Source organism: Acomys minous (genome assembly GCF_964271855.1).
Source record: "Acomys minous genome assembly, chromosome: 3".
NCBI lineage: Eukaryota > Metazoa > Chordata > Mammalia > Rodentia > Muridae > Acomys > Acomys minous.
In genome coordinates, this window is record NC_140485.1 from 137,817,423 (window position 1) to 137,961,601 (window position 144,179).

General features: G+C 46.4%; 1 protein-coding gene across 5 annotated transcripts; it reads left to right on the top strand.

Moving 5' to 3' along the window:
- The first annotated feature begins 16,241 nt into the window (after nucleotides 1–16,241).
- FNDC1 (fibronectin type III domain containing 1) lies at nucleotides 16,242–98,080 on the top strand. Of its 5 annotated transcripts, XM_084777452.1 has the most exons (23): nucleotides 16,242–16,631; nucleotides 35,758–35,952; nucleotides 38,625–38,711; nucleotides 39,305–39,373; nucleotides 50,582–50,788; nucleotides 54,256–54,354; nucleotides 55,267–55,384; nucleotides 57,469–57,656; nucleotides 58,550–58,657; nucleotides 61,695–61,883; nucleotides 63,961–66,417; nucleotides 67,688–67,788; nucleotides 69,915–70,026; nucleotides 71,190–71,624; nucleotides 78,585–78,653; nucleotides 80,830–80,973; nucleotides 83,484–83,714; nucleotides 87,019–87,127; nucleotides 91,105–91,184; nucleotides 93,710–93,739; nucleotides 94,866–95,027; nucleotides 95,834–95,956; nucleotides 97,322–98,080. In XM_084777452.1, the coding sequence occupies exons 1-23, from the start codon at nucleotides 16,526–16,528 to the stop codon at nucleotides 97,435–97,437; spliced, it is 5,535 nt and encodes a 1,844-aa protein (XP_084633578.1). In that variant the 5' UTR covers nucleotides 16,242–16,525; the 3' UTR covers nucleotides 97,438–98,080. The 5 variants fall into 5 exon arrangements, with proteins under 5 accessions (XP_084633578.1, XP_084633580.1, XP_084633579.1 ...); XM_084777454.1 differs by lacking the exon at nucleotides 61,695–61,883; XM_084777453.1 differs by lacking the exon at nucleotides 54,256–54,354.
- Nucleotides 98,081–144,179: the final 46,099 nt, after the last annotated feature.

Below are 144,179 nucleotides of genomic sequence, written 5' to 3' on the forward strand. Positions count from 1 at the left end.
GGAACCATTTCCCCAGCCCCCATCCACGACTTTGACTTCTCCACGGTTGTTTGTTTTTTAGTACAATGACTATGGCACTGGACTGGCCAACAACTAACTCATTTGTTACTGCCAGAGCACAACTGGTTTGTATTAACTTGTAGGAGGCACCCGTTGATGACATGACCTAGTGTCGAATTAATTTTGCTGAGAGGTGGGGCGGTTCACAAGGATGTTAAGACACAAGATTGGATACAGCACTCTTACACAACCACCTTAGAGACTATAAACAATGATGTAATCAACAAATATTGGCAAAAAGGATGGCCTGACATGATATTAGAAGTTTCTTCAATTAACATGTTTACTGGTTACATCAGAAAAAGCCAAGTGTGAAAGTAGAGCAATTTGTGATTTGAATCGACAGCACATGAAAACAGTCAGACTCGCCAACTGGGCCAGAAATAGCAGTACATTTGTAGACCGTGCGTGTAGGGTTGCCTGTGTCAGGTAAAGGGAAATTCCTAGGAGACTTACGCAAAAAGTGAGTTCTACGTAAGGGTGGGCTGCACTGGGGATTGAGTCACTAAGCACCGTGTGTCCTGAGAACAGCATGAGGAAATGAAGTCATGCCCACAATCAGCTCCTCAAACTATTTCAGAAAAGGAGACATGTGTCCATTTTCTTACTCCTGCCTACTTTTTGGCCACACTGTTAAAGACAGTGGAAAATACCCAGAGGAAAGGGATTTTCAGATCTAGACGTGGGGCCTCACTTCTCTCCTAAGAGCAAGGGTGCCATTCACAAACTTTGAGACCCACCCTAATCATGTGAATGAACACATCAGACAGGATGAAATCAACAGCCAGCATGCGCTTTATAGGATCCCGGTAAGGAAGATTGCTTAAGTAAATAGAACCGTGTTGTTCTGTTGCTAGGACGTGTGGAAAGACTGGCTCTCATGTGCTGGGCCACGCAACTGACAACGCGAAGAGTCGCCAAGTGCCTGGAAGAGATAGAGGATCGTGAGCTGAAGCCTCTGGTGCAGCGTGGATAGGACTGATGATTGTGACCTGTGGTTCACAATTCAGGGCAGCTTGCAGGGGTGTCCTGGTTGAAACTATGCATCGGTCTGTGAGGTCTCCCTTGGGTTGTAAGTTTAGTAAAAATCTCTTCTTTTTTCAACATGAGGAGATGTGGAATTTTATCAAATGCTTTCTAAGTCAAATGAAGACCATATAGTTACTCCCCTGAAAGTGGTAAATTATATTTACTCTTACTGTGAAGTGTCCTCTGAATTCCTAGAACTGGGAGAATTTGGGCATGTTTTCATTTTCTTAATATTAGCCAGGGTTTGATGTGTTAATTTTGAAATGGTATTGTACCAAAGCTCATAAGTTAACCTGCTTTAATTTCCTGCCATCATATCATTTTTATCTAGTTTTGCTATCAAGTTTGACTTTAGGACCATTTGGGACTTCTTTTCTTCTGGGGTCAAATTTAGAGACTATCATTTCTAGGATTTTTTTTTTTTTGGTTTATTATTATGAATGTCAGGGATGGACTCCAGGGCCTTGTGAGCTCTAGGTGACTGAGCTGCCACCAAGCCACATCCCCAGCCATTGGATTTTCCATATAGGCTCTTGCTTTGTAGCTCCTGGTCTTGATACTCGTGCCTCAATTCCTGGGTGCCAGGATTACAGGTGTGCACCAACATACCCAGCTCAGGAATTTTTAAATTGTACACAGTGTTTCAAATTTGCCAGCATATTTGGTGAAGTAATTTTAATCATATAAAATAAGCACAACAATCCAGAATTATTCTTTTTAGTATCTGCCGCTTCATAGTTAAGTTTGCTTTTAAAGTCCCATTAGTCTTTATCTGTGCTTCTCTAGCTTTTTTTTGTTTCTTACATGTTTAAATACAAAAATTTAAAGATGTATATTTCTCTCATATTCAAACATCAAAGCTATATGCTGTCTGCTTTTTAAATTTCTATGTGTGCATGTGCCTTCATCTTTGTGACTATACTTTTAACATCTCATAAGCTCCTATATACAGAAAGTTTACTATTGTTCAATTTTTTTAGCATCAAAAGGTTCTGTTTGACATTGATTAATTTTTAAAGAATTGTTTAAAATTTTAATTTTGACTTTATATTTCATCTAAAAATAAAAAGAGAACATAGTCTGTGTGATTCCAAGTGTGTGAGTGTGTGAAATTTACTCTGCTCCTTTTTGACCCACCTTATGGTCATATTTTCTAAAAAGGGTCTCGTGTATTTGAGACTGATGCACTTTGTGGATAGGACCGCACAGTCAGGCTTCTAGGTGCATGGCAAACGTTTGCCACAATGTTGCTGCTTCATCTAGTTTACCTACCCAGAGTGGAGAAAGAGACAGTGAAAGCCACTCCTCTTGGTTCTGAAGTTGTATGCTCTTTATTTTTCAGTTGTTGCCCTTAAATTTTTTGCCATGTCCAACAATAACAAAAATCTAGTTATTCCCAACTATCTTCCTGAACAAAGCCAGTTCATTTGAACACCTTTGTCAATACTACATAGGCATGACCATCCTCCAACTTACTATGTAGACCAGGCTGGCCTTGAACTCACAGAGATCTGCCTATCTCTGCCTCCAGTGTGCTGGAATTAGAGGAGTGTGCCACCCACCACTCCAGGCAGCTCTTTCTTTCTTTCTTTCTTTTTAAATTTTTTTTACATTTACATCTATATTAAGACACCTACATAAAACAAACTATATACAGCAAAAGAATCACAGAACATTCAGGAATTACATTCATGTTACATTCATAGTGTTGTAGCTGTTTGTATTTGACAACCCTGAAGAAAACATTTTCCTATCTTGATGAGTCTAAATTTATTAATGTAGCTCAATATCTATCATATCTCATCTCTATCAACTTAAAACATCTATCTAGACCTAAAGACATCTCAATCCCCAAACAACTAGGCTCAATTGTGACACTCAACTATTTGGTCTTCAACCCCACCAGAGACTTGAGGAGGAGTAAAATTAATTACCTGAGTAAACAGGAAGTACAGGTTAGCAGCTTCCTAGTTTAATAATAATAATAATAATAATAATAATAATAATAATAATAATAATGACAGAGACAATTTGCTGCCTGAACAGTCACCTATAGCTCTCTAAAAGGTTGGAGCATCATCTTCATCCGTCTAGCACGGTATATCTGACAGACATATTTGTGAGGCAGGAACCATTGAGGACTTGCCTACCTGCCTTGGCAGAGTTTGGCCGTCGACTCTGTCTGCATCCAAGCTTGCCCCTTTTTTTTTTTTTTAATTTTGGCAGTATTCTGTCTGTGGTAGAAATGAGGACATTTTTCCCAGTGGCTGTTTTTGCTACATTTGAAGCCATCTCCATAAGGAGGTTCTTTGATGCTCATCATCCTCTTTGAGGCAGGCTGGGTGTTGCCAGGAGTTAACCTGTCTTGTTGTCAAAGAATCTTTAGAACAACATCAACATCTTTAAATGCCATATTCTGTAGGTCTCTGAGGTTTTTGAAGGCCTTAACTATTTTACCTTATCCATCTATAGAATCCTATCTATCTGTTACATCTACGATGTATATTCTTGTGGCATAAATAGACTAGTAATCGAAATGACCACGATTTGATCAATTGACAATCAACTTGTCTAACTTACTTATGCTAAACAGCCTGCAGTAGCATTTTCAAAGTATTGGAGGTAAACCTTGTGTTCTACTTGAGTGGCATGGATACGAGTCCTCATATTAGAGTATATATATACTATATACATAGTATATATATAGTATATATATATAGTGTATGTGTGAAGAATAATCTTAAAATCGAATTCTAAACCAATGTATTGAAATTAAACTTATTTTGCATCAGCATATACGTTTCTATACCAATGAATTAAAAATAACCTTGTGTGCACAGTTAAGGCCTTAAGCTGAGGGATCGACTCAACAATTCACTTTTTGTCATATTTTCTCCATACACCTCCACATTCCCCCTTCTCTCTTTTCATACTCCATCTCCAAACCTAAGAAAGAATGATAAAGGAACAAAGAGAGATCCCTGAGTCCAAAAAGATACAGAACACTTCACAAATTTGTGTGTCATCCTTGCACAGGGGCCGTGCTAATTTTCTCTGTATCATTCCAATCTTAGTATATGTGCTGCCGAAGCGAGCACCAGGCAGCTGTTTCTTTTTGTTTGTTTGGTTGGTTGGTTTTTTGAAACAGGGTTTCTCTGTGTAGCCCTGGCTGTCCTGGACTCATGTTGTAGAACAGGTTGGCCTCGAACTTACAGATATCCACTTGCCTCTGCCTCCTGAGCACTGGGATTAAAGGCGTGCGCCACCACTGCCCAGCCAGGCAGCTGTTTCTTAAGGAGTCCTTCATTTCCCTAATTTTCCCTTTTGCCATGTCTAGTCTACTATTTAGAGTGTATTATCCATAGTAATGATTTTATTTGTTATGTTTAGCCGTGCTTAAGTCATTACTCATTTTATTCTATTCTTACTTCTACAGTCGCATAACATTAATTTGTACTTTGAATTTATTAGTTTTAATATAGGAAGCATGGAGAAGCCTTGCCTTGTTTCTGTGGCATCTTCTCATGGTATTTGCTTCTTTAAGGGTTCTCTGATGACGTGTTCGGTTGACCCTAAATAGTGGAAGGTCCGAGGGCCTAAGTTGGGATAGTTTTACTCCAAAGAAATTCTGTGTTTGTTAGGAGAATATCTGACCTAGGACACGCAAGGGTTTAGACTGGTGTAGAGGTCAGAAGGTGTCAGATCACCCTTTATCCATGACTGGCCTAGATATTAATCATGGGATCCCTTTAAGCCACTTGACACATATGTGATATTTGGCTAAACCTTCACAGATGCTGTCTAGGGATTTGTTTCTCTGCTGATGTCCTCACTCAGGCCCTCATGATGTCTGACCTGAAGTATTTTAACACCTCCCCAACTCTCTCTAAAGATTTATTTATTTATTTATTATGTATACAGTGCTCTGCTTGCTTGTACCCTTGCAGGCCACAAGAGGGCATCAGATCACATTATAGATGGTTGTGAACCACATTATAGGTGGCTGCTGGGAATTGAACTCAGGACCTCTGGAAGAGCAGTCAGTGCTCTTAAGCATTGAGCCATCTCTCCAGCCCGCCCCCCTCTGCCAACTCCCTCCATACCTTTATTCTTTTCCACCTCTCTGATCTCCAGCCAGCTACCTAGTATTTTTAAATATGGTTCTAAAGTCTTTCGGTCTGCGTAGCTTGTCACCTCTTTGAAATCCTGCCTCCCCTACATTGCCTGCTCTTCTGTAAGGACTTGTCAGTGGCTTCTTCTCGCCTTCAGTCTTCCTTTTTAAGTGCTTCCATGATGAATTCTAGCGTATCTTTCACAACCGGTACCTGTAGGTCGCTTGCGTGCAGCCTTCTGTCTGGCCAGCACATGCTCAAGTAAGTCTGCTTTTGTCTTTGCCTGGGCCCCTCCAGATCCCTCCTGTCATCACCACTTCCCAGAGAATTGTCTTTCCTTCAAGGCCTAACTCAATGATTACTCTTTTTTTATACCCACACCCCGCCCCCACCCTGCTGAGAGATATTGACAGTTGATGGCTGGTGTGTGTGTGTGTGTGTGTGTGTGTGTGTGTGTGTGTGTGTGTGTGAGTGTGTATGGGGCATAGGGGTTAGTTTTCATGAAGGATTTACTCCCTAGTATGTAGATGGGTCAGGCCTGAGGATATACGGGCAGTACAAGTCTGACTCACTTGGGCTATTTAAACTAACAAGAAGAGGACGGAAAGTAGGGAGGCAGTGCACCGGGAAGAAGTTGCTGGGAGGGCAGAGGGCAAATGTGACCAAATACATGGTGGGCGTGGGTGAAATTCTTAAAGACTTATTAGAATGTTATATTAAAAATAATGACTCCTCAAAGATGCCTTTATGCATGGATCCTGTTCCATCTCCCCTTGGTTTTCAGCTGTGCCTCTGCATGTACACACACACACACACACACACACACACACACACACACACACACACCTCTGTATGTGTGTATGTGTGTGTGTGTGTGTGTTCAGATGTCTATGTCTCAGAAAGTAATATCGTGTTCCTTTCTTCCTTTTGTGTTTGCCCTGCCCACCCCTCTCTTTTTGAAGCTGCCTTTGAAGTCAGATCCTATTTCATCTTTGTAAACCAGTTTTCTGTTCATTCCAGCTCCATCTCTAGTAATTTTCATCATGAAGACAAAGGCTTTTATAGCATCCTAAATGTTTTTCTGGTGCACAGGGAGACGTGATGGAGAGCATTGCACTGCCCATAACTGTTTCATCCACCCAAGGCTCGCCAGGACTTTCTGGATGGAGCAGGGGGTGTACAGAAATGCTGCATCTAGAGGACGGTTAGGGGCCAAGTTCTGAAGATCTGTGGTTTCCATGCATTAGGAAAACAAAATCAAGCCAACCAAAGACACCACCCTGAACAGATGAGAGCCCAGAGTATCTGCATCCACAGAGAGAAGGTGAGCCGTGGGGTGTGGGGCTGGCCCCGGTTCCTTTGATGGAGGACTCTGGTCCTTAGGGAGTTTGTCCTGGTGAGCCAGCCCTTCTCAGGAGACCCGTGATAGTTACTTGATTTGATGAGTGGTTCAATAGTCTCACGTTTCTTGTTGCTTTTGATACATTGCATATTTTCTCTCTTGGCAACAGTTCTAACAAGGCATTTTGCTTTAGGACATTTACATTCCAATGGTACCTTCACATCAGGCTTTATGACCATGCCAACAACAAAATGAAAAGAATATCTGGCTCGGCCGATCGCCTTGTTTACGAGCTTACTAACCATTGCAATATGCAAAATGGTCACCTTGCCGCAGCAACCTTGACTTGACACCTAAGTCACACTTCAGAGGGCCATGTCTGCCACACATTTGCACCTTTGGTGTTTATTGTAATGTTCTGCATGTAGTAGGTCTTCTGGGAATGTCTTCTTTCAAAGAAGAAAATCCATGAAGTTATAAAAAAGTTTTTAGGGATTCAGTATCGGCTCTGTCTTCTCAACCATTTCATGGGATGGCATCATGGGGTAAGCTCACGTGGAAGTGACAGTTCATGCTGTCAGGTAAGTCTGTCTCGGGCTTTTATAGTTCTCTCTTGTGAGCATTATCCCTGAGTCCCATGAAAGCTACTTTTCTCCCATCCCTGGGAGCAGAAGGACTCCCACGAGGCCCTGCTTCTGAAAATTCTCATCAGTTCTCAACATTGCACCACAGGAAATCAACCTCCAACACAGGAATCCTCCAGCGTCAAACTACACTGAAGACGTAGCTGCCCTGAGGTCCAAAGATGCCATGTCTGCATGGCATACCCCAAGGTAATCTGCATCTAACTGTGATGGAAGGAAGGAAGCAGGGAACAGGGTGTCACCAACTATGAAGAAAGAAAGAAAGAAAGAAAGAAAGAAAGAAAGAAAGAAAGAAAGAAAGAAAGAAGTCAGATGAATGAGTAATTGCATCCCATCCCTCCAGCTTAGAAATAAGCAAACAGCTTCTTGTACACACCTAGATGTACTGCACTGGTATAATAGTAATAATAAAAAAATATATAGCAACAACAACAACAACCACAACCACAACCACCACCACCCGGAGTGTTTCTAAATGTGATTCCTGCAGGGTCTCTCTGCCCCAAATCACCTACCTGCCTACAGGTTCACAGGATCATGTAAGGTGCTCACCATAGCTAGCAGGTGAGCTGAGGTGGAATGGGCAGATTACACCGCCTTCCTGCAGAGAGACAGTCTACCAATCCTGAACTACTGAATAAAGAATGTGCGTACATGAACTCCGAAGCCTTTTCCATGCCCTTGCTTCAAGGCAGGGCTTGTGTTAGGCCCTAAGGATGTAAGGCATTGTGTGTGTTTAATTTAGATCGAAAAATGTCCCTTGAAAGTCTATGTGCTAAAGTTTGGTCCCCAGGTTGGGAAGTGGTAGAAACTTCGAGAGGTAGGGCCAAGTTGAGGGCTTCTGGAGTCATTGGCTAGATGCCCTGGAAGGGGATGGTGAGGCCCTGACCCTTTCTTTTTGCTCCTTTTTTGCTTCCTGTCCATGACATGAATGATTTGGATTTACTGTGAGTTCCTACTATCAAGTGCTCTTTTGCTACAGGAAAAAACAAAACCAAAACCAAAAACATCGGGGGCCAAACAACGTTCTCCTCCTTCGGGGCTTCTCACCCCAGCTATTTGTTAGAGTGAGGAAGCCCTGACAATCATGCAGGTTCTGAGCAAAACCAGACATGGCAGCCGGGAGCCGTGGCACACTCCTGCAATCCCAGCATTCAGGAGGCAGAGGCAGGTGGATTGCTGTAAGTTTGAGGCCAGCCTGGTTTACAAAGCGAGTCCAGGACAGCCAAGGCTACACAGACACACCCTGTCTCGGAAAAACCCAACACCCTGCCCCTCCCAACATAAACACACCAGACATGGCACCTCTTCTCATGAAGTGTGTAGCCAAGCCGGAGTGAGGGGCAAAGACAAACTTCAATGAAAACTGTAATTCCTCAGCCATGAGATCAACTACAAAGGAGAATTAGGAGAATTGTTTGGTATATAGAGTGGGTACAGGCAGATTTCCCTGCCCAAGAGAGGTCTGTGGGTGACTCTGGTGGATGTTGAAGGCAAAAAAAAAAAAAAAAAAAAAAAAAGAAAGAAAAGAAAAAAAAAAAAGAAAGAAAGATAGAAAGAAAGAAAGAAAAAAGGGCCAGAGGGCCAGTGCCAAGTCATGAAGTGACCATGTCTGAGTAGCCAGGTTGCTGATGAATCTTTGTGGGGTTCATGGAGGAGGGGTAGGAAAAGGCTTAGACTACAGAGGGGGGTTGGGGAAAGAGTATTTGGGGTGTGTGAAGAGAAGCTGGACCGGGTAGATGCTTTCGGGGGTGGGCAGGGAAGGGACGTCCTGCAGCTGAATGTGCTGCGGGAGTCATTAAGTCATGACTAAAGCAGAGGCAGACAGACAGGTCCTCCCCTGGTGGAAGAGACTAGAAAGGAGTTCAGGTGCCCCCTTTCTTTCCCCCAGAGCATTCTGTAAACAACAGCTAAGAATCACCTGTGAGCCGTTAGAGACGCGCTTTAATTCAGATGACACAAAAACCACAGAATGGTGCTGATGAAATGCCTCTGTGCGTAAAGTGCCTGCTACACAGGCCATGAAGACCTGAGTCAAGCCCTTAGCATCCTTGTAAAAGCTGGGCATGGCAGAGCATGCCTGCAATTCCGGTGCCGGGTGGCAGAGAAGATCCCTGGGGCTTGCTGACCCAAAGTCTAGCTAATCGCTGAGCTTTCGGATTTAGTGAGAGGCTCCGTCTCAAAAATAACAGAGAACAGTAAGGGAAGGCAGCCTCCATGGCTGGCTGAGTGGGCTGCTAAAACACACAGGTGTGGAAAATAGCCCTTTTTTGGAGGTTAGAAATACTAATGAGAAATAAAAGGGGCCATGTCCTGATGCTTCCCAGCCAACATTCGGTTTCTCTTAATGCCGTGTTAGAGAATCATTCTTTCAATTCTGGGATGATGCAAAGATCGCCAGGCTTGTCCATGGGACATCTGGTCGACCTCCCCTGGCTGTAGGCTCACTGACTGAATAAATATGAGTTGGATACAAACACTTTGTTTCTATCTCTGTAAAATGTCTTCTTTGACAGTTCATGAGCACCTCATGAACTGCTAAGCACCACCTCATGCGTACAGAGGAGAAGGCGTGAAAGCTTCCCAGCCACTCACAACTCAGTCAGAAAGAGGTGGTTACCTCTCATCATGTTGGGCGAACATTTGTGAAGGGAAAGATCATTGTGCCAGGGCTGCTTGAGGGTCTTGCTTGCCCTTTCCACAGGGCAGCTCACTGGGCTGATGGCAGCCAATTCCCAGTCAACTGCCAGCTGATTCTGATGTCATTTCATAGGTGACCATGGGCCTGTGCTTTCCTTGTAGGCCAGGTACACAGCTAGACCACTGAACCAATAACTCGTTTTCCTATTCTGAGGACAAGTGCCTGGCTGTCCTCACAGTGTCTGAGGCATGCAGGACTAGCAGAGCATGGGGCTGGGGGGGGTATATTCTGGATGACCCAGCAACTTAGGATTGTGTACATGGCTCTATCATGGGGCCTTGCTTCATGGCTGTATGCTGCTCTCAGCAGGGGGCTGGGAGTCAGTGAAGTGCAGCCTGGGAAGGCAGCCAGACATGTGTTTCTCTAGTGTGGTAAATGGGCCAACTTTGAAAACTGTGACCACAACTTAAGGACTGTAGAGCTCTGCTTCTACTCAGACTCAGCCGTGTCTCCCACTCAGACTGTGCTCCCTGTAATTCCTTAGGATTAGAGTAAATGCGACTGTGTCTACCTACAGCGGTGGCTCAACCTGTGCGTCTCGACCCCTTTGGCAAACTTCTATCTCCAAAAATGTTTACATTACGACTGATAACTAGGAAAATTACAGTTATGAAGTAGCAGCAAAACTAATTCTATGGTTGGGGCTCACCACAATGTGAGCGTTAGGAGGGTTGGGAGCCACTGACCTAAAGGAAGCAAGCATGGTGTTGTGCAACTGGGGCCAAACACCTCCTTGGGGGAAGACAGAGTGAAGGAAGAGAGGCAATGTGTGTAAACTTTCCTTTGAGCGTCATCGCCTAGGACAGCACCCATCGCACTGGACTGCGGTTTGGTTTTGATCGATTGGTTGATCCACGGCGTTTGGCCTGCAGCTCTTTGAGTCAAGAGGGATCGATCCGTCTTGTCCACATTTGTGTGCTCAGATCTTAGCACCCTGCGTGAAACAAGAACAGATGCTCAGTAGAAAGTGTGCACGGGAGGTGATGGCTGTACAATCCCTCTTTATTTAGTCCAAACCAAGGGCCCACTGAGGAGCACAGATGGCAGAGCTGGACTGTCAACTTTCTTTTGGAACATGTGTGCCTCATTGGCCTGAGACATTGAACAGAAGTGGAGAACCCAAGTCTCTGGCTTTCAGTTTGTGTGTGGGCTCCCAGTGTCAGTGTGTGTGTGTGTGTGTGTGTGTGTGTGTGTGTGTGTGTGTGTGTGATATGTACCTGGAAGCCAAAGATCAATGCTGATGCTCTTCCTGAGTCGTCTACCATGCTATTGGAGACAAAGTCTCTCAGTGGCCTGGGGTTTGCAAATTACTTTAGGCTCGATGGCTGGCGAGTCCTAGAGACCCACTGGGAACCTGACATCCTAATCCTCTTGTTTCACCAGCCCCCATCACACTTGTACTAAGGAGGATAGTTGCCTTGGCACAACCTCGCATGGGAGCAAGTCAGGAACTCACTGTGGGCAGTGACAGAGCTGCAGGACAGAGCTTCCCTCACCCCCAACGCCTTTTCTTTCCCATCCCTTCCAAGCTCTGAGAAGATAAATGACTTAGCACCCAGGGCTTGTGTGATTGCAGGCTAGAGAGGGCCGGCTCCACTTGAATGCTAACAGAGTGTTTCTCTCAAATCTACAGTGGTGTTGGGGCAATCGAAATAGACTTTTATCTGCGCTCTCTGCCTTGATCACATTCCGAGTTGTCATGCGTGGTGGAGAGAGGCCCGATCTTGGAGTCAAAGCTTGGCTGGGCCATCATGCCCACTGGTTAGAGGACCCAAGATGTGCTGGTCTCCCTGGATCTTTGGTCTCTCTGTAAACGCCACACGATGCTGAAACTCTTTCAAGGACAGAATGAATGAAGTTCTAAAAAAGTTTTGCAAGGCGTTATCTTATTGACAGATAGAAACAGGTTTCCCCCCATATCAACAGAATTAAGAGGAATGGATGAGCCTATTATATTACCAATTTTTTTGTCTTTTCTGTTTCTTTATTGAATCCCAGAGAAACACACCTTCTTGATTTGTCATGATGAAATTATGTTTTTCCCTCCACTCACCACAAGCATGTTAGGCACATTCTCTCTCTCTCTCTCTCTCCCCCCCTCTCTCTGTGTGTGTGTGTGTGTTGAGAGAGAGAGTGTATGTGTATGTAACCTCTAAAGACTTGTGTGTGCACCACCATTGTGTAATGGGCATTGCACAGTGTCTTCTATTGCCACCATGAGATACATCTGCAAAGACGGTGTTTTCAGAGGAACTAAAGAGCCAAACCCAAGACTGAACAGGACTGGATGTCCGACGAAAGGGACGAGATGTGCACTTTCAGAACTTGTTCCCTTGAGTCTGCTCTGCATAGCCATGGAGACTTGTTCCATTTACCCACGGGAAGCATGAGAATGGCGCTTTAATCCCCGCCCTGCCACATAGTAACACCATGACAATGTGTGAGGAGAGTGCTGAGCTCTTTTGATGTGTGGTTATTTATAACATAACTAGAACCAGAGGCAGTGTATATGGACGCAGCACACTGATGCACGAAGCTGGGGACAAATGATAGAATAAAGGTAGAGGCAGGCTGGCAGAGGGCTAAAGTTCTGCAGTTGATGATCTGCACAGCCACAGGGAGATATTCTTCCTTCCTTCCTTCCTTTTTTTTTTTGGAAACAGGATCTCAGGTAGCCAAGGCTGGCCTTGAACTCTTGATCCTCTCGCCTCCAACTCCCAAGTGTTGAAATCTTAGTCCTGTGACACTAAACCCAGGTTTGGTTTTATTTTGATAACTGAAATCAAAGCAACAATCAGGAGGTTAAGAAAATGTGTGAAAAGATAGTAGAATGTGTTAGGTAGTTGCATTGGTAGTTGAGTACACTCACAATTAAAGCAGATGGGACACTATCTGGAAAAGGGAAGGGGACCAGTTAGAGGGGACAATACAATGATGGAGGGGCCAAATTAGAACAAGGTTTATATACGACACACAAGGTACACGCACACACACACACACACACACACATCTATGACACATGTGTAATCCCAGCACATGGAAGATAGTGGCAGGAAAAGCAGAGTTCAAGGTCATCCTCATCACCTGGTGAGCTTGAGGCCAGCCTGGAAGAAGTTAGCACGCCTGTATTTCTGAGATGGCCATCTGCAGGACAGATGACAATAACTCTTAAGCCAGTTTGATTTCTCCTCTTGTGTGTTTTGAACCTAAAAGTTGGGGGGGGGGGAGATGGCCCAGTTGGTAAGTGCATCTATGTAAGAACGAAGACCAGTTCAGATCTGCAGCACCCATGAAAATGCCAGGTGTGGTGACAGGACCCTGAAATCCCGGCATTGGGGAGGCAGAAACAGGAAAAGCTCTAGGGGCTCCCTGGCCAGCTAGTCCAGATAAATTAGTGAGATCGGGGTTCAGTAAGAGGCCCTGTCTCAACAAAATGTGGTGGTAGTGAGTGACTGAGGAAGATACTGCTGTCAATCTCTGGTGTACACACACACACACGCACGCACGCACGCACGCACGCACACACACACACCCCTCCCTAAAAGTTATGATACCTTAAAGATCTCATTTAGGACTTTAAAATTAAATATTCATCGTCAAATTTTTTTTTCTGAAGACAGGATCTCACTACATAGACTAAGCTGTTCTCCAACTCACAGTGATCCACCTGCATCTGCCTTCCAGGTGCTAGCACGAAGGGCCTGTGCGGTCACACCTTGATGTGAAAGTTTCTGGTTTCTTTGAAGACTCAGTTGGGTCACCTGGTGTTTTGCTGAAAGCTGGCTTGTGAGAGGGCATGTGATGTTTTGCTGGGGGCAGACACACGTGAGAAGGCGCGTGATAGTGCAACGGAGCATGAAGAGAACCACAGACAGCGAGTCAACGCTTTTGCCATTTCTACATCAGGTAACACTTTGCTGGTCTTCGCTGGTCTTTGCTTCACGGAGAGAAACATTCCACAGAACTTCTCACGGTACTCTGGCTGGTCATGGCTGCTTCTACAAACTCATGCTGATGGCTCAGGGGAGCCTTGCTGTTTCTGCTGAATCCTGGCACCTCTCTAGGTTCCTGGGCTGTTTGGTGTTGGATATTGTACTGGACTGCTGGTATTCTGACAACACAGAGTGGAATTGGCCCAAAGAACTACATCTAAACAGGTCCACAAGCCCTTTTTCCTATTAACATTCTTTTTCCCCTTCCTCTGGCTGGGGGGTTATAGGAGGGGTTAAAGTGTTTAAGAACCCTAAATAAAGTAGGTTTAAAACATCTAAGCCTACAACACCTGGGTCAAGTTTGTATTTAATTTGAATCAGGACTTGTAAACATTGGTTACTTCAATGAGTATTCAGCAGCCCTCAGCTGACTTCTGATTGTCAGAACTCTAATCCTGGAAATTGATTTGCCCTGTGCCCTCTGAAGAGTCTAAGGAGCTGCCTTCTGGGGTGGGAAATAGATATGTGTGTGTGTGTGTGTGTGTGTGTGTGTGTGTGTGTGTGTGTGTCTCATGCTAAAAGAAGGGAACACTGTCTGCTGAGTTGCTGCAGATTGTCATGGAATAATTTTATTGAGCCTAAACTGAGCAGTGAGGTCTTGAAATGATGAAAGTCCCAGGGAGCAGGCTGAGGACAGCATGACTTGTGCACTGTCATTCTCTTTTCTCCACAGCCCCGTTAGTTATGCAGTCATCTTGGCCATCTTTTCCAGATGATCCTGGGATGGCCCAGCTGCATGCTCTGACTTCTCTGGGTTAGGAGAGCCCATTTCTGGTCTCTCTCCTGCTCAGAGTTCTGAGCGCAGGGGAGCGCACTCTCCCTGTTTTGGTGGCTTTCTGTGGGAGTTCTTCTTCCCTTAGGCCGCATCCCTTGGGGCCAGAGCCACAGTTTGGCTACTGTATTAGGCTCCTCTGGCCACCATAACCGAGCATCACACACTGGGTGGCATAAACTTTGGATGTTTCTCCTGTTAAGGTTCTTGAGGCGCAGGTCTAAAATGAGGCCTGCTGGACTTACGGCCAGGGCTGGCAGGCCTGCACAGACCCTCATGAGAGTGGTCCTTTGCCTCTCCTGTTGTTGGTAGCTGCTGTTAGTATCCTTTGGTTTATGACTGCTTCCCTTTTGTGGCTATAGCCCACAGTCTGTGGTCACGTGTCCTTCCCTTAAATGTAGATCAAGTCCCTCTCTCCTTTTTAGTAACTCCGAGAATGCTCAATTCAATCACACTTGTCCTGTCCCCTTCCGGTTCCCTCACTCCCACCTCCACCCTGCCCCCCCCCCCCCCCCCCCCGTGAGGTTCCTAGTGCTCACAGCCTCCGGTGATGAGGAGAGCCATACATTTTAAAGGCTGAGTTTCAGCAAACTATGGCCACTGCCCTTCATCATCTATGGGCCAAAGAGGGAGAGAAGATTCTTCTGTTCCACCCAGAGAGATTCCCACTTCGGACTGAGACTAGCAAGAGCCTCCGGAACTTGGAAGTCACAGTTGAGAGTTGGGAGGGAACCTGACCCTCCTGGAAAAAAAAAAAAGGCTGGGGAGACAAAGCCAGGGTGCAACTAACTGACCTGTGGGAAATCTAAAGCCCTTAGGGATAAGGGAAGAGCGTCCTCCTTGGGGAGCCTGGAGACTTCATTGCAGATTGATTTTGTGATTTTGTTTCAGATTTTAAAGATTCCGTGTTCTATTACCATCCTTCCACACACTGTTTGACGTGTCTTCCTTCCCGGAGAGTTAAACAAATCTGGTCAAGTTTGGGCTTGCCACGTCGGCGAGCCTATTCCATAATTCTGTAGCTTTTCGGTCGCAGCAGGTTGGTTTGCAAAAAGAGCATTCCGCTTCCCCAGCGCGCGTCTTTGTCGCCTCCAGGGGCGCTCCTACACCGCTTGAGTCTCAGCTGGCTTGGATCAAAACTCGGGCTGTTATCCCGCACAGCAGGACCCCAGGGCCTGTTTAAATTACGGAAAAGGAGGTCAAAGAGTTCCTGGCTGGGGTTTTTGCGGAGTTCTTTAAGCCTGCTTCCGTTTCAACTGGAATCACGCGCTCCTGTGAAATGACAGCCAGGAGCTGCGGCGTCTAGTACAGTTCATCACCCTTTCTCAAGCGCTCTGGCTCCGTGGGAAAGATACCGCGAGCCCGCAGACCACTGTATGGCCGGGTCCCCTAAGTTGAAACCACGCAAAGAGGTTAGGGGCTTAAGGGGACCAAGTTCACGCCCCGTCTTGGCACCGTTTGTTTGCAATGGACAACTTTCCGGGCCAGAAAGTGTTAAAGAATTAGACAAAGGGAGGAGTTTTCCTGGTGCTGAGACTACCGATTTTTTGCTTGTAATTTCACAAAACCAAGTGGGGTTCCGGGACTCCTGGGTCACCCACCCAGCGCCCCGCCCGCCTTGTGGGGCCCCGTCGCGAGCGTGCCGGCAGGGGGCGCAGGAGCGTGGCTAAAAGGCGCGGCAGGCAGCAGAGGGTGGACTCAGTGGTGGAGCGCGGCACCGGCGCTGCGTGGCCAGGAGCGATCGCCCAGGGCTCTCACAGGACACTGAACGCCGGGCGACAGGCACCAGACGGCGTTGCTTTTGCGATCCCCTCGCTCCAGCCAGCGCACTGCGGGCCACCCACGCTCGGTCCCCGCGCATCCCGGGCTCCCGATGGTCCCCGAGGCCAGGGCGTCCCCGCGCCCGCTGCTGCTCTGGGCGGCGCTGCTGCTGCTGCTAGCGGTGCTGCTCCCTGTAGCTTCCTTGGAGGGGCCCCCAGGTACGAGCGTGCCAGACTCCGCGGTCCGTCCGCCTGTCTTCTCTGCCCGCCGCTTGTCATTTGGCTCTGTGTTGCCTGCGTGCCTGTCTTGTCACTAACCTGTGCATCCTTGTGAGTGGAGTCAGGGAGCGCTAGGTGTGGGCACTGTGGAAGCTCCGCGTGTGGGAGATGGGCTTGGGGACGGATGGCACAAGAGAACTGGGAGTAGAACTTGTCTTAGTACCCTGGAGATGCAGGCAAAGGAAAGAGCAGTGACTTTGGGCATTGCATCAGGGTAGGAGACACTTTCTTTGGCTATACTCTCCTGGGGGTGTGGACTTTTTTTCTTTCTGTCATCCCGTTCATCTGTCTTGAGGTAGGATATTGTCACTGGGGAGCGCTCAGAGGGAGACAGAGAGGCAGGCAGGCTTATAACTCAGGACCAGCAGCAGCTGAAGTTCTGAGCGCCAGGCTTGGGAACTTTGCCGCTGGAAGAAGACATTTGTCTTTCGAGGAGGGAGGGGGGGAAAACCGGACAGTCAGCGCGTTCCTGAGAACCTCACCCTCTCCAAGGCTCAGGCTGCAGCCTGGGTGGACGGATGCTTGCTTAGCACGAGAGGCTTGGCTGGCTGTCAGTTTTCTTGTGCGTTTCACCCAGAGAGAAAGAAAGAGACAAGCTCTCATCCCCATGTCCTTGGTGTCTTGATTTCCACCTCCACCCGTGCATTTCCACAGATGGAATCTGTCTGTGGCTTTTAGTTAATGACATCAATTTGTAGGAACCTAAGGACCGGACTTTTCTTTCTTTCTTTCTTTCTTTCTCTTTCTTTCTTTTCTTTTCTTCTTTCTTTCTTGTATTGTGCAGCCCCAGCAGGGCGGCAAAAAGTTTTTTTTTTTTAAGTTTTTTTTCCAACAAGGGCTACTAGCTTTGTATGCTAATGTCTGCATTGCTCTCCCTGCAAGGATAAAGGGAAAGACTTCTCTGGGACCTTGGTGGTATCTCTATCATGCATATTGTTTGGTGGTACTGGATGCTACATACGCTGGCACGCGCTGAGTTTCTTCTTCCTAAAAGGGTCATACAGGCAGTGTAGGGGTCTTTTCTCTCCTCTTCATACCTTAAGGCAAGTGTTCACTTCAGATTTTATACAACCGCCTGACAGAATAAATGTATTCTAGTCTTCCAACTTCCCCACGCACAGCCCCATGTCTTCCCTCTTGCTAAGCTAAAGTTTTTAGAGCTCTGAAAGAGTTTTTCTTACAGAAAACAATCTAAAAGTGGAAGCACTAGCGAGCGTTTAGGTGGTTCCAGCCGCCTTCCTTTCCGGTTCCACAGTCACCTGCAGGATGGGAAGGCAGGGCTGTTTGGGATCCTCGAGGCTTCTGCAGCGCTGCCAGCCACTCTTTTGCGCTCTGCTCTGCAAATCACTGTGCTGTGGAATGCTGGAACTGGAAGGCTTGTTGGCACTCCTCTCTACTGTGTTGACGTGGGATTTGCAGTAAAAATGATGACCAGACTAGAAATGGACAAAGAAGACAAGCACATTTCAAAGTGCCTATTTACCATACTTAAGTTCAATTAGCGAAGGGAAGAGGCGGGCACAGCAGCCTGCAGATGATTCCTGTGCCGGGGAAAAAATCACGAAACAGCATGTAATTTATTCCACGGGCTCCTTGAGGAGCCTTGCTGTCTGTCTTGCCATCCACCGTTGCAGCAGCTGCTTGAATTTTGTGTCTGACCAGGCAAGGCCAGGGGCAGACTAATTCATGCTTCCTGCGTGTGGTGGCTGTCGGCCCCATCCCTCCTCTGTTGGGTCCAGCATCTCTCTAAGGCAAATTACTCAGAGCTGTGCTGACGGTAGCAGACCGCAGAGCACCAGACATTTTCCTTGCAGCATGCACACAACCGAGGATCTCAGTGAGCCCTGCAACTTGGGACAGATTCAAACAAGCAAGCAAGCAAGACATGCCCTTCCTCCACTATTGCCACAATAGGCTACTGTGCAAACACTAAAATACTGGGGGTGCTCCCCAGTCTGTAGGACTGGACTCACAGGTGCATTTACTGTGGACACTCAGGGATGCCTAGGAGGTGATCTTTATTTCCTTTTTTAAAGTTAAAGATCCTTTCAATAAACCCTTAAGGCCAAACTTCATCCTAAAGTCATATGAGGACACCCTTTGCCTCTTTCCTGCATTGAAGTTTACATGGAAGGCGCACGGCTTGCCAGGTGTAGTAAATGGCATCTGACAATGAGTCAAGGCAGGGATGCTGAAAACGCTGACAGTGCTTAACCCCAGCGAGAGACACCTGTGTGGCTCAGAGTCAGCAGCTGATCAACTTGCTTTCTAAGTGGAATGTTCTATTTACTTTAAAAAAGGGGGGGACTACAGACAAACTGTAGTTGCTGAGTAGCTCTGGCACATTTTTTTTTCTTCAAAAATAAACAAAGTGAGCCTGCTGCCTCTAGTAAAGTAATTGTAAGTATTTCTTGTCAGTGATGCAATGGGTTTTTTTAAAGTTAAAACTTGTATGCTGCTAAACTGTCTCTCCGCTAGCAGGCTCAGACACTTCTCTATATTGGAAACTTTTCTTATGACTGGCGATATGAATGAATGTGGTTTTAATAGCAATACGGATAAATGGGATTTTAATACCAATATGAATGAAAATGTGATTTTTAAACGAAACACGGTATATCCACATGGCTAGTGTACAAAATATTACACAGGGGCCCAGTGTGGCGGCATGCATCTGTAAAGCCAGGGTTCCTATAGCAAGATGGGAGGTGGAGATGGGAGAATCACTGAACATCACTCACTGTTGTGAACCGGATGGCCTGGAGTGCACAGTGCAGCAAGAGAAACAAGAGGCTCTGCCCCCCAAAAGGAAGAAGGTGAGAGCAGACTTCAGAGGTAATCTTCTGGCCTCCGTGTGCAAGTGCACATTCCTGTGTGCACATGACACACACACACAAACACACACACACACACACACACGCGCGCGCGCGCGCAAACACATGTGACCTATCGCCTATCTTGGATTTTGAATGAATCTTCTACCCACATAACATGTTATCGTGTTGAGAGCTGAACACAGGGCCTCGTGCTTGCTAGGTAAATGCTGTACCGCTGACACAGACGCCTGTTCTAGACCGATGCAGCTTTGGTATACAGAAATGTGAAAACTCTTTACGTAGTTTCAGATTCTACAGTATGGCCAGCCTTTAGAGAAGCCCCATGAGGAGTCGGGTGTAGTGTGAAATATTTCCCAAAGCTATCCACAAAGGCTCTGAAGACACCCCCCCCCCCCCCCCGTGCTCTGCGTCTGTGGGAGGGAGACCGAATACCACAGTGGATTGAATGAGTGAGCAGATTAGGCTCCAGCTATCTTCTGCTAAGGTGATTTGTCAAAACATAACAAGGGTCACCACTCCTTTTATGATGCCTTCTTATTTTGGAAAACAGTTTTTTTTTTTCCAAAACGTTGCCTTGTGTCAACACATTAAGGGCTTCATATAGTTGTTTAAACATTTTCTTAAGTTAAAATTTTCTACGTGTCTGAGTGTTTGCCTGCACGTATGTATGTGAGTGCTTGGTGCCTGTGGAGAATAAGGAAAGCATCAGGTCTGCCGGAACTAGAGTTGGAGATGGTTGTGAGCCATGATGTGGGTGCGGGGGGCCCAGCCAGGGTCCTCTGCAGGAGCAGTGGTCTCTCTTCATAGCTGACCCATCATCCTTCCCGCCCCATGGTTATTTTCTAAAAATAAATCTTATGATTTTTGTCTGTCACCGTGGACCAAACACAGGGCCTTATACATGCTAGGCAAACACCATCGTGAGCTATACCCTCATTATAAACTGATCAATTCTTAAATTGCTATCATTCCTAGTACAGTAGGGAAGGACAGATGAAAGCCCATTCAAGCATAATTTTTTATGGGCACCTTGTAAGTTATAGGATAGAGCGGAATCCAGGGGCCACAGAGTTTTACAGTTCCTGGGATACACAGCCGAGTCAAGGTTAAAAGTCCAGGTGCCTGGGTCAGATGTTAGCAGCATTGTGACCTCTCAGCTGGCCTTCAGCAATCTCCATTGTGGATAGACTCGGTCTGTGAGATCCTTTCATCTTTGGAAGCCTTAAAGACTTCCCTGTGACTCGCCTGATTCAGCTCACTGTTGATTTTTTTTCCCACTCCTGTCTTTACAAGCAAGTGGCCCCCTTTTGTTTTAGCTAGCCGATGGATGACCCGTTTCACTCATTTTTTTTTTGTGAGCATGGAAAGCATTATTGTAAAATTAGAGGGTGTAGTGGGATCGCAGGGTGACAATGCGTTGTGTGTCAGTAGAAAGCCATCACTAGAGGCTTCCCTATTGTCACCAATGTGTCCTATCTGCGTGGAAGTCATAATGGCCCATCCCTTGTCAATGGGAGGGATGTAGGTGTGGCATGCAGCCTTTCCCTATGGTTGCTGTGAGGAATCACCACACACCTCCTGGATTAAAGCAGTAGGAATGATTAGCACAAAGTACTGGAAGTCAGGAGACCAGATTGGGTCTCTTGGGGCTAAAATCCAGGGCTGTGCTCCCTTGGGAGACCTGGGGCACGATTGGGTTTCCTCCTTTTCCAGCTACTGAGTGTCCACCTTCCTTGGCTCTGGGGACTCAGGAGCTCTTTGGGAACCATCACTCTGCCAACTTCAAGGGGTGTGAATAAGGAATCTGGGCACGAACATTCTGGGAGATACTCCGGAGGCTGACTGGGGACTGGACCTCTGTCTTGTTTCCTATGAAATTTCAGGGCTTAGGTTTGAAATAACACTTCTGTTGTTATCAGTAGCTTTTGTTTTAATTAGAAAACATGGGGGGGGGTGGGTCTTTAAAGCGATTAAAAAAAAAAAAAAAGGAAAGAACAGGCCTGCTATGTAGTTACTTGTGAACGCATGGAATTCATTTATTAAGATACAGAGCAAATTGGGAACTTCGGTGCCTTGGGGAGAGCAGGTAATGGGGGGAGGGGGGCAACTGTGGCTGTTGTTACCCGCACATCTTCACCAGCGTTAAAGTGTGTATTTGAATATTTGGAATTATTGGTTATTTACATAAACCAACACCCTTTCCCCCTTCCTCCTAGGAGCTTAAGACTTGGCACTCATGTAGGCAGAATACTGAATATGTAATAAATGAATAAGTAAATAAATAAATAAAATCTAAAAAACAAAACAAAACAAAAACAAAAACCCCCTGCACCCTGGACCCAGTGCTCGGCAGCGCTTGCACTCTGTGGCCCATAGAGGGCGCTCCTGGCCTTTCCGAGGCAGTCTCATATTCCATGGGCTTCATTAAAAGGGATTTATTTATTGGTGGCTGGACCTTAAAGAGAGAAGAAAATGAGCACAAACGTCAAGTTATCTGCTTTCTTCCCTTAGTGCAGTGCTTTGTAAAGTGTTTTAGTTTGGCCCTCGTTGGAGCTGCCTGTAGACATTAAGATGGAAAGGACATGATTGACATGGCAGCAATTGCCAATTAAATATTAATAAAAAGAGATTTGAAACCTAAGTCTAAAGGTGGGGTTCACAACCTTTTAGCTGTTGGGGTAGTCTTGGTACCTCTGTAGGCCCGGGCCAAAATCAAAGCAGCTGGGCCACGGGGGGAGAATAAGAAACATCCCTGTCCCCCATGATCATAGTCTTGGTAACTGCCACCCCCCAACACACAAGCTTTACTTTTGTTCCTAGGGTGAGTATTGCAAATTATCTTAATTATAATAATCAGAATATATCGTATATTGTGCTACACTTTAAGGGAAACAACTTAACTGGAGAGCTGTAAATACTGGTTAAAAACAGACAGCACTATAGTTTTCTGCTGTGGCATCAGAACACTCAATAAAACACAAGCTGTAGATGTGGTGTAGGTAGACTTTTTGTTTGTTTTCCTTTTCTTTTCATAATGGGCTCTTCCACGTGCGTGCTTACACTTGGTTTCCATGGATACCATGTGAACTTGGTGTTACTCTTGTCTCCTTTCCGTGGGAACCAGGTTTAACGCTGTTAAAGTAAACTGTTCTCCCAAAGGCATAATCTAGCATTTACTTGTCCTAGGATTTGGACTCGAATCTTAGAAACCCCGCAGTCCTCCCTTGGAGGCTACCTCGGGTTGCATGTCTGGAAACTAACCTGGTTTTCTCCCTTAGGCTACATGTAAATGCCAGCGCAGACATTTCTGCTCCAGGGCCTGCATAGTTTTAACTTCTAATAGGTACAACACAGAATGGGAGCAGAGCTCTGTGTGGAATTATTTAGATTGGACTGGGCTGTGAGCAGGTCTGTGGGGGGTCGTCCTGGTTAATCGATGTAAGAAGACCCAGCCCACTGTGGGCAGCACCATTCCTTACGCTGTGGGTCCTGCACAGTATAAGAAAGGAGAAAGCTAGCTGGGAACAAACACGGTGCTCATGCATTCGTTCCTCTCCGCTCTTGACTGGATGTGACGTCTCTCCTGAATTCCTGCCGCCTTGCCCTCCCTACATGTCAGACTGTGAACTGGAACCGCCAGCTGAAGAAATGAACCTAGAACAGCGTGCCCTCTCTGGGTCTGTCCTCCTGTGGTTGGCTGCAGAGGAATGAGTCGGTCACACCGTGGCGGGTGGGACTCAAGTGGGGCTTCCCGGAAGCCGCAGTTGTTGTGAACGCGGTGCCTATCACAAAATGGATCAGGGGTGTTAGGATAAAGCCGCGGACGGGTCAGGGTGGGGGAGATGCGCGTGTGCCAAGGTGCAATTACGCCATGCGACTGTTTTAGGGCAAGAGGCTTATGGGCGAGGGGAGAACTGGAAAGGCCATCTCAGAGGGGGGATAAGAGGGGGAGAAGGGGAGGGGAAAGTGGGAGGAGAGAGGACAGACAGACAGACAAACAGACAGACATTGAGAGTGACAGCATGATCTGTGGTGGCTGGAGCCCTTTAAGCATCCACACCAGGCAGCAGCAGGCTAGGTCCCTGAGGGCAGGCGGATGGAAATGCCTCATTGCTAACAAGGGGTGTGGTTATAAACAAGGTCCTTCCTATACTAGGACTTGTTAAACTTGCCTCATCAGCAGGTCAAGCAGTTCAAAACTTGTCTTGTGTACCTAATCCCGTCCTTAGCCCCTTCATGGCTTAGCACCACACACACGCAGGCAACACACGTGTGCACCCCTTACCCCACGTTCTCTACCTGTAAAAACTTTGCAAGCAGTGCCTATGATTTCATCCAGGTCCAGGCTTGATCATCAGCCCTTACCCGCTGAGCTCTCAGTTCACTCATGGTCAGTTGGAGGAATACGAGAGTGAGAAACACAGGGCGCAAAGGGATCGGAGAGAAAATGGCTACCACGGGCAAAGCCTCTCTAGGCACTTCCGGATCCCTAGTGACTTACTTAGCCTTTGATACTGTTCAGTGCTCAAAAAATGTCTGTTGGATGAATGAATGACGTGGCTGATGAGAGTGTCTATCAACCAGTGGTTAATTTCTTTCCTCTTAAAGACTACTCTCTCTCTCTCTCTCTCTCTCTCTCTCTCTCTCTCTCTCTCTCTCTCTCTCTCACACACACACACACACACACACACACACACACACACACACACAGACAGACAGACACACCTTTTTGTTCATTATATGGTTTGCATCCCACTCCCCCAATTCATTAAAAATCTGAATTGTCACTGGGTCTTTTTGGCTTCTTTCTCACTTGCTCTTTTTTTTTTTTTTTTTTAACAACACTTACGCGGCCTCCCTTGTTAGTGTTTTGCCTTGTATCCCAGGATGGCCTTTCACTTGCCATCTTTCTAAAGATGGGTTTGTCTTTCTGGTCCTTCTGCCTCCGTGTGCTGGGACCGCAGGCATGTACCATCACCCTTGGCTGGCTCGGTGCTGAGCATCGACTTCAGGGCTTCATGCACAGTAGGGGAGCACTCACCATCTGACCTCATCCCAAGCCCCTGTCCAGGACATTTTTCTAAGGGAGTTTTCCCAGGAGCTCTCAGGGCTGCATGAGTGGCGACCGAGGACACAGCAATGTCCAAGTGTTTAACATAGTTAGACAGTGACTTTCACATTTTGGGAAAGAAATGCATTTTTTAAGAGAGAGAGAGAGAGAGAGAGAGAGAGAGAGAGAGAGAGAGAGAGAGAGAGTGTGTGTGTGTGTGTGTGTGTGTGTGTGTGTGTGTTGGCTGGCATGTCAAGCAGTTTGTAGTGGGCGGAGTCTGAGTCGGACCAGCGAACAATGGCAGTTCTTTCAGAAATCATTTCTTGGTTGCAAACTGAATTTGAAGAATGTACAAAAGATCCCATACACTGACTTCCCGTGGGTCTGTGGCACTGTCAGCGGCAGGCGCAGCGCTGTGCTCCCTCCACAGCCCCCAGCATTTGCTCTTCACAGTGGCGTATGCTCTTATGGTTGTTACAAGGACAACATCCACCAAATCCCTCCAACTTATCTTAATCCATTCCGGGAAGCTATTGGCATAGATGGATTTTACTCCGTCCCCCTCCCTCTCCCCCCCAGAAACAGTAGCTTTTATTTATGTTATTTTCTAAACACAAACCCAAGAGCTTTAGGTCCTAGTGGTTGCATTTTGCCAGCGCTGTTGCTTACGTTCACTCTTGTTTCTGGTTTCGGTGTTCTGGGGACAGATGCACATACTCAAGTCAATGGGCTGATGTTGTCAAGTGGCGTTTCCCGAGTGGACCCCTAAAGTCAACAGGAACAAGTTCAAGTGAAAGCAGTTCTCACTTAAAGTCAGAAGGGACTTGACATTATGAATCCACAAGCAGCGGTGTGGCTAACCCCAAATCCTTTGTGACATCAGTGGATAAACAAATGAGGAGATTGTTTATCTCTTCAGTTGTAAACTTGGGACCAGAGAGACCTAGACTGGTTCTGGGGTTTGGTAAGGTAGACAGGGCCCGGGATCGTCCCGTTGTTTCCATTCTGCCATTGCATCATCTCCCACTTGTCACCTACAGTTGCTAGATGGTTGATGCCTGTCTGGGGATTATGTGTGACATTCCAGGAGGTGGAAACAGAGGAAGCTTTAAAAAAAAAGACATATAAGGGTCCCTTTAAGTAGCTTTTCCATAGTGACAGCATATTTCCTCACCTGTGTCATGGGCCGGGCTCACTTGTAAGTGTATCCTAGCTGTAGGGGAAGCTGAAAGGCCGGGCATTCGTATGTTTGGCATTCTAGCTTTCTGGCAAGGGAAAGCAAGGGACAGAGCAGTGGGCAATGGCCTTGCAGTGGTCCATAGGCAGCGTTTATCAAGGCAGTCTCAGATTCCACCAGGTTGCTAAGCTGTTATAAATTACTTAGGAAACTTGAATAGGACTGATAATCCAACAGAAAACATCTTGGGAGATAAGACTGATTGATTTTATTTCATTTTTAAAAATATATTTTATTAATTTATTCATATTACATCTCAATTGTTAGCCCATCCCTTGCATCCTCCCATTCCTCCTTCCCTTTCATTTTCCCCTTACTCCCCTCCCCTATGACTGTGACTGAGGGGGACATCCTCCCTCTGTATATGCTCATAGGGTATCAAGTCTCTTCTTGGTAGGCTGCTATCCTTCCTCTGAGTGCCACCAGGCCTCCCCATCCAGGGGACGTGGTTAAATATGGGGCACTAGAGTTTGTGTGAATGTCAGACCCTACTTTCCACTCAACTGTGGAGAATGTCCTGTCCATTGGCTAGATCTGGGTAGGGGTTCGAAGTTTACTGCCCATATTGTCCTTGGCTGGTGCCATAGTTTGAGCAGGACCCCTGGGCCCTGATCTGCCTAAGACTGGTTTATTTTAAGAGTATTCTTGGGCACAAATTTAGTTTATTGACTTAGGTGTTTGATTTTAATTTTGTCACTTGCTGTCCTCATGCCCTAAGAATTCCTTAGTGATTTCTTTATTGTTGTTGTCACTTTAAATTTTGAAACAGGATATCCCAGGCTTTCCTTGAACTATGCAGTTCAGGACGATCTGAACTATTTCAAACATAAGGCTTATTTTATTTGTGTGTATCTGCATGTGGGTATGTGCACAAACATGTGCATTTGTTTCCCTTGGAACTGGAGTGACAGGTGTTTGTATGGCTCATTTCATTGATGCTGGGATCTGAACTTGGGTCCTCATGATTGTGCATTGAGTGCTTGTAACCACCCAAGGTTGTCCTTTATCACACACATGTACGCACACACATGCACGCGCGCGCGCGCACACACACACACACACACACGCACGCGTGCACACACACACACACACACACACACACACACACACACACACTCTAGTGGTTGTGCTGAAATTAATGCTTTCTTCACTAGAGAATCCCAGAAGCATTTAGGTGTTTCCAATGGATGGTAGAACTTGATTTTCAAAGAAGAAGCAGGGAGCTTTCAACACCCAGACTTCACACTGTTGGAGAATTATAATACTTAGTGTGTTTGGGATTTAAGTGGCTCACCTATTTCAAAAGCCGTGAACATTGCTCTGGGGCCTTCTTTGTACCCAAGCCTGTCCTCACCTGCTCCCTGGACCCGCCTGCCTCCTGTGTTTCTGTAGTGGGTGTTCTCTGAGTGCGGCAGCTTCTGTCTGCTGGTGGCCCTCCTTGCTTTGGGCGGCTCCTCACTGGCAGCTTTTGCATACGAATGCACCCTTCAAAGGGTGCTTTTGATTTTCACAGAAGATCTTTATTAACAGTACCCTAGTCCACCAGTGCCTGAACACTAGTGGCAGAATCCGACTTTGGGCTCATTTAAATTTCAGAATTCACTATTTCTTGGAGTCAGACCATGGGAAGTCCAGGGATTGGCTTCAGGGACCCTTAGCACCCAGAGCTTTTTGTTTTGTTCTGTTTCCAAGGCAGGGCTTTTCTGTATAGCAGTAGCTGTCCTGGACTCACTTTGTAGACCAGGCTGGCCTCAAACTCACAGTGATCTACCTGCTTCTGCCTCCCTGAGTGCTGGGATTACAGGCATGCACTACTATGCCCGGCTGCACCCAGAGCTCTTAGTTAGTCTGAATTGCTACCACTAAGTATCCAAGGCGAGGTGCTGTATAAAGAAAAGATGTTTGCTCAGATCATGATTTCGGATCTATATTTCCTTCGGTGTCTGACAGCAAGATCGGGCTTCCCTAAGTCTCAGAACCCCCTCTCTGGCTTCTTGGTGTGTCCCCAGTTAGAATAGGTCCAGAGAATAGAATAGGGCATATTAGGGGAAGGTCACAGGTCTGTTACAGAATTGAGAGAGGCTTTTACTGGATAGACAGAAGAAAGATGCGACCATTGTACGGCTCCTCCTAAGCCCACAGCCGTACAGAGACCCCAGGGTCTCTAACTGAATGAGTCGCTGGCAGATTCTATATTCAGTTTACTCTAACTATAGGGCAGCAGTTCTCAACCTTCCTGATGCTGCGCCCCTTTAATACAGCTCCTCTTGTTGTGGTGGCCCCCCTAACCGTAAAATTATTTCATTGTTACTTCAAAACTAATGTTGATACTGTTATAAATTGTAATATAAAGATCTGACATGCAGGATGTCTGCTGATATGTGACCCCCGTGGAAAGGTTGTTGGACTTTTCTCCATTCCCCTCCCCCCACCCCCGAGACACACACACATGAAGGGATCTCCAGCCATAGGCTGAGAACTGCTGCTTTAAGGTGTACTGAAGGTTCTGTACCAGTTTAAGGGAGAGGGCAGAGGTTGCTGTTAAGGAGAGAACCCTGCCCTCATCTGGGCCTTTGAATGAACCTTCTCTAACAGAAGCCAAATGGAGCAATAAGCTGGGGGGGGGGGGAGTCTTGATGTTTAGATATGTGTTTCTTTTGATTTTAAGCTAGAAGACAAAGAATGCTTCATGCCATCGCTTTAACTGTCCTGGGGACTTTAGTGACGAGATGAACGTACCTGAGCATGGGAGCATGTTTGTCTTGTCGGTATCACCTAACCGGGGCATTTTCAGGATGTCACACCATCTCCTTACTTACTCTCTGCTGAGCTCTTTTGGGCGTCACACACACACTGAGATCAGAATAGGACAGGCTCAGGGGGGAGGACTTTCAGCCTAGAGCTCACCTTGGTTTTTGGAGTTGGGCTTTGCTCACTTCACAGTCTACCCGGGGCCTAGGAAACACTATCTCCATTCCCAATCCTAGGAAGACACAGGCTGGGCCACAGTGGGTATTGCAGGGGTCTCCTGAACATAGAGTGAGGTCATCTTGATCCTTACCTGGAGGAGTCAGTGCAGCCTCGCCATAGAGTAATTGTCATGCCCAGGGTGGGCAGGGACAGCACAGCAGCTGGGGCTATGTGTTAGGGAACGTTGTTCTTGTTTCTCTTCTGTTATTAGGGGGCGTCGCTGAAGTGACACCGGCTTCTCTTCTATCTCATACTCCTCCATACAGCGCTGAGAGGACTATACTGCTTGACTTCTTCTGTTAGTCAGGGCTGGTGGCTTTTGAAGCTCCAGGACCTGCCTTTAGGTGGCAGCTTGCATTCAACTTCCACCCCCTTATCCCCCTCCTCCCGCGGCTTCCATGAAGCAGCTCCCTAGGATGGTCCAGGCCCTTGTCCCCCTGGGATTTGGCACCCTCAGAAGCTCTTTTGGGTTTGTCTAAAGCTCCAGAGCTTGAGACAGGAAGAGGACAGTGGTGGCCACATTCTCTGATTCAGTGTTATCAGTGAACTTGGTGTTTTCACTTATGACCTATTTTTCATTTGGTGCTGAATTTGGATGTTTGAAATAAATACAGAGAGAAATTAGTTTACATACCAGTCAGACAAAATAAAGTTGATGCCTGGTTTGTTACTTATTAATGCGGTAGAAACACACTGCTCTTTTCTGCTGCTCGCACACAGATACTGTTTGCTATCGGAGACTTGCAGGTGGTGGGTCTATGAATGCATGGCTGCTACAGCACAGTATGACCATGACTTTGGAGAAAAAAATGAATCAATCAAATCTACTATTCAAATGTAGTTTTTGTTTGTTTGTTTGTTTAAGTCCAGTTAAGTGAACTTTCAGTTACATCGATTTCTTTAGTAAGTACTTGGGAGACTATCAAAGAATTAGAGAGTATTTATTTTTAAATCACTAGCATATGGCTAATTGCTTCAGAAAATATTTAGTTCTTTCTCGATATTTTCTCAGTGGTTTTTCTCTACAGCTCTGGGTTTTAACTTTGGAATCTCAAATGACCCTGTCAGCAGAAGCTGTCTGGGGCAGGCCCTGGGATGGTGACCGGTTTTGAGGTAGCGTTCCTTTCTTTCTGGATGGCAAACTGCCTGTTAGCTAAGCTTAAACATTCACCCGTTTATCGAATACTCGTTGGATGCTGGCCTGGGCCAGCACTTTTCTGTGCTTTAACACTTTTGGCTAAAATCATTCAACAGCAAAATTACAGTGGAGCAATTCAAAGGAAGTGGGCTGAACAGGAGAAAATCTCTGCTTTCTTTCTTTTTGGGTTAGTTTTCCCTGGAAACCATTCCCTGGCTCTACCCTCTTCCTCTCCCCCTACCATCCTTCCAGATGCTTCTCCAGGCACACCTTCCTTTCTCTCTTTACCTGATGAAGCAACTACATTAAAACAAAACCAGAAACAAAGCCTAGAAGGATTCAATTATAGCTTTGAATCGGGTTTTCTAAGCATGGCAACTCCATGGGTCCTGCCTTCATTGGTTCATTTTATTGACTCTGCTTTTGGGCATTGTGTTTTTGTGTTCTGAGACACAGCTCTCTACGAGGCAACTCTTATTAGCAAAAAACAACAACAACAACAACAAAAAAAAAAACCCATGTTTCTGCCCAATGTAGACTGGCCTGGGATTCAGAGATAGTTCTGAGCATCTGTTTCCATTGTTCATACAATCGTTCTCCATCTCAGGGCCTGCCCCAGGCAGCTATTGCTGACATAGGCATTGAACAGTGAGACAGCGAGGTCAGTCTGCAGCTCGCGCAGAACTGTAGTGTGTGTAGAGGTTAGAGCATGCGTAGATATGCAAGTCATTAGTTTTGTTAGTTGCTAAGCTTGGATAGCATCCTATGTCCTTCCTCTCTACCCGTAAGCCTGTCCAGCATGGATTCTCATCTCTTGTAGTCTTTCCAAATGGAGCCCTACTCACAGAGGCATCTCTGTACTGCAAAGGACCGAAGGATGCTGGTTGGTTGTCTGGGTCAACAACTGCAGGATCTCTGCTGGGGTCAAGATAGAGGTTGATGACTTGCCAACAGTGGACCTGGCCTGGCCTACTGATTGTGTGTGTGTGCGCGCACATTCCTATACTGTTTTTAAAAAGTGGAGTTAATTGCCAGTTAGCATAAACATTGAGATATGTAACCAAACACTAAGAGTTCTGTCTTGGAGCTGGTAAGATGGTTCAGTGGGTGCAGGTACCTGCCACAAATCATGATCACCTGAGCTCAGTCCCACATGGTTGGAGGAGTGAGCCGATTCCTGAAAATTGTCCTCAGGCCTCAATAAACGCCCCATGGTGTGTATGTGCCTATCTCCTCCCCAACGTTATCTTATTTAAACAAAGTGCAGTATAAGATGAAACGATTTCTGTCTTCTTAGGAAAAGGATCTGTGAGTACCTGACAGAGGGTAGCCTCCTGGAGTCTCTTTTGTCAACTAGACTGCAACCCCAAACCCCTAGGCTATCCTTTGCTCCACCTTCCTGGCCCTTGGAGGCATTTGGGTTGGAGAAGCCTGGGTTGAGGTAGTTGTCAGAGTCCCTTCCTTTCACCCATTGCCAGTGCGGAGTTGATGTTGAATGCCAAGGCATATCGGAGCAGGAAGGCCAGGAGCAAGCCAGCTTCTGGGCCCTGCCTGCTCTGGAAGGGGCACTGAGGACCTTGGCCAGGCTGGCTCTAAGGACTTAGCTCTGGCTTGGGCTTAAGGTTGTGGACTACCACTGGAGAGCTTTGAAGGTCTGTTCCCAGAAGCTGAAGACTCTCCACACCAAGGGGAGTCATTGTAGAGGGGCCAGAATGTAGAATTTGGTACCTTGGCTAGCGATGGCTCAATTCTTTGGGCTCCTGGGGTCTGCCCATTGACTTTGGAAGCACATAGCCCTCCTGGAGTCCTTTTGGTTAAGCCTTTGAGGTTTGGGACCAGATCAAAGTAAGGAGTCAGTCTTAGTACGAAGGAGCATTCCTAAATGAGCAAGTAGACATCTGGTAGCAGCTGAGACACACAGTGTGGCAAGGGCTGGCTACCTGCAAGATCACCAGAACAACGTCTTGCTATTTAGTGCCTGGCGCAATATTCTCAAGTCTAGACAAACGTTTATTGGCGTGAGCTGCTGGCAAATCTTGCCATGGCACGGAATTGCTGGAGCCCCAGCTGACTGCAGCTTTAGGATGAAGCCTCTTCCTTCCCATAGGTCTTGTATTCAAAGGCAGCCCGGGATGGTGGTACCGCGGTGGGGATGGGGCAGGTCGAAGACAGGAAATTCTTCGGGCTTAACTGTAAATTCCTTCATCTGTGGCTTAAGCTCACTTCCTCATTTTGCATGCCCTTGGAAAGCTGCTTGTCAGCGTCCCACCTCTCTGCCCATCCCCCACTACCCATCATAATACCACGGGCATTGGCATTTGAGTTTGTGTCCTAACAGACAGAGCTCCTGGGACAGACAGCCTTCAGAGTTACACCAGGGTCCTCCCTGATGAGAACTGAATAGAAAACTAAATTTTTTTTTAAAAGTCCGTGTGCTTCAGCTGTCCACCAGGCACTCAAGAAGAGTCTGGGCCTGGGAGCTCAGGCCTATAACCCCAGCTATTTGGGAGGCTGCGGTAGGAGAGTGGGAAGGGCAAGGCTTGCCTGAGCTATAGAATGAGTTCAAAGCTAGCCCAGGCAACGTAGTAAGGACCTGTCTGGAAACCTTACCCCCCCCCCAAAAAAAAAGAAAGAAAAGAAAAACATGTGAATATAACTCAGCGGTAGAGCACTTGCCTAGCAGTGCAAAGCCCTGCGATTGATCCCTGGTGCCACAAAAAAATTCATAAGAAAATAAATAAATAAGGCCCTCTGTATTCAGCTGTATGCTCTCAGAACATTCATTTCTCATCCAGGGCCTGGAAACCAGACTGCAGTTCTAGAAACCACGTTTCCTTTCTTCCTCCCTCCTTCCTTCCTCCCTCCCTCCCTCCCTCCCTTCCTTCCTTCCTTCCTTCCTTCCTTCCTTCTGCTTTTTGAGACAGGATTTCTTTGTGTAAGAGACTCACTTTGTAGAGTAGACCAGGCTGGTCTCACACTCACAGAGATCTGCCTGCCTATGCCTCCCAAATTCTGGGATTAAAGGCGTGCGTCACCACCACCCGGCTCAGAAACCACTTTCCATGTGTGGCCTTGCTCCACACTTAGAGATTATAGTCCTTAGGTCTTCATGTCATCATGTTTCTAGCCCAGGCACAAGCTTACTGTGAGCCGAATCTGCATAATGATGTGCACTTGCTGGAAGAGCTGACTTCGCTCCATACGGGGCTGGTACCCAGGCGTTGATGGAGGAGGGGGTTGTTGCAGGGCTAGTATGGTCCACGAGGTTGCTCTTGTTCACCGTCCTGATCCTCTTGTCTTAGTTATCCATGGGTGATGTTCATTAGGAGGTGCTGGAAATGGTGTCAGTTGTAAATACCAAAGCTGATGGAAATCCAGAAAATGAGAACGTTTAATCAGGTCAAAGATTCCATTTCACTGGACGAGTGTGTGATGGGAGGAAGAGGAGGTGGTCTGTCGGCCTAATGAGTTTTGAAGAACCTTAATTTTAGATTGATTCTAGGACTGCTTCTGAGACCTGACGTTAGGGTTCCCCTAAAGCTATTTCTAGAAATAGCTTTTGTCACATGAATGCTAATGTCCCGAAGAAAGAGATGAAGGTCGATTACAGCTTTTGTCCCAGAAAGCAGGAAGAGACCTTGGCCACCTTTGATTTGGAGAAGGACTCTTACATGAGGTCTAACTTAGAAGGCTGCTGTGGTGGAGATGAGGCCCCAGAGCTGCCATGTTAAAGGCTTGCTCTCTAGCTCATGGAGGTGTTGGGGGGCTGTGGAGCCTTTTAGAGGTAAGGCCTCATGGGAGAGTTTAGGACATTAGAGTTTTGTCCTTGAAGGGACGCTAGAATCCACCCTCATCCTCTTATGCTTCCTGGCCATCACGAGGTGTGCAGCCTTGCTCTTTCATGTGAGTCCAGAACCATGGCTGCCTCATCATGGACGTAAGAGCAACAGGGACAAGCAGTCATGGATAGAAACATCCAAAACTATGACCGACAGAAAGCAGCTCCTGTTTCTGAGTTGACTCAGATATAATAGCAGCAAGAAGTTGGCTAACAGCTGGCCAGCGGTGGCGCACGCCTTTAATCCTAGCACTCAGGAGGCAGAGGCAGGCAGATCTCTGAGTTCGAGGCCAACCTGGTCTACAAAGTTAGTCCAGGTCAGCGAAGGATACACAGAGAAACCCTGTCTCAAAAAACAAAACAAACAAACAAAAAACAAAAAGAAAGTAGTTGGCTAACAGAGACAAACAGTATGGAAGTAAAGTTGAGCGATTGTAGACGGCTCTTCTTTCTAGACAGCAAAATAATTGTTTTCTGGCTGGAGTGATGGGAGAATCAAGTATGGCTCATTTCTCACAGCCAGGAAGCAGCTGAGATTCTTCCCTGTGGTTTGCAGATGGCTCACTGCTGTGTCTTCTGCCTCATGGGGCTTTGGGAGGCTGCTCACATGTGGATTGTGGCCAATGCACACCATTTACCATCTTGTTTTTGTCCCCAGACTGGACACTCTCCCCTCCTTCTAGTGCTTGAAAGAGCATCAAACCCATCCTCTTTCCTCATGTTGTGGATTCTTCCAGCATGCTCTCCTCCAGAGGCTGTGGGGCAGTGTTCATGAGTGCTGAATGTCACATTCATTTGTGTGTGTCCTGTTCAGATGTTTCATTGGTTTCAAACTCACAAGCTAACCCATGCGTGTGTCCTCATGAAAACGTCGCCTTCCCTTCCCTCTAAGTGCATTTTTCTTCATGTTATTAAAGTTAAAGTTTTTCTCTCTGCCCCGTTAGGTTACTCTTTTCTCCCTGAAAGTGCCTCATGTTACTGAGTAGTCATGTTATTATCTGAATTAGCTGAAAATATTGTTTGGCTGTTGCAATTTCTATGTGAATATCCAGCACCTGTTGACACTCTTGCCATCACAGCTCCAGCTATGCAGTGATTTTTGTCAGGTAAAATGTTACATATTAGCTTGGCAATTTTGAAAATGAAGATTTTAAGACCTCATACTTGAAGATGCAATGGCACTTTAAAGTTATTTTTTTATGTGTATAAATGTTCTGGTTTGCATTTATGCAAGAGCACCATGGTCGTGCACTGTGAACCCCAAGGAGGCCGGAAGTGGGTGTCGGATCCTTTGGAACTGGAGCTACAGCTAAGTGTGCACCATGTGGGCACTGGGGACAGACATGGGTCCTCTGCAAGAGCAGCCAGCTTTTGTAAGCACTGAGCCATCATTCTATACCCTCATTTGTACAATGGTCCTTCTTAGTGAACCATTCTTTTTTGAAAATATGGAACAATTTAAAAGTTAGGTATATATAGATAAAGTCAGAGTTTTACATCCCCTTCGAGAGTGTGACATGGCCTTGGTTTATTTTCTTTGTGGAAATGAACACTTTGTCTCCTCATCTTGATCTTCCTAATCTTGATCATAATGCTGCCTTTTTATAGAGGCTTTAAAGCTTGTTTGACTTAACACACAGGACACTGGATACATAGGTAGTGAGCAAATGCTTCTGGAGGACATGTGAAATTACTCATTTGTTTTTCCTGCCCCAGCATGTCTGCCTAATCAAGGCACAGAATGCCAAGGGTATGTTTTGACTTTCTTCCCATTTGGTTTAAATTTACCACCCACAGTTATCCAAAATACGGGACTGCATGTAGGCCTGGTGCGATTGTTTCGCTGTCACGCTGCGATGCTGTGCAAACATGACTTAACTCAGGCCTTTAGGATCAGGCAGATCAAATGCCTTGCTAACAATATCAGAGAACATTCACGAAATTACCCTCCCAGCCTGCCATTGCTGTCAAGTTCATAGTTGCACTGTTTGTATAGTTGACCACCCACTGAAGCCAAAGCATGTGAAACTGCTGTCCACTAAAATGGGCCTGAAGGTCACGTGGGACCCACCCAACGATGTTACCAGTAGACCCGTGGAGCATTACAACATTGCCTATGGGAAGTCACTGAAAAGTCTTAAGTACATCAAGGTGAATGCAGAGACGCACTCCTTCCTTATTGAGGATGTGGGTAAGTGAGACACACTCTTTCCCCACTCGTAACTAACTGTGCATCAACGTTTGCGGCTGTTAAAGGTGTGTGCCACCACTGCCCAGCCTTAATTGTCAGCATGGCACAGCCTGGAGGTATCTGAGAGGGGAAGCCTCAACTAAGGCATTGCCAGGGTCATGTGGGCCTGTGGGCATGCCTACGGGAGACTGTCTTGAGTATTAATTGATGTGAGAGGCCCCAGCCCACTGTGGGCAGCACCATCCCTAGCCAGTTGATCGTGGGATGTGTAAAGAAGCTAAGTAAACATAAGCAAGCCCCCAAAACTGAGCCAGAGAGCGAAGTGACAAGTGGCATTCCCCCATGGTTTCTGCTTCAAGCTCTTGTTTGAGTTCCCGTCCTGATTTTTCTCAGTGACAGAATATGACCTGGATAAACCCTTTCATCCTCTAGGTTGCTTAGGGTCAGTGTCTTATCACAGCAACAGAAACTATGCTAGAAATGCACCCTTCGTCTTTGAGGGACATACAAACAAAGACTGCAGCGTTAAATCGTGACTGCAGAAAACTAAGTCCAATGATGTCAGCCTCCTTCGTGTGTGAGCAATCCATCTCCCCAGCAAATCACGCATCTCATTAAAAAACTATATCTTCACACTCCAGCTTACTTTTCACTCAATATGGTAGATACATGTGATGTGGAAATAAGTGTCACTTGACACTGTCTGTTATGTACGGGCTTTCCGGTCATCAGCAAACTCTTAGCAGCTAAGGTTTTGGGAAGGTCAAAATTGTAATCTGCAGATTTTCAGCTGCACAGGGCTTGGGGCCCCGAACGCCTGAGCTGCCCAAGGTCATCTCTACCGTGTTCCTGTGAAGGCACCTAGAAAGACGTGCATGACCTTTGCACTCTCTGAAATTTTATTTTCAGTTGATTCCAGAAATTGGGAACATTTTAAGTCTTGACCCAGTGCGCCCTGTCTTTCAAGGTACAGCTCTAGCGGGTGTGGATTCTGGCTCTGAGTTGGAACCTCTGTACCCTCTTTTGCTAAAATTCCTGCCATTGTATTAGGCTACGACCTTGAGATGAGGCATGGAGAAGCCATAGAGCCAGCTAGAGAAAAGCAGATGCCCTCCAGGCCATGGTCGCATTCTGGTTGTAGCATGAACCCCTAGTGCATCCCTCCGCATCAAGGGCTGACTTCCCAGACTTATTCCTTCTCTACCCTCTGCTGGGTACCACTGTATTCTTCAGGTAACTGAACAGAAAGTGTGTAAAACAGACACAGAGGCAGCCAGCTTCCCTTCCGCTTCCAGCTAAACACACACAGTCCTCTGAACTCTGTGGCTCCCGCTCCCAGTCCCGCTGTGAGGTTAAGCATAGATGCTATCAGACCAAAGGGGGGAGCAGGACCACGTTTGCTCAAACGCTGTGGTTGTTGTGATTTCTGTAGGGAAGAACAGCATACAGTGAAGAGCTGTACTCCCCACTAGCCAGTGTCTCCCAAGTAAATGATGGGTTAACTGGCCAGAGTCGGAGACATGTGGCCTCCATTGCTGGGGAATTCAATGATCCCAGGGTGAGGAAAGCCTGACAAAGCACAATTCTGTGTCCTGTTGGGACCTGGAATGGTTTACCACTAGCTCTGCAGGTTCTGCCAGACCCTAAATGCTACCAGCTCCTGCCACAGAGGGACAAAAGCCACATCAGGCTTGAACATAGCAGGTGCCCCAGATAGTTTTTCTGGCTTGGGGACTGAATAAGGCTTTGTTTAAAAGAATGTCTCTGACTTTGAGAAATGCCATTACCACTTGCATTTTCAACCAGGACAAACTCCTATCTCTCCAACCCTTCGTCCTCCCTCATACCCACAGACTTTAACTCTTTAAGGAACCCCTTACCCCTGCCACCACCTTCCCGCTTACCTGTCCCAAGACAGTTCATTTTGAGGAAAATTGGAGTTGTTCCGTTTTGGGTTTGAAAACTCTTCAGTTTGGGGTGTGTCCTCTTTGTGGCTGATTCTTTTGAATCCCAACAGCTTCAGGGGCCCAGCCAAGGCGACCTCTGCTACTTGCTTTGACCCTGAGACCAAAGTCAAAAAGCAAAGCCTAATTATTTCAAGATTAGCATTTTCAGAATTCCAGGAAATATTTTTCTATCTTTTTTTTTCTTTTGGTTGAAATAGTCAAAAACCACATGCAGACATAGCCTGAAGGAACATTTTATTGTGAAAAAGAAAAATTCCATGAAGCTTTATGTAGAGCAATAAAGAGTTTTATGGATTTCATTGATTTTTTTTTCTGGATTTTTCCCTTTGGAGCTTCCATGTCCAGTGTTAGTTTGTGACACAATGTTCAGGTACTAAAGTGATCAGTGAGTTCTCCAATTCCCCTGATGGGTTCATCTTACAAAACTCAGTCTTCTCATACCAGTGGCCTAGGAATCCAGGTTTGTTACACGGGCCTGCACTTTGTATTAAATACAGCTGGCATCCTTAGGGCTAGCCATGTTTCAGCTGCATGGGCAGACTGTTAGCAGGGTTAGTAAAACCAAAGAGAAAACTGCTGCTAGACTTGCTACTGTATTTGGGTCTTTACGTTTGGCTGTAACTGGTGTAAGTGAGATGGTTCATGAATGAAGTGTGCGTTTTGAGAGGCTTGAGGTGCTGGTTTGATGTGAACCGTGTGTTTCAGAGCCGGGGGTGGTATACTTTGTGCTGGTCACTGCAGAGAACCCCAGCGGAGTGAGCCGCCCCGTTTACAGAGCTGAGAGCCCACCCGGTAAGTCTGACCTGGAGGCTGAGCATCGCTGATTAGACTGGGGAGGGAGGGGCCCTCTCTCCTGGCTTCTTCATATTGGTGAGATGATGCATCCGGGGGTAAAGGCCGCCTGCTACCAAGCCGAATAGCTTAAATTTAATCCCTGCGGCGCACACAGTAGAAGGAGAGAGTAGATTTCTGGAAGTTGCCCTCTGAGCCACACACGGCGCAGTGTGGGGTGCGCATCCTTAATAAGTAAATGTAACTTAAAAATTATAATTAGGATGATTAAAAGATTCTCACATTGTAGGCTTATATGGCAAGACCAAAGATGGAAAATTAGGAGAGAGGTGTTTGTTTTTGTTTTTGTTTTTTTAACGTGTGTGTGTTTTTTCCCTTCCCATATTGGGATGCAGTTTATGAACATTTTGTTTGATGTTTGTCAACACAGCTCAACTAGCCATGTTCAGACCATACAACTGATTGTATTGTCCCAAAAGCTTAGGTGCGATATTTCTCAGAGACCATTTGACTAGTCACCAGGGATGTCACTGAACTTCTGAGACTCCCACGAACCTTGTTTCTAACTATCCAGTTGCATTTCCTTGATTTAGGAGGTGAATGGATCAAGACTGATGGTTTTCCTATTAAGGGTCCAGGACCATTTAATGAGACCGTCACAGGTACTTCTTGCTCACTTAGTCCATGTCTTCACTGAAGCCACATCTCCCAAGAGGGCTGTGGTTCTGTCACACACATGTGCTCACAAACCTTCATCTAGTTCTCATCGCTAAACTAATGCACATGCTGGCGGCCCAGACTGTAGCTGGTGTTGTTCATAGCTTCCTGTTCCTCCCCGTCCCCATGTGGGCAGCATCTGTGTTTTCATCTGGAGATTGTCACCTGCTAACAAGCAAATATGATGGCTGAGATGGTAGGACTGGCCGGTTAGGAATTTTATAATTGTAATTGACTGGGATCCTTAAAAACAATGGTTCTCATTGGCCACTGTGTGTCCTCGAGTCTTGTACTTTTCTTGGAATACTCCGGAATGTTTTGTGAAATGCCAGATCTCTGCCTTCCATCTCTGCTCCATGTTTGCTTTTACGTGTGCTGCCATGTGGACATGGATGTTGTCTGGTCATATTGTTTTACTTATTGACAGAAGAGTTGCTATTTCTTATGAGCTGTTGCTTGAAGACATTTAATTGATGGTAAGAAAAAGTATTGCATAAGAATGCAGTTATTTCAGAATGTGGTTAGGCAGTAGCTCAAAAGCAATTGGGCAGAGATCTACGCTTTATTTTTGTGTACCATACATTGAAACACATTGACTGGGTCGTGGTATTCAGAGAAAGGTGAGTATATGCAGAGGCCAATGACCAAAACAGGTTTCTCAAATCAGTTTTTCTGGGGCAGACAGATGCCAAAGTCTTTTATATAGGAAAAGGGGGTGGAAGGAAAAAATGAGTTAAAGAAACTGGGTGGGGGAAGGCAACATGCTCTTCCTCAGGTATTCAAGGCTCCAGGTGACTGGGTATTGTGATGGAATGTTTTGTAAGTGAGTTAGAGAAGAGGGGCTGGAAACTTGAAAGAGGGAACAAGGAGTTAGAGGTGGTTTGGGGAGCTATTCTCCAGAGTGAGAATTGAATCAGAGAGAGTATGAGGGGCAGGAGAGGACTGGGAGAGGAAAGAAGTGACTGAGGGTCAAACTAGCCACACACGGGCAGTATAGAAAGTCTTTTTGTTTGCAGGGAGCATGTTTCAAGAGCCACGTAGAACCAAATGGTACCAAGTTCTATACGCATCATGTTTTCCCTCCATTTATACACCCAAGGCCATTTAGAACTCATAACTTAGGCACATTAAGACTTTAACACTATCTATAATAAGTCAAAAAGTTATGACAATAGTAGTTTTATTTATTATATAGTAGTAGTATGCTAGTAATGTGAGTATGACGTCTCCCTCCTGCCTCTTAGAATAGCCACCTGCACTGTGTTTGCTCTTCTTCTCACAGGGTGATGCGAGCTGATATAACATGCCAGTGATTAGACACAATAAGACAAATTAGCCATTGTGGTACTGGTAGTAGGGCTCTACGTGTAAGGAGATGTTACTAGAACAAAAGGACCCGCAGTGAGCCAATCTGGTGACTCAAAGTTATTAGGTGACTAACAAGGGGCCAGGATATATACACCAGGTACACTGGATGAAGGCATCATTCGTATCTTGGGGACGATGGGTGGGATAACATGAGAGTCCGCATACTTTGCAGAACAATGAGCACTTTCATTAGGAATTGTTTATTTCTGGACTTTCCCCTTAATTTGGGGGGAATGCAGGTAAATTACAGATAATTGAACCCAGGAAAGTTAAACTTTGGATAGAGAGGGGATGACCACACACCTAAGCCAAGGGCAACTTAGGGAAGGACTCTTATTTCAGACATGTTTACTCCTGAAGACACACGTATATTACACACCAATCAGACACAGACATTTTACTCGTGGGTATACATTTGTGCTTTGTATTTGAATATCATAATCGTATTTTAAGTGTTTATTTTATACTCTTGATCTGACATTAGTTTTAAACTGGGAATTTTCTTGCTTTTTTACAGACAATCTTTTTCTTCTGCCACCCCTAATGGGTGTGTATGAGTGGGTTTGAAAGTGTCTATTGTGTACCTGTCTCTACATGTGTGATGTGGCCTCCCGAGTGTTACAGATTAGGGCTTGGGAATAAAAAAAAATACATATTCTAACTCATTGATGGTTTATATACCATGACATTATTTGTTTTTTGTTTTTTCCTGTAGGAGCTTTTGGAGCTCTTACTACCAAAGCTCTCTGTTAGAATGCATGCTCTCCATTTGCCATATATAACAAATAAAATATGCTAGAAGAGAGATCCCCCTATGAACTTACAGCCTATGATGTAGTCCAGACCTCAAAACACCAAACTAAACAACCTCTATGGTATCTGTAGAGCACAGGTTCAGAAATTCTACATTTCATCATCAATGAAAATAATAAGAATTTGTAGGTACTCATGACTGATTGACATGTTACCTAGACCTTTTGCTTTTGAGACTTAAAAAAAAACAAACAGCATTTCTTATTCAGAGCAATGGTTAAAGTGGATGATAATTTGGTCAAACAAAAGAAGCATTCAGAATGGTGCAGGTTTTCATTTAGAGGAAAGAATTTGCTTTTAAAAACACAGATAGATAATGCTGAGTCAGCGCCAGCACTAGCATGAGGCCTTGCAGGCACTGGCTGGTCTTAGATGCTGGTGTCTGTTCTCCACCAGCCTTTTTTTTTTGAAGTCAGAGGAGAATCCATTCTTTATTCTGCTGAAGGAAAAAAAAAACCAACAAGGATTTCAATTCAAATTCCAGAAGACCTTCTTTTGCTGGCTTAGACCTATCAGATCCAAATATCCTTTGCCCGATTATAGAACTTTAGTTGTTAATCTATTCCTTCAGTGCCCGTGGTTTTGCAGGCAAGATGGGTGAGGGCTCATTGGCACACAAGGTACACACTAATGGGAAAGAAAACCAAACCAGGAAGCCACTAAGTGAACCTCAAGGCATCAGACTGGTGTTGGCGGGGGCTGCCAGTGGGGGCTGGGAGAGCTTGCACAAGATGTGTTTCCAGTGGTTCTACAGTGTGAGGGTCTTAAGAGCAAAGTGTGAGCAGGTTGAACCCTGAGAATTCTCTGTGTTTGCTGATGGCCTCACCCAGACTTCTCTCCGTCTTACAAGAAAAGAGACACATCTGTGGGTCTACACCCCTTCCTTTGGAAAGGACACCAGTTGGGTTGAGTGAAGGCACTCCCTGATAGCCTCATTTAAACTTGATTACGTCTTTAAGGGCCCAACACTACAATATAGTTCTGTTCAGAAGTTCTGGAGTTAAGACATTAACATATGAATTTTGAGGGATGCAATGACATGCAAATTATTTGGGCAAAAAAAAATTGCACAGTAACTTTGAATAAGCAGATGGTGGAGCCTGGTGATAAGACTGCACCATCAGGCTGAGATGGTGAAGTGACATGAGAAGCAGGATAAGGAACATTCTAGAAAGTCCTAGAAGGTTGGACAGGACCCCGAGTGACTCTGAGTCTGGTCACTCACCCAAATATGAAAGGTTTTAGACTCAGAAGTGATAACTATGTAAAAATACACTCCCTGAGCAGCAGCCTCGACTTCTCCCTCCCTACCACATTGCCCCTGTTGTTCATGCAGAACCCACACTCCCTGCTGAGATGTCAGCCTATATCGCCCTCTTCTGATCCCAGGGAAGGGATGTCTTGAGCCTTTTCATTTTCTAGAATACTGGCTTCTATCATTTATCTCAGAATTCTTCACTGCTGTTTTAGCTTCTTCAGCAGCTGTCTCTGGAGTAACAAGGTCACATAGAGGCAGGCCCCTGGGTCAGGACTGTGCCACGTCCCAACTTTGATAGTGAGTAGCCCACCAATGCAGCTGGGCCAATTATTCTGTATTTGCCAACATTGTATGTTGGAAACCACGTTAGAGCCTAGGCAATCTTAGTGCAGAACATGCTCATATCTATTTTAATAATTCCCATGGCTTCCTACAAACCCAGTCCCGTGTACTTTTCCCCCATGCTGTGGAATTGAAGTGTGAACCCAGAACTGACACTAAGTCTTTTTGCTTCATGTCGTCTTTGTGTTGTATTTTAGTTATGAAGGTTGTTCATGCTTTCAGTAGTTCAATGGTAGCTTCATCTAAGTTGGGTGTGGTGTGGACCATTCCTCTCTGGCTTTTGCCATCAGAACTATGGTCCAGATGCTATAACCCTTTGGTTATAGCTGCTGACCTTTGAGCTGCTCCCTTAGTCCAGGAAGATGGTCTAGTGGTATGTCTTACACACCAGGCGGCCATGATGATTGGCTCATTTGCTAGCCCCACCTCCTACTTTCTAACTGCTAGACCTTATCATAGATCTACAGTTAGGCTAAAGTTGATCCCTACTTAACCTGGAGTTCTGAACCCCTCTGTCTATTGGAAGGGGTCCTTGTTTCTTCTGTCTCTTATACCACAAGCTTGCTTCCAGACCTTGTCAGGCCCCAGCTCTGTGGGCCTTTCTTCTCTGCTTGTTTCTTTTCTGCTTTAACCCAGACATGCACTCGGAGCACCTCCCTTCTCTGAACTGCCTTCACCAATTTGACCACGACCACCCAATGCTCGGTGCTCCCTCTTTGGCCCCTCATACCTGGACTAGGGGAGAAAAATAAAGAACTAAGCTGATCTGTGTTATCTCATCCATCACAACTGTGTCTCTCAGTCTGGGTCCTCAGTGCTGGTTCACAGAATCTGTCTATCCCTACACAGTTAGCTATGTCTTTTCCAAGAAAGCTGCCCAAAAGGTAGCCACTTCCACCAGCTTCCTTCCTGGCTTGTGCTGTCTCCTTTCTGCCAGGCACTTTGCTCTCCTGGGGTGACGTACCTCATCTTCCTTGGGTGACTTCCATCTCCCTTTCTCCCTGATTTGGGGAAAGCTGAGTCACCCCTTCTCTTGAAGGATAGCTTCACTCACAGAGTGTCTTTAAACCACAATGAGACCCCAGGGAAAATTTGGGGTTGGATTCCTCATTGGAGCCTTTCCTCCAGCAGCCTCCCTGATGCCTGGTTCAAAAGGTTGACACATACTCTTGCACAAATAATTTGACACTGAAATAACTTAACCATGAAATCACGGAAAACCAGTTTAGCCTCTTCTTGTTGACCTACCTGGTTAATTGCTTTTATTTTGTGGTTAAAACATAATGTTTGAGGCTGGATAAATTATAAAGAAAAGAGGTCTGCTTTTGGCTCATGGTTCTTGCCATGGGAGTGGCTGCTTCTAGGCCAGGGCCAGAGTGCCTGCTCTGTGCTTGCTCATGCAGCCTTGATGAACATTCTAGAAGGACCTCTATGGTTTAATAAAAGCCAACACTTGTTTGGAAGCCAACAAGTGGGGCCATGTGCTGGTCTTTCTCTGACCCTGTGTCTGCCAAAGGCTTTCCTTTCAAAGTCTAAAAGTGAAAAAAAAAAGAAAGTTTGGGACTGTCATCCTGGACTATATTATCCAGGATCCCTGAGAAATCTGATGCCAGTATGGGAAAAACACCTCCTGCCTATCAAACCATTTATAAACTGGATTTTTACTACAAATGGGGGACTAGGTGAAGCTAGCTGAAGGAACCAAGCCCCCATTCAACAAAGTCAGGCCTCTTATTTTCAGAAAATGCATGTCTTGTTTTTCATTCAAAACCCAGATTGAAGCAAATGAAGGAAAATTTCCATGAAAACTACCTCAGAGAAAAACCAAAACTTTGAACGGAGATATGAGTTTCCCTAGAATATTTCACATAAGTCCCTCTTAGTCTCCATAGTCTATGATCCTGTCCCCACGCTGTCCTGAGGGGCCCAGAAGTATCAGCTACTAAAGTCAGGAAAGGATTACCGCCCCTTTGTCTTTGATGCCCTTCTGAGCTGCCAGGAAGTGTGGCTAGAAACTAACACGATATGGGATGGATCCACGGCAGCCGTAGGGTCTGAGTCACCCATCAGGAGCATAGAGAGACTTCACAGCTGGCTACCCAGAGAAGCCACATGATCCCAGAAACAGGAGGGAGCCAGTAGGCTGGACTTGGCAAGGGCTAACCTTGATCTCTTTTTACAAGTGAAATAGTGATGTTGCTGTCAGAATCACATGGATCACATGGATATTAGTGTCCAGCATTGGTCTCTTGGATGTATAGATAATGGCCACTAAAGGGGCACAGAAATATCAGGATTGTCTACTCAGTGTGAGTCCCAGGGAAGGTCTGTGGCTAATGAAAACCCAGACATATCCACTCAGGCAGTTGGAGAGCCTCTTGCTTCTTGCCATACTATCAAGGGCTCCCTCACTGACCAGTGCAGAATCCTCTACTATCAATGCATTGCAATTTGTGGATGACTTGGCATCTTGCAGCATAGCAGGACCTCAGTCCCGCATGGTGAAATAGATGCTGGCACTGATAGAGTCACTGATATTCAACTCTGGTGGAGCCAGTAACAAAGCCACCCACTGACTAACAGACTGCATCCTGATTGTGATTTATGGAGTCACTCAGACTGAGGCCCTCAGGAACCTGAGTCCACAGGGCATGACCAGGAACCAGCAGAGGCATGAGAAAAAGTGGACACCTCCAGTGGGAGTCCCCTTTCTCTGATCAGGCACAAAAAAAGTTTATTTGTAATTGTAAAGCAAACACCAACAAACTCAAATGCAATCTTGAGAATTTTAAGATAAAACCAGTTGTGCATAAGCAGCAGTACTCTAGGCTTTGTGCGGGGACTGCGGTAAATTTCTTGGCCATCTTGTGCAAACCTTGAGGAAAATTTGTTTAAGTGATTAAGTGCTGCATCCTGAGTGGCCCCAGGGTAGTACAAGGTGTTTGCCTTGCCTCTGACTGCTGACGGCTTACTAGATGTCAAGAGCCAATTTGAGGGTTCAGATTCTGGAAGCTTGGCACCTCTGACTACAACCTCGCTTTCTGTTCTCTTGACAGGCAGGCTTCTGGTAGCTTCCTCTTTTGAGGACACCCTAGAAATAGGAAGGCAGGTCTCTGACATACTCCACAGGCCCAGTGAGCCAGAAGAAGAGCCCTGTGGGAGTGTTTGAAGTTAGCTTTCTGTCTCTCATGAAGGCTCTTTGGCTTCCGTAACCTGTCATGTTCCACCTGGTATCCGTGAACCCGGAGGACGTCAAGGTTCCCCTCTCTTCTGTCCCCCTTTTCAAAATACTGTTTTGCTTTTTAGACCTCCTCCTCGTTCACTCTCTCCAAATGCTTTCCTCACTCCAGGCACTGGCCAGGAGGCACTGTTCTGGTGTCTCTGAAGGTGGCGGGTTGTCTGTGTGCGGCCTTTCTGTACTTTGGGTTCTGAGTGATTCCTTGGCCAAGCCAGCCAATGCACCCAATTACATGGTGATCCAGGGACTTGGATCTTCATCTGATGGTCCTTTCTTAGAGCATTGAACTTTCCTCTAACATGAAAGGGACAGGGCAATGAGTAGGCCTCAGTGGGACAAATGTAATTGGCTGACTTCCCCAAGAGGAGCCAGACCTTGGGAATCTCAACCAATAGTTTGTGTGAGGAGGTGATTGTGACTCCTGTTGTACCAGATCTTTTACCTGAAGCATTCAGGAGGCACTGTGGTCTTCTCCCACTGTGTTTATGCTAGTGTATAACTAGTGTTATGCTGATGTTATACAGTGCAAATTAGTATATAAATTAAATATGCTAGCGTTAAAGCAGTATTTAAACTAGTGTGGCCACAGGGATGTTCACAGTGCAGCCACCAGGGGCTTCTGAGTCAGGGCTGCAGCACAGTGAGCGAGGACCATGGATCCAACAGCGGAATCTAACTCCTGCTTGGTGCCTGTTGGCCATCCAGCCCTGCAGTGTCTCCTTGACCTTTGCGTCTCAGTGTCTTTGTCTGCTACTGGTGTTTATTAGAGGGATGTATCCCTAGTGAGTGAGAGTCTGATAGACCTGTTCCAAAATAAAGAAATTAAGGGACATTTTTGTTATTATTAAGCAGTTGGTCTTATTTAAGTACCACCCCAATACTCATTTAGTAAAGAACTAAACGTAGTGGAGTCATTTATTGGAGTGGACACTGGCCTCACAATGGGTGGTGAATATAAACATGGTCCTCAGGATTGTGTCACTTAGTGATGTCATAGTTACTGTAGTGTATGTAAGCATGCCATAAAACATGCACACAATGGAATCACCTGACAGCACGTTTCCCAGAGTATGTTTCTGTGTTAGCAACACACAACTGTATCATAAATACTGTGTATGATGAAGGGCTTTGTGAATCCATTCAGAGATGGTTCAGGGGTCCATGTCTGAATTTTCCCAGGAAGAATGGGTTCATGGGATATAAGCTGGTGAGGCAATTGTAGCCAAAGCTATTCCAGAGCTCGTTCTGTAGCCTAGGCTAGGCTTCAGTTCATGGATATCTTTCCAAGTACTGGGGTTACAGACATAAGCTCTGTACCTGGCTGTTATACACAGTCACAGAGAAGAGGGCTCTGATGTAGCCAAGGAGTGCTCTTGGAGTCATCCAGTAAGATGCAGTCCCTGAGCCCAGAGTCTGGGTTAGCCTGATTTAAAGACCTATCACATTTAACTAGCAGAGAATTATACCTGGGCAAAACATTTTATGGAATTTTTGTCTTTTTTTTTTCATGGTAAAAAAAGTGATTGATTCCATACAACTTCAGAAATGTGCTGACTTACAAATCAAGAGGAACAGCCCAGTCCTGCCTGGCTTTCTGGTCTACAGCCAGATGCCACTTTTTTTGTTCTACACCTGGCAGTGGGGACAGTGTATAACTGTCACAGGTTTTCTGTGACCCACCAGCCCTACCTATGACTTACCTGACTCTGTTTTGATAAGACTGATGTGGTGTAGAGGTGGGAGAGGGTTGGAGTGGCAGAGTATGTCCTGCCAATTCTGAAATAAATACTCTCTGCCCTGGTGGGTGTGAGCCTGATTGCTCTTGGCAGTTGTGACTTCCTGTTTTCAAGATAAAAGATCTACAGAATTTATTAGAAAAATTCAGAGCACTTTTGTGAGGCAGTTGCACACAGCTTAAAGAAAATACTTAAATAATTTAATTGCAGATGAATTCTAACCATATGGACTGTTTTCCTGGTGCATGTATGAGCTTTAAGGGAGGCTCCCTGGATAATCTGCCAAAGATAGTTGACAGTGCACAGAATCCAAAATATTAAAGAAAAGAAAGTTTCAAGGTGCTTGAAAATCAAAGCCTAGAGAGATGGCAGGGGGATGGGGTGGGCTGTGTTGAAGGGGTGGACTCTCTCTTTGAGGCTTTTACCCACATTCCCATTGTCCTGGGAATAGCCTCTGGCCAAAGTCCTCTCTTCTGCATGAGGAGACAGCAGTTCAGATTTTTTTAGAGTGGGGGGGGGGGCTGTACAGTGTGCCCACTCTGTAAGGAGCCTGTCTAGACCCAAACTCTTGTTTCATACTCATAAGCAGAGGAGACAGGGTAGCTGGTGAGAAGGATTATGGAGTGAGTTTAGACAGAGAAGAGTATTTGATCAAAATGGGCTGGTCCCCATCCTTGGTTGACACTGAATAAAGTCCCTGTGGACAACCAGGAGGGAGATGGGAGGAGGTCTTCCCACTCTCCGCCCCCTCAACACCTGACTTTAAAGTTCTATCTAACATAGGTCATTGTGTTGAGTTACCAGCTGTTCTGGGTTCCTGAACCCATTCTAGAGCTCCAGATTGAACGTTGGCTACTGCTGGTGGCAGGAACCATGCAGTACACGGGGACAGCTGTCGTCTCTGCCGTAGGCATGGGAGCTCCAGGCAGGATATACAGTACAGCCAACAAACTTGTGTGGTCTTGACGAAGACCTTCATTCTTTCCTCTGTTGACCCCATCGCCATAAAATTCCAAGGGACTTTGGCTTACCACTGCTCAGCATTTTGCTAATGAGTACAGCAGTTGCCAAATGAAGATCTGTCTGTCCCAAGAAGAAACCAGCAGCTATCCTCAAGGACAGAATAGTCCAGGGAACACCAGGTCTCCTTCAAGTTGCATGGCTGGGAGGACTCAGGGATGGAAAACAAGTGCAAGCCAATACTGTCCTATGCAGCAGCAAATGCCTCTCCTGGACTCACAGAGGACCCATGCCCGTTGGGTTTTGCTGGCTTGTTCCAGCAAACTTATGTATACATAAGCAATAACTTATGTATATTGGGGAAAACTTTTGTTATAACCTATATATTGTTCTCAGATGCCTTCAAGGAAGGGTTTCCAGTGGCTCATTAAGTAACTCCGGACACCCCACAAATGGTCCTTCGCTTAGATGTAGAGCATTGGAGATAAGACATTGCAGAGCCTGAAATGGCTATTCGTGTGTGTTGGTGAAGCCGACTCATGGCATTAGTTTTCAGATATTTTCTGAGCTTGGAATTTCTAGTCTAATAGAATTACTCAGAACTGATGCTGGAGTTCATGTAGATGGCTAAGAAGGGATGCTTGGGAGCAGTTGCCTGATACAGCTAGAGAGATGCTCTTTTGCTTAGCAGCATCCTCAAGTGAGGGCTGTTAGAAATGGGCAAACATGGTAGTCATGTGATTCATAAACCTTGTTCCTCAACATAGCAGTTCTTACTTAAAAAAACAAAACAAAACTCTAAACTCTAGCTACTGTCTCCAGGACACACTACTTTGAGAAAGTTAAGAATGGGAACATTCCAGGTCAGTAAGAAAGCCTGAGGATAGTGGCAATGGTGGGGCAGAGCCAAAATTTGTCGGGGAACAAGACTTACATGGGGTGGGAATAGAGACTGCAGGTTGAAATAGGTTAGTCTTTGGCTCATTAAAGCAAGGAAAGCCATCTTTTCAACAGCACAGAGGAGAAGTCTTCTGGGGGCCAGTTATAAATAGCTCCTAATGACTCTGCTGTATTTTAATAGTTACCTTTAGCCCTTGCCAGAGAGTATATAGCCTGTCTAGCATAAAGAGGGTGAAAGGAAATAGATGAAAAGTGACATTATAAAGCTTCCAAGATCTGTGGCTGGCAGCCCTACACATGGAATGTTTTCATTTTAAGTTCACAAGACTTCTTGGCATGAAACACAAGCCCATGTGGATAGAACCCACCCTGGAACTCAACAGAATAAGTTACAAAAAAAAAAAAAAAGCGTTTTAAGCCCAATGATTAATTGATGAGGCTCAATATGAGCTGAGATTTTGCTGAGATTTTGCATACATAATGTAAACTCCATGTGGTACACCCTTTAATCATTTCTGTGTGTCGCGTCCCTTTTAAGAAAAGGAAGTGCCCAACAAGCCTTTGCGGATGCGCATCCGAGCCTCAGACGACAGACTGTCCGTTGCATGGAGGGCACCACGCCTGTCCGGAGCCAAGAGTCCACGCAGATCTCGTGGTTTTCTTCTGGGCTATGGGGAAAGTGGCCGGAAGATGAATTATGTCCCTTTGACCAGAGATGAGAGATCACATGAAATTAAAAAGCTTGGTGAGTTTGAAATGACCTTCTATGCCACGCTTCCATCACTTTGGTATTTGGAACCTTGTTCAAGACAGAACACTGTCCAGCTGAGCGGTGCATTTCCCAGCTGTGCCCTGCATTCGCTGCATTTCCCCTCTCTATGGCAAAATACCCCATTAGGGCAACTTTTGGCAGGAAGGGGCGGTTTTGGCTCACGGATGAGGAGATGGGGCTCAATAGAGCAGAAGGCGTGGCAGCAGGAGGCTCTGTGGTTGCAGAAGGGTGCTCCTATGACTCCTCAAATCTTGGCCTAGTAAGAAGCAGAGTAAATCAGAAGTAGGGCCCCCTCTAAACCTCCCAAGGCTTGCCTCTGGTGATGCACTTCCTGCAGCGAGCCTTATCCTGTAAAGGGTCTACCACCTTCCACTGCGCCACCAGATTGGGGCCAAGTGCTGAAACGCTTAAGCCTGTGGGGATGCTACATCTCTTTGGCTATATCTCTTTGTCCCATCCCGTTGTGGTCTCCATCATATTAACGTTTGTTCAGCGGCAGGACCACTCTGTCATGTCAGTTGTTTCTATACACAGATGCTTTGAGCCAGGACACTTTCCCAGGTGTGAAGTGTGGTGGAGAGGGAAAGCAATCCCCCTTCCCTTATGGTCCTGTATTCATTAGCTATGGAAAGCCAGTGGGCACATCTGCTGGCATCAGGGGAGACTGTGTGGTCCATGTTAATAGGTCTCAACCTTTACTGGCAAGCTAGACAGGCATGCAAGCCATGTCCTGAGGAGATGCTGCTAGGCCCTGAGAAACTGCCAATGGCTATGTCACTCTTACCCTTGCCCCATCCCCTAATCTACCTGTTGAACTGGATGCGAGTCAGGCTACAGAGAATCAGGGTCCAGGGTGCCAGGGTCCTGGCAACCCATCTGTCTTGTGCTCAAATCAAGTTGGAAGACCCCTGGGTACATACCCTGCTACGTGCTCTTTTACCAGTGATAAGTATTTGGGTCCCTGTGGTTCATGCTGATTTTATTTCCTAATGGGTCAGGACTCAACCAAGGGACAGGCTAGGGCTTACTGGGCCTGTTCAGAAGATTCTAGTAAAATATCTGATCTCATCACTAATAGAGTGCCTCTCATGTTCTTGCAAACTCGATGGTATAGACAGTTAAGGTGGAGGCTCACATCACTCAGGGGCATGGAGGCCGGAAGTGGAGATTGACATTGTTGGGGACAGAAGCTGGGGTGGGAAGGAGCAAAAGGGGCACCCCACAGGCCTGTGGCGGTGTCTAAGAGTGTAACACAGGGAAACGCGCATGGTACCTCTTGCTTGGTATGTCTGTTGTAAAAGCTAAGTTCTTCTCCAAGATAGGTAAGGAGCATGCAGAAGACAGTAAGAAGTGACAGTGGGGTCAACACGCTGAAGGAAAAGAGACTCACAGCCAGGCTGCAAGGCACAGTGGTTTGACCAAGCTCAGGGAACAGCCCTGGGTGAGAGCAGCATTCTGGGAAGAAAGCCTAGTGGCTAATATTGCTGGTTTGCTGGGCGAGCTTACTTGGCTAAGGGCATAAGTACATCCTTATGGAGTCTAGGCAGACAATCCTATAGTCCCCAGGACCCCCACCCAGTCCTGGCTCCCAGGAGCACACTGTAGTGTGAGCGGCTCGGATTTGAACTAGCGAAGACCCTGGGCAGATGGCCACATTCCTTTTTCTGAAGTATCCCAGAAGTCTCTGTATTGTCAGATGCTGTGTTCAGCTGCCTGCTGGACCTCCCCATGCCCTTCCTCCTCTCCCCTTTCCCCTCTCCCCCTGCCCCTCCCCCCAAGCCTTTTGCTTGGGTGTTTCCAGCACGAGACAACTGTGTGGTATTTTTTGTATCTCCATGGTCCCCACAAGATGGCACAAGCCCCTCTGAACCACACAGGGCCTCTGAGCCATCAAAGCTCAGGGTTCAGCAAGAAGAAACCGGCTACCTTTCATCTCCAATGACAGAAATGTCAAGAGAGCCAAAGAAGCAGAGGGAGGATCCAGGCTAGGCGTGCCTTGTGAAGAGCAGATGTGGGGAAAAGAGACTTGGTGGTGTGAAACCGCAGAATAATCTGGAATCTCTTCAGTCCTTCCTTCTTGAGCTGCCCCTTCTCCACCCGATGGTCACATTGTGCAGGCTTTTCAGCGTTTGGATGATGTGGACCGATCTCTGCGCAGCTATTGAGCCAAAGAGCAGGGACACCCTTTGCCTGTCTGACACTGCAGGAGAGTGGTGTTCAGGTGGAACGTTTCCTTTACAAGTCTCCCTCACAGCGCGCACTAAAACAGAATTGGGCATCCCCCTGACCTTTGTGGCTGGGCCTGCTAGTTTCTCACGTCTTCAGCAGTGCACCTCTGCTCACCTAAGATGGCATGATCTTGCTCCTTTGCTGCCTAAACTTGAGCAAACTTGGACCTAAGGTGCACGTGAACTCTAGGCTCAGTATGATCACACAGGGCAGGCCCTTCTTGGGCTTCTTCTACAGTGTGTTATCTTTTGAATTGTCATTTCGTCAACCTTCCCACAGTAGGCTCCTGTGAAGAGAAGGCCTGAACAGCAGCTTGCCTCAGGACAGGGTATGGGATGAGGGTGTGGAGTCTGCTGTGTCCTGGAAGCCTGTCTTTGCAATTTGTTCTGCAGAGGACCTTAACTCTGTTTACCACAGAGATGCCGGTGGCCGTTGGGGCCTCGCAGGAAGTGGGCACACATTGAGGAACCTTAGGGATTGGCTTGAGGTCCATCAGCAATGAATCCCACCCCTGGCTGATCACTGATCACATTATCGGTGGTCTCTGAGGCAGTGGAATCCCTGGGATGTGCAGCAATGTGGAAGTGATAGTTGAAGTGGGAGGGGCCTCAGGAGTACAAGAGATGACAAGCTCAGACTCCAGGAAGGGATGGCAAATGATGGAAGACCAGCAAGTCTGAAGACCTTCACAGCAAGATGCCAGATGGGAGACCCCTGGGAAGTGAAACACAAATATATCTGCAGCATATACTCGAGGCTGGGAATGGGGTCAGCCACGGATTGCACTGATGGGGTGTGTGCAGGGTGCCCTGGGCTCGTTAGGTAATGATGCTGGTGTCAGTAATAACCAGAGAGGAATATGCGTGTAGGGCTGGATGCTGTCTGTTGTATCTCTGTGGTGGCTGCCTAGGGCCTGCTCCTTCATCAGCTGAAGTTGTTAAGAGCCCTGGGCCTTGAAGTGATGTAGAGCTGGTTACAGGGCCCAAATACTCTATAACTTTGGCAGTCACCTCATCCCTCTGAGGCTGTCCTTACCCTCAAAACAAAGACAGTGATAGGGGCCACTTTGCATGGCATAGTGACTGAATAAAGACATGTGAAATGCTTAGCGTGGTCGGGGCAGGGGCAGAGGAGGGGCTATCAGCTCTGTAGGGTTCATAGGCTCCTGGGGATGGAGGACACTGTCCCATGTCCTGCTCTTTGGTCCACAGCCTCTGAGTCGGTGTATGTGGTCTCCCTACAGTCCACGAACTCCCAGGGGCAGAGTCAGCCCGTCTATAGGGCTGCCCTCACAAAGCGCAAGAAATCAGGTATGTTTCCAAGGATGCAGTTGGTGAAAGCGATAGTCTGGTGTGAATGCTGCCTTTCCACATGATGCTGGCTGTAATGAGATGGAGGGATTGGCATCCCTCCTGAGGCTATTTCATTTGTATCACACACTCATTACTATCATAGAAAACAGATGGCTTTTCTAACAGTCTGCCCCAACTTCCCCCACTTAGATAAATTCCATATTCTTTTGGGGGGAAAAATGGCCCGTCTAAAAAACAAAACAAAAGAAAGAGACTTACAAGCAAAGTTGAAGACACCTTGTGATTCTTAATTAGAGACCAAAGTCAGATGGCAAGCTTTGGGGCTGTATTTTTTTTTTTTCTCTTTGATGACAAAAATAATTCTCAGTAAGAAATTGGCAAACTCAACTCTATCTTGTATCTGTAACATTTAACCTGCCATGCAACCACATACTCTAACTTAGGAAGAACATTGACTCCCATGAGATTCATAACCATTGTTTAAAGCAGCATTTTTATTTAGCATCACAATCTCTGATGAATAACAGAGTGAACGGTTCTTTCCCCTGACATGTATCTGCTCATGTGCTTATTATTTCTGAGAAGTTTACAGCATGTAATGAGCAAACACTGAGTTTCATGCAGTGCTTTCTACCAAGGTATAGCGACCCCTTTACACTCTTCTGCATGCTGGTTGGCTCAGGCAGGTTTTAAAGCGAACTGCTTGCCTCCCGGGCTATGGTTGGGGAAAGTGAGAGTGGAGATTTGTCCCCTTTTATACAGACAAAATGATCACTTAGCTTTCTGCTCATCTCATCTTACCCTAAAATCAAGCACGAGCAGCTAAAAGTTAGGCAGGGCTTGGCGGGAGGAAGTCAGTGTGGAGCCTATGGTACGAGGCGCCCTTTCGCGTGCCCACTGTCATTGCAGAAGAGGATGGCCTGGATGTGCCTGAAGACATCAGTGTCCGGGTTATGTCATCTCAGTCCGTGCTCGTGGCCTGGGTGGATCCTCTTGTGGAAAAACAGAAGAGAGCTGTTGCGTCAAGGTACACACACTCATTTCTTATCCGAATGTGTGAGAAATACAGCTTCTTGGGTCTTGGAACGAGTCCAGTGATTTCTTTTCTAATTTTGCAAAGACTTAGTAATTTTGCTTTTTGTGCATGAATGTTTTTGCTTGCATGTGTGTGTGCTATGTGTGTGACTGGTGCCCACAGAGACAAAAGGAAGGCACCGGAGCTTCTGGAACTGGAATTACAGATGGGCTGTGAGCCACTATACAGGTGCTGGGAACCAAGCCTGGGTCCTGTCGAAGAGCTCAGCTCTTAAACACTGACCCATCTCTTTGGCCTGATTTTATTTTATTTTTTTCTGTATGGGTGTGGACCCCTCTTTTGCTGTTGATGGTCCAGTATTCTGTGGCCACCAGTTTTCTGCAAATCAAACAGGCCTTGGAGTATCGTTCACAGGACAGGACCTCACACCTCAGCAGCTCCATTTTGTCTTACGTGAGGAAATCTCCTGTTTGTTTTCCCTCTGCCATGTTTATGTACGGTTTCCCTCTGTGAAGAGTTCACTGTGGGAGGAGTCTTCTTGAGGAGTCAAGGCAGAATGGACTTTTAGGGAGAGTGGCAGATGTTTGTCCAATGTCACACACATGGCCTCTCAGTAGACATTAGCTGCTCTCTGCTGTGCCAGGTCCTGTTTGGTGTGTGTAGTAACAACATCTTCTTCTCTCTTTGCTCATCATATTGTCCTGGTCTGTCTTTTATACCCATTTGTGGTAGCAACAGAAAAAAAAAACCCCTCAATTTAAAAAAAATCCCTTTTTATTTATTTATTTTTTTATGTGCATTGGTGTTTTGCCTGCATGTATGTCTGAGAGTGTTGGATGCCCAGGAACTGCAGTTACAGACAGCTGTGATCTGTGAGCCGCCATGTGGCTGCTGACCCAGGGTCCTCTGGGAGAGCAGCCCATGCCCTTGACCTCTGAGCCATCCTACCAGCACTCCCCCTTTTTAAAAATATATTTTTTTATTTTAACTTTTGTGTGTGTGGGTGTCTCACTTGCTTACGTGTCTGTGCATCAACTACGAGAGTGGTGTGCATGGAGGCCAGCGAGGATGCTGCATCTCCTGGGACTGGGGTTAGAGACCGCCGGGTGCTGGGAACTGAACCTGAGTCTGTTGGAAGAGCAGCCAGTGCTCCTAAATGCTGAGCCGTCTCTCCAACCCCTCCCTGACAACCCCAAGCTCATCAGGTCTGAATAATCTTTATATGAGCTTTACGTTTTTCCACATTGCATAGAAACTGGTGAATATAGATTTTAAAAATTGTTCAAAGGCTTCATAGTTTATACAATTAAGAAGAAGGCAAAGATCTGGTAGCCTGGCTATTGTGTATTATGTTTCGAGCCTATCTATGGCAGGAAAGGGGGACACACTTTAAAATAAGAGAAATATAACATATATAAGCTGTGATCCGTGGTAGATGCAGGATGGCCGTGCCTGTCTGCAGTAGAATGACACCCGTTTCTACTGAGGAACTCAAATGGGACGCGTCCCCGATTACCTCTGGGCTTTGGCTTCTAACATCTTGGGAAAAACCAGGGGAAGCTGGACTCTCCTCAGAAGAACTGCTTTGTTCATTATTTTACTGTGTTATGTCTTCAACTGATGTCTTCTCCTAATATGAGTGTGTGCATGTGTGTGTGTGTGTTAGTGTGTGTGGGTGTGTGTGTATGTATGTGAGTGTGTGTATATGTGTATAAGTGTGTGTGTGTACCAGTTACTGTCACATTCTTCAGCCCATGTGCACATACATCACAAGGAAATTAGGAGCTGGCAATTTCCACCCACCTCCCCTTCTTATCCTTTCCTTTTGTCATCTCTGGTCCTTGGAGCACTGGGACATTTTTAGTCGTGGACAGCAACACACTCTATATTTCATGGCTGGGACCCTTGCTACAGATTCTTAGAGTCAATGATATAGTCCAAAGTTTAGATTTTTCTCCCCCGATTACTTTTAAAAATCACCACTTACTCGGGGGAAAGACAAACAGCAAGGGCTCCGGGACTCAGCTGCAAAGACTCTGGTCCCCAGGATGACACTGTGCTGTGTTTTCTCATAGACAGTACACAGTGCGCTACCGCGAGAAGGGGGAGTCGGCCAGGTGGGATTATAAGCAAGTCTCTAACAGGCGTGTACTGGTGGACGGCCTGATCCCAGACACAGTGTATGAATTCGCAGTCCGGATCTCACAGGGTGAACGAGACGGCAAGTGGAGCGCATCCACCTTCCAGAGAACACCGGAATCTGGTTTGTGTCTGAAATGGCCTTGGGGTTTCAACTGAGGATCAACTCCTAAACTGAGATGTGGTGTCATTCAAGAAGTCAGTGGTGACACAGGGCAGCATGGGCAGCTCTTAAAGTCTCACCATCTATAAGTCTTAGTAGACTTTGTATGTATAATTAGAGTTGGAGCTTGGGTTTATAACTGTTAAAAGGGAGAGCGAGATATGTAAGAGGCTGAGGAGCAGTGGTGTTGGGTCCACGCTGACAGCCCTTTTCTAGCCAAGTGTTCTTCTGTCACGCCAAACCCTTCAAGTGCCAGTGTATAGCATGCATAAGTTGAAACTGTAGCCATAGATGTCTCTAAGGGCTTAGCTTTTATTGTACAGTCTTCCGGAAGTTAGGGTTATATTTGAGTTTGGATAAAAGGTTTTCTGTACTCAAGGCTATCATTCAATAATGGCTAATGCTGCATCTTCACAAGTTGTATAGACTGGACATGGCAGCACGTGACTCTTATCTCAGAACTTGAGATGCAGAGGCAGGTGGATTGACGTGAGTCCGAGGCTAGCCTGGTCTACATATTGAGTTCTAGGTCAGGCAGGGTTAAGGCCCTGTCAAAAACAACAATAGAAGTCATACTAAAAGGACGTTGCGTATTTTGAACTTCTAATACTACAATATTTAGCTGGAAGAAAAAAAAATTGTAATTCTTAAAAGCCTGCTTCTAGATGTGTCTAAACTTGCTGTAGGGGGTTGGCGGGAGTGACTTCATGAAAAGCTGGTGTAGAGCCATCTCATGCTCATCAAAATGAACACACTATCTCGTCAGCAAATAGTGTGTGAGGGGCCTGTCTCTGTTTCCATTCAGGAGGCCCCTGAGAGCCTTGTGAAATGTCTGATCCCCTGTCATCCTGTAGCTCCCACCACAGCGCCTGAGAACCTGAATGTGAGGCCAGTCAGTGGCAGGGCCACAGCTGTCACTGTATCCTGGGACGCGCTGCCAGAGTCCGAGGGGAAAGTCAAAGGTAGGTATCTCCTCCCTGCTCCCTGGGTGGCCTTTCTGAGAAATACCTCTTCGGTGACTCTGACCAAAACCAAGCAAGCAAACAAACAAACAAACAAAAAACCTAGACAAGTGAAATGCATAGCAAGGTGCTCGCCCAGGAGACACAAAGGCTTCATGAAAGTCGACATTATTTGACAGCTAGGTAGTCACCTGCCAGTTATTCTTGTCATCTTTATATAGGCAGGATCGTCAGGACAGACACCCTGGAGATGTTTTTTTAACTGTACCATGTGCTATCATAACCTTTATACCCTGTGTTAATTCTAGAGCTTTCTGTCAAGTCTGAGAGATCCTGAAAAGAGAAGTCAGCAGAGGTCTGTTGGGACTATAAAGATCTTTAATGAGACCATAAATACTTTTAACAGGGCTGAAAACCCTAAGTCATAATTTCCAGAAAGTAGATTTGTTCCCTAAATTGATTTATTTGGGTCAAGGAAATAATGAAAAATCAGGGAGGAAAAAAAAAAGATTCTGGAGCTTTGAATAAAAATAGAAGGAGATATGTGCAGATAATGAAGTTTGATAGTAGTCTTTTTTGGACTGCTAAATAAACACAGGGATCTCTCAATTTCAATGTTAAAGTACCTTTAAAAGTTTCAGAAATCTGGACATTTTAAAGACTCATGTTGGAGTTTACCTGGCTTTGCCTACAAATGTGCCCTCATGGTAGGGCAGATGGAACCTTTATTTAGAGAAAGGAATCTTTGTTGTCGTTAGGTTTGGGGAAGGAAAATTTAAGTCTGGTACACCCAAAAGCCATGAACAGTTTGGGTAGGCTTAGAGAAACCCAGAAGGCCACTGCCAGGCTCCTTTGAGAATTTCCTGATGGAAACTATTGAGTGGTTTGGTTTTTTGCATTCAATTGTAGCTTAGCTTGGCTCACGTGCAGTGAGCGTGTCTTTTCCTAGGTCAATGGAGCTTCAGGAAGATAACTGGCAAAGCATTTTCCATACTTAATGTTTTCACATTTCAGAAAAAATGGATTCTTCTTCTAGCTCGTCCCCTCCCCCACAGGAACAAATCAGAAACTGATGAAGAGAATATATAGCCTCTAACTATATACACATTTATATGAATAAGCATGTTTTTAGCTGGCTCCTTAAAGTTGTGATTTTTCCAACATAAGCACTAACTCCCTGGCTCCCTGGGTGTTAAGGACTGCGGGGCTGGAATGGCCTCTGAAAGGGGGGAGAAAGATACCTCTTTGGCTGACTAGATTTTTCAGTTTTTTGAAAATGGCAGTTACTGTCCCTCTGGTGAATTTATTTTCATGCTACTGACTCATCATTTTTCTGACCTGTGTCTTAGTTTATATCACAGCAAATGCTGAAGGAACCACATGTCACCAGCTAAGTATTGCCAGAAACAAAGATAACTCCTGAGCTCTTTTTGTTTTTGTTTTTTTTGTGTGTGTTTTTTTGTTGTTATTGTTGTTTTGGTTTGTTTTTTTGAGACAGAGTTTCTCTGTGTAGCCTTGGCTGTCCTGGACTCGCTTTGTAGACCAGGCTGGCCTCGAACTCACAGTGATCCGCCTGCCTCTGCCTCCCGAGTGCTGGGATTAAAGGAGTGCGCCACCACGCCCGGCTTCCTGAGCTCTTATAGGTGGAAGATTTACATATTTTAATCCTGTTTAGGTTCCATATGGGTATAACTGTGTGGTTAAAATTCATAATTAACTGGGGGCATTTGCTACGTCAGAGACACATAAAGCACAGTAAGAGCATGCACATTTTGACATAGTTAAACATTTCTCCAGATTTCTCAGTCCATTAAGAAACCATAAGAAGGCAGCTTTGTAGCATAGGCGTGATCTCACTTCTTGCTTTTGGTCACCGCTAATAACTAGTTCCATGATAAGCGAGCGCTGTGCTTCCCCAGCAGACGATGCCAAGGCGTTTCTGGCTGAAAGATTGCTTTACTTAGTGTGCTTTTTAAAGCCTAGACCTTAGAGAAAGGAGACAGTCTCCCATCCTCGGGTAATGGCTTGGTTTTTCTGTGATTCACATTATTTTTCTGAGAGCATTCTCATATTAACTTGGTAAGATTAAATTCATTGAGAGACTAGGCAAACACGGTTTTTTGCTGAACGTTAAAACACACTGTGAAATGTGCCTTTGTGTTTAATTGTTTTTGCATGTCCATCTATATGCATGTATTTCTAAATATATAGACACAACCTGCTCAATATATGATTTCAGGGCTGACCACTTCGGGGAGGGGTAGGAGGAAGGGGAAGGAAAGAGGAAAATGATGTAATTATAAATAAGAGTTAAGTTTAAAATGTGAATAAATATAATAATTTACATGTAACGAAAGAAACAGCTCCTTCCCCTGTACCGCCCATGGTTTTCAAAGGCTTATAGACAGAAGACGGAAGCGCTGGGAACCACGCGGCTCTATCAGTGTGGCTTTTCCTCCCAGTTTTAAACTCTGTGAAATATTCGCATCAGCACAGAGTGAATAAGAACTTTTATAGTTCTTACAAGAGTGACGTTATATGGAACACGTGGCACTTTTCTGAGTTAATGTACTAAAAGTCACTCCACTTGGTAAGGGAAACTTGATAGGAGCGGTTTATTCAGAACCAGTCCCTGGGAGTCAGCACTTTCAGAGCCTCTTGGTTTCTTAGGCTGGGGTGTGTCACAGCCACCACACGAAGCTGTTAAATAAATGCAAAGTCAAACAAAAGCTAGTGTAAATACGTTTGGTCAGTTTTATAAAGGTAGTCACCCTGCCCCTCCCCCCAGCCCCCCCACCCCCTACCCCTCCCCCCAGCCACCCCATGTGCTTCATTTGATTAAAATGAAGGGGCTCTAGTGAGTGTGAGCTCGCCGTGCACCCCCATCCCTCTGCTGCAGCTGTTGACCAGGTGTGCATTGCCAGGGCGCTAGCTTCAAGCAATGTGTGTTCCGATTCATGCTGCCCGCACAGTCTGTCTGCTGGATACAGGTGCGTTTTCATTTTCTTCCTTCCAACCATCTGCCAAATCATTTCAGAATACATTCTCTCATACGCCCCGGCTCTCAAACCATTCGGAGCAAAGTCCCTCACGTTCTCTGGACACACTACTTCCGCCCTGGTGGATGGTCTGCAGCCTGGGGAACGCTATCTGTTCAAAATCCGGGCCACAAACAGGAGAGGCCCCGGGCCGCACTCCAAAGCCTTCATTGTCGCTATACCAACAAGTAAGCATTCATTGTGCGTTCTCGCTCACCCCACCCCGCTCTTCATTGCTGGTTTGTTCTGTGTTACTTGGATTCCTGCTTCTGGGTTTGGAAACACTCAGTTGATGATTTCTCAGGGCTGAGCTTGCACAGTTGTTACAGCTGTTTCCAAAATATTTTGTTAGATCCCTTTGAAACCAATCTTTCCAAAGACTCAAATGTTACCACTGATATTAATAATTATTTACACTATTATCAGCAGATTAATTATATGATTACTCTAGCGTTAGTGTGTAACTTGGGGCTTATATGGGGAGGGGAAAGAACACTTTTCTAAGCTTGATGGGACATTTCAGCTGTTAGCCCTCCGCTGCAAGCACTGGAACACCTTCGCTTTGTCCTCTTGTTGTTTTGGAGTGCAATGTCACTCAGGAGGCTTTCAGTTGTCAGGGTTTGTCTGACCAGCATTAAAACCAACGGGTTCATGCAGATCCGGAGCTGGGTGGACCGCGGGTGGGCCGTGCTTCCTTTCTCGCTTCTTCGTCATTTCTGGACATGCGTGGCTGTCTCCTTCACTATGCCCCTCCTGTCTCCTGTGACAGCTCACAGTTTCACATTGGAAGACGCTAAAAAAAAAAAGGTGCCTGTTCCCTCTAGGTTCCCCCTGTCGCTGTACAGATTCCCTTTCAATAGAGCCTTGAGTATAGGTCATGCGGCCTTAAGAACAGCCACGCACACTGGTGACGTACTGCTGGCCAGTCTAAGAAAGCTCCACTTAGGATTTTGACTTACAAAACCGGTGACTGATAGTCATCCCTCAGTACTTTGGGGTTGGTTCCAACACCTCGAAGGATACCAGCTCTGTAGCTCCGCAGTCCTTTTTGTGAAACAGGAATGTTTGCCTAGAACCTGCACACACGTTCCTCCATGTACTTGAGCTCACCTCAGCTTACTTACACAGCGATACAGTGGCAATGCTCTGTGAACACGGTGCTATTTAGGGGGAAATGAGCATGTACTTGGTCAATACAGACACTTTTTTCCCCTCACAAACGTTTTTCAGGCAAGATTGGCTGGATCTGTGGCTGCAGACTCCGTGGGTGCAGAGGGCTGACTGTATCTCAGCACTCTTTCCAGATGGTCTTTCAAATGATAATTGTGGTACCTCCTGATTCAATGCACACATACGTTCGAGAACTGTTATTTAAAGCAAAACATCCAGTCTATATAGATATCTATATACAAAGTAGGGCCATATAATAAATATTTAGTGTATCTTCTGGTGTGGCTGTAGCCTGCTTTAAGCCTATCTAGTGAATATATTCTCAATCGGCTTGGGATGCCCACATCTGGGAGGCACCTTTGAGTTCTGTTTAAACAGTGGAGTCTGCCCCAGGTTCCCTCAGGTGTTAGGGCCTCTCCACAGTGCTGTTCACCCCGGCTGGGCCCTCAGGGTAGGGCCTATTCCAGCTGCTGGTGTTGACTTCAAAATAGCGAACATGCTGCTGTATTTTGAAAGGGATAGGACCAAACCTCTCCACTCACACATTCCAGATCAAACACCACTGTGCTCGGTCGCCTTCAGCAACCACCTTTCCATTCTTTCCCAAAGGTAAACGGGACACAGAAGAGCAAACACTGGGGTTTAATCTTATTTTTTTGTTTCTGCTCTGGCTTTTTAAAAAGTTGAGTGCAGAGCAGACTTTTTTTTTCTGGGGGGTGGGGCAGTCTGGGAATCTGCTCTGTTCATTTGCCTTTGCCTGGCTTTATTTCCTGGGCTTGTATATCCTACCTGAGCCATGTCGGAAGCACGTCTCCGTGGCATTTAATTTATTTCAATGTAGCTTATTTTCATATAAGTTATGACATTTAAACAATCTCAGTCTTGTGAATAATAATAATAAAAAACCAAGAGGAAAAAATAAAGTAAAAAAAAATCTAACTTAAGGAAAGAACATGTTATAAAAGGGAATGTGCATATTTGCTATTCTAAGGAGTTAGAAGTGCTCAATTATAGTGAGCACTTTGGAACACCTCCGACTGGCGGGTGGTTACTCTTAACTCGCCTCTGACATCTGCTCTTTAAAATCTGTTCCAGCCAGTTCCACTGAGGCCAGTGCCCAGCCGAATGGGAGGGACAGTTGGCAACCTGAGAAACCTCAGCCTTCTTCCCCCGCTCCCAAAGCTGCAGCTTCCTCAGAACACAGGACCCCAGCCAAAAATGCCAAGGATGCGCTCCCTGACTTAAAGAACAAAATCTTGGCTAATGGTGCAGTGCCCAGGAAAACCCAGCTTCACCCTAAAATGGGAGAGCCGGATCCTCAGTCTACAGAAGTCACTGGTGAGGAGGAACTAGATTCCCTTGAGGATCCTCGCTCATCAAAGTTGGAGACCCTAGACCAGAGGCGACCCCTGAGGGTACCAAGTAGATCTGGTCATTGGGTTCCAGCTCCTGGGAGGACTCCAGCAAGGCCTGGCCTGCCAGTGCTGCCTGGCAAGGAAGGGATTGACAAGCGTGGTTCCTTGCTGGCCACCAACCCTCGTCAGGGCGTTGAACCTTCCGTGGCAGCTTCTTCTGCCTACGGCGGTTTCAGCTCCACGGACAATGATTCTGTGGACCAAGAGAAGGATGATCAAGCAGGCTCCCCTAACCTCAAAGCTGCTTCTTCCCAGTCATCTCCCAAGAATCCAGGCGGGTCCCAGCCAACCCCAGCCTCTACCCGCCATGCGGCTTCTAATGCGCTCAGGGACAAAAGCCGCTTGCACCCGGGTGCAAAAACATCATCGTCGTCAGCCAGCCACTCCCATTCTTCCACCAGTGAGGAAGATGCCAGCACTGCAGTCCAACCCTCAAGACATTTCCCACTGCACAGAGGGTCCTCTCGACCTCTGCTGCCCTCCCAACCACACTCCAGATCCCCTCTTTCTAGGGGCGGGAAGGATCGCCAAGATGTCGCTGCCTCTTCTCACCCCTCTTTGATGACACAGGGCTCTGAGGAAGAGGACATGACTGACGCTGGGGGGGATAGTGATAGGGCCGAAGAAGACACCAGAGCGCGGGCTGAAGCCACTGCTCAGACCCAACAGACCCGGCCTGCCTTGAGACACTTCAGTTTGATACGGAAAAAGCCCATTACTGCCCACAGCAGGGATCCTAACAGACTCCCCCGATTCCGGGGACTAAGGCCCCAGCCCTCTGGGTCTCCTCAGTCTACCTCAGCTTCCAAAGTCCTCACCAGGGCTCCTTCGCAGCCAGCATCTCACACTAGGCCTGGTTCTGATGTTTATGAAGATGGCGAGGATGAAGAGCCACTTCCGGCCACCGTGGTCCACGACCGTGGTCATACACCTCCCTCCTTCAGTCACCCGGACTCTGGACGCTGGGACACCCTAAGAAGAGGCCCCCAAAGAGGGGCCAGTTTGTACCGGAAAGAGCCCATCCCAGAAAACTCCAAAGCTGCTGGAGCAGATGTACATCCTGGAGGCAAATCCCCCGTGACTTCTAAGGCACAGGACTTTCAACAGAGCACTGAGGATGGTCCTCAAACATCCCCAGGGGCTACCAGCCGCCAGCCGTCCCCTGCTCGGCCCCCAGCATCAAGATCCCAGCTCTTCTCTGGGTCCACTGTTCCCAGAAGAACAGCGCCTGGTCGCAGCTCGGAGACCTCTAGTTCTCAGAGCAAGGACCATAATCGGTCACTTGCCCAACGCAAGCCGTCCGCTGCTCACACAGGGCGTGACCGCCCGCACACGGCAAACTCCCGTGGGGTGCTCCCCTCAGCTTCCAAGAATCAGGATGAGGCTTCCCAGAGCAGCTATGAGGACAACAGCACTGAAATCGAGGGCCCAGATTCTCAGTTTCCCGCCCACTCGGCTCGCGCCAAGGATGCCGCCCCATCCATTTTCAAACCTCGGCAGGTGGGCTCCCACTCAGGGAATGGTGACAGCAAACCTCAGCCCAGCCACACAGGGACCTCTGTGAGACCCAGCCGGCCTGGCAACAACCATCCCCGGGCTCAGGTTCCTGGAAGGGCTGGGGTCCAGGCCACACCAGCGAAGAAGAGCTCACCTTCCAAAAGTCCCCTGCCACCCGAATCTCAACAGTCAGTCTTCACTGAAGAGGAGGAGGAGGAAGAGGACAATGAAGGGATTTTAAAAGGCAAGGAAGACTCTCTGTCTACCTCAGTTTCAAAGTGGCCTTCCTCCTCCTCTTCCCCCAGAGACAAGTACGCAGACAGGAACCTTGACGAAGACAAGGCTGCCACTGGGCTGGCTCCTCAGGCAGGGAGCCTTGCGCAGGAAGAGAACACCATCCCTGGAAGGCGGCCACCAGCAGGCAGCCCCCCAATAGCCTCTCACCCCTCTGCCCGGTACCAGCCTCGAAACCCTGCCACCGCAAGTCCAACCGCGAGCACCCAGTCCTGGCCAAGGTACCCCACCCGTGCCCCTCCCGGCTACTCCTCCACGACACCTATGCTCTCCTTGCGCCAGCGGATGCAGCGCAGGTTCCGGACCCCAGTCTCGCGCCAGCCCCCGAAGCCCGTGCTTACTTCAGGTAACCTGCTCTCACCTAAAGCCGACCCAACCTTTTATATTTCTTTCTAAAAAACGTGCATGTGCTTAGTGTTTGTCACAGTTTCTGAAAAGTGGTTTTTTGTTTTGTTTTGTTTTGCTTTTAGCTTATTTTGTGTTACTAAGCATCTACTATAACCTGGCACGGACATCATTCCCGCTTGTTTGTTTATTCAGTTGTGTCGAGGTTAAGGGTTGGTTTGCGCTGTGGCCTCTGCTTTCCAGATGAGTTTGACCCTCAGAGACCAGAGCTGCTGACTTTTAGGTCACATCAATGGGAGATGTCTGAGATGCTGTTGAGGTCCTAACATGAAAGCCACTATCCCATTACGCCCCAAACTGTCCCTCCACCTGTGAAGATGTGTCCTAGCCAGATGTTAGCTTCCGTTATTCACTTGGTAGAACGTATTAAAGAAACTGATAGTAATAACAAATGTATATATGTGTGAATATATATTCCATATATGTGTAGTGTGTGTGAATATATATTGTCTTATGCTTGTTCCATATGTAATATATATATATTTTATATATTTTGCTGACTTGCTTAATGCATCGCCCCACATTGGGATCAGGTTTCCCACTAAAACTGTTTTATGTGACGACCACATTAATAGATGCAGTGTTTAGTGACACCTTGCATGGGATACACGCTTGCTCTCTGAGGGAAGGAGAGAACTAAGTCTGACCAGCAGTGATGTCGGAGACCCCAACACTTCTTCCTGAAGTGAGGCTGGGCCACAGAGACTTTCAGTGGAGAACAAACGGCAACAACAATTCAGTAAATGTTTCTCAAGCTGCGCTGCAGAGCCCAGCAGGCTGGGAGCACAGCCTGTGAGTACCCAGCAGCGAGGCCTGGGACAGGAGTCACCTGGAAATAGCTGTCCTATTGGTGGCCTTTAAATCACATTAGAGAGTGCTCCCACTATTCCAAGGCGTCCCCATGCTTCTAACCAATGGGAACCAAACTGGGGCTGCTAAAACCCTAAAGTTCAAGCACTAAAGTACTTATGAGGCATGTTCTCAGTCCACTAGCACAGTCAGGCTGTCACTTGACCGTCCATCTGTAGATATTATGGTCATGTAGACGTCACAATGTGAGCTTGCTATCTGACACATGGAGGGTATTGGTTGAAATTCTGCTTTGTGTTTGTTGGGAATGAGGTGTTGGCGCTTACAGTTTGATGAAGTCAATAGTCCGGGAGGATTGAATTTACCAGGAACGTCTCTTTTTCCTTCTCCCTGCTGTGTAGGTTATAATGGAAGACCAAACGTAGAAGAGACCTCACCTCCTGGTAGTATTGGAAAACCAAAGGGACAAAGAATTATCAATGGCCCTCAAGGAAAAAAGTGGGTAGGGTAAACTTTTCCACACACTCTTGGTGTTCTTGTGCTGGCAGGGAGAGAAAAAGCATGGACACTGTGTGCCACTAAATCAGCGGTCGGCTCCTCCCCTCTCCTTTCCTCTCTGCCTCTCCCCTCCCGTCCTCTCCCCTCTCTGTTTTTCCCCTCTCTTATCAATAATTCTTAGTGTACCCCATCTGGCCCCAAATATGAGGTCTTCCTGCCTCACAGGCTCTCTGGTGCTGGGATTCCATGAGTGCCTCACTCTGTCCAACTAAGAATTGGACAGCTTTAAGAAAGAGGAAAAGGCACATGCTTCTGCTTGGTAAGTGGAGGAGCTCTCTCGTGTTTAGCAAATGCGCTGGCCACTCCACACTAGAAACATTCTCTCTCTCTCTCTCTCTGTCTTTAGTTTTATCCACCCATATATGAGGTACTTGAGTATAGTTGTGTCCAGTGTCCAGAAAAAGTCTTTGGTTCTCCCCCGTAACTAACTTCTTCCCTGAGTAGCTGGCCAGTGAGATGTGGGCTTGGTAAACCTCCCTGTGACGTTTTCCGTTTGTCTGATTGGCAGGAAAATAAGATAAATGTGTAATGTCACAGCAGAAGTTACCTGAAGCCTACAGAATGGCTTTTCCTACATTACTTCCTGTATTGAATTTTTATTTTTAGCTCAGTGTATAATTAGATATTATATACTTTTTTCTGTTAGCTGTCTCAAATCCTTTGTAAAAGAAATAGTAAAACCAAACAAAAAAGTCAAATAGATAATTTTGTTAGATAATCTCTCGAATCTGACTGCTGTCTGACTAAAATTGAAAATATACCATAGTATTTTTTGCTTAGACAAAGAATATGCTAAACTCCTGCCTGGGGCTAAGATAAATGTTTAGGGGGGGTTGTGGGTTGAGTATAGTGAATAGGAAACAATATTCAGGGCTTGAAAATATTCTTTGAAAGAATTAAAAATACTTAAAATGAAAAGGTTTAAAAACCGAGGTTTTATGAAATATTTCATTATATAGGATCCAAATATGAGATCCATGCAAATCAAAACAGAATTACTCTATAAATGGTTCTGGATTGAAATAGTCTTAATAACTATACTTCCTAGGCAAAAGGCCAGGAGGTGATCAGAGATGATTTTGAGAGCATGATCTGTAATGTTTTATTCCTTTTGTATGGTGGTTATGTAGAGACGGGGTTTCAGATGTTCCTCAGCGTGGGATCGCTGTGAATGTGTCAGGCCACCGTGTATCTGAAAAGTCACTAACAGATGAGGAGACTGCTAGTCCAGGACCGTATATAAGGGACTATCAGAGAACACACAAGATTCTCCCTCGGAGGGAAAATAATAAATTTTCAAATTTTCTAATTTTGTAGAACAATTCTGCAGGCACTCTATATTTTATACTAATTGTAGAAATTTAAAAAATCAAGTCAATAATCAAATTTTAATTTATTTTTAACATAAATAACAATGAAAACATTTCACAATTTTGTCATTGGTGGTGTCTGTTCATCTAATCATTTAAGCAGCTCAGAAAAACAAGGAAAGGAGACAAACATTCTTTACTCCAAAATGCATCTCAGAGGTAACCCCTCAGAGGTGGATATCCTTTCAGAATGTGTGCCTTTGGCATTTTCAAGCTTATGTACAAAACACATTTTTTTTTTTTACAAAAAAAGTCCTGTTACCTGGGTGTGCATCAGTTTAGATCAATATATATGTAATTCCAATACCCTTCCATTGGCGGCTGATGGGCCATTATTTATTTGATCTCCACTATCAATTGATGGCTCCTTACACTGGTTCCTGTTTTCGACATTAGATACGATGTACTAAATGGTAAAAAAAAAAAAAAAAAAAAAACCACTTTGGATGTCTTTTGCATATCCGAGAGCAAAACAGTTTACATATAATACAGGTAAGCAATTGTGATTACAATGTAAGCAAAGCAATACAAGATACATCTGCATCTAATTTCACAAGCCTTGCAAGCGATAGTGACAATAATGTTTCCTAGCTTCTTTCTGTGCCTGCTTACATGTCTGTACATGTAGTTGGAGATGTGAACATTTTGGGGACCCCCCCTGCCCACAGTACATCCTTCCATATGTGCTGTCTTGGTCTAGATTGTGGACCTGGATCGTGGCTTGGTGCTGAACACGGAAGGGAGACACCTCCAAGACTCGCATGGCAATCCTCTCCGGGTGAGACTCGGGGGAGATGGTCGCACCATCGTGGGTGAGTGAGACTGGTTCCTGGGGAAAAACGCTGAGTGAGCTGTGGAATAGTTTGCGTCTTCACCACGCCCCTTGCTTCTAATGGTTGCCAGTGGTCTTGTCACTTTCAGCCCAAAGGGACCCAGAACAGAGCATTTTCCTCACAGTTTTGCGACCCTATTTCTTTAGCTCCACCCTGCCCCCCCCCCCCCCGCTAGAAATGTGTACTGTAGTTGGATCCTCAACTTGGGCATTTAGAGCTCGGGTCAGAAAGCCATAATCCACAGGCTGGCTCCTGTGCCGTGTGATACAGAGGAAGGCCTCGGAGCCCAGACTTGTTCTTACAGTTCACAACTGATCCTCCCTCCCTCCCCCACTGCAAAAGAAGGAAGTCGTGTGTCGTGTGGTGAGGTTATATGAAATACACAGTTCACTGTCCATACACGAAAACTTCACTGGGGCACAGTGACGTTTGCTTAGGTGGCATCTGGCTCATCTATGATGTGCTGTTGATGTGCTGTCTACTGTGCCCTTTGCTCTTCCCGGACTGAGCTGAATAGCTTGTCTGGCCTGCAACGCTTAACATACACACTCTTTTGCCTTTTGTGGGAAATGTTTGCTGTCCCTGGCCAACCTAACATATTTTCTCCCCTGGGAGTAGAAATGAGGAGCAGAGGGCTATGTCCCTTAACAGAGGCAGAGCTTTCTCTGGTAACGGCACATTCTGACTTAAGTGTTCATATAGTTCTGTAAGGGGGAGTGAGGGACAGTGTCCTAAGCCCATCTATTCTGGGCAGCACCAGGTATTACATGACCACCTCACACACATAACCACCTCACACACATGACCACCACACACACATGACCACCACACACACATGACCACCTCACACATGTGACCACTGCACACATGTGACCACCTCACACACGTGACCACCTCACACACATAACCACCTCACACACATGACCACCTCACACATGTGACCACCTCACACATGTGACCACCTCACACATGTGACCACCACACACACATGACCACCGCACACACATGCCCAGTTACTCCTCTGCCTGCTGCTGGCTGAAGCATAGGCCTCCTTAAGCTTCGAGAAGACACGTTCTCATTGAGCTTTCCGTCCTGGGTGTTGTTTCACCTTGCTGCATATCTCTTGCTTGATTCCATTTCAGATCTGGGAGGAACCCCAATGGTGAGTCCCGATGGCCTCCCCCTCTTTGGACAGGGGAGACACGGCAAACCTTTGGCCAGTGCCCCGGATAAACCCATCTTAAGTCTCGGAGGCAAGCCCTTAGTGGGCTTGGAGGTCATCAAAACAACCACCCATCCTCCTACCACAACCATGCGGCCAACCACAACGACCACCACAACCACAACCCCTCAGCCCACAACCACCACCACCCGCCGGACCACCACCCGCCGGACCACCACTACCAGGCGCCCGACAACTACAAGCCGAGCAGCTCGGAGGACAACTACCACTCCCACCACTCCGGAACCTACCACTCCTTCTCCCACTTGTCCCCCTGGGACCCTGGAAAAGCAGGATGAAGCCGGAAACCTTATCATGGGCTCACATGGGATCCCGCAGTGCTTCCCCGAGGAAGGTAACCAGCCTTGTCCTCATGTAGACAACTTACCTAACATACTGCAAGGCAGAGGTGGGTCTCAGAGCCTGCCAGGAAGGGGTGAGTACTGTGTGAGGCGGAACGGCAGCCAGGCAGAGGCATCTTGAATCCCAGGGTGTTTGTGTGGCAACACCGTGATGCATTCAGGGTCGTCAGATTCAGTAACTAGGAAATATGGTGTGAGACGTGTACCTATACACACAGGTCATATTTAAAAATTCAGGGTGTTGCCAGGGGTGGTGGCGCACGCCTTTAATCCCAGCACTTGGGAGGAAGAGAGGCAGGCAGATCACTGTGAGTTTGAGGCCAGCCTGGTTTACACAGAGAAACCCTGTCTCAAAAAACCAAAAACCAAAACCCAACCCCCCCCCCAAAATCAGATCTCTTGTTGTTCTAACTGGAGTTTAGTGTTATTGGTTTGGACTAAGTTTCTCAAGGTATTGGTGTGTGTGTGTGTGTGTGTGTGTGTGTGTGTGTGTGTGTGTGTGAGAGAGAGAGAGAGAGAGAGAGAGAGAGAGAGAGAGAGACAGACAGACAGACAGACAGACAGACAGACAGACAGACAGACAGAGAGCACAGAGAGTGAGTGCTCACTATTGGTAGGTTGGTTCTGTGATCCTGAGATGTAACAGGTCTGCTGGGTTCTGTCTGGGAGGCCCACTGTTAACAGTGCCTCTGTGAGCTCCAGGAAAGCCATCAGTGAGTTGGGCAATGAAGCTCTCTGTGATCACCTTTCCCTCTGAAGAAAGCCAGTCTCAAGCGATGAGGCTTCTCTGGAGAGTATGAGGTTTCTGCCATGTAAAAACACACCACGTCTCCTACTTTGCCATTTTGATTTGGGCTCTGCGGTCCCTCCTGACATCTGCCTGTCTTCCCACTGGAAAAGGAGAGCCATGATGGTCCAGGTCACGACATAACAGCATTGCCACCCTCTCTTCTCGGGCTTCAGTTCAGGTTATGCTGGACAGAGCTTTGCCTCTGCCACAGAGGAGACAGACTCCCGCCTTTCCTTTGGGTTGGAACGAGTCACAGAGAGGCTGTAAAGCCCGAGTCTTTTAGTCTCATACAGACTGAAGAGCCTTCCTCTCAGGACGTAGTCACAAGCCTGGAGTCCTTGCAGAACAGGGCCGCCTGGGATGAGGCCTGATGAATCTGACGCCAACACTGTTCAGAATGAGGCTCCTCTCTCCAGGCAGTGTTTGCACGGAAAGGTGAAAAGTTAATGGGAAAACTTGGCACCCCTTAAAGGTCCACAGCAAAGAGCAAAGAGATGCAGACTGGAGGAGCGAGCCACCGGGGACAGGATCCTTAGAACATTCATTCAGTGAGTACAAATCTGAATTTTCTTTCTTTCTTTCTTTTTCTTTCTTTCTTTCTTTCTTTCTTTCTTTCTTTCTTTGTTTAAAGCATCTACTTGCTTGTTTGCTTATCAGGGGGAGGGGAGGTTGGGTACATACATGGCAGAACGTGTGTATAGAATTTCGAGGATGACTTATGAGAGCCAACTCTTTACCATGTGGGTCTGAGGGATGGAGACTGGATCATCAGGCTTGGTGGCAAGTGCCTCCTCCGGCTGAGCTGTCTCACCGGTCCCTGGCTTTTCCTTTGACTGTCATGGTACTGAAGTGACTTCTTCCTTCTGCGTGCGTTAATATGTTTGCTAGACAGTAGAACTATAGCTAAAGCAGATAATTGCTTAATAATTGCTCGTAAGCAAGAATGCTTGCTTAGGATTTGGTTGTCATCACTGTTGTTTTGCATTTTTACTTTGTCTGCGTTTTTAAAGGCCCCATGGCATGTTATTTCATTGACGTTCCTCTATTCCAGACTTTAATTTGGCATGAAATCCAACAGATTTTCTTAGCATTTGTGTCAATGCTCTTCTGTGCCAATCAAAATGCCCAGTGTTCGTTCCTTTTGTGTCCCTTCTTCTGGCTCCTCAGTCCAACCCAAATACTAATGGGCTTCTAGGCAGCATTTTGAAACCAAGTACAAATAAACACAGTCTTGTGAAAAAAAAATTTGCAGAGAGTGGCCCATTTCCCTACCATTTTTAATGGACTGTGTTATTTTAAAAAATCCTTCAGTGAGTGGGCTCTGCATTTTATATCAGCTGTTTCTAAACTCAAATGCTTCCTTGCTTGCTTTTGTTGTAGTTGTAGTTGTTTTATACTTTAATTTAAAACCCTTTCGCTGAGGTGTGGTTGATGTAGGAAGAGCCGCGCACGGTCTGAGGAATTTGGGATGAGTAAACACATCCCATCATCAGGACCAAAGACACATCCATCACCCCTCAAAGTTCCCCTCCCTTCTACTGTTAGCTTATTCTTTCTATTTTCCTCCCCATTTTGCGTGTCAGAGTTGCTTTTTTTTCTCTGTGTCACCAAGTTGGTCCACTGGCCTAACACATGGTCTTGCTATCTGGGTTTCTGACAGTGGGCTCCAATGGCTTTCTGTCCACTCACTTCCGGTTTAACATTTACGACCATGGGCCAACCACATGTGCAGAAACTTAGTCCCAAAGGTAGGGTAGTTTGAGATCTGGAAGTAGGAGAGTCAGATTGCTCTAGAAAAGCCAGTTCAACAATTATTTTACACACTCGTTCTCTGTCAACTGAGCACATTGTAGTGGCCTCGGTTGCAGAATGCTCTCTTAACACTGTCAGGGCCCTTAGAGATGGTCCCAGTAGAGACTCAGCATCAGGGGAGGAAAGCCTGCTCCTGGCCTCCTCTATAGAACCCACAGGAGCACCTGGGTCTCATCCTTGCCCTAGCTCTGCCTTCCATCACCTCCTTTGTTGTGCTAAGTAGAAGCACTCACTGTGTACCCACTGTGGCTCCCTCTGGACACAGCTAACGTGAGCCAGACGGCATCCGGGCTGTGGCGCTCCGCAGCCTAGGTGTTGAGCGGTCATGCTGCCGTGAGTATGACTTGGAAGCCGGCACTGGTGGTAGCGTAGAATACCAGTGAGGGGTTTTTCCCAGACCTCTCCCCTCACCCCGCCTCGGCAGACCATAGGCCGTTCCTTTCCATTTGTAACGTCTTGGTATTTGTTTCAGCACTCTTTAAAGTATCTTTTTTTTTTTTAACATCCAAGTCTTGGCTCCCTTGGTTAGATCATGGCTCCTCCTTTCCTTTGCAAGTTGCTTTCAAGAAATGTCCTAGGAATAACCTTGGGCCGTTCAGTCGTGCCAGAAATTCTGTTATTTATGGATACTTCCTCATTTGTTATGGATGCCGTACTTTCCCACAGCCATAGATGCACATTACATGCTTGTTTTCTGTGCATGATTGCATTTATTCCTCCCTTTTTACACACACACACACACACAGTGAGACAATGGATATTTATTTATTTATTTATTTATTTATTTACAGAATTGATTTCTCTCAGTAACGAACCCCTGGAACTGAGATACAGTTTCTTTCATGTCTCTGATCGCGCAGGGTAGCAGGTTATCTTTTTTAGGCACTTGTCTTAGGATACAGGCGCTCTGGGTTGTCTACCTGGGAGGTAAAAGCCAGTGACCTCTCTTTTCCAGGTTCCTTCTACAGCAGATTCATTCGGTGACTGCACGTAATTGGGAAGTGCTTTGAGCCAACTGAACACTCAAGAATTTGTCACGTGACCTTGTTAGATATTGGAGAGACGCACATTCGACACCATAGAAAACAGTTCCAGCCTGCCACGCTCACCCTCCTGACCGAAACTACAAAGAGAATAATGGGAGTATGCTTGCAGTGGACCCAACAAACTTTTTAAAAGCTACTTGCATGTCTCTGGAGCTGAAGCCCTATTTCCTTGGAGACATCAAACATTCATTTTTTTTACATGAGGTACTGGGAAGACTTGGCTACACCCCCATGTCGATGCCCGGAAACCTTATTTGAAGGTCAAAGTTTTGACTGGGGTCTAAGTTGGCTTATCAGATACCCGGTTTTACATGGTTCCTGATGATCTTGTACGGCAGAGTCAAGTGGTCATCTGTTCTGACGGGATGTGGATGTACAGTCATTACTCACAGAAGATCATTTTACTTGGAGAGAAGATGGTGGTAACTTAAAAGAAAACAAAACAAAACTGATTTTGTTTGGTTCTAGAAATGTATTAAATTCCTCAGTGGGATGTTCACTTGTGCCAGAGGCCTTGTGTTGGTCATCACAACAGATGTGATCTAAGTTGTCAGATAAAAAGAGCATGTAACCTCCTGCAAGGTACCAGTGACCTCAGCATCTCAAGAAGCTGTCATGAGTGTGGGAATCCACAAAGGAAGCTCTGCAACTCCCTGTTCTGTTTGGCCTGGGATATTAAAAATGCACATTCTGTTCCCTTTTCAACCTAAGGACATAATAGAAATGATCAATAAGAAAACCACACCATGTTCCTAAAAGCTAAATTCACAGAGGGGAGAAGAGGTAGAAAAAAATGACAAATAACCCCAAACTTCAGGCACCATGAGCCCCAAAGCAGACTTGAATTGGCTCAGAAGTAATTCTCTATCTTGGATACAGGCATGCTGATCTTGCCCTGGCCTGAGGATATAATACATTATAATAATAATAACCATGCTTGGGACAATTTCACAAGGTGACCATCCTGTCCCTGGTTGGATGAGTGATCTGAAATTGGCCTGATTAGCATTCCCCTCAAGCACAGCTTAGCGCCCTAAGGATGCTAGAGCCCATCTTGGGCAGCTGAGGGCAGCTCTGGGCATCCTGCTGCTATGATTAGAAGATGCTGTGTTTAGAAGAAGTACCCTTGCCCTCTGCTGTAGGGTGCTCTGACACGGAACACCCACCATGTAATGCTAACTGAAAGCTCCAAAGAAACTGGTAGGATTGTTAAACTCAGACGTTGCTAGGTAAATTAGATCAGTGAATTTTTTTTAAGACTGTTAAAAAAAAAAACAGTTTTGTTTTGTTTTGTTTTGTTAATGCCGGATTGATACATTTGGTTTCCTGGAAATGAGAATTCACATACTCATTTCCCTTTTGTTTCACCTTGAAACGGTCAGTCAAACAAGCAGAGGATCCCAGACAGTTCAGCTCTAAAAAGCAGAGGCGGCTTGCTGGAGTACAAACACACAGGCTCTAGGCAGAAGAGCCTGAAGCTCCAGTCCTGTGTTCAGTACCTGTGTGCCTTCTGGACGCTATAAATCCTCTCAGGGCCTCAGTGTGGAGCCCCAGCATTGGGTGTGATAAACACGATTACCCCAAAGGTGTGTTGTGAAAATTTATTCACACAGCAGACACTGAGACACCCAGAGTTCAGAAGGCTTCTGGTATCCACCTTCCTCCTGTTGTCCCCTTAGGCCCTCTCAAGAAGGCATTGTGTCTGGGGAGCTCTGCACCATGGCCTTGGGCTTCAGGTCTTAAGGAGAGAGGCGTTCCTCTGAGCTGTGTGGGTAGAACATACATCAGTTTCAATGTGCATATGCAAGTCACAGAATCTAATAGGTACCAGTTTCCTGAGTTGGTAGTAAAAGTCATCAGGGAAAGAACGGCTTAAGACAATATGGTCCTTTAATTGGGAAGTGTGGCTGCAGACAGGGTTCTCTGTAAAATCCCGAGCCTACCATCTGCTTACAAGTGGAGGCAGTTTTAGGGCACAAAGGGGTGGCAGGGAAGGAGGCAGAAACCCTTCCGTTTTCAGCTCACAGTTGACCACTGCTAGGGGTTACCATGGAGTCAGTTAATGTCAGGCGAATGACATTGTCGTAGCAATTAGGAGGGTCCCCTAAGGCAAGGAGAAGCAAGTTCCTTCACTTCTATGAACCAAATCACCACAGTTGCAGGAATTATAGCATTTCAACCCAAATAGAAGAGCTTCACACCAGCGCATGGCCCTGGCTGACACAGAGAAGCACGGGGAAACTCTGGTAGTGCAGGCTACAAAGCTAGAAGGAAGCAGAGGCAGGAAACCACCCTGGTTCTAGATTATTCTGATGGCAAGAGAGAGGTAGGGGGAAGCTCCCTGGGGAAGGGATCTTTGTCTCCATCCAGGGCCTCCCTCTCCTGGCCGAGCTCTGAGCTTGTGTGTCCAGGCTTCTGAGAGCAGCACAGGAGGCCGTCCCTCCAGGGTGGAGGTGACTGGGAGGGTGGCAGAGAGCTCTAGGAACACAGAGCCTGGTGCGGTGTTTATGCTCCTGAGTAAAGGGTATTGGATTGCCCTTCTCTGAGAGGAGGCGTGGCTTCCATTTTGGTGGTCCTGATGATCTTGTTGGGGGTCCGAAAAACCAAAACAACCCAGGCTCACAAGAGCTCAGCAAAGCAAGATCTTTATTCTAATTAATCAGCAAAAACTAGCCAGTCAGGGACAGCAGCTCAGACTCGGGAGCTGACTGTGTCTTTGAATGTTCATCTTAGTATTTAAGCAGATGACAAAAATCTTACTGTACTCAGGCTGCTACTGATCAATTAAGGCCACAGAACAGACTTGGGAGCTGAACTGTGACCCCTCCCCCCCCCCCAGAGAAATTGTACAACATTTTTAAAGCTGTACAGCATTTGGCTCAACAAACCAGATGATAAGGGAACGAAGGATCTGGCAAGCTGCACGTAGTGAATTTAAGTCACAACAGGCAAAAACATCTCCAGTTTGTGTGCCTCAGTTTAGATAATTGGCAACTTCCCTTTCCCCTTTGATGGTCAACAGACGAACAGGAAACCCCCAAGAGACGCTGCATAGGTGCTGGTTCTGGGAACAAAAACTCAGTTTTGACCCTGCCAGCAAGAAGGGGGTTGTTCCTGCGATGGCGGGACTCAGGTAACCGGCTCCTAAACAGTCTTTCTTCAGGAAGTGAGGAGACACTGGTATTGCCGGCTGGTTTCTGGGGAGCAACGCAGGACAGATGAGTTGCTGGTCTCTGGGACAGAGTTCTAAGAGCACTAGGAAGGGTTGTGGGCCTGAGGTGATCTGTCTTCCCCCTTCTCTCTAGATGACTTCTCAGGCCTGGAGACTGACACGCCACCCCCCATGGAAGAGGACTACGTTGTCTATGATGACGGTACGGAGGTCACCCCCAAAGCACATGCTTTGCTTTCTGATCACAGGATCTCGTTTTAATTATAAGTGTCTGGTTCAGATTGTGACAGTGGTGATAACTACCCCCTCTTTCGAGTCACTCTCAAATTCATATTTGATCTAAAGAAAATCAGTAAGCTCAAGGAGATGTACAGCCACAGCCTAGACCTCCCCTTCGTCATCATCATCATCATCACCATCACCATCACCATCATTGGCAAAACCATGCGGTTTAAATCAGCAAGGAGCTTCTTGGTAGTTAGGCTATGTTCTTTCTTGCTCTCCCCCACCCCATTAAATTATACAGCTGCTGCTACACGTGTGTTGGTTACTTATCATGGAACCTTTCCAAATAGTTCAAGATTCCAAAATGGCCCTGAGCTAGCTACAACAGTTAAAAAACAGCAACTGCTCCTGGTCGCCATCCTTAGGACCCGGGGTTGTCTTGTCTCTTCTGTAATCGCTTCTGCAGGTGAGCGGCTCCCCTTGGAGACTTGCTCACCTGGTGTGGACCTCTGCCAGCAGCCCAAGCTCAGGACCAGCTTCTTCTCATCTGCTGGTGTCCGGTGTCTTGAGCCACAACCCTTGAACAATGCTGCCTTTGATGCTTTCTTCGTTTGTTGTTCAATTAGACTCAGTGGCTTAACCCACTGCAATGTTCAAATAAGGACTGATTTGAAAGAAAAACAGCAGGTGTTAGAAAGAAGGAAAGATTTCTCATCATCTTGGCAATACCCACTGTCTTTTTTTTTTATAACTGTCTTTGAGCAGTTGAAGGGGGGATCAGTTTTGTTTTGATAAAAGATTAGTTCCTTTTAGAGCACTAATTCCAGTCTCCTCTGAAATAGTCTGTACCTAGAATTTTTTAAAGAGATTTATTCATTTTAAAATTCTGTGTGTATGTGTTATATCTGAGTGTGTGTGTATACACACCACATGTGTGCAATGCCCTTGGAGGCCAAAAGAGGGCGCCAGATCTCCTGGACCTGGAGTTAGAGGCCCTCTGAGCTGCCCAGTGTGGGCACTGGGAACTAAACCTGAGACCTCTGCAAGAGCCACAAGTGCTCTTAACTGTTAAGCCATCTCCCCAGCCCCAACTTTTAAAAGTTTTAAAATTTATTTTCTGATGAGATTTTTAAAGATTTATTTATATTATACTTATCCACTCATTATGTATCTGTGCATATATGTATGTTGTGTGAGTTTATATGCACTACATGTATGCAGGTGCCTATGGAGGTCAGAGGGTGTCAGGTCCCCTAGACTGGAGAGGCAGAAGGTTGCGAGCCACCTGCTATGGGTGCTGGGAACTGAATCCAGGTCCTCTGCCTGAGCTGTATTTGCTCTTAACCACTGAGCCATATCTCTGTGCCTGATGTCATCAGTTATGGCTTTAAAAAGGAAAAAAAAATTCAGGTGAGGACTAGCACTGGATACAAGCATGGGCTGGAAAGTTCTGAAGATCACCCCTTTTCTGTTCCCAAAACGCCCTGTTTATGGTGTTATGTTTTTCTTTGTTCTCTCTCTCTCTCTCTCTCTCTCTCTCTCTCTCTCTCTCTCTCTCTCTCTCTCTCTCTCTCTCTCAATATGTAGCTGTGTAAAGCAGTTGTTCCAGAGTGTGTGTCTCTGTGTGTGTTGTGGTATGTGGTCTGGCTGTGTGTATGCCTGTGACATCTGTATATTTGCATGTGGTATGTGTATATCTGTGTGTGTGAATGTGTGTGTGTTGTTGTTGCAGAGTCTGTATATGTTGTGGTGTCTGTATATGTGTGTGGTATGGCTGTATGTGTGGTGTGACGTGTGATATGTATATAAGTGTGTGTGTGTGGATTAGTGTATGGTGTAGGGGTAGGTCTTGTTTGTGTGTGCAAGTGTGCATGTGTTGTGTGTGTTTGTATCTATGTGTGTGTATGTAGTGTGATGTGTGATATGTATTTGTACATGTGTGTGTGATATGTATGTATGTATGTGTATGTAGATTGTAGTATGGTGTGTGGTAGGTCTGTGGTGTGTGTGTGTGTGTGCGCGCACGTGCGTGTGTGTGTGTGTGTGTGTGTGTGTGTGTGTGTGTGTGTGTGTGTGTGTGTGTACAGTTGAGTCCTAAGAATCCAGTGCCTCTCCTGGTAGCACACAATTACAGAGACTCCCTGTCTTTTCAGATTATGGATTTGAGACCACGAGGCCACCGACCAGCACAATGCCTTTGACAACTGCTGCCACACCGAAGGTCATCCCAGAGCAAGGCACGGTCAGCTCCTTCCCAGAGGAGGAATTTGATCTGGCTGGGAAGAGACGATTTGTTGGTAAATGTCACTTCCTCAGCCTGAGAAACTGGTGTTAGCTTTGTCCCTTAAAGACGGTGTAACTCAGCGTAGCATGGCTAAGGCAGTGCATCTTAAGAAACTGCACGCATGGCACGCCTTTAATCCCAGCACTCGGGAAGCAGAGGCAGGCAGATCACTGTGAGTTGGAGGCCAGCCTGGTATACAAGTGAGTCCAGAACCGCCAAGGCTACACAGAGAAACTCTCTTGAAAAACCAAAAAGAAAAGAAACCGCTTCCTTGGGGTGAAATTTCCATTTGGGGTAATTATCTAGTGTGTCCTTTTACTTAGACAGGCATTAATTTGCAACAGTCAGACGAAAGGAGGGCTAGGGACTTCAGCAGTGTGTACATAGGAGCGTGCCGGTGCACATGCCCACACATGTGCACCCAGAGGCCTTAGCCAGCCGGTGTCTTTTTCTATCTCTTCAGCTTTGTTCCCTTGAGGTGGCATCTCTCACTGAATCAGAAGCTCCCTATTTCAGTTAGGCTGCCTGGCCGGGGGGATCGTAAGGTCTGTTGGTCTCCAGCCTCCAATACATGGACTGCAGGAGCGCACAGCTATGCAGCTTTTCTTGTGGGTGCTGGGGATCCGAACTCAGGTCCTCATGCTTGTACAGCTAATGTTCTTACCCACTGAGCCATCTTCCCTGGCCTGTGGCCAGTTGTTTTTAAAGACAAGTTTGATGGGTGGAGCTTAACTTGCTCATGAACACTGCAGCTTTGCAAATACCATCACTCGCCATGACAATGTCGCAGAACCAAAGCTGTTTTGTTTTGTTTTGTTCTCCAGCTCCACTAGCCTCAAAGAACTGGGATCTAGAAATTCATCCTCCCCCTTCTTTCTCAGCAGTGAAAACAATTTCAATAGAAAATTCCACGCATCTGACCTGTGTTCGCCTCCTCCCATCCCAAGCCAGCTTTCCCCCATACCCTTGAGAACTGCATTAGTGAGGCGGTGGATTGATATGTCACCCAGTGCAGACAAGCAGCGGCTTAAAATTAACATCATACTTTCTATTTCCAAAACAAATGGCTTGCCAATGAGCAGAGAAGACGTCTTGCCAGCCGAGATGCAGTGACTGGGTGGCTCACCATACCAGTTAAAGAGCAAGGCCCTTCGTCCCAGGCAGCATTCCTGGGGCTACAGCCAGTGTTTGCCGTGGTGTTCAGCGGCCTGGGGGGAGTCCACCAAACTCTCACATCCCTCCAGGCTGTTGCATAACAGAAAGGGAAAGAGGTGTGGGGCCCTTAGTGGTGCCGGTGCTGCTGCCGTTCATGTCATAATGATATCATTTAGTTGGTTTCACTAGCCCTTCCACAGACTGCTTCTAAAGCCTTTAGAGCGCTCTAGCCATTTCAGTTGAGAGGATTTGAGGGGCTTGGGTGTGTAAAGCCTTAATTTCAATTCCTTGGCATTCCTAACTTCTTTTAGAATGGAATGCGATCAAAGGAGCTGCGGGCTGGGAGTGGGGAGCCTACACATTCTCACTGTAACCGGGAACCAGACCAGGACTCCCATATTTCCAGCCTCTTGTAGCCACTGAAATCACGTGGCCTGGGGGTGGGGGTGGGGTGGCAGGCAGAGAGGAAGGGCTTCTACATGCCATGAATGTAAGAAACTGAGCAACACTGTTGCAGAGGGCCACTTGGGCCTTGACTTCAGGTCCAAACTTCAGAGAGGATTGTGAGGTTGACAAAACTCTTCAGGAGGCCACCTATGGGAAAAGCTTGAGGCTGCCGTCTGTTTCTCTGACCTCAGGCTGGCTGAGGGGATGAAATGTGATGCAGGAATGCCAGCTAACTGACTCACAGTTTTCCGAATCTGAGGGCATAGGAATGGAAGAATGCTAGAGGTTTGTATTACATCAAACTGTAGTCAGAGGGCCTTTGTAAATCCCTTTGAGGGTTATAGTCATCAACGCTGACGGGGCAACGAGACATTTTGCAACCATCAGATTGGAAACTATTTGCACCTGGATCTATTAGTGTGTGGCAGGGATGTGACCGTCCCCTTTGCTTATGTATATGTATGTTGTGTGCACATGTGTATGTGTGCATTCTTTCATGTGTGTGGGCACACGTGTGTTGAGGCCAGACACTGGTGTTGGGTGTCTTCCTCGCTCACTCTTTATTTGCTAAGGCAGGGTCATCTGTTGAGCCCCGAGCTTGCCAATTATTGTAGTCTAGCTGGCTAGCTTATCACAAGAATCCAAGCAAGTATAGGGATTGTGGGTGGCTGCCATGCCTGCTCCACTGTTACATGGGTGATGGGGTTGAAATTAGGTCCTTACTCTGGTGTAGCGTGTACTTTATCCCATGATCTATCTCCCCAGCCTCAGTGATGAGCTCTTGCATCAGCATCAGGTGTCTCTGGAGTCTTGGCAGGAAGAGGCTACATCGTGGGTCTGATCCCAAGGAGCACATGCTATGACTCTGCTTCCAAAACAGAAAAACAAAATAGTCCAATTGGGCATCTCTGTGTTTTCCAGCTCCTTATGTGACATACCTCAGTAAAGACCCCTTGGCCCCGTGCTCCCTGACTGACGCTCTGGATCACTTCCAAGTGGAAAGCCTGGATGAACTCATTCCAAACGACCTGACGAAGAATGACCTGCCGCCTCAGCACGTTCCCCGAAACATCACCGTGGTTGCCATGGAAGGCTGCCACTCTTTTGTCATTGTGGACTGGAATAAAGCCATCCCTGGAGATGTGGTAACAGGTGGGTCCTAGGTAATGCTGAGAGTTCCCATGGGTCTGTGAGAGGGTAAAAAGATGGATCCACAAGCAACAGGAAAGACGGATAAGGTGGGCATCTTTTTCCGTGGCATGGGGATCATTGGTAACTTCAGGAGCCTTATGAGTAGTTAAAGAACACTGGATGGGAGTCAGGGTCTTGGCTTATGATCCTAGATTGGTTTGTATGACCTTGAGCTAATAATGCATCACCTAGCTGGGACTTGTTTCCTCATGTGAGAAATAAATATCATTAAATCCTCAATCAACTATATAACCCTGCAAACAGCCAGGCAACCATTTGTCATATGAGTCTGTGGGAGAGGATGGTGAAAATGTTTCTATTGAGTTGTTACTATGTCTCTGTTTCTTCCCTGAGTTGGCTTCTGAGGTGCTTGCAAGTTTCTGTGACTCTGTCAAGATGGCAGTTGAGACTGAGTCTGTGGAAACGAGTTCTTACAGAAAGAGAGTCAGCACATCTTAGGAACGGTCTCTTCTTTTGTAGATGATTCCTTCCAGGCCCGTGAGCTGTGTAAGAGGAAGGTGTACATGCTGGCTGTGAATGGGTTTCTCAATGGCAGGGGTAGTGTCAGGGGTCAGAGGTCAACATTATCCATCCCGAGTGTCACTCACGTAATTCTCCACCCCCAGTGCTTTTGCTGTAGGACCCCAATGCTGTCTTTTAAGGAGAAAAAAGTGTTCTTTTTTCTCCTTAAAAGGGAAGCTTCTCTTATGGAGATTACACAGGGGCCCCAGAGCCAGGGTAAGAGACCAGGAAATAGCACCCATGCATCCTGCCATCTGTGGCCGAAGGGTTGAGGGGCACAGGGCCAGTGTGGGTGAGTCTTTAGTGTAACTGACAGCTGCTGCTTTCATGGCAGTGCTGAGTGAGACCAATCTCTGCAAAGCATAGCATGTTGGAGGGAGAAGGCCTGCAACCAAATCATTGAGCACTTTCTTTTTGATTGAATTTGTGTAGGCTCAATTTTATGCCTCCTCTCAGAATAATTTGTTCAAGGATATTTTTCAGCTAGTTAATAACCAATCTCCCCCACATGGTGGTTTGACTTCTAAGTGGATAAACATCACCTGCTCTCTCACAAGTCTTTTCTCATCCCATACTTGTGATCTAAACAAAAAAACATGTTTATCTCTCCTTCAAATGTGACTTTATGAATGGCCTCCACCCCCCTCTCTGAGTGTGTGTGTGTGTGATGCATATGTGAGGTGTATGTGTACATGTGTGTAGGTACATGTCTCCATGCACACAGGGAAGCCAGAGGAGGACAGCAAATGTCCTGCTCTATCACTTATTCCCTTGAAACAGGAACCAAACATGAAGCTAGGTTGGGGGCCAGAAATTCCAGCAGCCTTCTTGTCTGTGTCCCCACCCCAGCAACAGGGTTATAGGAAGGCATGTGCCTGCACTCGGCTCTTTGCATACATCTGAGAAATTGAAGTCAGGTACTTGTGCAACAAGTGCTCTTGCTGAGCCATCACCCCATTGCTGTAATTGACAAGTTTTAAAGGCAAAAAGGTGAGCACAGAGGACAAAGTATAGCAAACATCTTATTTTAAGCTGTTTGGTTTCAGATCCGTCATATAACTGTTGCCCTTTAACAACTAAGTCAAGGACAGCAACTGCCAGTCATAGGTGAGGTTTGATAAATGAGTGAGGGTCACTGTGAGTCTTTCAGTCACAGCCACATGCCTGGGAGTCACCAGCCAATATTCCTCATGTAAAGGACAACTGTGTATCTTTTTTTATTAATATTTATTACTTTTATTTATTTATTTTATTAATTTATTCTTGTTACATCTCAATGGTTATCCCATCCCTTGTATCCTCCCATTCTTCCCTCCCTCCCAATTTTCCCCTTATTCCCCTCCCCTGTGACTGTTCCTGAGGGGGGATATGACTTTCTCACGTACTCTGGTGCCTAACATTTGACCATGTCCCCTGGAGGGGGAGACCTGGTGGCACTCAGAGGAAGGACAGCAGGTTACCAAGATGTGTATCTTTCTTTTAAGTTTGTTTGTTTGTTTCTGTTTTGAGACACGGTTTCTCTGTGTGGTAGCCTTGGCTGTCCTGAACTCCCTTTGTAGACCAGGCTGGCCTCAAAAATCACAGAGATCCGCCTGCCTCTCGAGTTCTGGGATTAAAGACATTTGCCACCATGCCTGCAACTGTATATCTTTACCAGGAAATGTGGGCGTTTTATATTTTTTAAATTCGTATTTATGTATTCATTGTGCAAAGTGATGGGTTTCAAACTCACAATTTCATTCCATTGTATCATGCACTTTGGCCATATTCATCTCTCACCCTTCTCCCTTTCCATCTTCTGCTTTCGTGTCATATATATGATCTATCTACCTATCATCTATCTATCTATCTATCTATCTATCTATCTATCTATCTATCTATCACATATCAGTCATCTATCTATTGTCTATCATCTATCTATCTGCCACCTTTCTATATTCCACATATGATAGGGAAACAGAACATTTGTCTGACTCTGGCTCATTAAATATGTTTGTTTCCCTCCTACTTCTTTCTTCTCCATGAAGTCAAGATAGACGCAGATAGCCCTGATGAGCCCAGTGAGGCCAGGGATGAGGGTGGTAGAGAAAGAAAGGAGTGAGCAGAACACCAGAAGGCACTGAGTGTGCTGTCCCCACCTGGATTCACCAGAAGATACTGACGTGAACCACCCCGTCTCCCAGTGGAGCTTACTCTCCTTGGGGTTCTCTGGAGCTGTACCTCATGGGGCTGTACGCATACATCACCCCCTCCTGTCTGGAGCTGTACCTCATGGGGCTGTATGCATACATCGCCCCCTCCCGATCACAGCTCTTCCTGATTTGGTTCTTCCTTAGTTAGCTTCAGCTGTCATCTTGACACAGCCCAGAATTATCTGAGGGAGTCTTAACTGGCGCATTGCTGCTATCTGATTGGCCCATAGAGTCAGCCCATAGAATCAGGCTTTCCTGATTACTAATTGGTGTGGAAGAGCCCAGTCTACTGTGAGCGGTACAGTTCCTATCAGGAACTCAGAGGAAGCAAGCCAGTAAGCAACATTCTTCTATGGTTTCTGTTTCAAGTTCCTGCTTGGGTTTCTTCCCTGACTTCCTTTAATGATGGACTGTGACCCGGAAGTGTAAGATGAAGCAAGCCCTTTCCTCTCCTAAGCTGCTTTTGGTCCCAGCGTTTACTGAAGCAACCAAAAAGCAGACTAGGTCAGGCTCCTTGATGCTCACCAGGTTCTTCCCTTTCCTGTCTCCAGGATACTTGGTCTACAGCGCCTCTTACGAGGACTTCATCAGGAATAAATGGTCAACTCAGACGTCGTCAGTGACCCATTTGCCCATTGAGAACCTGAAGCCAAACACCAGGTAGGACATGGTGGTCACTCACAAACAAAGAGCCAGACCTGTGAGCTGTGAGTCAGAACAAAGGATTGATCGAAGGCTTCCCACCTTCCCACCATTTCCTTAAACTCTTTGTTTAGTTCATGGGATACAACGAAGGCTTACCATGTACCGTGTCTCTTGCTTAAGAAAAGCTACTGTGTGAATTGCAGTTGTTACTTGACAACCAGGCTTGTTCCTTCTTTTCCTAAGCAGTACCTTCCCTTAAGGACAGGAAGGTTTTTCTACCTGCTGGAAGAGGGTTGGTTAGTTTTAGTCACCAGTGTGGTGACATTCAGTAGTACAATCTTGCTATGCGACATACGTGGGACAGTACATAAGACAAACATATACACTGACACTTAACCTTTGGGATGCAGATGTTTGGAGCATTCTAGAAAGGTGTGTTGCATGCATTTGTAAAGGTTACGATTGTTACCTTTACATGAAGAATGGATGGCTGAGAGAGAGCTCTGTTCCGGAAGCCTGAGTTTATGTCCCTTAGTGAAAAATTGGCCAGATGGGTTCACATGAGAGTGTCTGGCTGTGCCTTCTTCAGTTGGACTGCCTGGTTTGGGAGGTATGACTCTCAGTGGATGAACATGAATAAGGCACCGAGTGGCCAGGCAGTGATGTGCTGGTAAATGACTGTCCAGGCAGCTGGGCGTGGGATACAGGTGGGAAGACCACTGGTTTATAGCATATTAAATGTCTGTGCTTCAGGGGCTTTCACTATAGCTGGTTTCACAATGTCAACGGGCCTGTGGGCTCCACGAATAGCTCAGGACTGCCTCCTGAGGTTGTCCAGGTAGCCATATCACCATTCTGCTGTAGGGAGCCAACGGGGCTTGCGGTGAAGAGCTTACGGAGGCTTCCCCAGGCGGGGGAGCACAGCAAAGGCTGGAACAAATGACTCAGTAAACAGATGTGCTAGAAGGCACAAAAATCTGGCCAGAGCCAGGCTACCAGGAGACTTCCCCAAAGCTGGGAGCACTCCCTGTGACATTTTAATGTGCCATTTAAGGCTCACTGGAACCAAGCTTCCGTAAACTGTTATGAATTGCAGGATTTGGCAAAGGAAAAGAAGCAATAAATCAGGGAATGGGGAACGTTCCTTTCTAATAGCTGTGAAAGCTGAATAGAGGAAACAAAAGCAGCGGAATCAGACAAACCAGCATCCTTCTGCACCACGTGCAGCGATTACTTCTACAGCGCAGCTGCCAAATATACCAAAAAAGCAGGACGACGCCTTCCAGTGGGCTCATCACATAACCACGAGCAACAAAAGTTGAATCTTAGTCTCCTGACCTCTCCCCGCCCCGCCCGTCTGTGCCCAGTGTTATTTCCACAACTGCTGCTGCCATATTGGATTTTTGCCCTTTTGACTCTTAGGCGGTGGTGGTTAAAGGTGGATGTGTACTTGTTCTACGACGAAGGCTCTGGGTCCAGACTTCGTTCAGGCAACTCTTCCCATGTATTTTGGGCCAGGGTTTAGGGCATGGAGGTGAGCTGGATGCAGCCCTCATAAAGTGTACAGTGCTGATGTGGTGGGGGAGGCAGGTGTCTAAAAGGGAAAGCAGTGCAGATGTAGACTTCATGAGGAAGTTTGGGGAGAGAACAAAATGGGGGGATTCTTGTCCTTATGAGCCTGGGCTGCTCAGGTTAGACTCTGAGAAAGTTAGGTGCAAGGCATACGGAGCAGTCAAGCCAGAGGACAGGCAGGCAAGGTCGGGGCGTGGGGGTTGAGGCATAATTGCTCCAGAAGGAGGAAGCCCCAAAGCTTGAAATGTTCTGGAAAGATGGAAAGATTCATAAGAGAAGAAGGGTGAGGAGGAGATTGGCAGTACAGGGGCTCCATCCACTGCCCCCTGCTCCATCCGCTGCCCCCTGCTCCATCCGCTGCCCCCTGCTCCATCCGCTGCCCCCTGCTCCATCCGCTGCCCCCTGCTCCATCTGCCCCTGCATCCAGGCTCTTGTGCCTCCTCCTGTCAAACATAGGCTTTTGGGTCTTTGGGTGGAGTATGCAGAAAGGAGGTAGCATGGGGGCTTCTCTGGTCAAGTTTCCCCAGCACCCATGGGAACAGCGGCTACAAACAGCCAGAAAAATATGGATGCAATGAGCAGAAACCCTTTATTTATTTTTCACTTCTTGACTATTGAGAGACTTCCTGAGTTGCTGTGAATGTCCAAGTGCCCGCCGTGCCTCTCTGGGGGTCTTTGAGGAGAGAGAAGAAATGGCTCTGCTTAAAAGAGGTCCCAGAGTCTAAACCTTGGTGGCTTTTGTCACATATCCTGTGTTTTTCTTTTTAACTAAAACAAGCATATTCTACTTTATTCACTAAACAAAGGCCCCACCATCACTCCTTAGGGGTCTGCATATTTTAAAATCTAATTTTACAGTAAAAGGTTGAGATTGGAGTCTCAGGCCCATTCCACCAGGGACGTGGGGAACTAGGTAGCAAGTGTGTCCTGTGTGCCTGAACATAGATACTGCTCTAAATCTTTACATGGCTTCTCTTTGGAAAAAAAAAAAAGAGAGTTTGCAAAATTCAGCTAGAATCATTGATGTGCACCAACCCCCCTGTTAGAACTGCCTGTGGGATTTTTGCCTTAAATTACTTCACAGCCATTAAGTGAGAGTATGAATAATCCAGAGACACACGCTGAGTTTCCAACTCAGATTTGGAAACGCAATCTTAATTGTGCATATCCTTTTGTTTGTTTGTTTAAAATAATTGAAATGAAAAAGATCAATAGTCATATTATGTGGATGATTTCAGATTTTACCAAGTAGCTTTTTTCTTCAATATGTGTTAAAGACCCCAGGAGGATGTCTCTGCGTGCAGTGAGGCCAGGCCAGAGGTAGCCTAGCTGAGGTCATTACCTGCGGCTTGTGGCCACCATCTGAGTGCGAAGGGCCCCTCTTTAAAACCTATTAGTACTTTTAATCAGTGCTTGCATCTATAGTTGACTCAAGCAGATGAAGAATTTTGAAGTAGTTAAGCGAGGCAGCCTTTATGGCCAAAAGCTAGAGGAAGACGCTATTTCTAAGGTTCAGAGAGTCACCGTTCATGGGTTCTGGAAGGGCCTTGTGATACATAGAGCCTCAGGGTGAGGAGGTCACAAGATTTAACAACAGTGGTCTCAACTGATGGGACCGTCCTAGTTCTTCTCCGAGCATCAGTGCTGACAAAATAAAACGCTTGGAGACTCCATGTTCTTCTTGATGAAAGAGTGACTCAAACACCGTGCTTTCCAGAACATTCTCTGTTTCCTGGACACAGTATGGCCCTGCAGCAAAGCCCCTCTCCTCAGCCCCCCCCCCCCCCCGCTACGTCCTCTTGCTGGACACGCTTTTCTTTCCTGGAGGTGTCACAGCTCAGGGCATGGCTATCTTGTGAGGAGTTCCACTGAAAAGGTTAGTCTCCGGCCGTCCTCTCCTGCCAGTCACAAGCCACATTTTTATTGAATCCACCACGGAGTCCAACATGTTGACTAAGTTAGCATTTGAGTTCCACTCTGTGGTTTGTTGTCCCAGCTCCTCTCTCCTGGAACTTACACTGGCATCTGAGTCTTAAGCAGCCTTTTAAAGGATGGGCTGGGAGGGTCATCCAGTGCCTGCTGGATGCCCCAGGAGAAGCACTCTGAGCAGCTGTCAGCCTCTTGTTTCTACTCCATTCCCATCAGTCACGTGCCTGTGCTGTACTGATTACACCCTTTCAGGAAATTGTCAAAAAATAGGAAAGTTCAGGAAAAACATGATAGCCAGCTCCCTCCCTCTCCTCCTCTCCCAGCCCCGTGTGTGTGTGTGTGTGTGTGTGTGTGTGTATGTGTGTAAAAAGATAAACACAACTCCAAGCTTACTATAGAAACATGCTTGTAAGGTTGTGAATCTGTCTTATGATTATGATTATGAGGTCAAATCAATGCCTCTTTTAAACGATGTTTTCTTTCCCCTTCAGATATTACTTCAAAGTGCAAGCCAAGAACCCGCATGGCTATGGACCAGTCAGCCCTTCTGTCTCATTTGTTACAGAATCAGGTACGAGCACATTCATCTTTGTTTTGCCTTCGTGAAAGAAATGAAATAAAGACCAAAATGACAGCTACTGGCAAGGTAGAGATTAAGGAAAAAAAAAAAAAAAGAGTCTTTTCTGTTCAGGATTCTTCTTATAAAACCAACCCTCTCCCCACCCCTGCTAGGTCAGCCGGAAACCAAGGTCAAATTCTAATGAAAAGAAAAACAAATTTCATTTTCAATCCAAAAACAGGTTTGACTTGTTAGCATAAGGTAGTTTCGGAGCTTTCTTTGTTTCTTGTTGATTGGATGGTTGGTTTTGGTTTTACTGAGATAAGAGTAGCCCAGCGTGGCCTTAGGTTATGAATGCTGGGATTATAGGTACGAGTAACCGTGCCTGGTCTTAATTTTAGAGTTTAAAAGCAACATTTTTATTCCAAAACATCCACCTTAGATGACCTGGGAGGCGGATGCTTCTCCAGGTAGCCAAGTCTCCATCTACGGTTTCTTTTATGAAGACGCAGAGATGCCTGCACTAAGTACTTCAAGATCAGCTTCTCCCGCAGCAGTTCTCAACCTTCCTAAACGTGCTGCGGCCTTTTAACACAGCCCCTCACGTCCGTGGTGACTCCAACCATAAAATTACGTTGGTCTCCACTTTATAACTGCAACCTTGCTACTACTACAAATTGTCATGCAAATACATGTGTTTTCCCATGGTCTTGGGTGGCCCCTGTGAGACGGTCATTTCCTTCCTGCCTGCTCTGGAGTTTTCCAGAAGAACACCGTTAGCTTTTCCTCTTAAACTGACATCACACAGAGCAGATAATGCCAGAATGAGCTATCTATACAAAACACAAGGGAGACTCAGGGCGATAGACTATCCTAAATGCAGAGGGAAAGCTCCATGGTTTTATATATGTTAAATTTTAATAGGTTGTGCATCCTGAAAAAGCAGCTTTCTGAGCTGAGAAAGCTCAATGGCCATGCTTGCCTAGCATGAACTGAAGCCCTGTGATTATCCCCGGTGCTGCAAAAATTAAGATGAGGAGAAGATGAGTGACAGAGAGGAAAGAGTGTTGTGTATTTAGTCCACGTGAAGCATTTATGAAAGTCAGTGTGTTGGCGAAATAGCTCAGTGGGCAGAGGGCTGGCCCAGCATAGCGGAGGGCCTGGTTTTGAGCCCCAACACCACCTGAAAAAATGATACTTTTCTGAAGCAAAATTTCTTTTAAAAACAAGTGTCATATCCTCTGAAGTGATTTTTGCAGTTAAAGTATAAATATTTTTAAAATATGAAACACCATAGACTTTGAGCCCTATTTAGCCCTGGCAGCTGCCCAGACAGCGTGTTTGTCACCTCCAGCGGGTGCCTCCTGCCGTCCCACATCCCTCTGCTTTCTCCCACCGAGCTCTCATCTAGGACTTGACATAAGTGCCCTAGAGTGTATACTCCTTTGGCTGGCTTCTCTCCAAATAATCAGATTTTGTTTTTGTTTTGTTGAGACAGGGCTTCTCTGTGTAGCCTCGGCTGTCCTGAAACTCGCTTTGTAGACCCAGCTGGCCTCAAGCTCACAGCGATCTGCCTGCCTCTGCCTCCCTGAGTGCTGAGGTTACAGGTGTGCGCCACCAAAGCCCGGCTCCTTCGTTTCTCTTTAATCTCTGGTCTGTATTTCCTTGTACAGCTATGCCACAATCTGCTCATTCAACTGTAATTTTTTTCTACTGCCTGGTAATTACAAAGATGGTATAAGTTTCTTTATGCAAATGTTTGGATTTGCATTTTAACTTCTCTTGGGTGAACACTAAAGAATGGGGAAATGTGTGATATTGTAGTATGCCGAGCATTTTAAGACATCACCAGACTTTCCCAAATAGGAAGTTTTAAAAAAAGAGCATTGATTTTTAAATAACGTTTTTACATGATTTATTTTATTTTGAATGTGCATATGTGTGAGAATGAGAATATGTGTGTGTGCATGCCACAGTGTGTGTGTGTGAGTGTGTATGCCGCAGTGTGAATGTGAGAGAGAGTGTGTGTGTGTGCATGCCACAATGTGAATGTGAGAGTGTGTGTGTGCCGTGTGTGTGTGTGCATGTGAGAGAGTATCTCTATGCATGTGGGTGTATATGCATACCACAACATCAGTGTGAGAGAGTATGTGTGCGTGTGCATGTGTGTGCATGTGCCACAGTGTGCATGTGGAGGTCAGAGGTCAGCTGTCAGGAAGCTGGTTCTCTGCTTTCACCACATGGATCCAAGGGGCAAAACACGGGTTCTCACTCACTGAGCCATCTCACCAGCCTAAGTATTGAATTGCTTTTGTAGCACACAATTTCAAAACATCACTTCCAGAAACTAACAGTTTCTGTGTCAACAAAGAAAATGCTCACAGAGTGAAGCCTGTGGAATGCTTTGATATCTGATAAATAAATCTTATATTTTTTTTCTCTATTCCAGTTTGGTTAGCTCTTTTAATTACAGTCAGAATTTCAACATTCAACTGCAATGTATGTTACAAACTCAATGATTTCTTTTCCATCCACAGACAACCCTCTGCTTGTTGTGAGGCCACCAGGTGAGTTTCTCAGGCTGAGGGTTCTGACTCTGGCTGTGAACGTGAATGAGATGTGACTGTGAGGTCTGTGATAATTATGACGACTCACAAATAGAGATGGCGGCACACTTTACATATGTCTTTCCTTCTGACAACTTTGATTCGCCCACCCTCCATTCTCTTTTGTGGAAGAAAATGACTTGAAAATGCTTTAATAGGACTACAGATGTTGCCTCCTTGAGATAGTGTGCTGAGAAGAGCCAATACCTATAAAATAGGTACTTTGTTTACATGGTCCCCATGAGCATTTTAAAGTGAAGATGTCAAAATGCAACAAGTGTACAAAGACATTTTACCTCCTGCTTCCCCCACCCCCAATCAACTGAGCAAGCTCTGTCTTTCAAGTTCAAGACAAGAATAAGGATTGACCAAAAGAGCAGGCTGGGTGACTTGAAGCACTGTGACACTGTGTCCCAGGGGTCAAAGGTGCCAATACAGCTGCTGCTCCTTGAGGCTTCCATGGCTCATGAGCTTTGAGAATCCCTTGCTAAAATACCAAGATCTTAAATCCTCTACAGTAAAAAGCACCCAGCCTTTCAGATATGGTAGTTAGCTTTTAGTTGCCATGACAAAAATCTGAGGAAACCAGAAGAGGATGGTTTATTTTAGTTTATGGATCTGGAGGTTTAAGAGCATGGTCACTTGGCTCCCTCGATCCTGGCTGGGCCTGAGGTAAGGTGTAACATTATGGGTGAATGACATGAGGAGCAAAGCTGTTCTTCATGACAGGCAGATGCAAGGGAGGAGGGAGACCCCCTCAAAGCCATTCTCCAGTTATCTGTTTCTTTCATGAGGCCCCTCCTTCATCCAGGGATGAGGTTATCAATGGGTTAACCCATGATGGAGTTGAGCCCCTCCTGATCCATTAATCTCTCCACAGCCCATCAGAAGCAGACCGAGCTTCTAACACACAAGCCTTTGGGGGACACTTTCAGATGCAACCCATAGTACCCCAGTTGTATTCTAGTATTAAAAGGGGGAGAGGATACAAGATGCATGCACATTTGCTCAGGGAAGCCCAGTGAAGGAGGAAGGCCCCGTGGACACGTCCCATTTCCTGATAGAGTGTGTGTTCTGTGTTGCCAAGGTGGCGAACCCATCTGGATCCCATTTGCTTTCAAGCATGACCCCGGCCACACCGACTGCCATGGTCGGCAGTACGTGAAGCGGACGTGGTACAAAAAGTTCGTGGGGGTTGTTCTTTGTAATTCACTAAGGTATAAGATCTACCTCAGCGACAACCTCAAAGGTAGGTCTTAGACTTGGGTGGCTGCAGTAAACTTCTGCCTGAGGCAGTTGCCTCGGGACATGTCTACTAAGGCCTGGAGCCGTGTGGGTTTTAACACAGACCAGTTTTGTAGACTCTGCTCCAGGATTACTATATATAGCCTGCATTTTAGGGATGAAATCCAGGATCCGCTGACCTGAACAGTTAATTTTTTTTCTTGCTTAAAAAAGGATTTGTCAAAACCAAGTCTTCCTCCCACACCCCCCAACTCCAGAGATTTACCTGCCTCATCTCATCAGTAGATAGTCTCTGTCTCTCTCTCTGTCTCTCTCTCTCCTTCCCTCCCTCCCCCTCTCCCTCCATCCATCTTCATTTGTTTCCACCTGACTTTTCCTGTTTCCTCCACCCATTTTCTCTCCTTTCAAAATCTCTAGGAGAGATTGCACTATTATCTTTAGGACCCCAGTGTGGGAAACAAGGTTGTCTATCCACCAGTTGAGCTTCAGCACCAAGGACAGCTCCATACGCCTGCTGCTGGGTTTTTCTGTTTATACAGACCTGCCTGACTTCTAATCTTTTCTCTGTTGTGTTTTTCCTCATGCTCTCTCGAAAGCTGAGGATTAAAAGGTCCACCATTTACACATCAGAGATGCCTGTGTTGCCCAAAGTCCCACTACTAAACATACGTTAGGGCATGTAAACTATGGAACACATGATTTAAGTAATGCTCCCATTTTAAACAGTCTCCAAAGCTTGTTCTAGATGGTAAGCCAGCCGTACAGTGCCACCCTTTTGTAGTCACTGACCTGTGATACCCCCTCATGCAGACACATTCTACAGCATTGGAGACAGCTGGGGAAGGGGTGAAGACCATTGTCAGTTTGTGGATTCACACCTGGACGGGAGAACAGGCCCTCAGTCTTACATAGAAGCCCTCCCCACCATTCAAGGTAAGAAGGGCAAAGCTGCTATTATATACTGGGGGTGGGTGGGAGAAAAAAAAGCTGTAATGAGAAAATGTATGGTTGCTCTGCCTTTGCCTTATAGGTTAGATATCAGTGTTGAAAGGACTTTGGATCAGACAGGGTGAAAAATAAGAAATCAAGGAATTAAAGTACTTCCACCACTTGTTGGCCTTGGGGTGTGTCTTGGGAAACTGGAAATACAAGGGGGATATAAGACCCGGTCCCTGCTCTCAGAAACAAGCTCTGTTGCCAGGAATGGAAAACAACTGTGTGAAAGGTTAATGACGTGGACGCTATGACATGTAAATACATACCATGCGGTTGTCCTCTTGTCAAGGAATTGGGCTCGCTGTGACCATATGAATTCAAGGGAAGCAGACACTCAAGGCTGTTAAGGAAGGTGTCGGGACAGGCATTATGAGTTGAGTCTCACAATGTGGATGAACATGAACAGTGCACAGCGGAATCCTTCCAGGGGGCCCAGCTTGACCAAAGGGTGAACATGAAACTCACCAGGAGAGGCTTCAGGGCCAGGACACCAGCTCTTTGATGATAACATGAGGCAGGAACAGAACAGCTGTGGTGCGTCACTGATGATCCCAGCATTCCATGCAAACCGACAGCAGCTGAAAAGCAGTGTGGGGATTAAAGGGCTTATTAGGCTTATGTATCCTCATCATAGACTATCATTGAGAAAAACCACAGCAGGAACTCAAGGAGGGTGGGAACCTGGAGGCAGGAACCTGGAGGCAGGAACATGGAGACACAAATGGAAACAGTGGCCATTGTGGAGTTTGTGCTTATTGGATTGCTCAGTTTGCTTTATTCTATACCCAGGACTACCTGCTCAGGGTGGCACCCCCTACAATGAGCTGGGCCCTCACACATCAATCATTAATAAAGAAAATGCCCACAGGTTTACACCTACAGTCTGACAGAGCCGTTTTCTCAACTGAAGTGTCCTCCTCTCAGATGACCCTGGCTGGTCTCAAGATGACAAAAAACACCTCTAACACAACCACTTACCAATTTTCAAAGAATTAAAATAACATAGGCAGCAAGATAAGCTTATGCAGAGCCTTTCATCTAGAATAAAGAGCCGATGGTATTTATCTGTCTATTTAGATTTATTATAGAGGACTGTTCCCACGGCTATAGAATTTGGGGGGGGGGCACGTTCAAACCTGCAATGGATGAAGCAAAACTTAAGCCACAGGGAAGATTTTGCGTGGTGCTTCTCATCTGACAAGTTACAGCCGGAAACATGCGGGAGTGGCTGCAGGGTGAGAGGTTTTCCTGCCAATGACTTTGACCCATCTTCTTTCCTTCTCTTTCCCACTGCCTTCCCAGGCTACTATCGCCAGTACCGCCAGGAGCCTGTCAGCTTTGGCCACATTGGTTTTGGAACCCCCTACTACTACGTGGGCTGGTACGAGTGTGGCGTCTCCATCCCAGGAAAGTGGTGACCACAGGACCGGCCTGCTGCGAGTTCCCCGTCCCAACCTGTTTGACTACCTTGCACTAGGGACTGTGGGCAAAAGAGAGACGGTGTTCCAAGCCCGCTGCCCCAGCGGATCAGGAGGCCACAGGGTGGACGCAGGGCATCTGGTCCTCTTCAGTCAGAAATTGGCCACATTTCTTGGTCTGGACTATAAGTGCAATTCAGTTTTGCTGGAACTTCACTTCTCTGTGCTCTGTTTATCTGTAATCACACATTCCAGTGACAGCAACCCTGGAGCGGATCCTGTGTGATTTCCAGACTCTTCTGGCACAAAATTTGGACTCTGCGGGATCTCCGGGGAGCAGCACTGGTGTGCTGTGCTTGCTTCACAGAATGCTTTCTGCTCTTCTCATCTTCAAATCAGCTGAGTTTCAGCGTCACCCCTCTTTGTATGAAGTAGAATTGAATTACCAAAAGTACCAGAGGAAACACACCCTGCTTGAGATTTATCCTGAAGACTTAGCCACCCCTGGGTTAAGTGCCTCAAATCTTATTTGTAAATTCTCAATTTTGATATATATGTGTGTGTGTGTGTATATATATGCATATACATATCTACACCCATCAAGAATATTGATTAAACTTGCTAAATGTGTATTTGTTCTTTAGATGAAATGCGTCTAAGAGTTTGTGCGCAAAGGTTCTGTTTGTTAATATCTTTCTCAGATGACCAGGGGATAGTTCTCTGCAGAATAGAGCTTCAGTTAAAAAGGGGTATGCGTGCTTCTTGTAGGTGCTGCTGGCCTCAGGCCATGATGAACACACTGGTGAGTAACAGCATCACCAGCAAACCAAATGCTTTCCTCCGGGCTTCTCTCTCATGGAGATGACTTCATTACCTTTGTTGAAGCATGGAGAGAGTCAGACAGACAGACAGACAGATGGGGGCGGGGAGAGAAGTGGGGGGATTGTATACACGTGTGTGTGTGTGTGTGTGTGTGTGTGTGTGTGTGTGTGTGTGTGTATGTAGACACATCTGCAGAGGTAGAGAGCAGCTCCTCCCGGACCTACCCCCTTAAACAAGAGCTTGAGACAAGGTCTCTCACTGAGATCTGGGGTCTGCAGATCAGTCCAGGCTGGCTGGCCAGTGACCCCAGGGGTCTTTGTGTCTCTGCCTCCCCGGTGCTGGGACTGCAAGGATGTTCCACCCCACTCAGCCTCTTGTGTGAGTACTGGGTACCAAAGTCAGGTCCCATGCTTATACAGCAAGTGCTTTCCGCACTGAGTTCTCACCAGCCTCTCTATCTAACGTGCTTCCAGATGAATGAATATTTTAGGTTCAAAGTGATTTTGAGGTCATGTGTTTACGTTTTCAATTTTCCTTTCTTTCCTGTCTCCAAGATCTTGAAATAGAAGCATCTTCCTCCCTGACTGTAATACAAGAGGGACCCTGTGTTTCCACTGTTACAAAAGGGTCTGTCCTATCTGGCCCAGACAGCCCTGTGAATAGCAGGCTTGTCTTCTTGCATGCAAGTGTCAGTAACAGAGGCACTGATGATGATGTGGTCTGAGGGCCATTCCCGACACAAACCACCAAAGGGCGGAGCTCGGTGCAGGAGTGTGGGGCTGGTGGTTTTCAGCCCCACACTGTGCTGAGGTGAAACCTGTGTGCCTGGAAGTTCTGAAGGTAAAACTTTACAAGGGCACAGCTGTATGTGTACAACTTTGAGACCAGTCTGTGACATCAGGTGCCTTTCTCACATCCCACCATGACCTCTGCACGGGGCAACAGCAAAAACACAAACAAACCAAAACAAACCAGCCCAGGAAAGTGCTAGAACTTCTCGAAGCAGCCTGTAGCCAGTAGGATGCATGTTGATAAGGAGGTATAAATGCCCCCCCAAATTGTGCATTTGCATATAACAAAGTTTTGGGATATTTTGTAGGTCTGGTGTATAGTTCTCAAGTGTAAACTTTGTGGACGACAGAATCGCTCCGAAATGCCAAAAGGCTGTACACACCTGCTTTAGAGAGACAAATCATTTGTCCAAATTTTAGTTTGCAAACTAGGTAGGACTCTTTGAGTAGTTTTGGAAGGCTGTCCCACATAAAAGGGAGACTGTTGGAGAAGATGCCTTGGTTTCCACACAAGTCAGCATCCACATGTACTTTGCAACACCAGACTGAAGTAACCCAGAAAACGTCTTCACAGCGCATATAATCTGCAGTGCTGTCTCCACAGAGGAGCTGGCATCCTCCTCTGTTCTCACTAGAAGGATAGTGATGCTGAGAACCAGACAGGGATTGAGAGCCTGTGTGTGTGGTGTCTGACAGGGATTGACAGCCTCTGTGTGTGGTGTCTGACAGGGATTGACAGCCTCTGTGTGTGGTGTCTGACAAGGAAGCAAGCTTTGTGCTTATTGTAGGTGTCCTGTGTGTTTGAGCTTTCCTTTTTGCCTTGGCACTACCAACACACCCAGGAGGAGAGCCCTTGGCAATGGCCTCCCTCAGAAGAGCTTGGAATCAGGCCTTAGTATCAGCAGCATAAGCATCCTTGTCTATGTGAGTTACACTGTGCATGTGTCAGAGGACCCAGGGATTCAGAGAGCTCATTCTCACTTTATAGAAACAGTAAAACTTGTCTAGTTTCATGTTGTCTAGTTTCATGCAGGCAACTTCCCCCGCCCCTCCCAAGTCCTTTCTGAAATCCTTTGGTGGTACTGTGTTCTAGGAAAATGAAGCTCACTAAAAGTAAACATTTGCAGTTTTAGACGTCAATGACCCTCAGAAGATAAGCAGCTAAGACCAAAACCAAAGCGACTGGACAAGAAGCACAGTAGAGGCAGTCAGGAGTGATCTCCAGGGTGACCTAGCCATGAGACAGGTGACAGATGGACAGGTAGGCAGGCAGGCAGGCTGGAGAAATGGCTCAGCAGTGAAGAGCACTTGCTGCTCTTACAGAGGGGACCAAAGTTTGGTTCCCAAAACCCACAATTGGTGGCTCACAGCCTCCTGTAACTCCAGACCCAGTGGATATGACACCTGCTTCTGGCCTCCTTGGAGACCGGCACACACATGAACATACACACACAAAAAAATTTTTTTAGGTAGTAGGTAGATAAGATAGATATCTATCATCTGTCTGTCCGTTTGTCTATCTGTCTTTCTGGCTCACATGGCTATGAAAAATGAAAGCTGGAGAGCCTGGTGTGCTGGCATTTCAACTGGGTTTAGGGCGGAAAGGCCTAGAACTAAAGACATCAAGGCTGTCATTCCCAGAGCAAGACCAGCAGCCTGAGAACCTGGCTGAGCCAATGGCGTCCAGAGCTCATGGCCCAGAGTTGTCTTTGCTGAAGACCATGTCCCAGCTCCAAGAGCTCCAAGCATGCTGCCTTTCCTCTGTGCTTTTCCTGACTGAACGACACCCTCCCACACTGAGGGGGGAATCTTTGATGCTGACTGACAGACATGCCGGCTTCCACAGGAGCCCCACTGCAGACTATGCCTCTAGCATGTCACTGCTCCTCTTCCTTGCTCCAGTCAAGTTGGTAACAAAACCGAAACCACCATGGATAGGGCTCTCAGCAACAGTCCGTTCCAATTCAATTACAGAACACATCAAACAAGTTTCTGGTGGTCATCTTGGAGTTTTAGAAGTACAAATTCTGGATGTGACACTTTAGAGAGGCCATTGACAGCAAGGTGACACTGAAGACGGAGGGAGACATGAAAACATGAGACCACATTGTCATGACTTCCACCAGATGCTCCACCTCCTCAGAGGCCCACACGCGAGTAAAGAAAGCATAGCAACTCCTGGAGTCAGAGTAGATGGGCATTACAGGGAAAGAAAACTGGCTCGGAGTGACAACAAATTCTAGAAGAGCCCAACCATGAATGAGTGAATGTCTTTGTGAAATGGTGAAAGTTGAAAAACAAGCTGATCCCTGGGCTTGCGACTCTTCCTGCTGTTTGGGGCCTGTAAGCCCAGAATGGTCTGTGCACACAAGTAAAGTGCTATGAAGCAAATGAGGAAAGTGGAAGCCATATCCTGGCACATAGACCACAAACGTGTGTGAGGCCCTTTGAGGAAAAGTCTGTATAGCCATGAGTTTTCAGTGTTTAAAATCCTAATTTAAAAGTAGCATATGCTAATCTAGATTTTAAACACTAAAAACTCACACAAACAAGAACCACACAAGAACAAAAACAACAACAATAACACACACACGTATATACATATATATTAACACACATACGCTAGCATTTATTATTTCATATATTTGTGTCTTTTGTCTTAAAGCATGTTTATTTTCTGCCCACCATCTCCCTGTGCCCTGGGTTCTGTGTTTTGTAGCTGGGTCCTGGGTTCCTGTACTTCCTGCTTGGAAGGCCCTTGGCTTGTGTTGTGATGGTTGTGTTGTGCTGTGACGGTGGGAAGTGTTGTGCTGTGACGGTGGGGACTGCTGTGCTGTGACAGTGACTGCTGTGCTGTGACGGTGGGGACTGCTGTGCCGTGACGGTAGGAACCATTGTGCCCTTTAGCAGATTCATGCACATTTACTTAAGACATAGTTTCCAGCATTTTCCAAATGAGTTTTGACTGATTTTTTTCCCTTTTGACCTATTCAAGGCACATATCTGGGTCAGCTGGTGGTAGGGCAGGGAATCTGAGAATGGGAGGAGAATGGAATGAGGGTAAGTTAGCCTCTCTCAGCATGGAGAACAACACTACTGACAGTTAGCCTCAGGCATGAAAAAAAGACCCTCTCATGTTTTCAAATTTTTCATTATTATATTTAGTTCATTTTATGTGTATGGGATTTTTGCTTGAATATAGGTCTGTGTCTTTGGAGGGCATGGGAGCCTCTGGAACAAGAGTCACAGACAGTTACCAGTTGCCATGTGGGTGCTGGGAACTGAACCTGGGTCCTCTGCAAGGGCAGCCAGTGTGTTTAACCAGTGAGCATCTCTCTAGCTCCTAGACTTGTACCACAGCGCCTCCAGCCATTTCCTTAAGATGTAACTGCTCCTGGGTGGTGGCAGCACATACTTTTAATCCCAGCACTTGGGAGGCAGAGGCAGAGGCAGGCAGACAGCTGTGAGTTCGAGGCCATCCCTCTATAGAGCAAGTTCCTGGACAGTCTGGGCTACACAGAGAAACTCTGTCTTAAAACAAAACAAAACAAAGCTGGGTGTGGTGGCACACACCTTTAATCCCAGCACTTGGGAGGCAGAGGCAGGCAAATCACTATGTATTCAGACCCAGCCTGGTCTACAAAGTGGGTCCAGGACAGCCAAGGCTATACAGAGAAACTTTGCCTTGAAAAACAAAAAACAAAAAACAAAAAACAGTATATAGCCAGGCATGGTGGCACACGCCTTTAATCCCAGCACTTGGGAGGCAGAGGCAGGCAGCTCTCTGTGAGTTCAGGGCCAGCCTGGTCTACAAAGTGAGTCCAAGACAACCAAGGCTATGCAGAAAAACCCTGTCTTGAAAAACCAAAAACCAAGAAAATCAAACCAAAACAACATCAAAAAGTAACTGTTTTGTGGAGACTGGGTTCTATTCTCAGCACTCATATCTGTCATTTCAGAACTGCCCATAACTTCAATTCTAGAGGATCTGACGCCCTCTTCTGGCTGCTGCAGGTACCTGCACAGGTCTGATGCACATAAACTCACACAGGCACACAGCCATACACATAAATAAATAAAATGGGCGTTTTCAAAGGCTCTGCCCGCATGATTTACTTAAAGTATCTTTCCAAACATCTCACTCAGATCCTAGATCATGCCCCAGTCTCAGATTAGGCTGAGCCCCAGGTGCTGTAGGAAAACAGAACTCACTGTCAGCAAGGGTGAGTAAATGACTCACGTAAGAGCCACGGTCTCGGCCCAGGAGTTGCTGTGTAGTGTGCTACTAGGTCTCCTGGGACTGTTCTGGGATTACTGCTTGAAAAACTTCTACTCCTGTTCCGTGTACGCATGCTCAGTTTTCTCCTACAGACCAGCTTCTCTTGGGTGTCTACTACCCGAACGGCCACTACTTCCAATCACCCTTAGGGCACACTGTGCCTTCCCTAGAGTCCATGCCTGTCAGACCTCGGGAAACTCAGCTGTTCTCAGCTGCCTGCCCAGGGGTCTCAGATCCAGGCTCTGAGGTGCAGAATGAGGCTCTGACTAGGCATGCTGGTCCAATGAGCTGCTCCTCTGTACGGGTCACCCCTTGGCATAAACTGGCAGCCTCAGCCTGACCAGGGGACAGAAGACAATGCCTGGCCTCTCTGGGATGGACATTCAACTCTGGCAGGGAAGTGAAATAAGGTAGTGAGGGTTCTCATCATAAAAGGTCTTGACTTTGGATGTGTTAAGAATCGGAGGCTTCTCTAAAGGGCTCTGATGGGTCTACTTCATAGAGGAGCTTGAGACTCATTGCCAAATACCTAATGGCATGGCAGGTCAGCTTCATGCCAGTGCACTCGTGTTTCCACAGTTCTGCCTTTCTCTATCTGAGATGCTCCCAAGACAGAGACTTCTGGCACCAAAGGAGACAACATTCTGTTACTAGGCAAACAAATAGGAGAAGAGAGGCGAGTGGAGGGGTGGGGAGTGGAGGGCTGCAGAGGGGAGGGGTGGAGATGGGAGGAGAGAATAGAATAGAATAGATTCCCATAAAGCACCGATGGGTTAGGCGGAGATAGATTCTTACCACCAGCACATGGGCCTCCACTCATCTTTCCCTAACTTGGGACAGACATCACTAATTGATCAATCCTATTCTCCCTCTGAATCTGCATTTGGCTTCATCCTCATCACCAACCCTGACTTTAGGGCAGTTATCTTAGGTAATAGCAGGGGCCAAGTTAAAGCTCATTTACCTCTGATTAGTCCATGCAAATGGCTCTTTGTTTTGACTTTTGACAGAAATGAATCTTTTTCCCACCCTACCCCCAGGACCCCATGGTCAGAATAAAGGATAAATCATACTATGAGTAAAAGAGGATAACAGATAATGTGAATTAAAACGTCATTTTGACTTTTTTTTTTTTTTACTTCCTGCAGAACCCAGTTCTTATTTAGTTAAATTTATCAAGTATTTGTTCAGCCTACATTATCTACTCAGTTTATGTCTAACTGTGTGTTTGTTTCCCTTAAATAATTTAATCAAGTTTAGGAAAAAAGACACCCATGTCCATGTGAGTTAAAATTGCATTTTGCACATTTACAGTTGGTCACTCACTGAAGTGGCACAGCCCTGCAGTCACAGGGAGGGCGCTGAAAGGCTGTCCCTTCACTAAACAGCAGAGGACGGCTGTGTTCACCCAATGTTGTACTTTCCACCTAAGGCACAGCTTGCTGCAGGAGAGTGCCATCCCAGACAGAAGTGGCCACAGTAGCTGTTGCCTAGAAGACCACTTGCTCCCCAAGGTTGCATCTTCCCGTTCCTGGGTGGCCTCCCTTTCTCAGAAACTGGCCTGCTTCTGAGCTATAAGTAAGGTTCAGCCATTGTCCCCTCCCCCTCTCAGGTTGAATGCATGTGGCTCCTGTACTTGCACATAATGACACCTCTTTTTCCTGTTGTTCGTATATCCAACTGACTGAAATGATCAAGCCCTCAGAAGCAGAGAATAAACTTCAGACTTCCTTTGCAGCTCCTCCCCGGTCTGAGAGAGCAAGGTAACTACAGCTTGCACATTCCCTGCAGGCTCCTCCCACTTCTCCTTGCTTCCGACTGAATGCCAAAGCATGTCACCCACCTAGGCTGCCCTCTTGGCCCTACGCAAGCCTGGCTTGCATTCCACCCATCCACCCTAACAAGGCCGCCCACTATCAACTCCTGGGAAGTTTGGGAGAGCTCAAATCTAGAGGGTTCAGATAGGGGAATCCAAGGCTGGATGTCCTAAGTTTCCCATAAGCCCTTCCCTGCTGTCCTGAGTGTGACATGTGACGTTCATTGGGGAATGAAGGTGAGGGTGTCTGTCTCTAGGTACAGTGACAACAACAGCCCTTTCCCAGGGCACAGGTCTCTCTGGCCCCAAGGTCACCCGTAGGTAGACCCACCAATCTAGAATTTGTCAGGCCTCCATCTTGTTTAGCATTCATCCAACCTACCTTAACTCAGCAAACACTGGAAGTGCCGTGGGTGCTGGGAGCTGCAGTGATAAACGCACCCAGGCCGGCACGGTCCACAGTCACTCTGTTTGACAAACTGAACTACAACTGGAAAAGCTTCCTTTTTTTTTTTTTTTTTTCATAACTGAGTGGAAAATGAGGACGAAATGTTAGATTTAAGATATTGTTTGTGAACTACAATCTCATGCTCTAATTCTGTGGGAATCCCAGCTGTTTGACACTCTCTGGATTCCACTTACAATCTTTTGGGGCTGCCTTATCACGTAGGAAATATTTATTTGGTGACTGTGGCTCCTTGGCTCCTTTCCAGAAAATGCTGTTTCACCACTGGGAATGCTGTAGTTAATGGGAAACAAATAGTGGTTTGAGAGGCACAAAAACTTGTTAGCCAGTCTAGAGGGCTTTCTTGGTTCTGCTTTATCTGTAGTTGGGCTATTCCTGGGGCTTGATTATAATTGCGTTGAAAACGGTTTGTGCCCTGGTTCACAGTTGAAAAATGACAAGGAGAATATTATTCATGTATCTGTCCATATATTGATAATAGTCCACTGCAAGAGTGCGTACCAAGTGCCACAGCCCCTGTAAGCACAGATATTTATATATACTGTTTGGAAACTTATGCACCACAAATGCATCTTCTTTAGTGCATATTTCTCTAAGTTTTAACAAATGCATGAAGTCACGTAACCATAACTCACAACTAAGCGACTCTGGCTCCTGAACTAATCCCTTTTATCTACCTCCTGCCCTCCAGCCGGCAACCTATTTTCTATAATTCATGTTTTTTTGTGACATTATAGTATATAAATCATACAGACACATTCTACATGTTGTTCCAAAATCCAGGAATTTGCTCTTTTTAATTATGAATAAAACTGCTATAAATACCCATGCACAGGATCCTGCTGTATAGATGATGCCATTAAGACAAAAAAATAAAACAACCAAGCCTTGTACTGGGAGAAAAATATGTGATAATTATGTCTATCCAAAAGTGTATTTCCATACCATGTTAAACACTTGCTCAACTCAATAAGAAAACATACAGCTAGTTAAAATAGGTGGGTCGCGCGCGCACACACACACACACACACACACACACACACACACACACACGGTTTTGGTTTTTTGAGCCAGGATTTCTCTGTGTAGCCTTGGCTGTCCTGGACTCACTTTGTAGACCACGTGGGCCTCAAACTCACGTGGGCCTCCTCTGCCTCCCTCAGTGCTAAAGTTACAGGCGTGGGCCACCACGCCTGGCTGGTAAAATATTTTTAAACTATTTTTGTATGTGTATGGGGCGTTGTTTTGCCTAGCATGCCACATTCATGCAGTGACCATGAGGCCAAAAGGTGGTGCTGAATCCCATGAGACTGAAGAAGGTTGTGAGCTGTCCTGTGGGAGCTGGGAATTGAACTGAGACATATCTCTGGGCCCTAAAATATTTTTAAAAAGACGTCTCACTACTGACATTAGGATGGCCAATATGCATATGAGCAGACAAGAGGAGAAGGTTTCATGTTTTTAAACTTATGATTTGTCTTTATTTTATGTGTGTGAGTGTTTGCCTGCATAAACTCATTGGTTGATCAAGATGCACTCTGATGGTGTCATTACTTTGGTCTGTCATCAGTTTCCTGTTTGGGGTGAGTAGACTTGTTCACATCTCCCTGGAAATAGTGTCATACAACAAAATTCCAGGTTCACTGCCAAGCTGTACTTGCACAAGACAGAATCCAATCAGCAGAGAGACAGTTTGGGAAACTGGTATAAAATTCGAGCCATTGCCTGTGGGCAAAGGAGGACTAGGACTCAACCTTAGCCTGACTAGGCTAGGCGACACAGTTCCTGAGAAGATGCCAACAGAGCGGAGCGGAGCACGGTAGAAGTGGCCGGCGGAGGCAATGGGTAGAGAGCCTTAGCCCAGCTGCACGGCTGTCTTCCCAGCTCCTGCAAGAACAGCTTCTACACCCAGTGGCTTTTCCAGCCCAACATTCCAAATCCAAAAGGCCAGAATTATCAGAGCAGTGGCCCCACTGCCTTAACACCAAATGTCGGTCCTGGTTTCATTGCAATTGATGTGATAAAATACCTTGATCAAACGTGAGGAATTATATTAAAGGGTTGCAGCACCAGGAAGGTAGAGAACCACTGGCTTAGTGGGACCAGAGAGGTGGCCCAGAGGTTAAGAGCACTAGATGCTCTTCTAAAGGAGCGAGGTTCCATGTCTAGCACCCACATGGCAGTCCACGGGCACCTGTAGCTCCAGCTCCAGGGGATCAGAGCAACTTACTGAAACCTCTGCTCGGCATGATGTGTTGAACCCATGAGGGCTCCCCATGAGCACCACAGCAGCTCAAGAGGAACCCTACAGAGCCTTTAGGAGGATGTTTTGTATATGGAAAGCATTCCTACTAGTTGCAGATTTTCCGTTTGATGAATGGATTTTTGGTTTTCTAAGCTCTGAAGTCTACTCACACATCTGCTTGCAAGTACATTTGGCCTCCCGCGTCTCGTGCACCACAGCGGCAGACATCCTGACACTGTTACAGGCTCGTTAATCACACAGAAGCTTTGCTCACATGCTTGCGTACACTCAACCTCAGTGTGTTTGTGCTCATCTGTTCCTCCATGTTGAATGTCATCCATATGTCAGTGGAAATTTGAAACTACAGTGACAGCCATCTGCTGTTGGTTGACTTAAGTTCTGTCATTCCAGCCATTTCTTGGTGTGTGTACTTGGTGGAGGGGCCCCTGGATGGATATAACTGCCCATGCTTGTTATCTTAGCATTTGGGAAGCAGAGGCAGGAAAATTGCCATGAATTTGAGGCCAGCTGGAACTACGTAGTGACTTCAAGGCCAACTACGGTTACACAGAGAGAGGCTCCGTCCTAGCAGAACAGAATGACCAAAGTCACACTTTTTTGAAAGAGGGAATAATAGGAATTGAGTCAGAAATTCTAACCTCACTAATATTTGGTCATTTTTGCCAACAGGAATGGTCGTCTGCTTACAAGTGATCCATATACAGAGTTCCTTATCCCGAGTCTCAGCTATGATAACCTATAAAAACAAATACGACCACCCATTTCCCCTGAAAGGCCACCTAGCCCCTCTAAGATTTCCAAGCATACGACAGATGTCACTCATGCAAACTCTTTTAACTCTCTGTCACATTATACAATTTCTTAAAATTTTGACCTATTTGCTGAAATAAAATGTATATAAGATAGAAATGACAAACCTTTCTCGGCATCTCTGTGGAAAAGCCCCATAGGTTGTCTTTGGCTTCCGAGGGCACACCTCTTCCTGAGTGAGCACTGCTTACATAACCCTTTAGCACATGAAGCAGCACACAGTGAGGTCAGAGCACCACGGTTGCTGTGTTTGGCATGTCCAAGCAGTGGTGCTTGCTTACGGGTATTTGTAGAAGTCCGATGAAGAACTTGTAGACTGAGTCACCATGATTACTCCTGTACCACTGTGCGTGGTCTGAACAGTAGGCAAGAATGCAGAAAGACCTGTTTGAAAAAGGAATTTTAAAGGGGTCAGTCTCTGGTTACTGCTAATTAAGAAACAAAACCTGTTACCAAATTTGAAATGTAATTGAAATGGTAATATTTACCAGGAGATGAGAGGTATACTCATTAAACACACCAAATTACACAAATGCTCCCACATCATCATGCAAATTACACAAATACCCCCCATCATCCTGCATGCCTGCGCTGCTGATCAGATGCCAAGACATATCAACAGGAGCTGTGACAGCACACCGGCCCCTCCAGACCCAGGCATCATGAGGAGAGCGACACCTCCCACCAGCTCCTGTCTTTCCTCTTTTGGAAGGAAGAAAAATTGAGATCTGACAACCCTGAGACTCTTTTTAGATATTGGAGGCTGCAGGTGGTGAGGAAAACAGGAGTCTTTGTCTCTGAGATGCTGTCATCCTCTTGAGGTTGGGTTTACAGCCGTAAATGATGACATGTATCTGCCCGCAGGGTGGGGACGGCCCATGTGACCTTTACAGGAAGGCCCATGGTGTCCAGAGCTCTGTGATGAACACTACCATCTCCATCAATGAGTGGACACAGCGGTAACATGCATAGTGTTCTGATTCTCTGTCATCAGAAGTCAGGTGTGCTATCAGCTTCTGTCCACTGAGGGAACCCAGTGCCCCCTTTACTCCTGTGGGATTTTGGGTAAGTGCTGTCATAGGTCCAGCAGTGTCCTGGCTTCTAGATGGCCTCAAAGAACATATCAGAGGGGTGTGTGTGTGTGTGTGTGTGTGTGTGTGTGTGTGTGTGTGTGTGTGTGTGTGTTATATGTGGTATGTATGTGTGGTGAGTGTGTGGTGTGGTGGTGTGGGGTGGGGGTGGGGTATTTGTGGGGTGGGGGGGTATATGTGGGGTGTGTGTGTTTGTGTGTGGTGAGTGTGTTGTGTGGTGTGGTGTGTGTGTAGTGAGTGTGTGTGTGAGATAAGTGTGTTGTGTGTTGTGTGTGGTGTGAGTGGTGTGTGTGTGGTATATGTGTAGTGTGTGTGGTATGTGTGTGTTGTGTGTGTGTGTGTTGTGTTGTGTGTGTGGTGTGGTGTGTGTGTGTGGTGAGTGTGGTGTGTGTGTGTAGTGTGTATGGTATGTGTGTGTGTATGTGTGTGGTGTGGTGTCTGTGTCTATGTCTGGAGCAGAAGTGTATGTTCTGCTGTGGTTCTCCTGTTGCTTAGCAGTTCTTTGGTACCACAAACTCATTAGCTCATCTTGGCTGATGTCTGATGCTTAACCTCATCCAGAATCCACTTCTCTCATTTAGGCAGAGCTCTCCAAAGGGAACCATCCTTCACTTGGATCCAGGAGCAGATGTGTGGAAAGAGCCTGGCACATGACAGAATCTGTTCATTTAGGACTCAGGATGCTAATAATTGCAGTGCTGCCAGTGAGCACCGAGCCTCTCCCTCCACCCAGGCGTAGCTGAAGGATATGCACCTGATACTCCTTTCCGTCATCTCCCAGAAACTGGAAGAAACCTAAGTTTACACATAGTAAAGCATAGCTCATTGTGTGAAGGGAAGCAGGCTCCAGGAAGCAGAAGCTGAGCCCCTGAGCCCAGCCTATCCTGAGACAGCTCACCACACAACACCGCGATTAGCTGAGTTCCCAGTAGCTGCTGTGTATAAGTCACATGGACTGCAACTTAAGCCCAAAAGAATCCAGATAAAACTCTTAGAGAAGACATGAGCAGTGAGAGAATTCACACGACTGTCCATCTCTTAGACATTGCTTACCACAGTTCTGTAAGAGAGGTGACATAGGAGGGGGGATGACTGAGGAAGGAGGCGGGGACAACTAGGACCCAATGGTCAGTGGACTGAGGATCAGGGTCAGGACACTGAGGGGACAGACTTGGTGGGCAGAGGGTTTTAGTAACTGGCTCTAGAAGGCGGGGCCCTCTGTTTAGGTCGTCTCATGATCCCTCAAGGGAAGCCAGCCAAGGATGGACGTCTTTCTATTTACACTTGGCTTTTAGGCTGTGTCCTTGAGTGTTCTGTCCCTGGGCCACACGAGTATCTAGATTTATAAAGTCTGTATGTGTTTGTAGAGTCCCGTGTTCATGGCTGCTTGAAGTGGAACACTTTCTTCCTACTCACCGTAATCCCTCCGCTTATAACTTTTATTTTGACTTGAGAAGTTCTCAAATCTGGCTACCAAAGCTGTGCTTCATCTAGTATTAATGTTACTAGGGAAACGCTGAAACACCCCTAGGAAGTGACTCAGAAGACACTAAACGTCCAAGTCTTGAGTTCAATTTTGTTCTTAACAAACCAAATGACAAACAATTGCTTTTTAAAAAAAAACAAAACTCCTTTTAGAAAGCATGAGACTTGTGTTTCACAATGAAATCTGAGCAGAACAGAGCTTGTTTCTTCATGTTTGCTTTGACTGATTTGGAGAATCTGGCCAAAGTTTGCAGTCCTGCAGGCTGACAATGATTTACTCAGGCACTAATTACCTCAGAGACTTGGCATGGAGCTAGCTAGAGGGGCTCTGCTCAACACTGGAGCTGGAGGAACTGTGGCTGTGCTTGCTGTCTCCCCTTTGTTTGGAGTCCTGAACACAGAGCACGTACTTTCTCAGTTACTACTCTATGGCTGTGGTAGGACACCATGACCACGGCAATGTACAGAACAGAGTTTACTGGGCTTCAGTCTAGAGGGAGAGCCCATGAATATCATGGCAGGGACCGCGGCAGCAGTCAGGCAGGCATGGTGCCGGAGCAATAGCTGAGAGCTCAGATCCTTAGCCACACGTAGGAGAGAGTGAGAGAGAAACTAGGAATGGCATAAAGCCCACCTCCCAGGGACACACCTCCTCCACCAAGGCCACATCTCCTAATCCTTCCCAAACAGTTCCTACTAATTGGAGATCAAGTGTTCAAATACATGAGCCTGTGGGGGTCATTCTCATTCAAACCACCACATTTAGGTTCAGCAAACATCACAGGAATATTAACACAAATACTAGTACAACTCGCCTACATGGTTCTTGAGGTCTTGTAAGGTTTTGTTGTTGTTGTTGTTGTTGTTTTTTAATGTTTATCACTTGAACTTCATTTCTCATAACCAGAAGCATCTCTGAAGAAGAGAAGGCCAAGCAATAAGCTAAGGGGGGAACCTTGTGGGCAGGTGGTGACAACAAGCAGTTGACAGGTAGAGAGGCAATGGCGACAGGGAGCTCAGGATGCAGTTTGAAAGCTTTGCCGCCACTGAGGAGGAAGTTAACGGCAAAGGGTGTGTGAGAAAGCTGGGTTCTTGCTAAAGAAAATCGCTTAAGTTCAGCAGAGTCTTGGTTTCCAGAAAGGCTTTAGGAAAGGAGCTGAGCAAGGTGCTCACAAATGCACCTTAATAGGAAGAACTCGGGGCCCCTCAGTCTCTGCCCACAGCTCCCTATTTCTGTCAGGATTCCGTGACCCCAGAGTGGAAGATAGTGACAAAATCATTATAAAGTCATAGCGCGTGGGAATCAAAAAGAACCCTGGCTTCCCCATTATCTTTGAGCTTTTTTTGTTGTACTCGGTGTGTTTTGCTATTAGATTTCATCTGCCTGGTGTCTGAAGGCCTCACTCCATGGTCAGCCTAAATTCCTGTTCCCAGCCAGGGTCTGAGACTCAGTGGGAACTAGCATTGGTTGGCTGGACAAGTGGAAGATTCCAACTCTCTGATTTACCAGTGAGGAAGGTGGCGCTCAAGGGGTCACCCCGCCAATCACTTATACTTACTACACAGATGATTTGGCATCCAGTTTTACTAGGTATGATGATTAGGGTTTTTTGTTGTTGTTGTTGTTGTTGTTGTTTATTTGGTCAACTTGATATAAGCTAGGGTCATCTGAGAAGAGGGCACCTCAACTGAGGAGATACCTTTGTCAGACTGACCTGTAGACAACTCCATGGGAGCATTTTCTTGATGTTCGAGAGGGACCAGGCCACTGTGGGCAGTGACACCCCAGTGCTGGTGGTCTGGAGTTGTATAAGAAAACAGTCTGGACAAGCCAGGGTGAGCAAGGCAGGGGACAGCATGCTCCGTGCTTTAGTTCCTGCCCTGACTGCCCTCAGTGGTGGATGGCAACCTGGGAAGTGGAAGATTCACCAGACCCCTTGCCTCTGAAGTTGGTTCAGGTTAAGGTGTCCACTACAGTGTTAGGAAGCAAACTACGACTTTATGTTTTCGCCTCAGTAGGCAGGTTTGAACGCCTTCCTTCATGGTTTTAGAAGCACAGCTTAGTTTGCAGTACGTTGTCTTTGAATTCAGGTCAAAGTGCACATGGTGAAGTAAATACTGACTGACGTGATGGGGCAGGAAGATAAAAGGCACACATTCACTGGACAGACCACGCCGAGGCTCAGGTTTTCCCAGCCTCCCTCCCACGAGCATGATGCACTGGGACCGTGGACAGCCAGGTACAGTCTTGCCACGAGTCCAGAGATAGAGGAAGAATCTAAGTATCCGAGGCTGCCTTTGTGCCACCACAGAGCAGAGGCATGACGCTAAAAGATAGGCTTGCTTTCCTTCATGTTTCCTTCATGAGTGAGAGTTACAGGTACTACCTACAAATAATTCTTTCCCGAGATCTTTCCTTGACATCCATGTTGGAGAAGAGGAAAACCAACTCCTCGCCCCCTCTTTCCGCATGTTGAGGAAGGGCTGGTTCTTTAGCCAGCCGGCCAGGCTCTGCCCTCACCTCACACCACGCCCCCTCTGGCCTTCTCCACTTGGTACTGAGAACAGGAACCTAAAAGGACGGCTACGAGAAAAATTCTAAAAATAGGAAAGCTAGTTTTTCCAAAAATGTACCATAACTGGGATTGGAGACATGGCTCGGAAGTCATGAGCTCACGCGGCTCTTGCAGAGGACCCATCTTCAGTTCCCAGCACCCAAGAAGAGGGGTTCACACCTGCTGGTAAGGTCAGGTCTGTGGGCTCTGACGCCCTCTTCTGGCTTCTCCCAACACTTCACAAACACACACACACACACACACACACACACACACACATTCACTCACATTTAAAATTGAAACAATAAATCTCAAGTACAAGTATAGCTATTAAACAGAGCATTATGAAGCAGTTTCACCTGTGGATCTGCTTCCTGTCAGAATTCTATTCATTCCCTTTTCTTTTCTCTCCTCCTCTTCCTCCTTCTCCTCGTCCTCATCCTCATCCTCCTCCTCCTCCTTGTCCTCCTCTTCCTCCTCCTCCTCCTCCTCCTTCTTCTTCCTCTTCTTCTTCTTCTTCTTCTTCTTCTTCTTCTTCTTTCTCTCTCTCTCTCTCTCTCTCTCTCTCTCTCTCTCTCTCTCTCTCCTGTTTTTTTGTTTTTGGAGATAGGCTTTCTCTGCATAGCCTTTGCTGTCCTGGACTCACTTTGTAGACCAGGCTGGCCTAGAACTCACAGCGATCCTCCTGCCTCTGCCTCCCACATGCTGGGGTTACACTTGTTTGCCACCATGCTCCGCTCATCCCCATTGCTAATCTCCTTCCAGAAACATTGGAACACCAATTTCCCGCCATCTTCACTCCCATTCTTCATGATGTCTGATAAGTCAGCAGCTGCCAACAGCCCAAGAGTATAAAATCTAATCTGTTCTAAGATTTAATTTAGTTCTGTGCTGTATGCTTCCATATCCTACAGACAAAAAGTTGTTTTGGAAACTGTGTCTTAATTCTAAGAGAAAGCTTTTGGAAAAATAGTCTCAGATTCAATCTGGAATAAATTTTTATTTTAAAGTATTGGTGAAAATAATTTTGGCTTCTGAGCAGGCATGCATTCTCTGCTGAGTATTTACTTGAATGTTCTTGTTTAAGTCAACATAATTATATTTATTTGGTTTACTTCAACTCAGCTATAAGCTATTATACCATTAATAGTTGTTAGAAACTAGATTTGTGTATAGCAATCTGCTAGGAATCTCAGGCATGATCCCTAACTTTGAAAACTAGCAGCCTGATTGGGAAAAAAAAAAAAACCAGAGCAATTCTAAGGTAATTTGTGAGCCAAATGTAGTATTTCAGAAAAGCCAGGGATGAGGGTGAGACTGCCACACCATAATCCCCTCCCACACCATGACAGACATTACTAATCAATTCTATAGATCTATGTGGCCAGGGTGGTCCTGGAATCTTTTTCCCCAGTCACTACCAATCGATCAGGATCAGCATGCTTAACTAAGCCTCAGATCCACCTCTGGGTTAGATTGCATAACTTCTCAGAGGGCTTCCAAGTTGAAGAGCTCTGTTTGGGTGTGTGCCTGTGGGCCTTGGCTTAGGAAGCTGAAGTAGCTTGGTAATTACAAGATCTCTTAGTTGAGAGTGAGCTGAAGCCACGTGAACTTTCAGTGAATCTTTTTTCCCCAGTCAACTCTTATCATGAATTCATGTAGTACTGTGAAGAAGCATCTGGGAGCTTAATCAGAAAGTCCTGAAATCTGAAGTTTAGATAAATCTGTAAAATAAAGAGACCCAGAAGAGCAAGATTTTACTGTGTTCTGCTACTAACTAATGATGTGGTCTTGGTCAATCACCAATTTCATTGGGAATTTGGACTTCATCGTGAGGACAGAGAGGGAGAGTAACATTTTAATAACATTTTTTCCCACAATGCGCCAAATCAACACACTGATATCAATAACAGATGAAAACACAATGGTTTTGTTTGAGTTCGATGGTTGGAGTCTCACCCTGGACGCCTACCTCAGTCTTGTGGAAACTGCTAGAGTACCTACAGAGATCATTTGTGACCAAAGGACCAAATCTGGAAACTCCCAAGGTGAGAGACCTGTTGACCTCTCCCAGCTGAGCAAACACACATCCCCAACTCAGTGCTGGGCTCAGCTAAGACAAGACTCTGGGGCGGGGTGCAGCTCAGACCTGGGTCTTAGTGTGGAGGAAGCACTGAGTTCCAAGCCCAGGGCTGCAGAAATCAAATAAAGTAATGACAACACATAGTGGAAATGACTTCTCTCAAGGGAATTTCAAAGACAGAAGTGAGGGTGCTTTGTTATGCTTAAGGCCGCTCCTTTCCCACCCTCTCTGTTTCTGGAACGTCTGGGCAGCCCGCGTCATCATTTTCCTATTACTTTGTTCTCACTAGCACGGGACCATGTGAGGTCACTTCTGTGTATATACAAGGAAGAATGGATAAACTCCTGATGGGTCTGGAGGCCAGATTTTTAACTTCGGTCTGTTTTTAGTGTTTTGACAGTTTCTTCCAACACCAGCTCCGTAGCACATTACAAGCTTTTCAAGGCCAGGGTTTATTGGTGCTGCCGTGAGACCGGTTCTGAGGGACCTGTAGTTCAGTGAAGCATCCAGCCCTTGGAGCTTACCATTCGGCTAACATATATTTCAAGCTGCTGCCTATAAAGGTGAAGCAGTTTGTTTGTTTGTTTGTTTTTTTATCATAGAGAAGCTGGGCATCGTATTGGGTCTGGAGCCACGTGCGCTGGGCTGCGTCCTCACCCGACAGCTCAGGGGTTCAGGCATGCTGGTGCGATGCAAAGGTAAAAGGCAGGGATGGCTCACCCCTGAGCAACTAAACGGGACTGTGGAAAGTCCATTCTGTGATCAATTTTCATAATGAGTTTTCTGAGCTCAAGAGTGTTGAAGATGCTGGAGCAGCCATGGGTGATCTAGGCTTTACTGGTAAGAAGCAAAAAAGCTCTTCTAACTAAATAGACCAAGATCCAGCAATACCAGAAACCATTATCACCAACTTTGACCCACGCTACAGCTGATGAACAGAAGTACTAGAGTTCCTTTACAGCGGAACAGTCTTTAAAATGGGAAACGTGAACCAGAGCCAGAACGCACAGACCCCTAGGCTCTGGAGGGGGAGTCCTGAAGCGTTTGCATTTTCTTGCCTGATCCCACAGTCACCGTTCACACCTGCCTGGCTTGTAGACCTGGGCCCTAAATGGCTATGTCCAGCCACTGGGCAGACATGGGCGTGCCCTCCCTGAGTCTTGTGCGATAGAACACTTCTAGAGCCTGCTTATAGGAAAAGTCCTTTCCTGAGCCACCTCAGAGACTGACTACTAGAGAGACTCCAAGAGGGTCCTGGAGACCAGCATGTGTTCCTTCCTGCTCCTGCTCCCGGGCCCTGCTTGTCCTGAAGTTTCATGTAAGCCCTGCTTCTCTGTGAGTCCGTCCCTGCCTTGATGGTATAGGGTGCACTACTTACTGATTTCATTTATTCCCACAATTGTTCATCTGTCTTCCTTCTCCCCCTCCCTCCGCCCCCGCTAGAACCAAAGCTGCAAGCTGGGACAGCGGCTTTCTCATTTGTCATCTGATGCCAGGTCTTTGCACAGATGCTCAACATGACAGAATTGAGTAGTGTCTGTTGAATGACTGAACAGACAGACAGGTGAATAGATGGATGCATATGTGGTCGACATGGCCACTGGAGGTGACAGTCCTTATTTGCAGCAAACAGCACAGTCCTTATTGTGTGTACTAGTTTCTTTCTTGTTGCTGTGATAAACACCGTGACTAAAACCAACTCGGGGAGGAAAGGATTTATTTGGCTTAGGGGTCACAGTCCATCACTGAGGGAAGCTGGTGCAGCCTTTCAAGGCAGCAACCTGGAGGGAAGAACTGCAGCGCAGACCATAGTGGTGATGCTACTTGCTGTCTTGTTCCCAGGCTCACGTTTAGCTGACTTTCTTATATATATATATCCCAACACCACCTTCCCAGGGTGGCACCACCCAGAGTGTGCTGGACCACCCACATCAGTCAGCAATCAAAAAAATGTCACTCCACATGCCCACAGGCCAATCTGACAGAGGCAGCTCCTCAACTCCTCTTCCCAAGCTGGCTGCCAGGATCAGCCATCATACTATGGGATACATATCACCATGGTGATTGAAGGGAGTGGAGGAGGAGGAGTGGGAACAGACTTTGCAAAGTGCAGGAGCCTATCGACTATTGAGAGTTTTGTCAAGGCTCACTGTCCTTAGCAGGAATCATTTTGCCAACCCCAGTGGGCCACTGATGTCACTAAGGATGGATATTACCCATCTGAGATGCAAGATGTGTTTCTTACAGTACTGTGGGTCTTAAAGGAGATAATGCCTACCAAGGAATCCTTGGTATGACAACAATTTTACAAGATGGCCATGGCCCACTAAGTACCACTCATGATGACGTGCTACTCACTAAGCCTATCCTGAGCATTAGGTTCAGTCATTGGTCAGAACAGGTCCTTTCAGCTCACCTCTTTGCTATGCTGTCCACAGATAACGTAATCAAGAGGCGATGGAAATGACATAGCAAGCGGCCCTGGGAATGAGGAGAAACAGGTAGTGGTTGAGGTGTATGATGGAAAAAGAGCCCATGTTTCTTTTAGACTATCTGAGAGGTCAGGGGGCTGAGACACAGCAAGCTCCAGGAAGTGGAGTTGGCACATAAGAAGGATCATGAGTCAGGTGACCAGATCTGAAGCAAACCCATCTCCAGAATTTTCACAAACTTCACTGAACATGAGCAATCCCAGAGGTCAACCTGAGTTTACAGTCAGCCATGCTTTGCTCCACAGACCCCTACAGGGCTACACCATCAGTGACATCATCACTACCCATGGCTGAATTCCAGAGAGCAGGAAGAGAACAGTTAGCATTTGTCCAAAAGATACTCGACACGTAACCATTGGTTCCACTCAATGGTTCCAGCTCAAGAACTGCTTCCAGAATGCCCACCAAAGAGCAGGGACTGTGTCCCAAACGAAAGGAAAAGCACAGCTTTCCGTTTGTCCCCTTGAGCTTTAAGACCATGAAGTGGTTCTCTATTAGGACAAACCTGTCCCCTGGGAACATCTGACAGCCACTCCGGCTGTCATTTCTGGGGAAGTACAAGCAAAGGGAATGTAGCTAACAGAGGTCTGGAGTGCTGCTAAACAGCTTGCATGCCTAGGACAACATCCCCAGCAGAGAAATCCCTAGCCCAGCACATCAGCAGTCATGGAGACTGAGAAATGGAATCCACACGTGAACATGTAAGTACAATCAAATGTTGTGAGTTCCGGTGTCAGACTTCCCAAGGTGCCCTGGTGCCTCTGTGGCACAGACAAGCAGTTCCGGTGAGGTCGACTTCCAGAGGGCACAGGGAAGGAAAGGAGCCCAGGGAAGGCTTGAAGGAAGAGAAGGTATTGCTCCGGCAGTTGAGGCCACAGTGGGAATGGCTGTGTCCTTCCAAGAGGGGCAGCTATGTGACCTGAGGCCAAGGCATGGAATGCTGCAGCCTCTGAGGCCTTTAGGGGTGGGGGTGGGGTTTGTATAGTCTTTAGTGTGTGCTTCTACTCAGTTACAAAACCCACCCTTTGAGGTAACCACATACAAAGATAATTACACATCAGCCTTGCCCACAAAGAGGTCCCATTGCAGAAGATCAGTCATACCTTGAGATCAAGGCAATCAATCTCTCTGGTCAAGGTCCTGCCGGGCACGTACTTGAGAAGATGTCAACTAGAGTTATTCTCAGTGTCAACTCTAAAGTGCATTCTAGATTCACCATGTCTGACTCACCTTGAAGGCTTAAGACCAAGGGAAGAAAATCAGTTTGCCCCTGAGAGCTCTGAGGTTTGTCCTGAGCAGTACAGGGAGGTTAAAATTCTGTCATTGTAAAGAGAAGCCTGAGGTGCCCGAGAGCTATGAATCACCCAGTGGATCCAAAAGAACACTTCGCCCTAATTTTATGCAGGCCTGTCACTTGGCTACTAATATTTTCTTACTCCAATCCTGTCACTTAAGAGGAAGCTCAGCCAGCCAGGGATTTGATGTTAACAAAGGGTCAGTATTTGACAACACAGGATAAAATGCACCAAGAGTTCCTTAAAACTCCGTTGATGTGGCAAACAGATTTTCCTGAAACCCTGGTGTTCTAACCTCCTTCTATGGCATGAGATAGGGTTACAAGGACATAACGTGCTTGGTTAAATGATCAAACCATTAAAAACAACACGAGAACTTACAGCCTGCGACGAGGCTGGGTTCTTGTCAGAGTACAGCTTGCTTTGCCGAAGTGCTGATGCGCACTTTTGCAAAGTCCTATAAAATTGTGGCTAGAAAAGGGAAATTTGTATTGGAAGCCTTCCACTCGTCAGCTGAGTTTCCATTACTGGGCTTGCTGGACTCTCTGGCGATCTGCTGGATGGCTGTGGCACGGCAAGAAACAAGAACAGAAGGCTGCCTCTCCACTGACTGCCAGGAAGGTGAGCTGGAGAAGGGGCTGTGACATCCATGGGACATGCCAGGCCTTGACAGCCCAGCATCACTGGATGTACCTGCAGAAAAGAGGACAAGCAGAGGCCACTCCTGCCCCAGTCAGTTGAGAAGAAAACAAATCCATCTAAGGGCAGGATCAGCCAGCCACTCAGGACCACAGGGGGCGGGGCTCAATGTGTTTACATAGGAGTGCTCCTAGAGACTTCTCTGAGAGAGGAAACACTTATCCCCTGCTGTGGTGACGTGCTTGCCCCTGGAGCCTGGCCATATCCCTGAGATGAAAGGATGCTTATGTAAGGCTGGAAGCTGTGTCCCGTGATGAGGAAACGCTGGCCTGTTATCTTTTAAACCGTTGCCTCACTATTCTTAATAATTGGCATCATGTTTAGCCTACTGCCCATGTTCTGGGAAGAAAAAGAGAGTCAGAGAGCTGGGATGGGGGGCAGCACAGGAGGGTCTCGGGCTGCTCTCACAGCCTGGTGATGTCCTGGGAAGACATGCCTGTGGACTTGGCTCACATAATGCTCCAAAGTTCTGGTTCTAGGGTTAAACTGTCAGAAAACATCTTCCTTGCTCTCCCACATAGATACAACACTCTTGTAATCTAATCTGCACACCGGGTACTTTTCTGTTGTTTTCATGACAACACTGTATGGACCAAGATGACTCTTGTCTGAGATCTATCCCTACAGGAATTCTTGAATCCTTGGGTCTCTGAAGGTGCTGGCAACATGGTCTGAAATGCATACTGAGCATTTAGGGAGAGGACAGAAGTCACTGGTGTGACAGGTGAGTCAAGAGTCATCAAGGGGCTATGCCTGCCTGCTGTCAGCCTTGTGCACGTGAGTGACTGGGTGTCCAGTGTTGTTTGTATGTGTTGTGGTGTCTAGGTGGAGTCAGGCATGGCTGATAGCCATTGTGTCACAGTCAGCTGAGGATCAAGTCATAGCAAATCCCGGGAAGCAGCCTCAGCAGAGGCATAAAGGAAGGGTACCCGCCCTTGAGTCCTGCAGGGGCTAAGGATGCAGAGAACTCAGAACACATGGAAAAGCACTCTAAAGTGAGGGAAGAGGAGAGGGGGTTCCCTTCAAGTCTCTGGAAGACAGAGTGAACCTGGATGGAAGCTCTGGGCCTTGGGGAGTGATGTCTAAACTGTGGGAAGATTCCAGAAGCTAGGATCTTTTTCAATGCTAACTTCACAGCATCATCCCACTCACACACAATGTTATAGTGTATAGGAAAGGCGAAAGGCCACATAGCCAGTCCTGACTGCACACAACAGGAACTCACGGCTCACAGAAGGTACCTGATTTACAAGGCATCTCAGAGATCACTCGTGGAAGAGCAGGGCTCTAGAATATGTGTCTTTATCTAGCCATATGGCTTATCATCATTCTGTGCTCTAGGCTACTGCTCTTTCAAACTGTGTCAAACTCTCAGGAGCAAGCTTCCAGAAGCTTCCATCAGCCTCAGTCCTGGGCATGATACAATTACCCCTCCCTTATGGGTGTGTTGTTATGTCTTTGTAAACTCCTATGTTCAGATTCCTGCAAAATGTTTTCGTATTGGAATGGTGCTGAAATACAAGAAGGATTTTATAAATCAGTTAGAGGAAAAAGTGGGGAAGAGCCTGGAACACACTGGCACAGGAGACAACTTCCTGAACAGAACACCAACAACCCAGGCCTTAATGTCAACAATTAATAAATGGGACCTCATGAGGCTGAGAAGCTTCTGTAAGACAGGAGACACTGTCAAGAGAACAAAGCGACAGCCTACAGACTGGAAAAAGATCTTCACCAACCCTTCATCTGACAAAGGTCTAATATCCAAAATATATAAAGAACTCAAGAAATTAAACACCACCAAACCAAATAACCCAATTGAGAAATGGGGCTCAGAACTAAACAGAGAATTCTCAACAGAGGAATATCAATTGGCTGAGAAACACTTAAAGAAATGCTTGGCCTCATTAGTCATCAGAGAAATGCAAATCAAAACGACACTGAGATTCCATCTTACACCCATCAGAACAGCTAAGATCAAAAATTCAACTGACACCACATGCTGGCGAGGATGTGGGGAGAGAGGAACACTCCTTCATTGCTGGTGGGAATGCAAACTAGTACAACCACTTTGGAAATCTATCTGGTGCTATCTCAGAAAAATGGGAATAGGGCTTCCTCAAGACCCAGCTATTCCACTCCTTGGAATATACCCAGAAAATGCTCTACCACATAGCAGGGACATATGCTCAACCATATTCATAGCTGCCTTATTCATAAAAGTTTTAATTTTGAAAAATATTTTTAATTCACCAAAGCCATATTATAGTAGAAATTTACATGCAGAAATATATCAATGGCATGGTCTATAAAAATAGGGACAATATTGGGGGAAAATAAGTTTCTTCTGGAAACAAGTGATGTTTGCACTTGCTCTGAAACCCTACTTGTTAGCTATTAGCAGTCAAAGAAAACCTGATTTCTTGTTGTTTGATATCTGAGGATTTTGGGTAGGGTGTTACCAGGTCAACACCAACCAAGATGATGTAATAAAAGTAAGAGCCTTCATTTCAGAGTCTTTCTCTTAAGCTTCAACTCAACCAACTTGGCCAGTAATTCTAGAAAAGATAACTTCACCCCAGGCTAGACTTGTGACAGCACTGATATGACATATGGTAGTCCTGTCCCTTCAAACACTGGGCAATGGTTCTTTGAAAACAAGAGAGGGGCCCGCAGATCCACACGGGCAATGAGTACTGCACACAGTACTTCCAAAATGTGCATAGATGCCTATAGTACTGCACACAGTACTTCCAAAATGTGCATAGATGCCTATGATGCCTAATACTGTCAACCTAATGAAATTTAGGATCATCATGAAAGTGAACCCCTGAACATACCTATGGAGAGAGTTCTAGATTGGATTAATTGAGGTAGGAAGATGTACACTAATCATGGACCATTCTTAGGGCTTGGATGCTAGTTTGTATGAAAAGGATAAAGGGAGGTGAGCACAGACATTCTTCCCTCTCCCCCTTCCTCCTCCTCCCTCGCCTCCCCCTCCTCTCTGCAGATACAGGGTGACCAACAGTCTCAAGTTCCTCACCACAGCTTCCCCTCCACAATGGGCTGTATCCCTTCAAACTGTGAACCAAAATAAGCTCTTCCTTCCTTACAATGTTTTCTAAGCTATTTGCCATGGCAATCAGAAAGTTAACTGCTACCATGCTGTTGGAATGAGCAAGACACAAGTTAATAGTGTTGCTCTTGAAATTGCTCCATTTCTGGCTCCATGGATCTCAAGACTGTGGGGAATGTAGACACACGGGTAGTGCATCCCTACAATCACAGTAGAATCACAGTAAATCTTTCACCTCACATCTTTAAAACAAGTTGCCCATTTTTTTTAGTTCTCATTTTAAAACATGTGGGTCTTTCTTATAGTTCTTTCCACTATATATATATAGGGAAAACCAAATCTCAAACTGGGTCACCCTTATCAAACTGTCTTTGAAAGCACACAGATTCTCGATGTGTTCATGCTTCATTCCAAAGGTGACTTTGGGGGTGATATATCAGATCTTTTTGTTTGATGTTGATCTATACTTTCTCCTGCCACCCACCCACATACAGTTGTCTCAAATGTGTTCAAAAGAATGAGTACGTAATTGGTAGCAAGGACAAGTTAGGAGTAATCTCAGGATGTAATTCTGCCTAATAGCATATCCATCTGTGCTTGTTGAATTAGGGAAGATGATTATGATGGGCTTTAGGTCAGTACCAAGTTTGGTTTGGGTTTTTGCTTGTTTGTTTATTTGTTTGTTTTGCTAAGAACACTGGCACTGCTATGATGATGGCCTTGAAGAGGATGTCAATCCATCAACTGAGCCATTTCTACACACATAACGAGTTTGAGGTTAACCTGGATCATCAACTTATTGGACTGGGTAACATCTGGTGGCTTGGTAGAGCACACTTACGGGGAATATCTGAAGTCATTCTGAGAGCCAATCAAGGAGGGAGAAAGACTTGAATGTGGGTGGTACCATCCAATAGGCTGAGGCCCCAGACAGGACAACAGGGACGGAGGAGGAAGCTACTGGCATAGGGATTCTATCCTGTTTCCAGGCTACCATGAGGTGCCAGCCTTAGCCATAGTTCCTACCAAGGTGATGTTCTTGATGGAGCCTAGGAAGAAATGAGCCACCCTATCATGAGCCATAACCCTTGAAGCCAAGAACCAAAGCAAGGCTACCTTCGTATTTCATTGTTTCTCTCAGATTTTTGTCTGACTAACACAGATATTAAAGGAGCTAAAGTGGGATGGAAGGAGTAATATTGTGATTGCTGAGCAATGAGAAAGTGTAACTTAAATTGCTTGAGAAGATTCTAGCACAGTGTAGCCAAAGTCACCAGTAAGAACCACCAAACACACAGCTATAGCCACAGATAGCACAGGTGCTGCAAGCTGGACTCTTCTAGAAGTCCAGTACAATTTTAAAGAAGCTACCTGTGCTTGTTTGAATGATAAATGTTCCACGTAGTCTCAGGAATTTGAACACTTGGTCACCAGTTAGTGTCGCAGTTTGGGGAGGGCTAAGTGACACAGCCATGCTAGAGAGAGGTTAAAGCCTCCTGCCAGTTCCACTCTCTGCCTCATGCTTGAGGTCGAGATGTGAGCTCTCAACTTCCTTCTTTTGCTACCATGCCCACAAACTGCTGCTGTGCCTCTGCCCTGCCAAGATGGACTTGTGTCCCTCCAGAATGGAAAGTCCAAATAAACCCCTCCTTCTATAAGGTGTCGTGGTCACAGGGTTTTAATACAGCAACAGAAAAGTAACCAATGCCTTTATCCCAAGCAGACTCTTCTTACCACGGTTTATTACATTTATTTATTGCTGTGGGGGCACACATGCTACATCATTGGGGGGCGTGGGGGTCAGGGTGCAACTTGGTGGGATCAGTCCTCTCTTGCCATACTGTGGGTCCCAGAGATTAAACTTGGGTCATCAGGGCTAGTGACAGGTGCCTTTACACACTGACCCATCTCACCAGTTCACAGATAATTTTTACAAAATGCTTTGTGACAACCTTAGTGTTCGGACTCACATGCTTCCTTTTGATGCTCAAGGATAAAGCATAAAAACACTTCCAAAGCACAGCTCCCTCTCTTTCTGAAAACCAGGAACATCTGTTCCGGAACCCCAAACTCGTTGTGTATGAAGAAATGGCTCAATTGATGGATTGGCGTCCCCTTGAAGGCCACCATCACAGCAGTGCCAGTGTTCTTAGCAAAACAAACAAGCACAGAAGGGAAGGTATCTTGGATATAGTCAAACAGCAGGGTCACAGAAAGTGTTTTCCTCCTGGGAGAATGCTCCTGTCCGCACGCAGGGACTGCCCTGAGGTCCTGCTCCCTGTTTGATCTTCTCTTTACTGTCAGGACTTTAGAGAAATGGTCCAGGTCGGTGGTGTGCGTGTCATGCTCTGTGGAAGGCCCGGTTGGAAGATGGTTGGGTCCTGGTGCCGTGTTAAATCCAACAAATGTTCCAAGCGGTAGAGCTAGCCTTGGAGACCGTGTGTTTACATGTCTAACTCCAACAACAAAGGAAATTGGAGCGAGTTACAGTGGAAGTCGGCGCCATTAGCAGGCAACAGCTCAGAGCCTCGGCTTCCTGCTTCTTGTCACCTCCCTCAGCATGGACTCTCCTCATTTCCAATTTCCTGGAATCTGGTGGATGCTTGGTCTTCCTGATGGTAGCCTACCACTCCTGACAGATGTTCCCCACTGGCCTTTCCAGTCATCTGTCACCTGACACCCCCAGGGCTTGCTGCAGAGAGAAACCACCCTCTCTTCTTCAGCCATAAAGCTGACCCTCTGGGGGCCCAACAGAATTATAGGACACAGTTTTACTTGAACAAGGATGAAAGAAAACCAGCAGGAAATTCAGGTTTTATTCTTCCTAAAGCCCAGGCTCAGTGTTTTGTTTTTCCTATCTGAAGACTATTGTTATTCATAGGCAACGCTGCCAATGCAGATTTCACCCTTACCCCTATTAGGTTGGATTTTACCATAAATGCCACCACCCACCACCACCACACACATCCATGTGTTACAGGTTGGCATACTGGGTTGGAAGGACAGACCCTTCAAGAGGTATATCCTAGAGGGAGGTATTGAAGTCACAGGAGATATGCCCTTGAAAGGGATTGTGGGACCACAGTCTCCTGCTCTCCCCCAACACAGAAGCAAGCACTCTGAGCCCAGGCACATAAAGGCATGGGCCCAAGGCTTTTGAACATCTTATGTCTAGACTTCCTCTGAAAAAATTGGTAAGGCATTATTACAGAATGCAGGCTAGAATAGCTTCCTGGCACAGGACAGGCTTAAAGCTCTCGGCGTGTTCGCAACGGCAGGTGCTGTCCCTGGCGCTGTGGGTAGTGTGGGAGAAAGCCCTCTGACTTTGAAGGCGGCCAAGTAGTTCCAGGCTTGGTGTAGCTTCTCTTTCAACCCTTTTTTTCTGGGATCCGGGCAGGGTCCTTTACATGAGTGTGACCACAGCCTTCCTGTGAGCTCCAGGGCCCACCCATGCTTGGCTCAGCACAGGCCTATGTCCCAGCTCCAGCTGCCTTGCCAAGGCCTTGTTCTGTGCAGCCACACTTCTAGTGTGACTCAAAGCCAAGGAGCCCCCGTCTGATGCCAGCTTCCTGCATCAAATGATCTAGCTCTGCCTTCTCCAAACAAGCATGCTGTGATGGCTAGTTATTTTGTCAACCTAACGTAAGCTAGAGTCACCTCGTGTACTAGTCAGGGTTCTCCAGAGGAATAGAACTTAGAGAATGAGTCTCTCCATATATAATATATAAATAACATATATAACATTACATTATGCTATATTATATAATATAGTGATAATATATAATATGTTGTATAAAATATTACATATGATGGTAGATATACGAGGTTTATTGGAATGCTCTACAGGCTGCAGTCGAGCTAATCCAATAATGGCTGGCTATGAACAGAAAGTCCAAAAATCTAGCAGCTGCTCAGTCACAAGGCTGGATGTCTCAGCTGGTCTTTAGTAGACACTGGAATCCCAAAGAAGTAGGCTCTAATACCTGTGACAGAATGGACTTGCTAGCAAGGCAAGGGGAAACAAGCAGGGAGCAAAAGCTTCCTTCTTCCAGGTCCAAATATAGGTTCCAGCAGAAGTTATGGCCCAAGTTAAAGATGTATCTTCCCATTTCAAGGTCTGGGTTAAAAATGTATGTCTTTTCCCATCTTCAAAGATCTGAGATTAAAGGTGTGTCTTCCTTTTTCAAAGATCCAGATTAGAAGCAGATCTTTATACCTCATATTAAGCAAAACTCCCTCACAGGTGTGCCCTCCATTTTTGGGTTTTAGTTCTAGATGTAGTCAAGTTGGAGACCAAGAACAGTCACCACACATGGAGGGGTCTTACATATTACCAAGTTTGGCAGCACCGCGAGAGGCAGCTTTGCTCCCCCCACCCCCCACAACCACCACTGCTTTTGTGTGCTGAGCCTGAGGAAGTAATTCCCATAAGATTTCAGCCCAATCATGCTGGTCTCTTATTAATCACAACATATTCATGCCCAGCTAATCACCATCAACTGTCCTAAGAGAGCCAAGGGTTCACTTCAGTACTGTGCTGTCCTGTCAATCACAGCTGATCGTGCTGGTGTCCTGTCAATCACAGCCAGTTGTGCTGGTGTCCTGTCAATCACAGCTGATTGTTCAGCCTCAGCTGACCAGAGGCTCCATTGTCTGCCTTCTTTTAACAATCTTACCTTCTAAGCTCACACAAAACAGCCTATGCAGTGCTCAGTGGTTTCTCCAGCCCCAAGTTCCAAACACTTCTACAACCCTCCCCAAAGCAATATCGTCAGGTCTGTCACATTACTACCCGACTCCTTGTACCAATATCTGTCCTACTTCTGTTACTGTGATAAAATACTAACCCAAAAGAATTGGGACGGGGACAGTTTTGTTTGGCTTATGGATTAGAGTCATAATCAAGGGAGGCCAAGGCAGAGACTTAAGGCCGGAATCTGGAGGCAGGAGCTGAAGCAGAGAACATGGACAGTGTTTCTTACTGGTCTTCTGTCTATGGCGCATTCAGTTTGCTTTTTTATACAATCCATAACCACATCCCTGGAGTAGGACCACCCACAGTGGTCTGGGCCCTCCTACATCAATCATTAATCAGGAAAATGTCCCACAGACCTGCCTACAGGGCAATCTTGTGGAGGCAGTTTCTCAACTGAAGTTTCCTCTTCCCAGGTGACATGAGTTTGCATCAAGCTGATAAGAAACCAACTAGCATGTTCTAGAAACTCCTCCTTCGTGAGGGTGACAATCTCCCTTGCTGAGCCTTCCTGGCTCTAACTTTAAAGGCATGCCTTTCTCTCTTCCTCTGCATCATCTCCTTCCCAGGAACTGCTGAGCTTCACATCTTGCTTGTCCTCTTGTATTTTCCCCCAATTTTTAATGAAATTGCCTTAAACTTACTTCCAAGTCTATCCCCAAAAATGGTCCTCAGTTTCTCTGGTAGCACTGCTCATTGTAGCCTCCCTCTCCCCATAAACTATCCCGTAACTCTGTGGTCTAGCCTGGGCTTCTGGGAGGATACAAATGAGTGAGGCCCAAGCTCAAAAGTGGTATATTATTATTTCTGGGGCATAGTATTACTTCCGTTAAGTGGATCCCTACGGCAGAGAAGTTGCCACACTGATTTAGTTGCTTTGCTTCTGATTGTTATTTTTGCATCTTTCCCCACACACAACCGTACCTTTCCAAGTCTGCATCACGGCGTGTGCCCATGTATCCTTGGGCAGAGAGTAGCATGCAAATCGGCGTGCTTAATGTGTGTCAATTGAATTTGTGAGCAAGGAAATGGATGCATCTTGATTTTCACCACACAATATTGGATCAGCACTAAATAGTTCGGTTAAAAGGAAAGCCTCAAAGTCACATTCAGGACTTTGGAAAAGTCAGATTTTATCTTTCATTTTCCAAGTCTAAATTCATACATTTCTCTTTGCTACCATGCTGTTCGTCTTTAGGCACTATACAGGAAAATGAGTGATTTTTGACAAGATTTTACAAGAAACTTGTGCTTCCCCCAGGCTGCAGTAGGAAGAGCTTGGCTGAGGAATGCAATAACTAGGATTCCAGGATTTCCAAGCCTCCAAATTAGCCAAGGTGAGTGACATAGATCTATGGCAACCTGACATTTCAAAAAGTACAGATTTATGAAAAGCAAAGTTTGCCAACCCAAGAAACTTCAGATCTCTTAGGGAATCCACCCTTCAATCAAAGGCAGTGTCCAGGCCCCACACCTTGGGAGCTCTATTTCCTTCCCTTTGTTTAGTGCACAGAGCAGACCCCCAGTAACATGAGGAAGATTTATTTCTGTCTGTGTGTCCTGACGTGTGATGTGGTACAACCTAAAGCTCCCTGAAAAGACTATCCAGACTCTAAAAACAGCCCAGCAGCGAGAACTCAAGTGCTTCTGTGTTGTTCCCACACAGCTGGCCTCGCCCCATCACCAAACGCACACAGAGGCCTTGCCTAGCTTGGCGACAATAGACTCCTGAAGTTGTGCCCTTAACTAGGAACTTAAAAGTAAAGGGACACAGAGGGTATGGGGTAGGTGAGGTGGGCTAGCAAACTTTCCGTTTTACACTGAACTTGGAAAAGGACCAGTCCCTAAGTTGTCACTACAGTCCAAGCAAGCTCTGCCTTGTGGGGATTCAGAAGAGGCCCAAAGCCAGGACCATTTGTCAAGCATATTGGGTTTCCAACAGGAATTTTACCAGTCACTATTAAAACCTTTTGAACTTCTAAAGCACACAAGGCCCTGCTAGGAGTTGGGCAGGAGGACTCCCTTTAATGTGTGTTCTTCTGATCTGAGGTGCTCGTCCTGTGAGTGATACTGGAAGCAAAAGAAAAGTAAATCTGGGCGGGCATGGGAATGGGGTTGCCTTTTGGATGCTTGCAGGAAACAACCACATGACTGGGTGGAGGGGGCTTTCTTTGGGTAAAGTGCAAACGCAAAGAGTGAAGTCAGAAGACAAGGTAAAAGAACAGAGAAGAACAGAGAGACTTATTCCTTGTGGCCAAGAAAGGATAAGAATTATCTGCTTAAACAAAGAAAGCCCAAGGGTCACACAGGGGCGTTCTCACACACTCACATCAGAAAGCACGTGCATGTGTGAGGCACATGCCTGAACATGCTCAGCTGACAGCGTGCTTTTCTTACTTTCTCAGCTCAAGGTCATGGGCCGTGTGTACAAAGGAGAAAGAGCAGACACCCTTCTGGTGAGAATTTGCTGTTAAAATGAGGAGAATTTTGTCTACATGGCCTGAAAGAATGAGAGAGTAATGACATGGCTCCCTTATGTTTCTCCAGAGAGTTTCAGCTGAAAAAAAAAAAAAAAAAAAAAAGACAACACAAGCCAGACATGGTGAATACCCAGCCCAGGCTACACCCTGATCAGAGCTATTATCTTAAACATATTATCTTAAACGGTGGTTTTTAGACTCTGCCTTCAGTGGTACTTTGATGAGATACTTGGTCCCCAGTGTGGTGGTGCTGTTTGGAGAGGTTTGAAAGGTGACTGGTGTGTCACCTCCCAAGGGACTTTAAGAGTTTAATGATTCAAGCCATTCCCAGTTCACTCTTTCTGTCCTGAGCTTGTGGCTCAAGGTGTGAGCCCCCAGTTTCCTGCTGCAAAGCCTGCCACTCGCTGTCATGCCGCTGCTCCACAGTCATGGACGTTAATCCTTCTGGAGACCTATGCCCAAATAACCTTTTCCTTCTATAAGTTGCCTTGTTTGTGGTGTTTTGTCACAGCAACAGAAAAGTAACTAATACACGCTTGAACTCCAAAGGCACAGTGTAGCTGTGTAAACACACAGAACACACATGTTTGTCCCATCCAGCAGCTCTCTTTACATCCCAACCATAGTCTCCCTCCTCTCCTCCTGGTCCTACCCTCCCTCCTTCTTCCCCCATCCCCCTCCCTTGTTCCTCAGAAAAGGGGAGCCCCAGCCACCCACCCACCCCAGCTCATCAAATCAAATTCCTCTTCCCCTGATCACAGACCCAAGGAAGACAAGCAACAAGGAGAACCCAAGGAGGAGGATGAACTCGCACTCAGAAGGGGAAATAGGATAGACAGGGCAAGTGTTTGAAGAGAGGAAACAAAGTAGGAGAGGGAGCTCAGGAGATAGATATGAGGGTGGATATCAGATCTGGGAGGGCGGGAGGACAGAGCCTGCAGAGAGAAGAGAACCCGTGGCTGGAGGCATCTCTGTGACAAGCCGGAAACATAGGACAGGGTAGGCTTCTAGGAGAATATGGGGGTGACTCTAGCTGAGATTCCTAGTAGCGGGGGTCATGGAGACTGAAGAAAAGATCCCTTCTTACTAGATAGTAATCTCTCTTATGTTGGTCTACAATGAAAAGGAACAAATGCAGCAAAAACAAGTACAGAATGTAGTTGGGAGAGGGAAAGAACACTGGCAAGCTTGGTGTTACAGCCAAGCTTCGTGCTGGAAGAAAGGCTGGACGAATGTCGTTAAGAAAAGGCCTGACCTACCGTGCTCAAGATAAGACTCTGCGGAAGATGACGGAGATCCGTAAGAGTCTAGGGGAGCCACGTGTGGCTATCCGGTTCTACAGATAGCACAGAGGTCTCCAGGCTGTTAACCACATCCAATTCCAGCCTCCTGGGTGAGAAACAGATTATACACATCTTTCTTTGAAGAGACAATGCTACTTTTAACGTTCCTAATTTCCCTGCTGCTCATCTGCGAACATAAGGACCAGACGCCCTCCTCAGCTAATGTGAGCCCCAAGAGGGAACGCTTCCAGTGTTGTTGGCAAGTCACAGTAATGCGCTCCTGTTTCCTTGGTGGGTCAGACGGACCCTGAATCACAAAGGCACAGGCAGGCTAAGATCTGGAGAACACACAATGGCAACCCTGGGTAGCCTTGGTGTAGATCCTCAGAAGAATATAAAGGGAGCAGAGACTCTGAAGAATATGGACAGAGGACTCTTGCCTTGGTCAAAGTTAGCAACGTGCTCTCAGGGTAGGATCAAGCAAGGAAGCACAGCTTCTAAGGACAGCTCTAACCTTCCCTTCAAGGTCACCCAAGGTCACATTCTTTGTGACCATGTTTCCAAGAAGAAGATGGGCAAATGTAAAGTTCTTTCTTCTCCAACTTAAGAGTGGACATCACTAAGTGCCCACAGGTTGCTCACCAGCCAGGTGACAGGAGAGAGAAGCCAGTCCTGAAGTACTGGCCACAGGGACAATGTCATCTCTGCAAGGGTGAAAGAAGTTCACTCAAGCTTGCTCTTGCTTCCAAAATAGCAGCCCCTTTCTCATTCATTTACTGGCAAGCGCTGTTCAACAGGCTTCAGCTTTATCCAAAAAGGCTCTGGGACTTGGGAAAATATGTTGAGAAACAGGCAATGTTATGCAAATTCCAAATTCAGCTTAATTCCAAGCCTAATTGTTTCCATTCTCTCTCACTGTTTACTTTTGTGGAAGCCGAAAGCTTCACATGGAAAACAACAATGAATTTCTAATAACACAGGTTATATTTAGAAGCTGGGTAGCTCTTTCTGAAGAAATAGTCTTGCTGAGTGCCTCACTCAAAATATATATACTTCAACTTTTTTTCAAAGTTTGATTTTCAAAGACCATACGTCAATCACTATACAGCTGTGTGTGTGTGTGTGTGTGTGTGTGTGTGTGTGTGCACATGCATGTGTGATTTTATTGCATTGCTTGTTATGAGACATTCATTCTGGATTGTGTAGACTTATCTCCTCCAGTTACGTTATAATCCTCTTTGTCATAAAACTGAAACAGTTCCTTCCACGTATTTATAATTGTGGGATTAATTGTATGTAACATTATGCTTTCAAATACACCATTCTGATGAGAACGTCCTGAAATTTGGAGGCATGCCTTGGAGTTGAAAGAGTGTTAGGCTATTGGAATGAGGAGGAAAATCCAGAAAAACAACCATAACATTTACTGAACCAAGGACTGATGGGATCCTCTAAGGAGTGAGAATGCACACCCTGGCTCACCTGTGAAAGCATCTGGGGAGAGAAAGTTGTCATAATGGTAAGTCAGCAATAGACCAAGGCAACAGAGAATAGTGTCTTTCCTCAGCAGCCCAGAAAGTATAGGAAGTAAGAGCAGCAAACCTCTGAGCTGGGGCAAAGGTGTTGAAGGGCGCTGACTGAGATGTGGGTGTGCATCGTCTTCAACCCTGCTCACAGATAAGAGCACAGACTCAGACATGCCGTCCAGGACCTCAGATCTCATCCATCCAAAATATCCGTACAGCAATTTGAGCCAGTAGTACACTGAGGACGACAACAAAACCCCAAACATCTCTGGGGGCCTTAAAAAGGAAGAGGTGTGGATGTTTCCAGGCATAAATATTCACTTTATTCTTTGCCATTCTATACACCGTGTCCAGTATTTAATAATTAAGAGAGAGCAATCAGTGTGGCCAAGCTCTGAAGGCCCAATGTTTACAAATCAACTTTGAAATAACTATTATTGTTGTTACTGTTTAAAGTTCCCCTAGGAAGTACGGGGGGCGTTCGTGGATGAATGTGATACCACTAGAAATGGCCATGTAGCTCCCACGTGGTACATCATGGGGACATGAGGAGGGGCACGCTGAGAACCTGAGGCCTGGCCCAGTGAGAGGTCAGGAGAGGCCATGGGTGAAGGTGCAGCTTCAGGTATGGATGGAGGCCTAACGCTTGAGGGGTGCTGAGGAGATGCTGGATCCATGGAATGTCCAGCAAAGGCAGTGGCATGTGTAGAATGGTGCTGTTCTGAGCCCACAGACAAGCTGTGTGTGCGGCAGATGGCAAAGGCAGAGAAACGGGACTGTTCAATCTTTCGGAACCAGAAGGTCATGAGTGAGTCGCAGATGCTAGCTTTTTACACTGTTGGGTTTTGGTTTTGGTTTGATCTGATTGTATCTGTACTCTGATTTTCCTTTCTTAAATAGAAAAATATCTACCTTTTTTTTTTTACAGGAGCCTACAGTTGAGAGGCTTAAGATTTTTAAGAGACATTTGACTTTTAAAGTGTTAATCTTTTTTAAGACTATGGGATTTTTAAAGTTGTACTGTATTTTACATTATATGCCAACTGTTGAATGAACAACTGAAGTGTGGAATATACATGCACAATGGACGCTCTTCAAACATGAAGAATAAAATAATGCCATTTGCAGGAAAATGTGTGGAACAGGAGGCCATCATATTAAGTGAAATAAGCCAGACTTGGACTCAGAAAGACAAATTATGCACGATTCCTCTCATATTCTGAACTGAAAATAGAAGGCACACTATGAGGAGGAGAAAGGAAGAGGGAAGGGGGAAGGAGAGAGGGTGTTGAGGGGAAAGAACAGCAGTATTACATGATGTTCATGTATGTACGCGTGACGAGAAAACAGAAGGTGGTTACTACCTGGTGGTAGGGTGAGAAGCAGGAAAGGAGGGGAGAAAGAATATGAGAGCACGAGGTACCATTCCTTGAGGGGCTCAAGGGGCCACAGATTGGCCTCAGGATTGCCAGTGGCTCTCGAGGAGGAGGGGGGCATGGGCAGGAGTGGAGGAAGTGGGGGAGACAAAGAGGAAGGCGGCGGAGGAGAGCATGACCTCCTGTCTGACCTACAGAGACCCATTTCAGAACGCAGGGACTCCCCCACTAGCCACAAAGGAGCAATACACAATGGCAGATCTTCTAGCCAGCCCTGAAGGAACTTATTCCTGTCCTCCTGTCCTGCTCATCTTGATGACAAGGACAGACAGTGTGAGCCATGCCTAAATGCTGTAGCCAGAAGCAGATTGAAACCGAGACAGAGGATCTTCATCCCCTGCACGCTAATCTCAGGCTGCCAGCGGCTATGGATGGGAGGACGGGACACCGGACACTTACTCTAAGATCGAGTTTTAAAGCTCTGAGTTGTAAAGGAACCATGCATTTTTCCATGCTCCCTGGATGGGATCGGAAGCAAGTTGTTTTAGTTACCTTTCTGTGGCTGTGATAAACACCATGACCAAAAGCAACTGGAACAGGTTGTTTCTGGTTATACGTCCAGGTAACAAGCCCTCACTGGGTGAAGTCAGGGCAGGAACTCAAGGGGGTAACATGGAGCTGAAACTATAGCAAAAGGTTCTTCACTAGCTTGCTCCTTTGGCTCACGCTTAGCTAGTTTTCTTATACAGTCCAGGACCACCTGCCTAGGGATGACGCCGCCCACAGTGGACTTGGCCTTCCTACATCAGTGAGCAATTGAAACAATGCCCCCCCCCCAAGCGTGCCCACAGGCCAGTTCAGCCCAAGAAATTTCTAGGTTAAGGTTGCCTCTTCCTAGCTGACTCTAGGCAGTGTGTCAGGTTGACAATAGAAACTAGCCAACTGTGCACACGTTCAGTTTCCAATTCAGTGGAGCTCAAAATGATATGGAAATGATGCCAAACAGAGCTCCATCTGCCCACCAAGCTTGTGACTCAAAACTTTTCCCTACTTCATGGAGTGGGATGGGTTAACTCTGTGGAGGATGACAATATTGAATTATTAATGTGTCCATCAGGAGGAAGTCACAGGCAGCCCGCATGGTTCTGCTGCTCTGGCTTGTGCTCAGAAGTGTGTGTGAGTTTCGTCTATGTCAATACCACCCTGAATGTGACCAGTCGTGTTGAAAACTGTGAGCTTTAGGAGAAGAGGCACACAGCCCTGGCTCAGACCCCAGATGGTCCAAGACTGACCAGACACCTCACAGGCTACTGCTTCCTTCCTAGTGAAATCTGTGCTAATGATATTTGACTTTTGTTTGCTATGAGAATTAAGTTGTTTGGAAATATAGAAAGTGCTAGAACGGAGGCCAAGTTAAATGTTGGTAGTGGCCAGGCCATGCTTCCCTTCTAAGGAAAGCCACTCCAAGTAGCACTTTGCCATATGTGCACAGAAAAAGCCTGGACCCTGGGAACTAGTGTGCCTACACTGAGGAAATTGGGATCCAAGCAAGACATGAGGTAGCTTTGGCTAAGGAGCTCTGAAAAGGAGCCCACGCTGGGCAGCAACCCTTTCCAACCTCTTCCCCGGTGTAGGAGATGCCAGAGTGCTTCACAGAGCATTTGGCTTGTGTCTCAGTCATCCAGATCTGCCTCAGTTTACCCATGAACCTGCTACATTTTCCAAAAGCTATTGGGCTTGGAGCGACATACAATTCAGAACAAGCTGGCACCCTGGGTAGCTTCTTTGGATTCTCGAAGAAAACTTTTACAGGGGCCTGCAATTTTTGACTCTCAAAAGGGCATATGAATATACACCTGTCCAGGTTAAATCAATAAAATAGAAGGCAACTAATGAAGTACAAACAAACTAACAAATAACTAGGAAACTATTCTTGGGAAATTATCATTAAAGCCACAAGCTGTGCTGCTGGCTATGGTGTAAGTACACATTGTGTTTCTTAAATGCTTGAGGAGCATTTAAGCCACACCCAGTCAGAGCATGGACCATGGGTTCTGGTCAGATGCCTAGATGACCTGCATCCTGCACTGCCCAAGAGGACAGTTATTGAAGGCAACATCAGTAGGCATGATGGCTTGGATGGGATGGCCCTTCATAGGCTCATGTATCCGAACCCTTGGTCCTCAGCTGCTGGAACTACTTGGGCAGTGTTAGTAGGTATGGCATGGTTGGAGGGAGTGTGTTACTGAAAAGTTTAAACTTGAGTGCTTAAGACTTTGCCATTTGTAGTTGCTGTCTCACTTTGTGCTCTTAGTTCGGGATGTGAGCTCTCAGCATCTTGCTCCAGCCCCATGCCTATCTGCCTGTTGCTTGCTGTCATATCTCCACCATCACGGACTCTAGCCCACCTTCTAGAACTGTGAGCCCAAATAAGCCATCTCTTCCACAAGTTGCTTTGGTCACGGTGTTCTAGCGCTGAAAAAGAACAGGAACTAAAGGTGTGTCTTTTGGAAATGCTATTCTTGTTCCTGGGCTAAGAAATTTCCTTTTTCCTATTGATACCTTGCCATGAACAATTCTTCCCCCCTGCCCCCGCCACCCAGTGTGTTGTGTGTGTGTGTGTGTCTGTCTGTCTGTGTTCACCACATGTTCCTATGCCTGCAGAGGCCAGAAGACATTGTCAGATCCCTTGGAGCTGGAATTATAGACAGTTGGGAGCCACCCAACATGGGTACTAGGAACCCAAGTGGGGTCCTTGGAGGAGCAGTACACATTTTAACAGCTAAACCATCTCTCAGTTACCTTTTTATCAGGGCATCCTACATTGGCCATGACAAAAACTGTTCTGTTGTAAAGGGCTCGTGATACCTGTTTACCAAGGCCTATAAGACAAAGATGGCACCTTCCTTTTTTATGACTTTTTTCCTTATTATTAAGATGTTTCTTGCAGTAAATGTTTTCATCCCTTAGTAATACCACAAGCCGGGGCCTGGCATTGACAGATTTTTTTAAATTCCTTTTTTTTTTTTTTTTTTTTTTTTGGTCAACCTTAGATAAGTTCTTTAATGTCTGATGGAGGTGCATGAGAAGAAGGGGGGTAGAAGGAATGTGGTAGGGATTTTTGTGTTCTGTTTTGTTGGCCTCAGAGTGTTCTTACCCAGGAGGAAGACTTGGGTGCATTTATTGGAAGATTTCAACAATCAATAAGTGTTTTTGTTGACCATGTAGACACTGTGGTCAGTGGACACCAAAACCAATACAGGCCCTACTGCTGTGGAGTTAGCATACAGCAAGGGAAATGGGCATTTATCAGATAATCATGCCAACGAATGTGTAACCACACATCACTGAGTTCACAGTGGGAGTGAGACTGGTGCTCAGTCCCTAAGCGGAAGAACAGCACACGCAAGGTCTGGGGGGAGCTGGGTGAACTCCACATGCTGATGTGGATGGAAGGATCTTGAGGAAAGGGCGCAGACATAAGAAATGCAAGCTGCAGCTAGGGAATACGGGGCCAACAGGCCACGCAGGGCACCAGAGGTCTCAGCTGGATGTTCAGGTTTTATTACCTGAGAAGGGAAAGGCCCCAGTTAAAGCCATGAAAACATCGGGTGGCTGGGCCTGCAGTGAGAGGAACTCACAGCTAGCTTATATTGAAAATCATGGGCTGCATGCAGGAAGCACGAGAGCTGGGGAAGCACGGGAGGGAGACGTGAACACGGCCACGGCTGCTCACGAGAGCCCTGGCAGCCACTGGGAAAGCAGGCACATGGCGTCAGAGATGGAGGAAGCAGAACTGAAAGGCTCCATCATCATGACCATAGCACTGAGGGAGCCACAGGTCCCTGTGCATCTTGTCGGCCTCGGCATCCCAGTGTGCTCACCTCTTTAAAGGACACCAGCACTGAATGTGGGGGTCTGTGCCAACCAATCCTTTATAACCTCATCTTCATGTAATTGGATTAATGGGGAATATTTCCAAAAATAAGACACCAGGATTTAGGTGTCTAGGATATGTTTTTGAGGGACACACTTAACTCACTCTAACATCGCAGGATAATATTCTGCTATGTCTGTTGACATTTTCCCCCATGTCTGTCATGCCCACTACTACATCCCAGTGCACTGATTATAAACAGCACCATCTGTTGCAACTGCTCCGGAAGGGAATTCAGAACAGGTGGGATTCATGTTTCAAGTTCACTGTTCAGCTCACTTCTGGGAGTCCAGAAGGAGAGGCCTCGCTTGGTCCAAGTCTCAGGCTTCTGGGAGGAGGCATACATGTGACCCGTGCTATTCATGACTGGCTGTCTAACTGAAGACCAGGCCATCCCTAAGTGAGCTCCTATAATGATGGGGCTTCTTAGTAAATATAAGGACCCTCAAGGCAGGATCATGGAGTTCAAGTTTATAAAGTTAAAGTTTGTGGCAAGCCTCAAATTGTTGGAAACCCTTGTATATTTACTTCTGTGTATTTGTTATCTTTCCCTATATGCACAGGCACACACACACACACACACACACACACACATTTTACTAGGTCCTCATGAAAGTGAAAAGATAAATTACAGCAAATTTCACTGGATGATAATTTAGTAAGAGTGCTGCGGGATGGGACAAATGTGTGTTCTGTGTGTTTACACAGCTATACTACACCTTTGGAGTTCAAGCGTGGATTTGCACAGCTTGTGACTTGCCCTGACCCACTGACTCTGGTCTATGTTGCTGTCTTGGTGTGTCAATGGGCTTCCCACTTCGCCTCTGATGAGCAGTGTGCAGACCACTGCTTAGTTCACAGAAATCATCATCATCATCATCATCATCATCATCATCATCATCATCATCATCCTCTCCCTTTTCCTTCCCAGCTATGAGCAGTAGACAGCATGACCCTACCAGTAGACCCTACCCAGCCTTGCTACTTGGGTTCCTTGCTCTATGTCCAGGGCAAGTGGGATTCCTGGGGATACCTCAGCATCCTTCCTGTATCCAGAAAGCCTGAGGTCATTGGGGAACATCAGGTTATCAGTAGCTTCCATCTACTTTTCTTTCTCAGGATTCTGACATTAAAAATTTCCACTATGCCTTGATTAAGGGTGTTGTCATCCTGTGGTCCTTCAGTGGGCCATGTTGGCTTCTTTAAGGGTTAGCCACATTTTTTGCAAATAAGCAAATGCTGAACTTTCCTAAATGACCCTGAGACATGCCTTCTTTTATTGCTGGTATTCTCAGAGTTGTCCCCACCCTTTTACTTGCTGCTCAAAGACTGTTGTGCAACACCATAACGAGTGGGAGAGACAGATGCTAAATACAGATGTGGGGTGATTATTCTTTCTGAATGTGAGATGGGCTTACTTCAAGACACCACCTTCACTTGCTTCCTGAACTTTCTGAGAAGAAAAAAGCAACTACAGCAATTCATCTAGGAATCTCCCTCTCTGTCTCTCTGTCTCTGTCTCCCTCTGTCTCTCTCTGTCTCTCTCTGTCTCTGTCTCTCTCTCTCTCTCTCTCTCTCTCTCTATATATATATATATATATATATATATTTTTTTTTTTTTTTTTCTCTCTCTCTGTTTCTCTCTGTGTCTCTCTCTGTGTGTCTGTGTCTGTCTATTCCTCTCTGTCTCTGTGTCTCTCTCTGTCTTTCTGTCTGTCTCTGTCTCTCTCCCTCTCTGTCTCTCTCTGTCTCTCCCTCTGTCTCTCTCTGTGTCTCTCTCACTGTCTCTGTTTCTGTCTCTCTGTCCCTCTGTCTCTTTGTCTCTCTGTTTCTCTATCTCTCCCTCTTCCCCTCCCTCCATCCCCCCCTCTCTCTCACACACACACACACCCCTACTCTCTCACACACAGCTGCACATCACCCTTATGCACTCCTCCATTCTAAACTAATGGTTTTGTCCTCAATACATTTGGCGGAATGAATGGCTGAAGCATCTGAGCCCTGGCTGAGAGAGCACAGCCTCTGTTCCCACCCACAATTCCTCTGTCCCTCAGGCCCAGTGCCCCCACCCTCCTTGGTTTGCTAGCCACCATTACTCCTCTGAGTGCACATTTTGCACTTCCAGACAAAAGTGCAATATATAATGGAATTTACAGTAGGCTGTAACACAACATTTTAATTGAACACACCCTGGGGAATTTCTTTGGAAATATTTCTGGGTTGGGGTGACTTTCTGTCCCTGACTTTTCCTGGACACATAAGATCCACATAAAAGGAATTCATTAAAAGAAATCGCGTGGTGCCAGGACATTGTGGCTGGAATGGTTGTAAAAGGTCTCAGCTGATTGACAAGTAAGGAACCATCAATTACCAACCAAAATGAAAAAGGAAGAATGTGTGGAGAGAGGAGAAAAAGAGACCCAGCAACTCAAGTGGTATGGGGGACAGAAAAAAAAACACCAAAAACAAGAAACACAACCAAAACCCTTCTGAGGCAACTGTAAGGCACTGCTGTTCTGGTAAATTCCACCCTCTGCAGTGGAAGAGCTGCCTCGGAACACACACACAGTAAGAGGTGGTCAGCCTTGGAACTGGGGGGGGCAAGGGAGAAGGTGGGGAGTTGCAGGGTGGCTGACTACCCCTCAGATGTTTACATGACTATATGTGACTACTCATCAAAGGCCTTTGGAGAACAAAGTCTGACCACACCTGATACTCAGCCTCATTGAGCCACTCTGAATAATGGGATTAAAGGAGGCTGCGGAGATGGCTCAGAGGTTAAAGGCATGGACTGTTCTTCCAGAGGTCCTGAGTTCAATTCCCAGCAACCACATGGTGGCTTATAACCATCTATAATGTGATATGATTCCCTCTTGCAGGCAGAGCACTGTATACATAATAAATAATTTTTTTTAAAAAAAATGACCCATGTGAGATGAATGAAAGGGGTGGAAAATAGTACAAAACAGAAGACATGAAAGAGGCTATTTCACATGTTCTAGAAGAGGTTATTACAAAGGGGTAGTTCAGACTCCACCCCCACCCCCACCCACCCCGTGCTTATGCAAAAAGCAGTGGCATTTCATTCTGTAATTAACAGGTGCCTGCATTTGAGAAACCTGATGGGGCCCCAGGTCCAGTATCTCACCACTCCTCCTCTACAGCCCCACTGGGAACACTCACACTGTAAGTCAGTGGTTCTCAACCTGTGGGTCACAGCCCCTGTGAGGTCACCTATCACACATCCTGCATATCAGATATTTACATTACAATCCATAACAGTAGTAAAATTACTGTTATGGAGTAGCAATGAAATAATGTTTTTTACTTAATTTTATTTTATGTGCATTGGTGTGAGGGTGTCAGATCCCCTGGAACTGGAGTTACAGACAGTTGTGAGCTGCCATGTGGGTGCTGGGAATTGAACCTGGGTCCACTGGAAGAGCAGCCAGTGTTCTCAACCTCTGAGCCATCTCTCCAGCCCCAGCAACAGAATAATTTTATGGTTGGCGGTTACCACAACATACAGCATTAGGAAGGCTAAGAACTACTGGCCTAAGCCCATTTGGCTGCTTCCTGAAGCTCCTGCCCACCTGCTTGCCACACACCTGCGCCATGATGCAAGAGCAAGCATATCTAATATGTGGTTACAGTGACAAGCATTAGAAAACCGGACTGGGGCCCCTTGAACAGTTTCTATTCTCCATAAAGAAACGTACCAAAACACCTCCATAAGCTCATCAGGTCATCAGCTCAGCCCTCATTGTAGCCTAACCAGCCACTCACCGAATCCACTACCCACACCACCCTAACCTGCCACTCACCGACTGACTCCACCCACACTACCCTAACCTGCCACTCACCGACTGACTCCACCCACACTACCCTAACCTGCCACTCACCGACTGACTCCACCCACACCACCCTAACCTGCCACTCACCGACTGACTCCACCCACACCACCCTAACCTGCCACTCACCGACTGACTCCACCCACACCACCTGCTCCCTGGACTGGCAGCTGACACTCCTTCCCACCATTAACAAGTCATCCTTGAACAGCTGAAACTTGGGATACAGTGCAAGAGCAACATGAGTACTAGATTTTAAAGATTTGCATGGGGGAAAAAAACCATTGCATTTCTTATTTTTATATAGGCTGCACGGTATTTTGTGGTTCTCCTCTTCCCTTGTGGGCTGATAGTCATCAGCCCACCGAGGCAAGAGGAGCCAACAGAATACTCAACGCAGGGACCTGAAGGCTGTTAGCAGGACAGAGATCAAACACAGCGGGGACCGCGGGGACTGCTTCAGGTGCTAGTTCAACTCTACTCAGGGAGAACAAAGGCTGTATAACCCTAGGGGAGTGGGTAGGGGGCTTCCAGGCTTGGTATCCATAACTGATCGAAACCAGGCACTTTAAGGATGCTTGTTTTGCGTTTGGTAGCATGGTCCTATTATATAACCGGGAACACAGTACCTAATTATCCTACAAGTAAGGGGAGGGGAGCTAGCAGGGGGCTGTGTCAAGGGCCGTACATCAAATGTGGTTAGGGGCATCTATGTCTAAAGACACTCTCCAGATGGAGTCAGGCCGAGAGCCAGAGGCCCTGCAGGGGAGAGGGAGTCCTACACCTAACGTCCAGCTCAGAGTGGCTGTCACTTTGAAGATTGCAACCTCAAACAGCACGGTTCTTCTAGCCTTTAATCTCCGCACTGGAGAGGCAGAGGCAGGCTGATCGCTGTGAGTTCAAGGCCAGTGTGGTCTAAAAAGCGAGTTTAGGACAGCCAAGGCTACACAGAGAAACCCTGCCTCAAAAAACCAAAACAAAACAAAACAAAACAAACCCAGTAGGGTTCTTCCAACAGCATTTTTACATAATTAAGTAATAAATGGATAAAAATTAATTGTACTCACTGTTTTCTGTTGTTTTAAAACACATGCTGCTTGCATCTGTGATGGGCTTTATTTCTATTAACAGCTTAGCACAGGGGTCACCAAGTCAAATGACCACTGTGGCGCCTGTGCCACCTGAGTCACGGGTGAGGGACTAAAGATTTAACACACAATAAAACAGCAGGTCCTTCATGCTAAGAGAGTGGCGGCGGCCTTTATTCGGCGTCCAAAGAGCCTTTTTATAGGCAGCAAAGCAGGACTACCACTCGCAGGTGAAATCCCTCAAGAGGTGATTGCGCACACAAGGGAAAGTCCCAAGGAAGGGAGCAGTAGCCATGACTAGCTAACCAACATAAGCACAGACACGGGAACTGCTAAAAACAGGACATGCAACAGCAAGACAGGCAGGCAGCCCAGTCAGGCCTGGTTCCCACAGACCACAGAGGCTAGCTGGTAACAGA

Bases quoted from the DNA above. Each gene is read 5' to 3' on its own strand.
- FNDC1 (XM_084777452.1), top strand. From the start codon at position 16,526: ATGGTCCCCGAGGCCAGGGCGTCCCCGCGCCCGCTGCTGCTCTGGGCG. The intron at 16,632-35,757 runs GTACGAGCGTGC...CTGTTTGTATAG, and splicing joins TTCCTTGGAGGGGCCCCCAG to TTGACCACCCACTGAAGCCA. The intron at 80,974-83,483 runs GTAAATGTCACT...TGTGTTTTCCAG, and splicing joins TGGGAAGAGACGATTTGTTG to CTCCTTATGTGACATACCTC.